The sequence below is a fragment of the Parasteatoda tepidariorum genome, chromosome 2 (genome assembly GCF_982258835.1).
Source record: "Parasteatoda tepidariorum strain Cologne lab strain chromosome 2, Ptep-v5.0, whole genome shotgun sequence".
In the NCBI taxonomy this organism is placed as follows: domain Eukaryota; kingdom Metazoa; phylum Arthropoda; class Arachnida; order Araneae; family Theridiidae; genus Parasteatoda; species Parasteatoda tepidariorum.
This window is the reverse complement of record NC_141756.1, coordinates 64,441,394-64,568,921: the sequence shown is the minus strand read 5'-3', so window position 1 is coordinate 64,568,921 and position 127,528 is coordinate 64,441,394. Positions and strand designations below refer to the sequence as shown.

General features: G+C 28.6%; 3 protein-coding genes across 6 annotated transcripts; 1 reads left to right on the top strand and 2 right to left on the bottom strand.

Annotated features, from left to right (window-relative positions):
* Positions 1–13,070: 13,070 nt before the first annotated feature.
* Positions 13,071–14,128, bottom strand: LOC107443155 (uncharacterized). Its single transcript, XM_016056928.5, has one exon. The coding sequence runs from the start codon at positions 13,968–13,970 to the stop codon at positions 13,371–13,373; it is 600 nt and encodes a 199-aa protein (XP_015912414.1). The 5' UTR covers positions 13,971–14,128; the 3' UTR covers positions 13,071–13,370.
* Positions 14,129–14,162: 34 nt separating this feature from the next.
* On the top strand, positions 14,163–27,585 carry LOC107443154 (18S rRNA (guanine-N(7))-methyltransferase). Its single transcript, XM_016056927.5, has 11 exons — positions 14,163–14,459; positions 15,560–15,597; positions 18,409–18,504; positions 18,589–18,671; positions 18,819–18,915; positions 20,885–20,981; positions 22,812–22,862; positions 23,337–23,422; positions 23,650–23,748; positions 25,643–25,726; positions 27,476–27,585. Exons 1-11 carry the CDS (start codon positions 14,418–14,420, stop codon positions 27,528–27,530), a joined length of 828 nt encoding a protein of 275 aa, XP_015912413.1. The 5' UTR covers positions 14,163–14,417; the 3' UTR covers positions 27,531–27,585.
* Positions 27,586–31,639: 4,054 nt separating this feature from the next.
* On the bottom strand, positions 31,640–107,870 carry LOC107443147 (calcium-transporting ATPase sarcoplasmic/endoplasmic reticulum type). Of its 4 annotated transcripts, none has more exons than XM_071177629.2 (25): positions 107,755–107,870; positions 71,947–72,176; positions 64,421–64,438; positions 62,914–62,996; positions 62,650–62,754; positions 60,386–60,524; positions 60,222–60,302; positions 59,006–59,091; positions 58,747–58,813; positions 56,959–57,131; positions 55,744–55,837; positions 53,545–53,675; positions 52,405–52,490; positions 51,879–51,981; positions 51,472–51,729; positions 49,609–49,827; positions 48,116–48,238; positions 47,235–47,295; positions 47,001–47,021; positions 45,608–45,759; positions 37,703–37,923; positions 36,543–36,745; positions 36,219–36,438; positions 34,382–34,499; positions 31,640–33,681 (listed from the first exon to the last, which is right to left on the bottom strand). In XM_071177629.2, exons 2-25 carry the CDS (start codon positions 72,062–72,064, stop codon positions 33,481–33,483), a joined length of 3,081 nt encoding a protein of 1,026 aa, XP_071033730.1. In that variant the 5' UTR covers positions 72,065–72,176; positions 107,755–107,870; the 3' UTR covers positions 31,640–33,480. The 4 variants fall into 4 exon arrangements, with proteins under 4 accessions (XP_071033730.1, XP_071033729.1, XP_071033731.1 ...); XM_071177628.2 differs by lacking the exon at positions 107,755–107,870 and adding an exon at positions 72,933–73,238; XM_071177630.2 differs by lacking the exon at positions 107,755–107,870 and adding an exon at positions 72,686–72,959.
* Between the last annotated feature and the right edge of the window lie 19,658 nt (positions 107,871–127,528).

Genomic DNA, 127,528 nt, shown 5'->3' with positions numbered 1-127,528 from the left:
GTGTTAAACAGGTTGTAATGCAAAATCTGAGAAGACTGATCATCTTTTCTGATTATAAAAGCAATTTGTCTTTACATTTTTCCTGAAATCCGGGTTAATAATTGCAATAAAAATACCAAGAAAGAAAAGTATAAATAAATATTGAAAGTAGATAGAAGAATAAGAGAGAAAAAGAAAAGAAAATATGTTACAGAAGGCAAATTTTGGACATAAAGAAAAAAAAAATATTTTTCGGATATTTTGCTATTAAAGTTATAAATATGAAAGGTAAATAAAGTGAAATAAAGACAATACTGAAGTCTTGGTCTTCAGAATAACAACCACTGTGAGATTTTTTATTCTATTTTGTTTTCAAAAAAGGTAAACAACACTCAAATCTAATTTCAGATTGAAATTTTTCCAGTAAAAATGTTTTTTTGTATTTTGTGTTTTACATTTTAAATTACACATTTCTAACAAATGTTTATAAATTTTTGTCATCATGATTGAAGAATTAACTTAAATAGTTTTTTTTATGAAGAATACTTCTTATAGTGAAAAAGCTGTGTTGTGATTTTTAAACAAAAGACTTTTGAAACTGAAAAAACTGTTAAGTCAAAAAAACTGTTTTTATGAAGAATACTTCTTATAGTGAAAAAGCTGTGTTGTGATTTTTAAACAAAAGACTTTTGAAACTGAAAAAACTGTTAAGTCAAAAAAACTGTTGAAAATGAAAATTTTAAATTTGCTGATGATGCTACTACAGATTTTTAATTGTGTTAAAATTTTTACAATGAGAACATATGTAAATGTTTTATAATTTATATTACTTTTGTATATTGTTACCATTACAAATTTGGTTATTTTATTTGTACTTCTACCATAGGGAAGATTTTGCAAATGGATAATTTCAAAATTTTGGATTCTAATTAGACATTTTTGGCGAGGGGGGATGTAACATAAAAAGCTTCAATTAATCTTTTTATGTTAGTTTCTTTTATAAAACTTCATCCTAATTAATTATTCTAAACGAAATACTTTCTCACACTTTTAAAAGCCACATCCTGTTCTTAAATCTATTTTTGGCTCAAGTATGCATTTAATTAAGAGCAGGACATTTTTCCCTTTGCTCTTGTGTGGGAAACGCGCGATCTCTTTCATAAACCAATAGCAACTACTAAGATTTCCCTCTTTCCCTAAATTAAGACATTTTACGGATTTTACTTTGCAAGATTTTCCCTAACATATAACCAAGGAGCGCAACTTTTCGTGTACACTTTTACTCATTCTCATGACTGCTCTTGTCTAATAATTAATAAATAAATTTTGTACCCTCCTTCCCGACCTATGACCTGTTTTAATCCTTCCACTCGGCAACGACGTTATATATATATATATATATATATATATATATATATATATATATATATATATATATATATATATATATATATATATATATATATATATATATATATATATATATATATGTATTTTTTTTGCGCACTGTACATACTGAAGAGAAATTGTATTAATGCAGTGAGTGTGTGATAAAATATTCATGCAAAGGGCTGATCTAAAAGCAGATTTTTTTTTTCTGGAATGAAATATGATTTATCTAGAGTGTGCGATAAATATTTTGTATTAAATCTGGTTTAAATGAACACTCTCGCGCCCATAGGTTTGAGAAACCTCATGTCGCTTAAGTGATAAATCTTTTACAAAAAAAAATCTGATTTAAAATGACACTATCGTGTAAATACTGAAGAGAAATTGCATTAATGCCTTGTGGGCGATACAAACAATCACGCAGAGGGCTGGTCTAAAAGTAGATAATTTTTCTTATTTCTGGAAAGAAAACTTAGTTTGCTAAACTTTTGAACAGAAATCTGAAATAAATAATCTTATTCACACTAGGGAGAAACCCAGGGCCGGATTTACGTATAAGCTAAATAAGCTGTAGCTTGGGGCCCCGAGATGGCAAGGGCCCCCAGATCCAACTTTTTCCTTCTTTTTTTAAAGTTTTATTCGGAGCTGGAGCCCTCTGAAGCCTAAATTAATTTTTTTTTTCTTTATTACATTGGCGAACGCTTTTTAAAATCTAATAGAAGTGTTTACAAGTATAAAATAATTGATACTTTTTTAACCAAAAGAGCAATAAAAAGGCCTTTTGACTCATAAGAATATCCTGTAGCTTTCGTAGCTACCAGTGATGGGAGTAGACCATGGATCCTTAAAAGCGGTACTCCATGGAGTAGTCAAATAGCCGCCTCAATTTACACTGTGGGAAAGCTTCTAAGTTTTCAGCTTCTTTAAATTGCTGTGGGCTCTTTTGTCCACAGAAACACCCTTTTGTCTGATTTCTGGGCAAAAAATTTCTAGGGCTGTGGGAGAATCTTGTTTAGGGTCACTCTGTTTCGAGATTTCCGTTGTGTCTCATTGTCGTTAAGGAGCTTCTCGTTTAATTTTAACTTTTCTTTTTTGCAAAATATATGTTTTCCAATTTATTACAAAAGCTTTTTTTCCTTTTAATTATCCTAAATGTTTTAACTAGCTTAATTGTTTAATTTACTTAATTATTGTAATTGATTTTAATTTGTTATTTTCCAAATTAATCGTGCATGAATCCGTGTACTCCTTTCTTTATTTATTTAAATGGTGGGCCACCATTCAATTCTCTCTTTGACAGGCCCATCTGCCAAAATTCTTGATTTGGTTTATTTTGGATGAAATTGAGATAACAGATGTGGTAATTTTACTTACTGCTAATAGACAGAAGCAACATGTGATATTGCTTGATAGAGCATTGAAATCAAGTGATCATCAGCTAAACAAATGTTTAAATATATATGTAAAAAATATTGTTCAAACCTCCTGTCTGACCAAATTTTCCATGTATCCCCGAAATATGAATTATGTTTAATTTGTAAAATATGATATTTCGTACACAGAATTCATTTATTTAGTTAGCTTATGCTTTTATTGTTTATTGATCATACTTGTATCTGTTTTTAACTCCCTGATTTTTGTTGTTATTATGTGTTTAAAGTTAATAGGCCATCCAAATTTTTTAATTTATAAGGATTTCAAATTTTTAAAGCAAAGTCGAAATAACTTCTTAAAATTGCAAATTGAAACTACTTATAAAATTTTGGCAGATTTGTTTTTATTTTAAATCTGTGTATTTAACTAAATAAAATAAAAACAAATAAAAAATAAGTTTAAAAAATATAAATAAATGGCTAGATAAAATATAAAACTGTGTTGTCAATGAAAAGGAACATATCTTTTAAACAATTTGAGTATTAATAAATTATTTAAAAATAAACAATTTGAAAAGGTAGAAAAGTTTTTTGATTTGTTTAAAAGGCAAATTTTGTCCCATCATTTGATCAAGAGACTATTTAATATCTGTTTCTAAGAAGCAGTAGGTCATGTGTGGGTGTGTGGATGATGTAAGTAAAAGAGGCATATCAAAAAAGCCAATTTAACTTCAGTTAATGCCCTCGATATTATATTTTTAAACTCCTCGCAAAAATGTAGTAAAAAAGTTATACAAATTAATTGTCGCAAACAAATTAATATTAAGTAAGAACGAATCAAAAATGATATCGAAATATGTTGAATCACTAATGAGACAGGCGGGATGAAAGACATCGAAACCAATTTGATTAAATAGTAAAACTAGAAAGTGTTTAAAAATTCGGACATGTATCAGGCTTCAATATTTTTTTTACTGCCACAAAATTTATCAGGGATAATTCGTTAGATTTCAATTCGGGTTTTTCTTTAATTAAATATTAACTAAAATTTGTCTTTCCAAGCTTTTCATTCTGTAATAACGAATGTCAAGCATTTAAAGCATCCAGTTCAAGAATGTCAAGCATCCAATTAACTTCAGTTATTAAATTAAAATAATAATAATAATAATAAATAAATATCCGCAAGGCAAGTGTGTATATTTGGGGCTGATGATTATGAAATCTAACACAAAACTGTGAGATCGCGGGTTCTATTCCAGCTGATGACAGTTTTTAATTATTATTTCTTAATACTGAAAAATGTATTTCTTATTTTTTTAAAAGTATGATTATGCATGTTAAAAACTAATAATTTAACAAGTATTTAAAAAACTAGAAAGCTACACCCCCTGTTCATTTTGCACACTAACCCTCATGGTTGCGATTGAATTTCTATTTACATTTTGAAAATGACTAAAATTTGGCAAATCAATAAAATTGGTACCTCCTGCAGAGTTATTACCCAGTGAAGATGGACTCAAGGGCACTGAGTTCGAATCCCAGTATTGACTGGTCGATACGAATTCTACACCCGGCTTACACCAGCCACTGTGCCGAAGTAAAATATCCTCAGTGGTAGACGGATCATAGGTCCCCTTGTTGTCAGACTGACAGTGGAAAGCTTTCGTGGTTTTCCTCATCATGTAACTTAAATGCTGGGCAGTTCCATCAAAACGTCCCCCTCCAAGACGAAAATTTCTTCCAATACTTGATCCTGGAGTTCCCTTGTGTTCTGAATCGAGTTTAAAATTAGAAGTCTAATAAGTTGAACATTAGTAGTCGTAAACTCGAAATTGGGTTGGCTGTTCAATGACTATTATAAAATAAACTAATAATTTGGCCGGGATAGCCTGGTTGGCAGGGCGTTGAACTCGTGTTTGTGAGAATGGGATTTCGAATCCAGCCGGCCGAAGAATACCCATGCATAAAATGGTGACTGGTGCATGTTAAATCTGCTGTGGTCACAATGTCCTCTAAGTTCTCACCACAAATCAATACCTCTGGGTACTGATTCAATTCTCTTGTCTTCTGGATTGAGTTCAAAATTATAAGGTGATTATTCAATATTATACGGAGTTAAACATTTGTAGTCGTAAGCTCAAATTAAGTCGGTTGTTCAACGGCGGTTATGAAAAAAAATAGAACTAATAATCAAATTGTATTTTCTTCTGTTCTTTCTAACTCCTTGCTTATTTTTGACACACCTTCATAATTTCATGTTTCTAAGTCATAGAGCAGCAAAGCGAAATGTAACGTTTAAAAAAGAAACAATTTAAAAAAAAAAAAAATTGCAAAAAAAAAAAAAATTCATTTAAAATTTCAAATAACATAGATTCAGAATTTCAAGAAAAAAAATTCTGTTAAACATATAATGGTTCTTCTAACATACCAAATCTTTACTCTGTGCTTATGATGTTCTTAAAATGAGTTTCTGTTTTTTTCCTCGTTCAAAAAATATGTGTAATAATAGAAAGGCTCTACATTATAGTCCCATCACAATCACTATATTTAACAATCAAGCAATATTATCAAATTGCCGGCCAGGTGGCCGAGTGGTTAGCGTGTCTGACTGCGGAGCCAATGGTCGCGGGTTCGAATCCCGCTCTGGGCATGGATGTTTCTCTCTCTGTGTTGTCTTCTGTTGTGTGAATGAGTGAATGTGGCCCACCCTATGAACGGGTTTGTGGCAGTATGGCGTGGGTAACGTTACTCGCCTCCGTGACTTTGGTTCACAGGTGCCCACTGGGTAACGCTAAATGAGTAACAATTCCGGCATCTTCTATGGCGAAGAACGAAAAGTTCAGTGCCTGCCGTTATTAAAAAAAAAAAAAAAAAAAAAAAAAAAATATTATCAAATTTTTAATAATATAATGTTAATATTCAGCAATAAAAAATACGACAGTCTACTTCAGGTGTATAGAAATAGAATTGAACTTAAAAAGGGCCCCATCATTTTCAGTAGCTTAGGGCCCCGCCAAGCTTAAATCCGGCCCTGGAGAAACCTTCAAACAGAATGTTCATCTAAAACAGTGGATACCAACTGGCTGGCCGCGGGCCACATCCGGCCCGCAAAGCCTTTTTATGTGACCCGCAAATTAAAATATATTAGTTGTCGTTTTTTTGCGGACAATTTTCGTAAAAAAATCTATATGGGTTTAAAATTACTTTTCTTTTATTAAAAAAAACTTATTTCTTCGTTTCTGTGAAATTTAACATATACCAAAGATGCAAAAAAAATTTTCTCAGGTAAAAATCTACTTCTTATTTTAATTTGTAATTCAATACTTTTCTTTTGTGAAACTTGTGCAATCTGCCAGCAATATTTAATGTTCCTTCAAACATTAAAGAGTCCTATATAAAATTTTGATAAGGTTGCTGCCCGCTATTTGACTGGTGTTTTTAATTGCGGCCCCTGGCCTCATGTAAGTTGGAAGCCCCTGATCTAAAAGCACATGATCGTCTGCATTCTGGAGAAAAACTTTATTTATGTGTAATAAATCTCTCGCTTAGAAATCTCGTTCATCTCAGCACTCTCACCCTCGTACTGAGAGCAATCTTATTTACAGTGACCATTGAATGTTGACTTTCACTTCTGTAGTAAACCGAAAAGGTAAATGAACGGTAGATATACAGGGGTGGACAAAATAAAAATAATGGAAACACTTCTCTACTTATACATTTCTTCATATTTCTCAAGAAATATTTAAATAATCATTTCATAACTTCAGAAATTTAATACTTGTTAATGAAGTTTTAAAGCTTTAGAGGTTTGAGGAACCGATAATAAATTACAAACGGAAATAGTGTTTTTGAACACCTTATACTATTAAAATATTTAGCAATAAATATGTATCTTGTAGCAACTATTTCGGTTATTATGTGCAATATTTGCACAAAATTTCGTAAGACTAGCTTAAATATTTATGGGATATGGGAATTTTTATTATAAACTAATTTTTTTTTATCTTACGTTTTTTTTCGCTATGTCATATAACTTTAAAAGTATTTTAAATAACTTTTGAAATATTCAATAAAATTAAAAAAAAATTTTTGAGAAATTTAAAATTACTTTGAAAATCATTGCTTTAAAATTTGTTCAAAATTGCGAAAGATATGAGTAATTAAAGTTCTTTTATACAGCGCATGAGCGGAAAAAATTTGAAATTTTTTTTAAAATTAATTTTGTTAAGAATCGTATTCGGCAAGTAATAAAAAAGTCCGATTTGAATATATTAAAAATTTTTAACCAATTTTCTAAGTAGTTTTTGCACTTTTTAAAAGAAACTCAAAATGATAAGCGGTTTTCTACAAATATTTATACAAAATATCATAAGACAAACTTAAATAACAAATAATGCCTTATGTAACGAACTCTCCTCTTTCCCCCACTACAGCGCCTCTGGCGGTGAACTAAGACAGTCTGCCAGGAACCGCCGTTAAGTACGGACGTTTAATTCGAGCCCAAAACCCCCTCTTCCAAATTCTTGTATTTTTTTATCCTTGTTTTATTTTTATGTGTTTTGTCCTTTTCAATAAATATTTAGAGTTAGATAATTTCTAGTCTTTCATTATTTATATGAATTGGTAGAAATACAAATAAACCAAGACTTCCCCTACAAAAATGACGCCCAACTCGTGGCCGAACTAACGGTTCCTAGCTGGCTCAAATTTTTTTTTTCAGAAAGTGAATGAACGTCCTGTTCAATTTGTAGAAGAAAATGAGGTCATCCCGTACCTCGATTTTCTGAATTTTGATTCAGTATTTTCGTTTTCCCAGCTTACCCCAGCTAGACTTCCCCTACACTTATTATTAATTTTCATACATCGAAATACGACGGTATAAGGAAAGAAAACAGACAGAAGGAAAAATACTTTTATGGGAATGATCCTCAACAATGCCCGTGTCATTTCTTTTAAACAAAAACTGCTTAACTTTTTAAATTTTTTAAGACATTCAAATTGGCCTTTTTTTTTATGCAATATACGATTTTTTTGTTGCAAAATTGAGAAAAAATTTCACATTTTTCCTACACATACGCAATCTAAAGGAACTACTTTAATTCCTTATATCTTGCGAAATTTAAAACGAATTTTTCGCAAATTTTATTGCAACAATTTTGTAACTAGTTTTAAATAGCTTTAAAAATTTTGTTTAATTTTATTAAATACTTTTAAAGTTATAGCAAAAAAGCGTAAAACAAAATAAAAGTAGTTTTTTTTTTAATAAAATTGTCCATCTTTCCATAATTATTTGAGCTAGGCTTAGGAAGTTTTGCCCTATAATTGCATGAAATAACGAAAATAATTCCTACAAATTATAAATTCATTGCCCCATTTTTTTGGCATAGGGTGTTCAAAAACACTATTTTACATTTGTAATTTATTGTTGGTCCCTCAAACCTCTCATACTTATCAATGGAGAGCTTTACTCTCCATTGATAAGTATGAGAAATCTCGTGATCTAAACACTTCTCAAGTTATAAAATGATTCTTTGAGTATTTCTTGAGAAATATGAAAATATTTATTAGTATAGAAGTGTTTCCATTATTTTGTCGACCCCCTGCTGATTTGTTGCCCATCTGCTAGTGACTTCAGAAAATACAAGAGGAATAAAAGAAAAACAAGAGCTTTGTTTATATAAATGTAGGTAACAGTAACGGTTTGCGTGGGGTCAAGAAGACTGGCAATGAATTGTCTCATATGCGTCATGTGTTTTTCATTTCATCATTTTTTTTCAGTTAGAAACATATAAGTTCTGTTATTTATAAGCACACATTAAAGTTTGCAGTCAATTTTTTAATACAACAGGTAAAGTTCAACAGCTTATCCACCTTCCTACAAAAAAAAAAAAAAAAAAAAAACTGGTTATAAATATTAAATTAATATTAGGTATTAAGCTAAATTCACTAATTTTTCAAATCAATCTCAACACCAAAAATATTTTAACGTAACAGTACTTAAAAATTGCCTTATAACGGGTTCAAAAAGATTTTACTATCATTATATAAAGAATACTCAAATTTTAAAATGCTTTTCTTTGAGGGGGGAGCCCTCGTAAGCCATGCTACTAATAAATCTGTAACTTATATTTTAATAAATAAAAAAAAAGACTTGACTAAATGATTTTTTATAGTGCCTTAATGTAAATGGTTTTAAATATAAATGTTTCTTTTAAGTTCTATTTTTAACTACAAGATCTTTTCTTTTTTCTTTGGCTTAAACTATGTTGGTAGCTCTGCCACATGAGAATACAATTTAATATCACTTTAATTTCTAAGGATATATTTAACAATTAAGACAATGAAAATTATATCTTCTAATTTCCTTTTATTAAGGTTACGAATGAAAACTAAGGTGCTGAACAGTTTCACGACTACTATAATAGATCGCAATGGATCATTTCAACGTATTTTTTAAAACAATTGCAACAAATTTTCAAATATATCTTGTTTGACTAAAGAATATTACGCAATGCTTAAGGAACAAGCTATTGTTCTTAAAGATAGGAAAATTAATAAGTATTAATATATGGAAGCAACCACATCTTTCGATTGTACATTATAAATAGAGTTTAATTTTTATTTGTTTTTCTTCTCTAGAATCAGAAAAAAAACTTCTAAGAACTCCAGTAAGCACACGCCTGTCATTTATGAAAGAAATCTAAGTAGAGTAACTGAATATTATAGGTAAGTCTCAATTAACTTTAAAAGAATTTTTACGTGACGTTCGTAAAATGGCTGTGTGCTTTTCTAAATTAATAGGTAAGCTCACTCTTGTAAAGTAAGACATTAATTTATCCTAAGTTTTGTTTTGTGCGATACTAGAAGTGAACGCTCATTTATTACTGGAACGAGGTAAAGTGGCTTTAATGAATTTTTTTTTTCTTTGGATATAAAACAGAATAAATTTAATAATTCGGGTATTTTCCCGCAGTTCGTTGGCACATTTTCATTCAAGTGCACTGCTCGCACCATGCACTCGATAATGCCGGCTTTTAAATTACAAGCGATGATTTCGTTCGTTCTGTTTTATCATTGATTTATCATGAAGCGTTATTCGCTATATCTACATTATTCAAATTTTTTTCATCGGGTTTTTGATTTATTTCTTATTTTTTCTTCTATTTTTCTGAATTCGTTGATATTACTAGATTTTATTAACGTTTTTTTATTTTACTTTGTTTCCTTATGTTAGTAAGGAAACAAAGCGTGTTCGATTTTTTTCAATTTACTTTCCAAATTATTATCTTGTTTTCTATTTTTTTTTTCATTCTGTTTTCAATTATTTTACATCGAATTAAAATCTTTTGCCCCATTTTTCACTTTTTTTTTCCGATGCGTTTACAAGTTTTTCTGGTATAGCAATTTAGTTTCAGTACAACCGCTGTGATACAATCGTGTTATCTCACTCTATTTCATTTTTGATATTTTTCCTCTTTGTTTGTTATTTTACGTGATTGCGTAGGGTTATTCAATGAAGATATAATAATTTGACTTAAAAAATCCCCAACCAAAACTTTTTTCATGAATATTGCCCCTATCTGTAACACAATTCTGACAACAGAATATTATTATAAAAGCACTCTGTATTTAGAAAAATACATTTTATGCTCTATTTGAAAAGTAAAAGAAAAAGATCACAATAACATAGACATTAGTTAGATTTTTCAACAAAAATTTTAAATTTTGCCACTAGTACACAATTATAAAATTCATTAATCCAAAAATAATTATTCTCCGCAAAAAAAAAATTAATAAATATTTACCATTTTTTATTATTTCATTTAATATTAGTCAAAAAATTTTTGAATTGTAAAGTACATAATTTTTTACATGTACTTTACAATTCAAAAACATAGACATTAGTTAGATTTTTCAACAAAAATTTTAAATTTTGCCACTAGTACACAATTATAAAATTCATTAATCCAAAAATAATTATTCTCTGCAAAAAAAAAATTTAATAAATATTTACCATTTTTTATTATTTCATTTAATATTAGTCAAAAAATTTTTGAATTGTAAAGTACATAATTTTTTACATCCTTTTAAAAAATATAATTTTACTTGGCAAAATACAAAATTTGAGCGAATAGTTTCTGAGTAATCAAATTTTAAGAAAGTCGTATTTTAAGAAATCAATTTCTCAGGACCTTTCATTCAAATGTTGTATTTTGTCATGTAAAATTATCTTCTTTAAAATGATGTAAAAAATTGCATACCTAACAATTCAAAATTTTTTGACTAATATAAATAAAATAATAAAGATTTATTAAAAGTTACTTTTCGCCTAGAATTATCTTTGAATAAATGAATTTTATAATTGTATGGAAAAAATTTTCAATTCGATTTGAATTTTCTCGAGATACGGCAAAAAGTAATTTTCTCGAGACATGGCAAAAAGTAAAATTAATATTAAGGAGTCTAAACTTTAGAGTGAACTATTAGGACTAAACTATTAGGGCTATATTTTCCAGATTGCGGCTATCTCCTACATTTTGGACGTCAGAAATTAGAATCTCTTGAATAAATGGTATGTTTATTCAGAGAAAATACATTTCCCTAAATTTAGATGAATGCTTATGTAATATTCTGCAGTACTTTATCCAGCTAATTAACAATTTTAAACAATATTTTCATATGAAGAAGTCATTAATAAACGTAACCATAGCTACTAAAATACAGAAATTGTCAATACAGAAAAAAAAGCAGATCATTACTGGGAAAGTATTTTGCTGAAGGATTGTAACTACTATTATCTACTATCCATTGAAATTTTTTTAAATTTTAGATCATCTTAGAAAGTTATACCATGTTTATATGTTTCCCCTCCCTTACAAAAAAACTAGTGATCTATGACCAGATTTAGTGTACTTAAGCATCAATTCAATGCTCACTTTGATTACATGCCTGGGGTCTCCTCTTTACACATCACTATGGTAAACTGAAATAATAATTTGGGTAAAAAATTATTTACAAAGTTAAAAACTTGTCCAGTGGCGTAGCTATAATATATGTTTAAAAGAGGTTAACTCTAGATCTGCATAAATATATATGAACGTCGTTCATGGAAAAATTTTCAGTATTACTGATCATGAAAAAATTATTTATTCAACGTTTGAATTGAAATGTTTCTAAGCGACTTAAATTTTAGATACAGGTACAAGCATAAGTTAAGTCAATAATTAGTTTTATACCTTCTAAAAACTGCTAAATTTAAAGAAATATATAGCAGGTATGTATGATAATCAATATAGAATTTTATAAAAATTAAACACTTTTTAAAAAAAATCAGCGGTTTTCGAACGACTTTCGTCAAAATTTAGTTGCAACGAAAGGGTTAAAATCAGTTGTAAGAGTTTATAAATTGCTTGTAGAAAATGTTTTGAGATTTTGTGTTTGCAGAAAGGTTTTCATTTTATCTAAGGTTGATTATTTCTTCCTGGCAGATATATATATTATACCTGAGTTAGAAAGAAAAAACAATAACTTTTATATATATGTTATAGTCAGCGCTCAAAGACTAGAAAATCCTCAGTTTTACTAGCAAAACCTAGAATTTACCAGAGCAATTTGCAACTCCCAGGTTTTAATAAAAACACATGATAAAAAGTTAAAACGGAAACATAGTAAATCTTACATCAGACTTTCACCAAGCCAATTTAATAAGAGATGGGTTTTAACCAGCAAAATTTAGGGTTTAGCAGATTTCAGTTTTTGCCATAATAACTACTAAACAAGCAAAACTACTAAATTGGTTATACAAGTGAAGTGAAACAAATTTATTTCCTGCACGGATGTAGAACATATGATGCTTCTATAAAATCGTTATTTAAGAATAAAAAAAGCATGCGTAAAGTAAAATAAATCATTATATAGAGCTTTTACCTATCTTGATCAATCAAGCTTTAGCATCAATTCGAGATGTTTTGTGACTAAAACTACACCACTGTCCTTTTCAAGCAATTCTGATTGAAAATGTTAAAAATATTACAATGGCTTCTTTTTGCACAGGTCATGACCCCTTTTTACACCTTGACCTTATTAAGTGTGTTAAGCGAAGATGTGTGAAAGCTAACTTATCTATATGCTACTTTTAATTATTGACCTGCATTTGAACAAAAAATTTGTGAATTCTATTTTCATCCACTACTTCTTGGCTGACTAATAGGTTGTTAAAAAATAGATCTAAGTTGCAGATAATAATAAATTTGGTCCAATGTTTGATTCATTATTATCCATCATTAAAAAAAGAAATGCACCTTTATTAAATAAAAATTTATACACAAATTAATGAGGCAAATATTTTATTACTATGATTTTAAGGAAAATATCTAAATTTAGAATGATCAAGAAAAATGATAATGAACAAATTCAATTTTTAAACGTCTTGCATAGAATATTTCAATGATTGATAAAAATAATTTATAATATTTCTGAAAATGAATAATATATTTTTATTTTATGTGAGGTAAATTTAAATACTATGGTACATTTGACACAAATTATGATCCTCAAATATACCACTGAATGCTCTATCCATATTAACGTTTTTACAATAAATAACAACCTAAAGAACAATAAACCCAATTATTGCTTCCTCCTATAGACAACCTGAGTTAAAAACACAATAAAGCAAATAAAAACTGCAACAAGACCTTGCATTTTACTTGATTTTGCTAATTCGTCTTCGCACATTTTTTGACGACTTTTAAAAATCACTTCTTTTTTAGAAGGTTTTTCATCTTCTTTTTCATTAGTCTGCCATTCAAACTTTTGTTGTGCTCCCCGACTATCATAAAATTTTTGATATTTCAACTCTTTTTCTACAATAGCTGAACGAGCAGTTTGTTTCTTAACTAATGATAATGGAAGGCCTTTATCGTATCGTTTTCTCATTCCATAATTTCCTAAAACTTCATAGGCTTCTGCGACTTCTCTAAACTTTGTAGAGGCATCTGTATTCCCTTCGTTCCGGTCAGGATGATATTTCTTAGTTAGATCATAATACGCTTTTTTAATTTCGGCATTTGTTGCAGACGATTTTAAGCCCAGGGTATCATATAAATCAGTCTTATCATTGGAACTTTTATCATCAGCAAATCCAATGGCTATAGGTTTTGAAATATTTAAAATGGAACGATTGAGCAAAAAATTTGTTTTACACAGCAAACTAAATTTCACCGACATTTTAACGAAGGTAAAACTTGTTTATGTTTTGATTCCAATGGATGACGAAATGATTGAGTTCGTTATATCACATCTTTCCTGATTGACCCGAATCGCGTTCATATATATAAAAAGTATTTGGTTTTATCCTTGAAATTGGAAAAACCGTATCAACTATTTGATTTGAATCAACGGATTAAACCGATTATCGCTCCTGGAGGAAAAAAAGTTGTAGTTTTTGAGCTCTTAAGTGCAGAAAATATCTTTTTATAGATTTTAAACTGTATTTGGAACGTTGTAAAATCTCTCTTCACTAAGTTATATGAATTTAATCAGTTTTTGGTAAATCACAGATGAATGTTAAGGTAAATCCCTTCTTCCACGATCAGAAATCATATTTTTTTTATTAGTTTTGTGATCTAGTTCAGCCTTGGCTTTAGTTTCCAGTTTCCTCAATTGTAAACAATCATGTCAACTCACAGGCCGGAGCATGTGGCCCCTCCTGAAATAGTAAGTTTTAGATATTATGCATTAAAATTTATTGTATTATTTGATAAAATTTGTTTTGATTTCTTCTATTAGTTTATTTGAAATGATAGTTTGACTAGTGCTTTATTTCGTTGTTATCAGTTTCTTGGCTGAACTTATTGCAAAATTCCTTAAATGATCAAAATTTAGGTGTTTAAAAAGTGTTTTACCAATTTCATCTGTATGAAGTCATAACCTAGTTTTTATCTCAATTTTATTACCCAGACATGATACTTGACACTTGATGAATACTAGCTCATAAAACTGGGTTTAATTTTTCACATGCATTATTAACAAATATTTACTTCATCTCGCACTGTCATATGAAGCATTATCATTTGAAATTTTTCTTTCAAATTCTAAAAAGAATCGGGCAAAATTCTTGTAAACCAATTGCATATGTGCTTTAAACTTGCTAAAATTAAAGATCAACTGAGATGTTCTGGAGACTTTATTGCTCAATTTTATTAAATTGTAGGTTACTTTGACATGTAAATAGTGAAAATGTCCTAAATACATATAAATGATTTAATAAATATATGATCTAAGTAATTAAGGGGTGATTCAGTGGTTGATGCACTCAACTGTCATTGTGAACTGGAGTTTGATCCCCATTGGTGGCTTGAAGCCAACCCAGCTTCATACAGATGAGTGCCATCTTTTCTGGGAAGTAAAGGTGGCCTGTGCACAATGCTGACCCCATTACCACTGTCATGCTGTTGATTTTATTATCCCATTGTTGTTGGAATGCTTTAGTTGGCTAATTAAGATGCGTGTCTCGGACTTAGTTCTCAGATCCGAAATGAAGGTGAAGCTTTGTCAATCATCTGAAGCAGAAAGATAAAAAACGAAACAAAAACATGGAATAAAGTTAATTCTTAAAAGTATAAATACCAATTCAGTATAAATACCAAGTAGTGGTTATTTTACGTATTAGTTGCAAATTAATTCATAGTAGCAAAGTTCATGTAACATGTAATATAGTGACAAAGTTGCAGATTTAAATATCTTTTTTGGCCATTTTTAAAAATTTATATCCTTTTTATTATTATATCATTTGTTAATTATTATATTTTTTACAGTTTTATTCAGAAGCGGAGGCAAAAAAGTATACTTCAAAGTAAGTACATTTTAACATTGTAAATAAAAAAAAATCAAAATCAGTTCTAAGTTTTCTAATGTTATATTTGCATTTATTTTTATGAATTTAGTTTATTATCTGAATTTTACTACTTTTTTCATAGACTGAAACAGCTTAAAAATAAATAAATAAAAAATAGTAAAATTTTTTTTATGTAACCTTAAGAGTAAAACTTTCATTTTTTTTTTGGAAAATCTTGTGGTGAATACTGTCAAATTACTAATTCTCACAAAATATCTTTTCTTAAACTTTATTTACATGCTTAAATTTTTTATTCTTATAGATTCTGAAATCTTAATAAATAATTAAAAAAGTTTGTACATTTTTTAAACTTATAATTTATTTGATAGAATTATAGACCCTGAGATGTAATTTTTGTATTTTGTCAAAATTACTACAGCTGTATTTGTTGTTGCTGTCTAGAAGAAATCTTTTTAAAGTTGTTGAACATGATTTTATTTTATTGTTTTTTAAATTAAATTAAATAAGAAAATAAACTAGTAAAAACATATTTTAAATTTAGATCATATTAATTTTTTTTTTATGAGATGCAGAAAATGAAAAGTCTAATTAATTCAAATATTTTATTTTGACCTTTTGACAATGATATACTTCCATGATATGTTTGGAAAGGAGAATTTAATTATAAAAATTAATATTTTTTAATTGCAAAAATGCATCATGAAGATAGACTTATAAAAGTGTTAAAAATTAAATTTTTTTTTCCTGCACAAGGTTTATTATTTGTTACTTTTTTGAACAGTTTTGACATATGTTTGTTTATAAATTCTAGAAAGAAGCTATTTTTTTTAATTTTTTTTTTTTTTTTTGAAAATCACTCTGTATATAATTAAGTTTAAAGGTTCCATGAATCAAAATTATATATTTTGAGAAACTCTCATGCAGTGTTTACATCACAGAAAAAAAATGGGTGAGAATTTCTCACCCTTTCTCAAAAACAGGGTGAGATTTCTGAAAACTAAAGAAACACGAAAACTCTTGAAAAATTTTTTTTTCTTTAATTACAATACATTTTTAACGTCTTCTTTTTTTACAGCACTGAATATTTTTGGTGCATCATCTTAGAAGATTTTGCCTTTACAAGGTTTTTGTCCATCTTACATTAGCACATAAAAAATTTGAACGTCTTACATGAAGAAACCTAACCTACGGTAAACACGTGGTTGCAGAGAAATGTGTTCTGAAAGGGGTTCTGTAGTTGTGTTCTGTTGTTCGAAAAGGTTTTGAACAATACTGGTAAATAGGGAAGCTAGATAACGGGGCAGATGTTGAAAATAATGAAAGATCCAGGAAGAGAAGTGAAACCGATTTTATTCTAAATGGCGTAATTCTAAGCATTTTCCGAAAATGTGAGAAATTCGCGAATTTTGAAATTGATTTATAGAATACGCGAATTTCTCGCGGTAATAATTTTTTAATGCGAGAAAAGAAAAAAATATTCGAGATTCTCGCGCTGTAGTGAAAACATTGTCTCATGCATAAATAACCGAACCTATGGTTCTGTAACTTTCTGTAGACTACTAATATTTTGCATTTACTTTTTTCAAATCTGTTTAACTCCTTGACATATCATTAAACACAAAAGTAGTGTGTCTAGAAATACTATTTATTTCACTCCAAAATAGTTAAAAAGACGGTAAATAGCTACAAACTAAATTTTGTAAACATTTTACTATTTTTGCTTACTTTTTAAAAGGTATAGCATGACGTTACTATAAAGTGGTGAATTATTATTTTGAAATAGTGGTGGATAAAAATCTACTAAATTGAATTTACTAAACGAAGAATCATAATTGATAAAGTATCACTTTAAAATATTTATTTGCTGTCAGGAGCAAGGTGGCATTTCTGTGTTGAAGACGTCTGAGACACGCCAGTTATTGTTTTGACATAAGAAACAAATGACGTCTCCTAGACATCTTCGTATGTCAAGAGGTTAATAAAAATTAAACTCTGCTTATTTATTAAAAAAAAATAATTCCTTCCCATTTGAAGTTATCCCTTTGGCAAATACTCACACTTTGTAGCATTCAATTTATGCTGATAGTATTGTAAATCCATGTAGTGTTCCGATTGTATTTGCGGCAGTTAGTGATTTTCACATAGTCCCATAGGGATTTATCCCAATATATTTCAAATGATATGGGAAATTCGAATCGTGCATTGGAGTATTTACTTTTTTTGCCAATTAATGCTTTTGATTTCCTTATAGTTTTTAAAATCCAATATTCTTTATTACAACAATCAAATCTTTTGATTTCATGATGGTTGGTGGCTATCCATGGAGATTAGACCTTGCAACCACATGAACTGCTTTTATTTTGGTATAAATTTTATAATTAATTTCAAAAATGAATATTTATTTATTGTCCAAAAAGACAAAACTGGTTCATTTGAATGAGCATTTTTATTATGTGTGGATTTTCTGCAGCGATAAATAAATATGTGATTTTTAATTTTACATTATTGTTCAAAAGTTGGATGTTCTTCAAACATTGCTAAATATGATCGTCTTAAGTAGGAAGCTTATCCATTTTGTAAATTAAAGTAGTGCTATCTGCTCAAATTTTTTACCTAAAATTGCTTTGATATGCTTTTCTGGATACTGCACCTAGTTTATCAAAGCAATTAGTGCTTTTAGAAAGTTAATCAAGGCAATCAGTGCATTTTAGAAGGATTCTACAGACTTTCATTTTTAATTTATCATCAACCTGTTTTTAGTAATGATATTAATTGAATAAATGTGTAAGGTGTTATTATTATTTGCAGCTCTCGTATGATTGAGATTCAAATGCAGATGTCTGAACGAGCTATAGAACTACTTGCATTACCAGATGATCAGCCTTGTTTTATTTTAGACATTGGGTGAGCTAAACATAATGCACTAACCTTTAATTTCTTGATACCTAATGTTAAGCAAAAATTTTCAGAAAATATTTTACTTTTTAGCTGTGGTTCTGGCTTAAGTGGTGAAGCGTTAGATGATCAAGGTCATTATTGGGCTGGAGTAGATATCAGTAAAGCCATGCTTGGTAATCATTTAGTATTTTTGTACTGTAATATTAATTTCTGTTTTATAATTCATGCAAGCTTTCTATTTCTATTCAATTGGTTAAAAGTATTGTAACTGTAATTTAATGTTTGCAGAGCAAAATAATAACTTGCTTTTTGTATTTTAGACGTTGCTAAAGAACGAGAGGTTGAGGGTGATGTTATTTTAGGAGATATGGGACAAGGTTTATGCTTTAGGGCTGGAACATTCGATGGAGCTATCAGGTAATTTTGTTTTTATCTCCAGGAAGGGATTTGTTATACTCCTGTTTTGGGAGAATTTTTTTCTTGTCAACATTGTCAATGAGGATTGCCAATGTGATGTTTCGATTGTACTTGTGTTTGCGGAGATTAAGTTAAAGTTCAGTGTACGTGTGCGAAATCTTCATCCATGTTTATTTTAAGTTTAAGTGTGATTGCTAGGTGTAAATTTGAGAGATTTTACTATGCTTACATTTTTTTAAAGTAACAAAAATTGCCCGGTTGCATAATCTACATTGGCCAGATATTTTTTTTCAGTCTAAATTGCACAGATGTTTTTTTTTTCAAATTTTTTAAATCTACATTGTACGAATAGATTAAGAATGCTCAAATCAATTTTGAAGTGATGCACAGAGTCTTAACTTGGTTTTTCCTAGCTCATTGCCAAGAAAAATGAAAAAGCTGCAGTTTAAGTGCCTTACACTATAATTTTAAACCATATGTGCCATCTTGCTATAGAGAATTATCTAGGTTTTAGAACGGCTTAACAATTTTATTCTCGTTATTTTGCAAATTTATATGAGCCCAGCTAATGCAACATTGGATAAGTTTTAAATGTTAAAAAATTAGACCAAAATCGCTTTTCATTTTCTCAAAAGTGTGACTTTTTTCCATATTGACGTTTTATGCCATTTTCAGAATAAACATGGAAGGCAATGGCTAAAGATAAGCTAAATTTGATCGATCACTCATAAATTGCTGTTGCAAACTCACATTAGTTATGAAAATAGCACATTATTCCCCAAAAAAGCATCGTTTCATGCGACTGCTGAATCTTCAAAAACCAGTCTTAAGAAGAAGGTGCGAAATTATAATTTATAGTTTAGACGTTCTGTTTTGAATAGGACTCGAAAATGTTGACTTCACTGCTTTGTGAAAAAAGTGGTGAAAAGATATGTTGCATGTGAAAAGATTTATTATGCTAATGTACTCAATTTTGAAAATAAATCTATTATTGCTGTTCATCTGCTGAAACAATGATTTAAAATTAGCATTATTTTATGAGTTAATTGTTTTACCTTTTTCTAACATGCATATTTAGCATCGTTAAATAATAGTGTTGTGTGATATTACTGCATTTTTATGAAACTTGCAGCAGAGTGGTAACAAGGCACTTGTCTGGAAAACAATATTTGAAATATCTCTGCCTTTTTTTTTCTTTTCAAGTTTATAATATGAATGTTTTGTGTTAAAAAGTGGCTAATACTTTGGATTTAATAGGACTGCCATATTTTATTCCATTTTCAACGTGTGACAAAAGTGGTTGGCGAGAACAAAAATTTTCTCGATTTTAGAAAATTCTTTGAAATGAAGAAAATTAATGAATAAATTCCTATTGAAATAAACTTTTTACTTATTACTTAGCTTGCTTGAGATAATAAATATAAGTGCATTGCTCAATACTATTTAATTTATCGTAATCAGCTCAAATTTTTTATTTCATTTTTATACAAGCATAAAATATTTATTTTATGTTTGTATGAAAATTTTAAATTCATATGATGTTGTGTTATAACTATCAAAATTGTAGTTAATGTCTACGGTTAAGTTTAACGGTAAGTTAGTTTAGCAATTTTCACAAGCTGATAATATTGCAGCAAATTTAAATCTGTAATTTTAATTGAATTATAGTTATTGTATTGAATTTACCATCATAATTAGGGTGAGAATTTATCGTCAACCCAGTTGGGTAGACCTGCAAAATAATTAATTGATGAGTTTTTTTTCTAAAAAGGGACCCTAACAAAATATTTCTATTTATGAGGGTTTATTTTACATTCTTTCAATGTCATTTCTGTGTAATAATATACTAGTGTGCATTGTTTCCAAATTCTTAAATTCATCAAGAGTTAACATCCTATTTATATTTGCTGTCATTTTGTGCTATTATATAACGTATAATTTCTCTCTAACAAATGTGTTCTGCATTTAGTATCTCTGCTCTTCAGTGGTTATGTAATGCTGATAAACGAACACATAAACCTGCAAAGCGTCTCCAAGCCTTCTTTACTTCATTATATGCATGTTTGGTATGTTTATTTTCTTTTAGTTTTGTTCGTGGATTAATATCATATTAGAGTTCATATAAATTTTATTTATATTTAAATGGATTTATGCTCAAAATATTTATCTTGGTAGAGGGTATGTGAATGATCAGAAACAAACTGGTCAGAAAATTGCTTAAGGGCCAAAATTTCGTTTATTAGGTGCCAAAGCTCCTGCTGTGGGAAAAACTACTTTCTTTTTTTCTGTTTCTCCTTCATTGATTAATTTAAATTTTGTATTAATGTGTCACTAAATTTAGACTATGATTATCTTTTATTAATTTTTATGAGAATGGAAAATGTGTATAAAGTATTCAGAATTGATTATGAAAATGTTGACTTTTTTTAAAAATTTTCTTTGAACACAATGCCGAAAAAAAATAATTTCATATGGAAAATTTAATCATTAATACTCGTGAAATGCTGATTCAAATATAAAATTTACTTTCACAAATTAGAAGTTCATTTTATCTCAGAAGTGTACCATGCATCAAAAATACCAGGCTCAAGAATATGTTGAATCTTTAGATGATGAGTTTGATTTTAATTCTGAACTTGAAATGACAATTACACTCTATGTCAAGGTATTGGAAGGGAGATTAGGTAATAAGAGAATGCGACAGTGATGTGAGAATCGATGGTTTAAACCATTTTGTCAAAACCGGATATAAATAATCTACATGTAAATTATGTGTGAAATAAAAGTACTCTGTTGTGGTGTATCAAATACAAAATTGATTTGCTTAAATCGTGTTCATATTTGTACTATACAAAATAGTACATTTTTCTATTTGTTGATTGTTTTGTTTTAATTTGTAAATTTTATTATGACAAGAAAATGCTCTAATTGTAGAAAATGGCTAGGGTTTTTTCACTTCTCAATTGAAGAATCAAAAAGGTTAGGAGAAAAATGTGACTGTATGTTTTGTTTGACTACAGTTTGGTGCAAAAGCTCCAGTTTCTGGAACAGGCTATGAAAACAAGTGCAAAGGAAAAAAGATGGAAAAGATCACCACAAATAACTTTTGATCTAATGATTGGATCCTCGCGTTCTAGGACATGATCTTGAGATGGACCATAAATATGCTAATTAATTAATGCAGGCAATATCTTAAGTTATGAAATCAAGTTGAAATTACCTTTATTTATAATTATGTGCGAAAAATTTTCAACTGGTTTAAAACGTTCTCAAGATATGGCAAAATACGCAAAAAGTAAAATTAATATTAAGTGGTCCAAGCATCAGATAGCTCTTCTGGCCAAACTATGAGGTCCACATTTCCCAGCTTGCTTGCTACCCTCTATATTTTGCGGGTCAATATTCTGAATCCATTAAAGAAGCAATATAGTTTATAATATTCAGAGAAAGTATGTTTTTGTGTATGATTTCGTAACTTAAAATATCGCTGCTTAATTTAAGTAGCATATTTGAAATCACCCCCTAAAACCATTAAGATTGAGTCCTAGAATGTGAAGATTCGATCATGAGATCAAAAGTTATTCGGAATGGTCCATTTATTTATTTTTTTGTGCATTGTACTTTACTAAAAGGAATAATTCTAAAAAATATTATCATGTGACACAGCAGTGCTGAAAGGGTTAAAAATGCTTCCTTATAAAAATTCTGGTATATTAATATTACCATTATCCATGGAAACATAATTTTTTTAATGAAAAAATTGTACTAACTCAAAATATCATAAGAGGCTGACATTTTTGTCTATTGGTCTACTATACTAATGTGTGTACAGTCTGATTTATTTACTCAATGTCTTTGAGAATTAATTCTAAAATCTATTTTCTTTTCTTTTACAGAGTAGAGGAGCTCGAGCAGTCTTTCAATTCTATCCAGAAAATAGTGAACAGGTATTAGTCTTAATCTTGTTATTTAATTACCTGAAAAAAATGATAATTTAATAATTTTTTTAAGCAAAAAATAATATTTTTTATTTAGCCGAATTTACAAAAGAAAACAACAATTTTTAGTAGTTAGTTATCAAATATGTTTTTAATACTTTTGTGAACATGTTTACAAAAGGTTTTAATTTTTTGTTAACCTTTTTTTTTAACAATATTAAATTAAAAGAAAATGTTTAAAGAACTTAAAAATAGAAAACTTATTATTTGCTGCCTTTTAAAATGAAAGTTCATGCACTATTTTGATTGATTTTATGTGCTCAGTTACATTTTCTCATAACATGCTACTTAAATTCTTGTCTCAATAATTAGTATTTTAATAATTTTTTTATTTAATCTAATCTAAATTACCAATTGATGCATCTCTAATTTATATTTTTTGGATTATTTAGTGATTAACTTTAAATGTATCATTTTTCTTAGATTGAACTAGTAACACAGCAAGCTATGAAATCTGGTTTTGGTGGAGGGCTAGTTGTAGATTTTCCTAACAGTACCAAGGCTAAAAAGTAAGTGAACTAGAATCATATAAAATGATTTGAAATAACTCAGTTGAATGCTAATTTTGCATGTTATTATTATTTGTATTTTAATTTTATTTAAGACTGAAAGCATTAAGTTCAGATCCAATTGTGAGATGAACTTGTAATTTTCTAAGCAGAAATAATTTTTATTTAAAAAGCTGCCTTTTTTCTTAACCTACTCTATTAATCTATTTTAATAATTCCATTTGTAGGTATTTCCTTGTCCTATTGACTGGTGGGCCTCAAAAACTGCCAGCTGCTTTAGGAACTGAAGAGGCTCCACAAAATCATATTAAATATGAAAAAACTAGGTAATGTATATAGTTTTCTGTTATCCCTTTTCAAGTTTGATTTTTTAAACAAAATTTATGTGTGATTTTTCTTTGAGTAACTAATGCCAAGAAAGATCTATTCCAAAAGAAAATTTTCTCTCAGTAACTTATCTTAAAAAATATATACAATCATTTGTTAATTGGTTGCAAAAGCCAACTTATAATTTGCTAATTAAAGAATAGAATAAATGTAAATTAATTTCTTTGTTTTGCAGGGATGTGATTCTTCCGCGGATCCGCTGATTTCCGCTTTTTTCAGATTTTTCCATATCTTCCGCTCTTTTTTCATAAGTTTCCGCGCGGAAAAATTTTTTATGCAGTAAATGATATTTTGTTGAAATTTTTTTTCTTTGGTTGAAAATCAATTCACATTCACGCAATTTAAAAATTTAATATCCCGATTTGTATTTAAGCGTTTTTAAAACCCAATATCGCGATTTGTATTCCCGCTAGTTTAAAATCCAATGTCGCGATTCGTATTCATATATATTTTTAAATTTCAATATTGCGATTCGTTATCATTATCACGCGGTTGTAATATCAAACATCGATATTCGAATTTATATGCGGTTTAAACATTCATTACTCGTTGCGATAAGTATTCACGGACTCTAAAAAATTATGCATCGTGAATCTTATTTACGCGATTTAAAAATTCAATACCGCGATTTGTATTTTCGTGCTTTTAAAATTCAATATCGGGATTCTTATTAAAGCTATTTTAAAATCCAACATCGCGATTCTAATTCACCCTAACCCTATTTTAAAATCGAACATCGCGATTCTTATTCACGCAATCTTAAAATCCAACATCGCGATTTTAAAATCCGATATCGCCTTATTCACGCGATTTTAAAATCCGGCATCGCGATTCTTTTTCACGCGATTTTAAAATCAAACATCGCTATTCTTATTCACGCGATTTTAAAATCAAACATCGCTATTCTTATTCACGCGATTTTAAAATCCAACATCGCGATTCTTATTCAAGCGATTTTAAAATCCAACATCGCAATTTTAAAATCCGATATCGCCTTATTCACGCGATTTTAAAATCCGGCATCGCGATTCTTTTTCACGCGATTTTAAAATCCGGCATCGCAATTCTTTTTCACGCGATTTTAAAATCAAGCATCGCGATTCTTATTCACGTGATTTTGAAATCCAACATCGCGATTCTTAATCTAAGGCCTCTAAAAATTGTGTGAGAAATGAACTTTCTTGTCCTATCAACACTGATGATCAAAAGTCTGCAAAACGCAGTCTACAGATCAGTCATGTTAATAAAAGACCATCGAAAAAACAAAGAACTGATGAGAAAGTCCATAAAGGTCCTTTAACCAATAAAGAAATGTTTTTTAAAATGATGTGATACATAAAATCCTGCTTGTGCATAATTACTCAGTTATCTAAATTATTAAAAAAAATTATTTTAATCAAGATTTTATTTAAGAACATAATTACCATTTATTTATATTTATTTGAATAGATAATAATGTAATCATTATCAGATTGGCTATTGAATTCATATCATTTTTTCTTTTGCACGTTTAATGCTACAGTTATAAACTTCCTCTTTTTTGTGTTTTTGTCAATCACATCCCTGGTTTTGACTCTAACTTAAAAAAATAAAAAAAGCAATTTTCCAATGACAAAAATTCAATTACTTTGATTAAATAAAGTGAAAAAGTTTAAGTTGACAGTTTTGCATGTAAATGTCAATATAAATCATATTTCTTTTTAAAAAATTAGATTATTTTGACTACAAAGAAAACTTTTTGCACCTTCTAGTATTTATGAAACATATTGATTATAATTAAGAAAAAAATGCAATAAATTTTAATTTTTGGTTATTTATGAATTCAATTTTCAGAATGAAATTTAATAAACACAAATCAGTGAAAAGCTCTAAAGAGTGGATTCTGCAAAAGAAAGAAAGACGGAGACGACAAGGAAAGTATGTATTGTATTATAAATTTTTTTTAAAAAAAGCTAAAAAATGTGCTTTTTTGTTTTTAAATACTTAGACCATTCTAAAAATATATGGAAGATACAAAGCTTTTGATATTCTTGTGGATATGAGTGAAATGTGAGCCGCACATATCATAAATCCTATAATTTAGAGGTCGGTGTCAGATGCGTGAAATTTCCCTTTCCACACCACTTTTCTCATTTTGCAAAGAATGAGACTACTATATTCACAATGTTGCACGTTAGAAATCGAACTATATATAAATATTAAAATCTGATGGGGAAAAAAACTAAGTGATGTCACTGATAGTATTTAATGTTTAGCTAATTTTCTTGACATTTAAGTGTTTTGCTCATTTATTTAATTTTATTCTAATTTTTCTTTCCCCGAAATGCTACTTTTTTTCGAATTATATCTTTGTTCGGCCAAGGTCAATTTCTTTATATTTCTCATGTGAATATTGTTTATCCTTCTTTGTGATTCATGTCACTGATTGGTCAACTACCCAATTTACTTTGAGCAAATGGTGTTCATGCTTGCATGTGTGTGGCTATGTCCCGATTTTATGGGGGGAGACCTAATTTAACTTAATTTGATTTTTTTTTCAAAATTGCTTTATGAAAAATCACAATTTTCTCCATTTAATATAGCTATAGTGATTTTTAAAGTTTGTCTTGTGTATCAAAGAGATTTAAAAAATTGACCAAAAAGAATTCAAATGAAAGAAAAATGATACCTGAAAAGGTGAAATAACAAAATGTGCAGTTAAGATTTTATTCTTCCCCAAAAGGGAACAATAAATTTTAAATGGCTAAACATAAGGTAAAAAAAAAAAAAAATTTAGTGGTAGTGACATATTCAAGGTGCCACAAAGCCCAAAAACCAGAGATTTGTGGTCAATTAAAGAGTTTATGGAAAGAGAATCATCTTGACTGGCAAATGACAATTCATAATTATAACATTATATTTTAATAAAATCCCAATTCAAAGGCTATAATAAATAAAAAAACTTAGGATAAGTTACTCACCCATTTTTTTCATTTCATTTTGAGCACAAAAACAAAAAAAAATGTACACATATATAAAATGACTTGGTGTCTTCAATTTTGTTAATAATTAACTAAAAAACTAATATCTGGTTGATAGATAATTTATAACTTATTTAACATCACACAGTTGATGAATTAGCTGTGATTTCCAGGCCTACATGTCAAATGTAGGCCTGGAGGAAGGTGAGTAAATTGAAAATGCACTGTACACCAAAAAAACAAGATGGCTGAAGTAGACTGTTTAGTTTCGGGTAAGATTGTATTTCAAGAGAATACTGAACAAAGTAATGCAAACATCTAACTTGAGTGATTATAAGAATAAAACAAAACAAAAACTACATTTCATCAAATTAACACAAAATAGACTTGTCAAATAATAAGAAAATTTCTATATTTACATTAAGCAATTTTGAAGAAATCAAAACGTTAAATTAGGTATCTCCCCGGAAAACTGAGGACTTCGGACAACAGTCTCTGAGGTTCCACTGAACCGATGTGCCAAAACCAAGCATGGACACTGTTCACTCCTGGACAGTTGACCAATCAGAGCCGAAAAGATCGAAGTCTTACAAGTTTTCTTACCTTGCCTACTGGTATTTGGAAGAATAAAACTTCAATGACTTGACTGTAATTAATCATTGAGTTAAAATATTCAGAAGTATTAAAAGTATTTTTCTCTTTTCAGGGAAGTTCGTGCAGACACCAAATATACTGGAAGAAAGAGATCCGGTAGATTTTAATATAAATGGCTTCATAATTGAATGTATATATGTAATAAATTTGAACTAGCAAGAAGCACACTCGTATTTACTGTTTATTTTAATGTCACAACTAAGTTTTATTGAATTTACACTTCAGAAATTTAATCTATTATTGATTGACAAACATAACTTTAAAACTCATGGTGATGTGTGCTCAAGTTAGTTTAAACATCCAACAAACCAGAGTTGTTAGGTTTTTGACATGTGACATGACTTCTTCATCCATTATATCACAAAAATTCTCGTTCATAACTAGTTATAAATTAGTGCTACTTACATGTATCACATACCAACTTTCCTGAGCCTTTAAAAAAATGAATTTTTCGAACTTCTAACTCTGATAATTCCCCATGGTCTTATATTTATGCAATACCCAGATTTTAAAAAATCATTTGCTGTGTGAAACTAAATTTATTTGTTTTTGATTTATGTGACAAAATGCTAATTTCAGTTGCTTCACTATTTTAAAATTAGTCATTTTAAGTAGTATACCATAAAAATATGTGAGCCAGATCGAAGTAAATTATTGGAGAACCAACTAAAATGTAATCATTCAATGCTACAATCTACCAAACAGATTTTAGAAAAACAGAAGACTTAATAATGAAATTAAAACCAATCTTTAATCGACCACAGCATATTTCAACAAAATACAGACTGTTTCACTGACACTTATTTTTTCATTTGAGAAGAAGCAATCCATTTTTATATTAATTAGCTTACAGAACTAACAGTTAAATTTTATTGATGTTTTTGTCTCAGTATTCAAACAAAGCATATCGTTTAACTGTGCTACCGTAAAGTGCTCGACTTCGCACGCAGGTCGTTGGGCTACCGAAGCGGGGGTGCCATCCCCTCTGCAGAGGATCAAAATTGTGATGGCATGTCTTCGGATCATCCTCAGGGATGTTTCCCAGACCGTCGCCAATAGCCCATTGTGCAGCTCTAGTGCGACGTAAATCAACAACAACAACATCAAACAAAGCATAAAAATTGAAAAATACAATCGTAACTAATAAAGAACAAATTAAGTTTGAATAATTGGCTTTTTGTTACTTAAAAAATAAATAAGAATAAATAATATTGTTTAATGTGAGTTAGCGAAAAACACAAGTTTAGGCTGTTCCAATAAGACATTTCAGATTCCAGGGTTACACATTACAAATAACAATGAATGTCAGATATGTTCATTAAATAGTTGTAGTTTTTCATTGAATGCATATTCGTATTTCCCAATAAAATAAAATGGCTCTATATGAAGACTTGTTCCTATCCAATACCATAACATTATAATTTTTAACGGGACTTAATTAACTGATATAAATAGCAAAGATTAAGTAATTTTTTTTCTTAAATTGGTGCAATAACTATACTGAAAAGGAAAATAAAGCTATTTATTTAATAACTATACTTGCAGCTAATTAAACTTTTTAATACATGATGTAATGTTAACCCACTGTGACTATTAATACCTAGTATTAAAATTGCTAAATAAGGAAACATATTGATAAGTATAGTAATTGATAGAAAAAAAACATGAAAATCTAAATAAATTGTTACAAAAAGCTTTAACAAAAATTTGAGAAAATAGTCTAACTCATTTAATATTGACAAGTTTTTTTTTCCAGACATTTTTATTGCAATCATTCATCAGTCTTTTTTTTTGGGGGGGGGGGTGTAAGCTGAATTTTTCTTTCCTTTCGTTCATTCTTTTATTTGGAGATAACAAAATTGCATCACAATTTGATACCTCAGTTTTAAATATTCGATAAATAATTTTATGAATTTAAATGTTTTTCAAAACTTTTCCTCATTCAAGAGTCCTTCAAGGAGAGCCAATTAAAGTCTGTTTATGAACACTTCACAAAATAATTTATCATTACATTATAAGAAAAGAAATCAAAATAATTAATAGTGGGAAAACGCTCTAAGAATCCAAAAGGAATTGAAAAATGAATAAATACGACAACCGAAGCTGACGTCTTCAGAGGGTACCAGCTGTGTAAGCTGTAAGTTCAAAACCTTTTCTATCGAGAGAGCATGCCAAATTGCTCTCTCTGTACCAGTTTTGCTTTTCCTGGACTTGGGCAAAACCTTTGGGGTACTCTCTCAATAGAAAAGGTTTTGCTTTTATGGCTTCCAGAGCTGGTACCAAATGTCAGCTTTGGTTGTCATATTTATTCATTTTTCCTTTAATCATTATTTCAACACTTACTTCGTTTGGTGTCCTTTTTCCAACAAGAACAGAACCCTAGCAGAAAGAACCAGATTCTATAGATCCAGAAAATTATGAATAGGTAGGGCTTCGGTAGGTAGGGAATTACGAATAGGCTTCTTAAATTTAAAAAAATAGGACCCTTCACAAAAAGTCTGGACCCTGTTTTCATGAAAAGAATTTTAACAAAAAGACATGAATGAACTCTGCTACAAATATCACGTGGAAGAAAGCTTACCTAATTCACCCCCCCCCCCTTCACATAACATGTTACCTAAAACTTGAACGGAGCTGCAACTGTAATTGTCATTACGTATCTAAAAATATTGTCATCTTACAGTTAAAATCTTTGGTTGTAAATTATATTTTAAGTCATTTTTGTTGTTGCCAGGAAAAAAGTTTTCCAAAGTACTGAATTATATCAAATTCTATAATTTAATTTTTCATAATGGACGTGTATTATCATACTAACCCCGATAGAAAAATTCAAGGTGGTTAAAGAAAAAACGGAAAAATTCATGGAAGTTAACCAGGGTGCGTAGCTAAATTATTCAAGAAAAATAAGCACTTTTCAAGCACTCATAAAATATTTTTAAGCACCTTAAAAAATATAATTAGGCAGGGTTGGATAGTTTTCAACAATTGACGGTTTTATCTTGTTTTAACCGTTATGTCAAAAAAAAAAAAAAAAACCTTATGACATTGTTAAAAATCATGAAATTTTTAATCATGTAAAACGAATGGCGTTTTCATACGCTACGGACTGACAATAAGTCGAAATAGATTGGGATTGAATTAATTGTGAAAACATTGAATAGAATAATGTGAACTGTCTTATTGGATAATTCGAAGCAAAAATCGACATAAAATTAAGCACTTTTTAAAAACACTCAAAGAAAGCACTTTTAAAAAACGAAAACAAACACCTTTAAGCACTTTTTAAAAATGCTACGCACCCTATTAACACAAATATACACTAAAAGACATATTATAAATGTAATAAGAGCTGGAAATAGATGTTTCTTTCAATTTTCTGCAATTTTTATTTTATTCAAATGAACAGAATTTCTGCACAAAATGTTGTACATTGTTCAATTATTCTCATTAGTGTTTTATCGTTCATCAAATATTAGTTTGCCAGCCTTTCTCCACAAAGGTCCTAACACAATGCAGAGAGTTATCTGTTTTACTTCTTAATTCAGTTAATTTTCGGGATAAGGTAATAATAACTTAACTAAACGAACTTTTTCTTCCTTCTGTTTTATTATTGCAGTTTAAAGAAGAAAGGAATCCTCCACATAGCATATAATCCAAAGTATATAAAAATCCACATTACTTGTTTGGACTATTTTCTTGTCATTAATCTACTCTTAAACATTTTATCAGTTACATTTATCTATTTTGAAGCTTCAGGTGAACTAATTACTGTTAAAATATAAGTGGGGGAAAAACCTCACGTTTTAAACAATTTTTGTGCAACTGAAACATTTCAAAAGATTTGTAAAAATCATTAAATAATGCGGAATTCGCCCTGCGACAAACTTGCTGCTCTGATCATGAACATTTATGAATTTATTAATTGCAGCGTATGTTTGGCTTGTACATTTAGCTAAATTTTTAAACAATCACTAATACAGCAACAAAAAAAAAAAGATACTATCTGCTAAAATGGTCAACTTTACCACCCTTCTCTGCAAATAAAAACTCACTTCAATTTAACCATGAACACAGCCAGTTATTACATAATAATAAATTTAATTTAAAAAATAATTTATGCCAGTGAAAATGTAGTAAAACACAATTTAAACAGTATGAAATCCTGCTGATTATCTGTATCTGTTAAAATAAAGATAAAAATAAATCATAGGCAACATTTAACTGTAAAACTTTATTTTCTGAACTGATAATTGTGATTTACAGGAGAGTTCCCACAAAATTCAGCCAACAAATATTTGTAATACTCATTTATAAAAACCTGATTTCTGCGTAAGGAAACACAAGGCTCCCTATAAATATACAATATTTATCTTAACAGTTGTTAAAGAATTTATTGCATGGGATTGTTATATATATATATGTTCTGCTCTACATAAATAGTTATGAAAACACATAACAGGCAATAAAAGGGAGGAAGAAATAGAAACCACATTAAATTCAGGAAAACAGCACACATTTTGAGGATGAAGGATAAGTTTAATACATGCTATAAATTCATTTTCAGTTTAATATATTTACAGATAAATATCGATGTTCTGCTTGCAAAGCTGTAGACCTAAACATTATTACTGCATTAACATGAATTGCAAAAATGTATAAAAGGCTAACGTTGTATACATGGTGGGATGGTAATAGTTTTTTTATTTCTATATGTTCCGAGGAGAAATTACAAGAGGCACATTTAAATAACTATACACTTTTTTTTACTTGTTTATTTCAAGTAACGGCAGATCTAAAAGGTAACATTTTGTTTCTCTATTGGAGATTTTTGTTTGAATGAGACAAAAAGTTACATAAACCCTTCGCATAATTTTTTTTTTGCCATTTCATCACGTTAAATTTCATCAATGCTCATCAGTTTCACAGATATCGGGGATTAGTTATAAAGCAGGACATTCTTTCATAAATACGCATAAATTTTCTTTGAGTATTTATTCCCATGTCAGTTGTACTTTCATATGCTATATAGAATGTAGATGAAGGTCGATGCATAGTAAAATCCACATTTTGTGCAATAAATAATAAACTAAAAAGAAGTTATTGTGCACAGCCATAAACATTAAAGGGTGAAAGTTGCTTTAAGTAGGTATTAAATACATAATAGGTTAACTTAATTAAATAAGTAGGCTGGGTATTCAAATATATTTAAAACCAAAATTTTGCCTTTCAAATAATATTGGCAGGTTTTAGGTATTCTTTTTTAAGCTTTTCAAAAGTAAAAATTTTAATCGCAAATTGGCATTGGTAAGAACTTGCTCTCAAAATAAATGCAATTTTTCAAAAACTATAAAATTAAAAAAAATCACATTCTGCTCAAAAATTTAATGCTAGAAAAAAAAATTATAAACTGATAAAAATCTTTGGTACTTTTTTTTCTTAAAGAAAATGCATTCAAAACAAAGATATGTTCAATTTATACGCTTCAAAAAAATTTTGGCTAAAATAATAATATTAAAGACAAACAAAATTTCCAAGCCATTCCTATTAACTTTAATGGAATGTTAGATCCCAATTACTATAAGTAAAATGCTCATTAGATAAAAACTATTTAAGTTTAGTTGTACTTCATAATTGATCTTATTTTCATCCAAACCAATTTCTGTAACAGAAAAATAAATAACAGAAATAATATCTATACAAAGAAAATGCTGAATGTGGTGAGAAAGAAAAGCAAATGAAACATGTAAAATAAAATAAAATACTATTTTATAAATATTAATGGTAAAGAAAAAGAGAAATAAATAAAAACATTCAGTCTACAAGACTCCAGTTCAAATTATTAATAAAATGCTCAAACTCTACAGTTCCATTAGAACAGGATGCAAATTTCTGTGTTCTCTATGGTTGGCAATAAATCTCACAAAAAGATGTTTTAAGTGAGCGTTAATTTAGGGGGGGGAAATGTTAAAACTTCTTACAACATTTAATGTTTGTCATGATGAAATTTGATGTAATGCTTTCAGTTTGTTTTTTTTCCTAATTGCTATCACAGATCGCCTAAATAGGGGAATATATCATTAGGGCAATATATACAGCCCAGATTGCAAGCATCCAATGCAGTTCAGTGAAGGGATTTCGGCCTTCATTGAATTTCCTAGAGAAGAACTTCATGGTTTCATCAAGGATGATGACAGGAAATGAGATTTTGAGTACCACCAGCCATTCTGTGACGGACAACGGGCAGACAGAAAATACAGCCTAAGCAAAGAAATTTGACATTAAAATTATTACAGATATTATCACATTATATGTAACAAATCTAATACAGTTAATGGGGAAATTTTTTTATTGATTCAATTATGCATTTTCTTTTAATTTTAACAAAGTTACTTTTGTCGACTTGCATATCATTGATGTAAATCAACACAAAGCTATTTTAACTTTTAATACTTTAATCTATGACACACAAAAAAATCATAATAAAACTTAATTGTAATTATAAATGAAGTTTTACTTTTTAATTCTCTAAACTCTTATAATTATTTTGCATCAACAATACAAATCAACAGAAATCTAAATTTTTAAAATATATCAATTTTATCACTTTAATCCAGAATATAAACTTATAGTATTGATAGTAACAAAATAATCTTATTTATATGCCTAACCAATAATTTAAATCAATTAGGGTGGAGTGGGATAGTTCTGGAGGAATTATGCTCGTTTTAAAACAGGATGATGCATCAAATTTAGATTAAAAATCAAAGTAACTAAATAGATAAAATTTTAATCACATCAAATATGGAAGATGCACAACCTTAACCGAGTTATAGAAGGATAAATAAAACTTCAACAACTATAAATTAAAATTACACAAAAATTGCGATAAAAATAACTTTGAACACTTATTTTTCTCCCAAACGTCAACTAGGCAATATAAAATGAAGAAAAGACTTACTGAGAGTATATCAACATAGAGAATGATGAAATGCAAAGTCATAGATAAAGTGATAGCAGAAATCAACCACAAATTTGTCCAAGGTGGCATCAAAACTAAAGATTGGTTTTCTGATAAGCTAGAGGGGAGAAACATATTTAACATAAAGATGAACAAGTAATAAAATAATGTATTATCTTAATTTTTAATAAAAATAGATAAAGAGATTTTAATAAATTAATTCTTCTGTAAGTTTAAACAGAGGTATGAATAATCATAAACATAAAAAGATGTCTGTTTTAATTTCAGATGATATTTCTTGAAAATTATCTCATGCTCTTAGTCAAATGAAAGTTTCGATGCATTTCGTAACACATGTTCCTTTTCCAATTAAAGCAATTAGTTTAAATGAAAAAAAACTATTACAAATAGATTGCTTCAAAGTATCAAAACAAAAATATTTAAATTTATATAAATATCACTTCCCGAAAAAAAAATCCTTAAGATTTTCAGGTTTTTCATAACAAAATTTAAAGATATAAATTTTAGTCGTTTTAATCAAAATTTCAAAATATATATGGAAAAAATAAAAAAATTAAACCTTAAAAAAAAAAAAAAAAAAAAGTAAAACATTTTTCCCTAACGTAAAAATTATGGTCTTATACAAGACTTCTTTAACCATTTCTATGTAATAAATACCTATCTTATTGATTCTGTTAGAAGGGCATAATAGATACAGTTACACACAGTAACATGCAATATACGGAAATTGCATTCCTATGTGAGCAGCAATTCAGTTTTCCTGGGCAATTATGCATTAATTTCAGTTTTCAGTACTTTAAAGAACATGCCTACCATAAATATAGCTATTATATTAACCTACCATTAATACAGCTTTTTATATTGCTTCAAAAAACAGGCATGAAACAGTAGTTTTGAGGAGAAAAAAAAAACTGAACTAAGTGTGGTTACATAATTTGGATGCAGTTTACCAAAATATTAATAAAGAAATATTTATAAGTAATCAAACTACAATAAAAAATATGAAATTGTTTTATTAACATATTCAGCGATTTCATTTTTAGTTATATGTCTTTTAATTTTTTTAAAATGTTATTACTTACTGAACTCTCAATTGGAATAATTTCTTATTAGGAATCAATTTGATAAATTTAATATCGTTAAAAAATTTAATTAGATTTGTCATTTAATAATTGAATCACAATATTTTTATTTGTGTTTTACTAATTTTACCAATAAACCAACTAAAAATTATGAAATAAATTTGTGAACAACCCCTCACTACACTATTTTAAAAACTGTTAACATTTAATTGTAAAAGGAATTAAAATCAATTTAAATAAACTACAGACACCAAGAACTCAGTATTTTAAAAGAACTAAACCCCATCCTACAAATTTTTTTTTCATCTATAAAGATAATACATATGAATGTGATTCCAACCCAATAAGGCAGCTTAATTCACAAAGTTTTTTTCTTTGTACAAAATTATTCAAGAGTTCTAAAATTCTGGAACAATAAATAGGGCAGGAAATTAAAGATTGTTAATTAAAACTTTTGATTAAAATCAGACGGAAAAAAAAAAAAAAAAAAAAACAGAACTCTGTCAAAAAATGGCACATTTGAAAATATGAAAAAAAAAAAAAAAAAAAAAAAAACAGCTCTGCATCAATTTTTTTAATAGCAGGATACATAATTATAAGTAAAATTACATAAACTATCTAGTGATAAATAATAATTTAGATTTAGTTAAAAGATTACAATATATTCTAATTTATCTCTCTAGTAATTTTAGCAGAACTTTAAAGTAAACTTTGCACATTGGAAAAATAGTTACCTATTTAAAGCATTGAGCATTTCAATTGTCACAAGCACAGAAAGTGCCATAGTCATGGAGTGAGGATCTGAGAAAATATTACAGTCCACTCCGACAAAATTATCCGGGTCCTGGTTACAACCGAGATGATGAGTAAGTTGATAGTAACTCAAATGTGGCCCATCTGGGGCAGCCATAAACCACCAACATGCAGCACCTACAGTTGCAGCTCCCACATAACCTATTTTAATAATAGAGCACAATTAGTATTTCTATTTAAATTAATGAAGTTTTCACAAGTTTAGTTTAAATATAATATCTGGAATGATTACTATTAAGACTTACCTCCAATGGCCATGTACCTAAAGAAAAGCCAACCAGATATTAAGGATTCATCTGCTTTGCGTGGTGGTCTTTCCATAATGTCCAGATCAGGAGGATTGAAGCCTAATGCAGTAGCTGGCAAACCATCAGTAACCAGATTCACCCACAGCAACTGAACAGGAATTAGAGCTTCAGGAAGTCCAAGAGCAGCAGTTAAGAAAATACTATAAATAAAAAAAAATTAATTGATCAGGATTGTATGCAAGGCACAACACGGTACTTAAATAAAAAAATATGATGTATGTAATTAAAGCATTAAAAATTAAACCAAATTCGATGCCAAACAGATTTGGTGCCGTATTCTAATAAACAAAACGGCACCAAATCTGGCAATTAAGATTAAAGACAAAAGAGGGCACAGCCAAATTTTAGTTAAGATCTTAGGTTCAGGCACGAGTACTTAAAATTATTAGCATCTCTGGCAGTATATTATATATGTTGCTAATCTTATTTTGACTTATGGCAGTAAGATAGAAATTCAGAACATTAAAACAATTTTTGGCTATATTCCTTTACACTTCAGTAGTGAAGAGGTTAAATTTTAGGCTATTCTCTCTCCCCCCTCCTCCAATTTTTGTTTTGTTTAGAAATTATGTTATTTGATGTATTTAAAAATATTTTGTTGTACTTATTTTTAAACCATTTAATGCACACTTATTCCAAATTAACCTGTATCAAAGATGACCTAGTCCAGCCCTGTCTAAACAGTCTACAGCCGAAAGTGAGCGGACCTGTTAACGGATTTTATTTTTTTTATAATTTAGAAATTAAAACTTTATTTTATGAAATGCATAATTTTTTTATTTTACTATACAGATACTCTAAATGGTACTTTAAAGGTCTCTTCTATAAGGATGCTGATATGCGCAGTGTCTCGCCTCAGAGGCTAACTTTAAAAAAACAAAACAATAAAATTTTATCGACGTATGCCGCTTTTATCAGAAAATATGGTATACAGAATTAATATTCCTTAGTTATTCTTTAAAGTATGAAAAGATAAATAAATTAATCCAGTTTAGTACCATTTATTCACCAAGGTTATCTATCTAAAGTATCAATAGTAAGATCAATATTCTTAATTAAAACTATAATATACATTTTATATATAACAGAATCATTACCTCACTACTTCTCCGATGTTTGAGGATATCAAATAACGAATAAATTGCTTCATGTTGTTATAAATAGCTCGACCTTCTTCCACAGCTGCCACAATAGTAGAGAAATTATCATCAGCCAATACCATTTCCGATGCAGATTTTGCAACAGCTGTTCCAGATCCCATGGCTATACCGATTTCTGCTTTTTTTAGGGCAGGAGCATCATTAACACCATCACCAGTCTAAAAAAAATATGCCGATTATTCGTACAACTTATAGATATCTCTGAGGGACATTTCTAAGCAACAAATACACAAAATTTAAAAAGAAATATCAAATTTTCAGAATCAATTATATCATAAGCGAGATTTACAAAGCATTACAATTAAATGAAAAAAAAATCAAAAACTAATACAAGCAGCAAAATTTCTACCCACAGGATTTGGAATTAAAACCATTGTCAAACATAGAACAAATGGTCCTATTATAAATTTTATGAAAACCTTTAACAGTTATAACATATCTATAGTACTGTTTGTCTTCTTTTACCCTAGATTAAGTAAATAGTGATGAATGGTTTGTAACTAAAAATAGTAATAGCTTCTCTTACTATTCACAAACACAAAATATAAATGAAATGGCTTTGCAACCAGTTCTTTTTCGTATAACTTTCAGCCCAGCTCTGTTTCAGCTGTTTAAAGATTGAATGCTTCAAATTTTTGCATTCAATTCAAAAATACCCAGGACTCTTCCTTGTAGAGCAAAAGGGTTAGCATTAATCTTGCTAATTGTTTATTTAAATCTAGGCTAGCTGTCTAAGTTACCGTTTAAGGATGGTTTCAGGGCCGTGAGCCTCCCAGTGCCTCATGAAGCAGTTCTACTGGTAATAGAAAGGGAACATACCAAATATAATTATTGTGCTTTAATGAAAGTTTTGATAATCAATGCATAGCTAGCCCATCTACATTTCGCAGAAGTCATTCCGCATTGTTACCAGCTAGCTTGTAGTTTCGTTAATTGAGACGTAATGGATTTCTCTTCTCTTCTATCAATGAGAGAAGGAATTCAGCTTCTTCTGCAAGCAAGAGCGTTCCCCGTTATCAAGCAACTTCCTGTTTGCCGGTGCAAAAGCAAACTTTGAAAAGAAAAAAAAAACTAGTGGATTAGCAGTGAAAACAATTACTCGCCCATTCGATTAATGTTATTAATTTTTGTTTATTATGGCAGAACGAAAACAAAACAAGCAAGACTTTAAGGAGATTTATTCTCTCGAATTTCTTTTTAGTTCAAGATCAAATTCAAATGCACATTGCAATGTAGGTAAAAATGACTTTAGCATCGCACATGGTGGTAAGGTGTAAAATCGATAAAACACCAGATCAGAAAAGCGATAAAACTAAGAATTTTTTGTTTCAACAAAGATAGTTTCCTTTTTCAAATGAGTATAAATGAGACAAATGCTGAATGTCTCTTCACAGCATTTTTTGTAGAGCATAATTTACCGATTAGTGTAGCTGGAAAACTTTAAGATGTTTCCCCATTCTAAAATTGTAAAGAATTATAGTTGTGGCAGAACTTAAGTTCTGCTATGGTAAATGCGATGGCCAATGAACTGCAGAAATTACTTCAAAAATGCTGCATTTTCAATTGCAATTGACAGGACAAATGACTGACCCGAAACTTCATCCATTAGTGGTGACTTTTTTTGAAGAATCAATTGAAAAAATTCAAAGTTGTATTTTAACATTCTCTATTATTAAAGATTGCTGTACTGGGGTTAATATTGTAAACAGTGTATTGAACAAGTCGAACAATCTAGAAATTCCCTCAGAAAAATGAAAATAACGTTACACTTTCTAAGAAATGTTTATTGCCAGAATTCTATTAATAATTGTTTTTTGATCAATTTACTGATCTTAACAGTTTAGCTATCTCGTGGAATAATCAGGATCATACTGAAGTATTTAAGTAATATTGTGTTTTGTACCGTAATTCCTTTAAAAATTATATCAAATACAAATAAAGCAGTATATTAATTGGTTAAATACTAAAAAAAAAATGATGGAAATTATAATACAGTCAATTCGCTATAACTCGAAGTACGATAACTCGAATATTACTATAACTCGATTTTTTTTTATGAGGGCCCGACCCTTTTATCTTCAATTTCATGTTAATTATTCTCGATTACTCGAATTTTACTCCCTTTAACTCGATTTTTTTTTTTTTTGGATCTTTTAAAGCAAGAAAAAAAAACCTAGGAACTGATATCTTACCCCTTCCTTTTCAACACACACACAATGTCTTTCGCACTCTTCATGGAGAAGCTAAAGCTGTCCATCTTGAAGTATGTGAACAGTAGTTAAATGAACGTTACCAAATTTACTTCAAGGATACAGTGAAAATGATGTTTTCAATATTGATGAAATGGGTTTATTTTTTAAATGTCTTCCAAATAAGATTATGAAGTTTAAGGATGAAAACTGCTCAGGGGGTAAAATGAGCAAGAAACATTTGACTGTCCTAGTTGAAGGAAATGCGTCTGGGACAAAGAAATTGCCCTTACTTGTTATCGGAAAATACCGAAATCCCCGATGTTTCAAGAATGTAAAAACGGTCTACTAGTCTAACAAAAAGTTTTGAATGACATCAGTTTTATTTGACGACTATGTAAGAAAATTGGATCGGAAATTCTTCGCTGAAAAAAGAAAAGTAATACTCTTTATGTATAAATGCACAGCGCATAGTGATCTACCTAATTTGAAAGCAGTAAACTTGCAGTTTCTCCTACCAAACACAACAGCAAAGTTGCAACCGATGGACCAGGGTATCATAAAGTGCTTAAACAGTCTTATCGTAAATGTCGTGTCAGAAAAATGATCTTAAATATTGTAAGCATTTAGAACAGGGTTCCCACTCTTTTATCAAATCAAAAATTAAGCACTTTTAAGGACTTTTATCAAAAAAATTAAGGACTTTTTTTGCAGAAATTAAGGACCTTAAAAACGATTATTTATCATCAAATAAAACATCATAGATTAATAATAATAGATAAAAAAAATGGAATAGCTTTTCTTCAACTCAGTCACCCTTTAAAAAAAAAAACTAAATAAAGAAATGTTTAATACAAATAATCTGTATTTAATTAAAATTAAATTGCATTTAATCACCTCACATAAGCTTTTAAGAATATAAAGAAAAACTCAAAGAGTTCAGATTAAACATTAAAATTTTCTATTTTAAAAATAGCAAGAAATTGTGTAAACAGATAGAAATATATAAATTATGACGGTTAATTCATTAAATTAATAAAAATATTATTTTGAGTGACTAATACTAAGCCAAGACAAAAAGAAACTAACAAATATAAGTTTATTGAGGTTAAGACAATTATTTTAAACTAAGTAAAACCTAATTATAATAAGCTCAAGATTTATTAAAATCACAAAATATAAAAAATTTAATGATCAAAATCAGAATATATTTAGTACCTAACAATCAGGAAAAAAGAAATAAATAAACTACAAGGAAAACTTATTAATTAAAATTAAGAAATGATAGTTAAAATAAACAGAAATGATAGTTAAACAGAACTGAGAAACAGAAATGATAGTTAAAATAAGTGCTAACATAAATATTGAAACACAGGTCAAGGCAGAATGTAATGATCAATTGAAATAAAAATGAAAAAATTCCATATCTAAAAATTGAAAATGAAATGAAATAATTAATTAAGTACAAAATTTATTGTGAATGAAGGGGAAATAACAACAAAACATAGTGGAATCAGAAACATCATTTATAAAAAAAGATAAAAAATCTTTATAAAATAGTCCGCGTTTAGTTATAAAAAATTTTATGCTTACACTGATAAGCAATACTGTACCTCTGAGGAATTTGAATTTATTCAATTAAAAAGCATTGTGTCTTGTATAGATATTAAAGGAACTAAAATAATCGATGATAAAAAAAATTTGTTCGGAATAAAGTATTGTCTGAAATTATGAAACAATAGTTTTTCAAATAAATCAAAGGTAATGAAAATTGGATGCAAATATGAATTATATATATATATATTACTTATTATAAAATAGGGAATAATGAATAGTGATTTAGTCGAATAGTCAAATATCTGGCCAAATAAAACGGCCACCTACCCAGTGATCAAACAACATTTAAAAAAAAAAAATCCTCAAGAATTTTTATTGTTTATGTAAAAATAGGCCTGGGCATTGTAAGAAATTTTATATCATGATAGATCGTCAGTTAGACATCGCGATGTATCGCAATTTAACATATGTTTAAAATTTATCAATCAGATCTTTAAATCAATCAATAATAAATTTATAACAAAAGAAAATGTTAATTCTAAAAAAAAATTGATTCTATAACATCAATAGCATTGCTTAATTTTTTTCAATTGAAATAAAGATGGATTGACTTAAGACTGTCTTAAGGATTGACTTGTTTTAAAGTAAAAACAAACACAAGCTTTATTTTAATTTTTTTTAAATTAAAAACTTAGATTTTTTAAAAATAATAATAAAACTGTTATAAAATATTTTACATACATTACAAATTAAAAAAAAAAGAAAATGCTCACTTAAATAAAATATTTTTTAAATTATTTGTTGAAAAATAAATGTGCTTTTGAAACATTGTTAGGCTTTTGTTAATTACTTATTTAAAATAATAAAGTTGTATTGACTAATGGTCAAATGGTTTTAATGTAAGTTTTTTTATTTATTTATTATTAGTTTCCTTTCTGAAAATGAAATAGGATAAAGATTTAAATGTTTAAAAATAATACTCACTATCTGACAAATTATTAAACGAACATGTATTGAAGGGATTTTTAAAAATATATATTCTATATTTAAGAGCACTATTATTAAATTACTGAAAAGCGTTAAAACATTGCTTAACTTTTTACTTAATTTAAAAAAATTTAGTCATTTTAAATAACAACCAAATTAAAAAAAAAAAGAAAGAACGCAAACTCTGTTTCAATTTCCTCAAAAATAAAAGCAAATGAATTAAACGTAGGCTTTGTTCTAATTTTTTAAAACTAAAAGCAACGGAAGATTTATTGGTTTAAAAACGAATCAAATTACAGTGGAACCTGTAAAGGTGACCACCTGGGTAAAGTGAACGCCTGAGTAAGGTGACCATTTTCTACTAGTTTTATTTCAAGAGTCCTTTTTAAAGAGTCTTCGTAAAGTGACCACCTCTATATAGTGACCATTTGACTTGGTCCCGAGGGTGGTCAATTTAGGCAGGTTCCACTGTATTATATTTAAAAAACTAAACTCAATGGCGCGACAGCCCATAGAGGGTCAAGGCATACTGTGTCCATCTCAGTTTTCTTAACCTTGGGCTCTGGGGTGCAACGTAAATTAAATAAATTTTTAAAAAAATTTACTTTCTATGATAAAATATAAATTACTTAAATACAAAATATATAAAATATTAAACTGTATCACTTTTTAAAAAAATCAATAAAGAATCTTTTTTTTTTTTAATTCACGATTTCGTTTCAGTAATATATTAAGTTCAGAACGAAAATTTAAGATAACAGCGATTGAGCAACGATCGCCAAGTAACAGTGGGTCTGCTGAAAATAATTGACAACGTTAAATCCAAACAGAAAAAAAAGTGACGAAATAATGCGCAATGATCGCTAAGTAGCAAAAGTCTCACAGAAAAAAATTTATTTGAAATGTTATATCAAGTCGAAATAAAACGCACAGCGAACGCATGATAAGTCCCGCTGAAAATAATCTTCAAGAAACGTAAAATCCCAAGGTCCAAAATGGCGCATAAGGAAACTATGCATCGCGTACTATATTTCAACGCTGATCCTCACTCTTCGTTATTCAATATCACGAAACGAACACCATCTTCATAGCTAAAAATGTAATCAACATCTTTGCAGCTAGACGAAATCAAAATAGTCTTCGTCAGAGTGGTGATAGCGTTAGCATAGGCAAGAATCCTAGCACGTTAAACCGCGAGCGTCTTAAATCAGATTCCTGATGCATCGCCTAAAATAAAAAAAGTAATTATATCGGCCTGCCGATATGTGCATTACGTCGATAATTCGCGATACATCAATTAGGCAAGAAAAACCGCGAGCGTCTTAGATCAGATTCCTGATGCATTGCCTAAAATAAAAGTAATTATATCGGCCTGCCGATATGTGCATTAAGTCGATAAATCGCGATACATCGATTTAAAAATGTCTAAGAGTAGCGCTCTTTAAAATTGCCGCATCATAACAAAAACAAGAGCTTTTTTTAAAAAAATAAAAAAATGGGAAAGCCAAACGATATAAAAACAAAAAAATCTTTCTCGATTTTTATAAGAAAAATTTAACGTTGAAAAATACACTTTAAGTGTTTCCCATCGCCGGATTTTTAGAAAAATGACGAAAAAGAAGCTCTTTAAAATATGCTATCAAAATAAATAAAAAAAAACACAATTAATCAAAAAAGCAAAAGAGAAACAGAAAATTTTCCTAAATTCTTAAGACAAAACTTGCAACGTAGAAATTCAATTTCCTATTTTACCGGTTACCTATTTATCTGTATAACTTTAAAAGAAAAAGTGGAGATAAAATATATCAGAAACGCTGTTAAATTGCTGCGCTATGAAATAAAAAAAACCCAACAAAAGTGAAAACAGAAAGCAAACATTTCACTCTTTTTTTAAAAAAAAGTGTCGATGAGAAAACGACGAAAATGACTTTCCTGATTAAAATTATACTTCGCCGAATATTCGTAATATCCCTAATATTAAAAAAATGGAGTCACTTATAAATGCAATTTCAGAAGAAAATCTGATACAATGAAAAAAAACCCACTTTGCCTTGCGACGATCGCTAGATGCTGATCCATTCCTTATATTTTTCATCAAGTGTCCATAAATTATTAAAAACACACTTTCCTGGCATTTCTAACAATTTCACATTTGAATGAAGTATCAAAGCTACCATGTGTGCTTTCAGAAGAATCAAAAAAGTACCTCTAAGTACTGTCTAAAAATAAGTCAAGACCTCTACCCACCTACAGTATCACGCTCCCCTCTCCCCACACTAAATTTTTTTCTTTCAGAGTGATCCAGAAAGAAATATTTTAATGAAAAAATTAATAAAAGAAAAAAAAAAACAATAAGGACGTGTTTTTTTCAACTTGCTTGTAACCCCTACCCTCACACACATTCAAATCAAAATATTCTACACTCAATGCAGGGTCTCATTCTAGGCAAAAGACGTACTTTTTAATTGTGGATATTTTCCTAAGATAAAAAAATTGTTCCAACCAACTAGTGATACTAGAAATTAAGGACTTTTAAGGACCGTGAATCAAAATTAAGTACTTTTAAGTAAATTAAGTAATTTTCAAAATAAAAACTAAGCAGTTTTTAAGGACTTTTAAGGACCGTGGGAACCCTGTAGAAGGTTTGTAATTGATAAGCATTAATTAAATAATCCGACAATATTTTGAAAATCCAAAACTAATGGTAAGTCGAACTTCCGATATGTCGAAGTTTATGGTCAGTCCTATCAGATTCGAGTTATCGTGAATTCACTGTATTTGTATTTAACTTTGTGACACCGTATAAGATTTGCACAAATCAGATTAGAATAATTAGTTGTGTTTGTATCCTATCACATCACTAAATTAATGATGAAAAAAAAATAGTATTGTTACAAACTAATAGTTTTTTGCAGAGCATTATTCACTAGGCTATTGCTTTTTTGAAAGTAGCACGTAATACTACTAACTACAGAAAAAGTAGTCACTATCTAATGATAATAAATAAAAATAAAAACTACAGCACATATCTAATGATGAAAGATGAAAAATTAAATATGTTAGGTGTAAAATAGGTCTTAGGTTACTATAATACACTAACAAAACCTACCATAGCTGAAATTTCACCATCTCCTTGAAGAAATTCAATGATTTTGCTCTTATGTGCTGGTTCAACTCTGGAGAAAAGCTTTGCTCTCCTGCAAGCCAATTTCTGCTCAGATGGAGCTAGTTCATCAAATTCCCTTCCAGAAAAGGATAATCCTAAAAACATGGAAGAAATTTAGAAAATGTTACATTGAAATAAAAAAAAAATTCGCAGTTATTATAGCTGAGTTGCAAAGCAATTTCAACTATTAATAAGCAATTTAATAACATAAAATAAATTTTAAAAGACAGTCAACAATAAAAAAAAGGATGAAAAATACTGAAGTACATAAGATTAAAGTAAAAACACTCACATGCACACATCTGTTCTAATGTATTAATAACAAATAAAGTAGATTAATCTATTTCTATACAATTCAAAGACCTTACTTGAAAAGAATTTTATTAGATTATAAGATCAAAAAAGGAATCTTACAGAATAAAAAGGTCATAGACATATTCAACTATGCTTTCTTATAAGACTAAATTTTACACATTTTATATTAATATGCAACAGTCAAAAACAAACTTCAACAGGTCTGAAGATTGTTCTTTCCTACAAGGAAACGGTTATAGCTCACTTCTGTAGCATGAAATATTCCATCATATTTGCATTTGTCAAATGGAGTGGGGGGAAAAAAACTCGTACACGAGAATAAAAATTCATAATGGACACGGCAAAAAGGAAATTCGGAAATAAAATTGTAATTTAAATTTTTAGTAGTTACTTTGTGAAAAAAAAGTTTGATTTTTTTGCAATTTATTGAAAATTAGTTTTTGTTAATACTTTAGTGAAATTAGTTTCCTTAGTAGCTTCTTTAAAAAGTAGTTTTGTTGACAATGGCAGCACTGAAATAAATTCAATCCAGACCATATTGATTCATAAATAAGAAACTATCATCTTTGCACTCTTCTCTGCCTATGAAGCTTAAATACCGTGGCATACACTCAAGGCCAACACTATGGTATCTCTTTTCGCTTCTTGCATATTTTCCTTCCACTGCCGAAGTTAGGCGGTAACTCTAATACGCTGATCATATTTTAGTGAAAAATTAAAATTAGCGCTAAGAAGGAGAGAAGCAAAATGGATAAAAAATTGGGCATAAATAGCACACTGCAGCAGGATGCTGCAGAATGCCAAATATGGTTCAGACTTCCAATCCCTGTACTTATTCAATCTATATTTGAAATTTCAAGAATTAACATGCTGAAGTGTCAAAAAAAAATAAAAAGATAAGAATAAACTTGAGGGATTGAACAATAAAAACATATTTCAGAGCTTATAAAAGCACATTTTTATAATATAAGTGTTACAACAAAGAAATGAAATTTGAAAAATAAAATAAAAATTATTTTACCTGTCTTTTTTAAACTTTCCTCTGATAGCATAAAATTAAAAATAGATTATGTTATTAACTGAAACATAACATAATATAATTTTATCACATATTTAAAGTTAAGTACAGCTTAACCCAGGAATACTTATCTCATTTGTTTCGCTTTCCAGTAGATGCTACTAAAGGAGAACAAAACAACTCACAACATAATTCCTGGGTTGAATTAATGAAGAAAAAAAATATACTAAAACATACCAGATGTATCTTCATCCTCATCAAACACACCAATTCTTCTACAAATAGCTTCTGCAGTAGCCTGTAACATTAATTCAATTATTGTATTTATTACTTCAATATCAATTATAAAATAATTTTAAAAAAAATTTGTCCTTAGTCTCACATTGAAGTATGATTAACAATTAAAAAAAGCAATTTAATTTAATATTTGCATCATCTACTTCAACGTAAATTACAAAAGAATTCCGTTCTTACTATCAAATTGAATAGTTGTCACTTAAGAAATGTAGTAGTTTAAGAACTTTTGAAAGTTTGAGAAAAATCAGTTGTAAATAAGTATTAGAAAACTTTTTACAAGGCATAATTAATGTACTAACTGTATAGGTTCTTAACCCTAAAATAAAAATCCTACTTATAAATGAACTACTATAATTGAAATCTACTAGTAAATGAACAAAATTATTAAACTAAATTATGTAATCTTTACATTCACTGTTTTTTTCCCACACGTCAATAGCTCAAATTTCACTAAACACACGGATTCAAACTCCCTAAATATTATTTTTCTCTATAAACATGGTAGGCTCTAAAGATCTCAGATCTCCGTTTTGTTTATAATACAGCTCGATAGCAGCACACACTGAGACCTCTCACTCTTTCTCTATACTCCAGTTGCAAAAAACATACTAAAAGGGCGTTGGTAGTAGCTCAAAACACTCACATTCAAGTATTGAACGAAAATAACAATATAAAATTTTGCTATTGTGAGTTTGAACATAGAAATTTTTTACAAAATGGTTTTAAAATAAAAAGACAGTTAAAAATATGGTTTAAATTTTTTTTTTTTTTTTTTTTTGATTTGGAAATGAGACCTGAAAAAACAAACAAAAAAAACATACCTTGTTGTCACCAGTAATTACGATAACTCGAATACCAGCAGCTTTGCAACGCAAAATGGCATCTTTCACCTCTTTCCTAGGTGGATCTAACATGCCAACAACTCCAACAAACGTCATTCCAGTCTATAAAAAGATATTGATCATCCCATTATAATATTGGAAACAAAAATGCATTTCTTTATTAAATTATAAATGCTGTATTTCAACACTATGTTAGTTTGAAACTTAATTTAAATGAAGAAAAGTGTCGAATGGTTTCAATGGAAGAGACAAAAGAATAGTTTTTTTTTTTCCAAAGGAAAAGTATTCAAGAAAAATTATATATGTAACAGTATTTTATCTTTTACTTTAGAAAAATCAATGTGTTAAGGTTCCGCACATTAATCTAGTTATGTTGATGCGTCATCTACTCTAATGTAAAAAAAAAATTTATGTTTACAATTTCTTTGTACCACAGCACTCTGCTTTGTTTTTCTTTATCGTTTCTCTCCTAAGGATGAAACATATAATTTGAGTTTAAATCTGATAAGCAATTAAAGTCTGAAAATGCTTGTCATACATTTAAAATTTATATCATGAAGTATTTTTTAAATTTAGCTTGGTTCCATTTCAATATATATTCGATTATTTTCAGGAATTTAGAAATATGATATAATTTGTAAATGTTTCTGTCTTTTGTAATATAATTTATCAAAAACTCTATTTTCATAATACGACAAGATTAGTTACATGCTTTTAAGGAATGATATAATTCTGTGTCAGGCATAAAATTCAAAATTTTATTTTAAAATTTTGAAGGCAAAATATTGGTTAGAAAGTCAAATGTTCCTTTTTTGAAACGTTGGCAATACAAGGAATCTATTTTTAGATTTCACGAGATTGAGTTATAATGTGTGCATTTCATTCAATTGGCAGGCATTATGACATATATTCAAGATAAATAATGATGATAGAATATAAGAAAGGAGATGAATGTGCCTATGCTCATCTTTTTTTTTTTTTTTTTTTTGAAAATCAAGATCAGGAAATAAAATGAATTTGCAGATGGCTGATAAGAGCAGACAGGTGATTGCTGGAAGAAATAATTTAAAAAAAATTTTCTTAACTTGCAGCTTTTTTTTTATTGTCAATACTTCATTTTTTTTCTTTTTGTACATAAATAAAAGCCTTTTTTTATGCACAAAAGCAACTTTTATAAAATTTAAAGAGGAAAAAGAATTTTATCTAATAAATTCTTTTCTTATTAACACATAAAAAAATATATACATAACGAAAAATATTACATATTCATACTTTTTTTGGTCTTTGTGAGTACTCATAGCATCACAGGAAAAAAATTTTTTTAATCCTGTTTTAAAAAAATAGTGAAATCCACAGCAAATTGAACTAGAAAAAATTTGATTCTGATTCGATCTAACTAATTCAAATTCAATTATTCGAACAGTAATTTCGCATTATAGAACAAATAATATACAAGGTTCATAATAACTTACCTCATAAGAAATAAATTTGGTAGAATCTGATAAATCCATATCAGAGGGTTTTATTGGAGTGTCTATTGTTGCAAGAGATAGGCAACGCAGAGTATCTTTGCCAGTACCATATTGTTTAGTGATATCCAATATTTTGTTTTTAATCTGAGGCGTCAGTGGAACTTTTGTACTACCTACTCGAACATGAGAACAACGATCTAATATACATTCAGGTGCTCCCTAAAAATATTCCAAAACTAAGTTTTAGCACGACATAAGGAAAAGATATATATATCTACAATCATAGTAAGATTTAGAACCATTCATCATGGGTTATTTTTCAAATCTAGTATCATGCATAAAAGAAAATTTTATTTAAGTAAATACAGAGATGTCCAAAAAATATGACATGGAAACATTTAAATATATTGATAAATATAATTTAATCAAAAAAGCTAAAAATATGGGTCAAATATTTCCACAATAACTAATTACACAAAAGTTAACACAATCCGATGGAGGTAAAACTAACATTGGTTTAGTTTTAAACTATGAATTTTTGATATATATCTCTATCCAGGGGTCTGTCTAGGTTTTTCTGAAAGGTACCTATTTTGTGAAAATTTTGACATAACTTGTGAAAAATTAAAAATTATATTAAAAAATCAATACAAAAACATGGTAAAAATATAGATTTATCGTTTCTTAAGGGATACAAAAATAAAATTTTAAGAAAAAGTATTTTGTGAATCTACCGTTTTTCCTAAAGTTGAATTTATGAAACTACAGTTTTACCTAAAATTGAATTTGTGCAGGTACCGTTAAACGGTAGTAAATTCGGCCTGGACAGACCTCTGTATCCCATTATTACATTTCAGGTAAATTACATTTTGGGTATTAAGATTGCAAAACTACTTAACTAAATTCAGTAAATCCAAACCATGGGAGATCAACTTTTCTTATATCGGCATAACAGCCCCTTATGGCCCAGAGTCTTCCTCCATTAGATAAAGTTTTGGTGTAATCAAATAAAATGTGTCAATTATTTTTGGATCTGATACGCATTTCTCATACTTTTGGACTACTCTGTACATATAGTACAGACTTATAGTTATAGTGCAAAAATATTTTTAAAATTATGCAGATATGTGTGCATTAAGTAAAATTGCAAGTCAAAATATAGTCAACAAAATTAGAAAAAAATAAATTCTTAAATTATTAAAATGAAAAACAGTAAAAGTGCTATTACTTAAAATTTTACTATTAAAAAACAATATTAAATGATACCTTAGAATTGTTTATTATAGTGCTGATTACAAGTTATTAAAATTAACTGATTTCAGTACAGCAGCTAAAATTTTTGCAAACTTAGGCATAAATTGAAAATTTTGCCAACATTTTACGAATATTTATAATTTTTTACCAATCGGGACAATAGAATAAAATAATCAAATTCAAGAATGGTATTTTTCTGATAATCATTCTTAATGCTTATAGCAAGGTTATTTTAAAATTGTAAATTAGCTTATTTTATTCATTTTTAGCTAATGCATACACAAAAAACAAATTCAAATGCCCCTTCTCTTCTGTGAACTTAACTGTCTGAACTGAAAAAATAATTTTAAGAATTATGATATAGATAAAATGAGGGAAATATTTATTTCATTCTCAATATTAACTATTTTTAAAATAAACTAGTAGTTTTCCTTTAATGAGTATATTCACAGCTAACAATGAACTTTTTAAAGTAGAGGTTCTGACGAAAAGAAAAGGTAGTGCTTTTATCTCATTTTGGAGAACAAATTAGAAAACTAAACGTGCAAACTCCTTGTACGTATTATCATACAAACAATGACAAAAGTTGATAATAAAAGTGCTCCTTACTTTTGCAAACATTTTAGGTCCAGCTCCTAGGCGTGTTGATTTCAAAGGAGTGCAGTATGTGCTCATTGATTTGCGATCTCTTGAAAATTCCAAAGTGAATTCTTTTTTCCACATCGTATTGATACCTTGATTCACGCAAACAGCTGCATCACGCCTGCTTAAACCAGTTTTTTGATAATTGAAAGGATTCATTTTTTCTGCTAACACAACCAAGGCAGTTTCAGTAGCCTCTCCCACCTTTTCAAATTGTTGTTTATACTGCAATAAAGAGGAAAAAAAAGTTAGATGAAAATACAACAATACCTAATTATGAAGGTGCAATAAAAACTTTGAAAAAGATAGAAAACTTTCTCCTTATTAGAATAAAACATGCATACATAAATTGCAAAGAGTTTTAGTGTAATTACCTCATTATAATCTATGCTAGAATCATTACACATCACACAAATCGTTGCCAGTTCAATCAATGCTTCAAAGTCTGAAGGACGCACTTTTTGCTCCCGTAAAAATCTGAAAATATAAATATTATAAAACTTTATTAAATCAAATCAAATGAGCTTGCAGTCCATTTTTAAAATTCCAAAATAGTTCAGAAAAAATAAGCAATTAAATCATAACCTCCTAATATTGATCTGAAGTGTTTTGAGTAATATTGTTCAAATTATATAATTCAAAATTGCTTAGTTTAAAATTGAAAACAAAATTCAAATTTTTTTTTCAAGTACCATTTAATTAAATAATATTAACATAATATTTGTCATAGAATCATTTTTAGATACACCAATTATAATTATGTTTATAAATCCGCAATTAAGAAACTAAATATAACTCTAAACTCAAAAATATAACAAAATAAAATTTAAAACACGATAATAAAACTTATTTTGAACATTATAATTTTAAATTTGATACGAAACAAAAAGAAATACTTACACATCTCCAATAGGTTCATATGTTGAGCCAGTAATTTCAAATTCATGAAACCGAGCATCACTGTCAATTTTGTCAACAATTAGCATCTAAAATAGAAACAAATAAGCTTCACACCTTAAAGTTTTTGGCACATACATCAAAATAATTTTTAAGAATGATACAGTGTTTGAATTTTCAAAATAAAAAGAGAAAAAATAAAATTTGCTCTAATAACAGATTCTTAAGGATGGCTTGCAAACATATTAAAAAATCTAGAAATTTTTACCAGTCTTCCATTCAAGAAACTGAAACAATGTTAGCATAGTTTGTAGATGTACAAACTCAATTACTTAGATCCACAATTGGAAAAAATGCTCCTTGTTTTTAATATGAAATAAAAACTCACTAAGGAAATCTGGGGCCATGAAGAAAATTTTTTCAAATGACCCACAGAACAGGAAATTTTTATAAAACAAACTTCTCCATTGCTAGGTAACTGAGAAAAATTAAATAAAATTGATTTTATCCAGCAAAACCAAATTTCTTGCTATGGTCGCTAAATAATCAATGTCTAATTTTTTTCTTTCTTCCTTAACACCTTAATAGTCCCTTTTAATTTTATAAGGTTGATAGTTAAAGATATTTATTTTATATTTCTAAAGTTTTACACACTATATACTTTTAAACATGTTTCCCTTCTTAGAAATTTTCCTTCTTTTACTTGATGATTAGATTTTGGTTTAAAGTAGGCACAGCAAAATTCAATCTTCATAATTTTCAAAAGGTACAATAATTAAAATATTTTCTAACTTTGAAAATGTAAAATTTATGAGTGTAATTTGGTATTAACATAGAAAAACAATTCCAAAGAAAATATTTAACATAATTTTATTTGGTAAAAATTACTTTTACACTTATTGATCAGATCAACAGATTTTTCCTAATTATCAATTTATTGATAAATCAAGTTAATTTTCAAAGCCTAAAATATGAATTTATGAATAATGTAAACAATGAAAAATCCACTTTCATTTCATTTGTGATAAGTGATTTATGGATTGATTAAGAGTATTTCAAATAGTATCAAAATATATTTACATTACGCTAGATTAATAGAAATATAAACAAAATAAAAAATTACTTGCCATAGTAGAGACTTACTTTATTAACTGACATCTGGTTAGTTGTTAATGTACCGGTTTTATCAGAACATATGACAGAAGTACAACCCAATGTCTCTACAGATGGTAAAGATCTTACAATTGCATTCTTTTTAGCCATCCTTCGAGTACCTAGTATAATAGAATTTTTTTTACAAATATGAACTAAAATTTAAAATCTTAATTACTACTCTAGTTATCAGAAATTACAAAACTCATTTTGGTCAGAAGGCAGGGCCTACCTGGGGCTGCCATGTCTGTGAAGAAAAATTTTTGAGCAATTTAACAATCCGGGGTCTGTCCACACATTTTGTGAAAGGTCAGTTTTTGTAAAATTGCGAAAAAATTACTCGTGATTTGTGAATATAAAATAAACGTTAAGCCACAATCTTTCAAATAGGGTCCTGCTTTTGTGAATTTGTGCAAATAGGGTCCTGTTATTGCAAAAAACACTTTCAAGGATTTTTAAATTGTAAAGACATACAAGATTATGCTCAACACTGTAAAATTATAATAAAAAAAAAATTACATTTTAAAAAATAAACAGCGAATGCTGCTACTAAATTAGAGATGAAGCATACAAATATTTGGTATTTAGTCTATTCTGCTGAACGCAGAGTATTCATTTCGGACAAATAAAGGAAGAAAGGCCGGGATAGCCTGGTCGGTAGGGCGCTGGGCCCATATCCAAGAGGTCGTGGGTTCGATCCTCGCCGGCCGAAGACTCCCCGTGTAGTAAATGGTGACTGATGCATAAATCTGTCGAGTCTCAAAGTCCTCCATGTTCCCACAACAAATCAATACCTCTGGGGGTACTGATCCAGGAGTTTCCTTGTCTTCTGGATTGGTTCAAAATTACAAGGCTACGGAGTTGAACGTAAGTAGTCGTAAACGCATGAAATTGGGTCGGCTGTTCAACGACGGTTATAAAATAAAATAAAATAAAGGAAGAAGCGTCTGCCGAAGACAAAACTTCTGTCCCCCCCTTCCTGAGAAGGGATCATTCGATTAACAAAACAATAATGAAGAAACAAATCTGTGAAGGGTCCGATTAAAAGATAAATTGTTTTGTGAATGGTCCCTTTTTAAGTTAAAATATTTTGTGAATTTTATAAAAATATATTTTGTGAAGGGTCCGTTAACGGACTCAAATTCCTTCTAAACAGACTCCTGGCAATAGTTCGCAAATCTCTATGGCACTTAGTACCAGTACATAAACTGCTTCTGAACAAAATATTTGTAGATATCTCTTTATGACATATCCTACAGGTCCATCTTCAAGAAGAATACCCTTCAAAGAAACACCCGCCATTAGGTGATTAGTTCATAAAATTCACTCCTTGCGAAAATAGCCAATATGACTGATTGCATTTGTTTTTAGGTTCTAAACATTCCTTGTAGGATAGAGGTGCACAACCAGCAGTCCTCAAAAGGTCAATGTGTGGCCCCACCTTGTAACCAAAATTCAATTTTTAAAAAAATTTACACGAATGCTAAAGATTCTTTCAAACTAATTTCAATAAATTTGGAAAAATTATTCACTAATTAAGAATTAATGTACACTAAAAAGCATAAAATAAATTTTTGGTAACTAAAATTTAAAACCTGGTGTTTATATATATGTGTGTGTGCCCGCCCAAAACTGCAGAAGTTCTTTAATTCAAAAATATTATAGATATATAATTTGTACACTTGTTCAACTTCGTCCCTTAATTTTTAAACAATTGTCTTTTAAAATTTTCAGTAATAAACCTCACTACAAACTATTAAGTAGTTAATTCTTATCAAGTGATATTAAAAACTGAATTCCCAAAGTCACTCAAAAGCTAGTTGTTTTACCTGCAGCTTATTATTAGGTCTGATATGCCAAGAAAGATTGTGCACTCCTATTATAGACTGCTCTAGTTGCAAGATAAAACAACAAACTCTTTTGACATATAAAAAGGAATTTGTAATACAATTAAACTTAGTAGTAGAATAAATTTTAAGAACACAAATTATAAATTAAATTTTTTTTCTCGAGATTATAATAAAGTTTTATGTTATTTATGTCAATAGCTTATTAAAGACAATTTTTTTTTCTTCAAATAAAAAAATTCATATGAATTGTATGATATTGAAGAGAACAAGTTAAAACAATTATTTTATACCAATGTTCACACATACAAAAAGGGGCTATAGAATGAATTGAATAGTTTACCTAAGGCTAAACAAGTAGTAATAACAGCAGGGAGCCCTTCTGGAATGGCTGCTACAGCTAGGGCAACAGCAATTTTAAAATAATACACAGCACCCTAAAACAAATGAAGAAATGAGTGCTGAATTACATAAATAAAAATTTACAGTTAAAATAAAAATTTATTAATTTTTATATATCAATAATTTAAAGTAGTAAATTATTAATTTGATAAAATTTTTGCATTTCTTTAAAGTACTTATCATAGTTTTATGAATTTAAATGAGCACACTAAATGCAAACAACTCTATCAACTGCATTTGGGAAAAGGAATATAAGGAGCTAAATGTCTCATTGTTTCAAACCTTTTTTCACCTCTGTTTTAATAAAATATAATTCAAAATAAATACTTTAAAAAAATGAGCTTCATGCTGCCAATTGGTGATACTTAACTCAATAGGACTGGGGAACCTTTTAAAGGAAAGTCTATTTACTATTAGTTTTAATTTTGGATTTAAAACTTAACAATTATGATTTTGAAAATGGATAAATGTATTCACATGATTTAATGATGTCTTTTTTCGTATTCCTGAAATAATGTCTGGGAAAATTCCATTGTTCAATATTTTTCTTTATCATTGAATTTTTATCCATATCATTATAATTATTACTTAATACTAAGTTAGAAAAAACCTTATTTAAAAATCTTCCACAAAAACTGCAACTGATAAAAACAAAGATCATCCATAACCTAGCGGGTTTGATAAAAATCCTATTTTTTCAAATTACAAAGCAATACAGTACAGCATTAATACTATAAATGCAAACAATAAGGACAAGAAAAAAATAAGATTATTTTCCCATAGTTACATCCCTTTACTGCACATAAATTGCAAGAGAAGAAAAATTGTCCCCTCCATAGTTGTGGTTAATTTTTTTCTTGCTTTCTCGAATTACAAATTAAGTCATCTCTATAAAAAAATCAAATCAAAGCACCATCTATTTCCATACAAAATGATAGAAATTAAATAAGTTTTATGATTAGAACAACAAATTAAAATAGATATAAGTATTATAACAGCACATTTGTACTCTTTGCAAAGAAATTTTGATAAATCAAGACAAATATAAGCTCAACAACCTACACACTGCACAGTTGGCTAAAAATAAGTTTTTTTTTTTAAAAGATAATTTCTTAATGTAGTATAAATATTGAATTAACATTCTTAACAAAATTACCTTAATCCAAGATCCCCCATGAGCAGGATCATTGAAATGTCCGATATTAATAGCCCACACAGCAACACAAATTACAGAAATTACTTTAGACAACTGTTCACCAAACTCATCCAATTTTTGTTGCAAAGGAGTTCTCACTTCTTCTGTTTCAGACATTTCGGTACGGATCTTTCCTGCAATGTAGAATCAAAGTCAAAACTTTGAAGTAGCATAAATAAGCATAAACAATTAAGTATGAAAATAAAGTTAAATAACAGCCGCAAAAGACATTTAAATGAATTAAAATATTTTCTGAAATATTAACACATAATTTCTCAGAAACAAAGTGATTTTTTCCTCTTTTTCGGAAAATATTATTCTGAAAAGAATTTTTAACTATTCAAATGCTAAGATACAGGATTTTCTATTATAAATGTAAGAAATAAATTACTAAAAAAAGTTACAACAAAATAATCTATTATTTTGGTTTGCACAAGTTTCTAAAAATCATATTTTAGTTTAGCCGACCTGGTGGCCGAGTGGTTAGCAGACTGAGGAGCCGCTGGCTTTTTTAATTTTTACCAATTTTTATTATTTTTGGGGGTATTTTTATTACATGAAATGCAAGATTTGTCTGGTAATTTTACATTTCATATTATAACTCTCAAAGAATTGAATCTCTAGAATGTTTTGAAACATTCTAGAGCATAAATTTTTGCTGTAGAATGTTTCAAAACATTTGCTCCTAGTCAGCTTTGCCTCCTAAACCAGTAATCACACGATGGGGTACCTGGTTGGATACATGCTTATACTACAGTGAAAATTTTAAGATAGTGAAGTCTATCTTTAGTAGTTTTGATTCAGAAGATGCTGCATCAATTAAGATAGCGCTAAACGTGTTCGCTTCTGATAAAATCGAAGGAAACTTAGCATTTATCAAATCTAACTTTGGTATTGTGTCCTCCACAATTACAAGCTTGGAGAAGCAAGAATTGGAACTTTGTGATGCAATAAATTATATTGACGTAGTGAGTCGAGGGTTGCAAGGGGAAAAATATGACAAAGTGTAGCAGGTAAATTGAACAAAGTTTCGGAGAAGAATACTGGCTTCCAAACAACGAAGAAAATCTGTAGGATAGTAACAGGTGAAGCAACAACTTTTCAAATTGACGAATTGTCAGTAAGTGAGACCGTCTTTTTTAAGAACGCACCATTAACATCAGTAGACGTTGAAAGAAGCTTCTCCAGGTATAAAAATTTACTTTCAGACAAGAGACGCTCGTTTACATTTAAAAATATCAAAAAACATTTAATAATCCAATGTAATTCTGATATTTAGTAATATTATTAGACGTAAGTTGTTATATTCATTAAAGTTTCTATACAAAATGAAAATGTTTTGGTGTTACTATATTTTCATTTTTTTTGTTGTTATTTCAGGATATAAAACATATTTTTCAAACTTTAATGAACGCAGAACAAGTAGTGCATTACTTCATAGTTTTTGAAATGACTCATAATTTTAAAGAGTGTTATTATTTTAGTTCGATATTTTTACTTTATTTAAGTCATGTCATAAGGCATTTTTAGCGCAATTTTCACATTTTTAAGGGCATTTTTCGCACTTTTTAAGGGCATTAGTTGAGATTTTTTTAGGTCATCAAAATCCGGGCTCTAGTACTAACGTTAAAGCATGTGATGCTTGGATATCATTGTTAACCAATTGAATATTTTTTCATAAGAAAAATTAAAAATTCATAAATAAATAACTTTTGTAGACAGATTAAAAGGTGATTAAAGAGATCATACCTATTGCAGTTTCTAGACCTGTTCCAATGACAATGCCTTTAGCTTTACCAGCAGCAATATTTGTGCCCTGAAATAGAATGAAAATTAAATAAAAAATAATAACTTTATGACATCTAGGCTGATAAATAATGCATTTTAAAAATCCACATTGTTAAAATCGATTATGAAAATTTTTAAAAGCATAAAACTTCGTAACCTATAGAATTATTAACAAGTAAAATAACTTTTAAAGATTATGTTGCAATTAAAAATAACTTACTGAGAAGAGGATATTCTTCTTATCTTGATTCACAGCTTTTAAATCTCGAATGGGATCAGTATGCTTAATCACAGAAATAGACTCACCTGGAATACAATGTAAATCAATTGAGGTGATATATAAAGCAATATTAAATTAAAAAAAATTAAATATTTGTGCTAAATATAATGAAATTAGTTTCTCATTCTATATTTTTAACGAAAAAAAGGTTGATAAAATCAAAATATGCAACTCTTCATTGAATAAACTATTTGTTTGACATAAATTGTACAAGATATATACAAATAGAAATAAATTTAAGTAAGCTGACAAATTTGCTTTTTAATGAAAATAACATTTTACAGTTAGAATATAGTAAAGTTTTTAAAAAGAGTTTCAATCTTTATTTTTACAAATTAAAAAGTAAAATAAGGCATTAAGAGTGATTCAGAATACATTTCATAGAAATAGTTAATGTCAAACAAAACTGACCAATTTCTATTTTGATTAATAAAAAAAAAATTGAAACCATAGATTAGACTAAAGAAATAACTTCCCAGTTTAAAATATTATAATTGTTTCGAGAATATATGCAATTTACTTGCATATGTTAATACTATCAATTGCAACTTGCAATACGTAACAAAATTAAATTCTCTACATGTTTCCACGTTAAGAAGAGATTTAAAGAAATATTTTCTTATCAGTTTCTACAGTTGATGTTAAAAATATGATATTAAAATTTAAGATTATATACTTCAATCATGTTTTTTAATTTGTTCTCAAACTTGAAAATTATTAATAAAAATATTTTAGCTGAAAGATCTTACTTGGAGTAAAGAGAAGGAGATTTCATTTGAACCTTAAAGATTTTAATAAACAAAAATGACAACTAACTTATACTTTAGCTATTCCTTTTTTTCTTTACTTATCAACTTTTTGCAATTTAAAGTACGAAAAATTGAAGTCTAGAAAAATCAGATTCATGAAAGAACTTCAGGCAGTTTTATGTAAAATTAAATTTTTATTTTGATATTTTATTAGCAAATGCTATTGTATTGAGGTCTAAAACAAAACGATGAGTTTTAAGACAGGATTTTTTTTAGTATTTTATCAATTGACTTCACAGAACTTAACATTAGGAATAAAATATTATTAAAAAATTTATACTTGAACCATTAACAATATTTTGAAATTAGAATAAAATAAGTCACAGTACAGTAAATAAAATTTTTACCAGTCAATATAGATTGATCCACCCTAAGAGTTGTAGAATATATTTTTACCAATCTAATATCTGCAGGCACTTTGTCACCAACTACAAAATATAAAAACATTACTTAAATAATCAATTGAAAAGAAATTTAAAAAATTAAATTTTAAGTAAATTATTGAACTAACCAGAAATTTCAACTAGATCTCCAGGAACTATATCTTTTGCACGTATTCGCTGCACACCCTGTTTATCTTGTCTTATCACTTTTCCCATCTCAGGTTCATATTCCTTTAGCGCCTCAATTGCACTCTCAGCATTTCTCTCCTAGAAATTATCATACAAATAAGTAATCTACAATAACGTTAGTAGAAAACTTATAACTTTTAGGCACACAGTTCAATAGCACAAGAGACAAGAACCCAATGCTTTGGAAACTAAAGGTAAAAAAACTATGCAACAAAAATTAACTAGTGCTGAGCTGAAACCAAGGTTCATTTTTTTTTAAACCACAATAAATTTAGTTTGTAATTGGTATATAAATCATAACTAATTTCTAACTAGATTACCAAGTTAAAAATTGTTTTACTGGTATACATAATATTTGCAAAGTATTATTATAATTTATTGAAAGGACCATCATTAATAATGACAGAAAAAAAAACTATATATACTTCAAGATTTTTTTAAAAACTATTTACAAGATTTAGGAATATATTTGGAACATTCAAATAAAATGTAATTTTAAAGATTGTGCTTTAAAACTAGGATTTTTTTTAAAATTTTCGTTATTTTTTCAAAAATAATTTTTGCAAAAAGAACATTTTTGTTTTTTAATTCACAGACACTAAGCAACAAAAAAAAAAAAAAAAAATAATAATCACTTTTTTTAAAAAAAATAATAAAAATTTCATCTGAAAGTACTGAAATTTATTCTACAATATATCTACAGTAAATTTTAAAGCTACGAAAATCAATAAAAATTTTAAGCAACACCATATGATAATGCTTTGTATATCAATTTTTATATTGATAATTTATTTTTCCTTTATGAAAAAATCAGTTGATTTAAATCAGTGAGCCCTCGCTAGAATATATTCCTATCATTTAAAAGAAAAAAATCAAGATATTCAAATAACCAATAAAAGAAAAACTGTAATAAGAAACTCCTTGGGGCACAAAATCTTACATTTATCGAAAGCATGGTATGACGTTTCTTCTTAAACATTGCCAATCAAATATTTCAGATACAGAAAAAGCTTCCTTTTTTTTCCAAATCAAACTAATTATCATGTCTTATGATTATCACGTCTAAATCCAAGGGTTATGAGGAAAAGTTTTGAATTTTTAAGTGATGTGATTTATCTTTTTATTAGAAAATCTTTCAAACAACAAATAACAAAAATCTTTTATGGCCTCAGTCACCAAAATATTGTTACACTACACCAGTTCATATTTTTCATACAGGGTCTCTACTCAATTTTCTATTAAAAATAATAATAATAATTCAAGGACTTTAATGACTTTCAAGGACCTAAAATCAAATTTTCCAAGGATCTAATTAGTAATAAAGTTAGTTTGTTAAAATATACATCATTTAGATTTTGTTTACTTTGAAGCAGAAATTGCATATTTTTAATGCTCAATTCTTAGTTGACATAGAAAAAGCATATATATTATTAAGTTTAACAATTTTACATTGTTTTAATAGTTGTAGCACTTTTTAATATGCGTAACCCACAACTACTAATACAATTGGTTTGACAGTTACATTGTGGTTTAAATCAGATTTGAAATAATATATCATGCAATTGCAAGTTTATTAAAATCCAAAGCCTCGTCTTTCAAATTTGATAAATCAAAATTTAGTATATAGAAACTGTAATAATTAGATAAAATTTCAATTCTGTACATAATTCATAGAATCTGAAGAACTAAATTTTACCTATTAGCGATGAAAATTAAATGCAAAAATCTGAACACATAGGATAAAAAAAATTATTGATTCTAATTAAAATATTAAAAGAACAATTAACCATTAAGGATAACGATATTAATCTACTGTCAGAAAGTTTATGCAACAATTACGTTTAAAATTCAAAGAAACACTGCATATCGAGCGGAAACTAAAACTAAGTACAAAAACCAAAATTATTTGCCAATTTTCCAATTTAGACTTACTAAGCATCAAGGTTTATGAAGGGAAGATATTATTCTGAAAATTACTCTAAAAAAATTTCAAGAAACCAATCACGAAATTCAAGGATTTTGGGGCTCTGATTTTTTTTTGACAAAATTCAAGGGCTTTCTAGTACTGTAGAAACCCTGTCATAAATGCAAAATACTAGGGAGCAAAAATTTCAAACTAGCCTTAATCTAAAGAGGTTAAACCTTACTTAGTAGATTTGCATTTTAGTAAGTATTTCAATATTATGAATTATGAAATACTCACTTGCCATACTCCAACAACAGCATTTGCAATGAGAATGAGTAAAATAACAAATGGTTCAACAAATGCTGTAATCTGCCCCTCATGTTCTTCAAATAATGCTAAAACCTAAAATTTAGAAAAACAAAAATGTATATTTTGATATATAGAACTTCACATACTAAGAGAAATCAAAAAGCATTAATATAAATTTTTTTTATTAGAGATTAACAAAACAAAAATAGGTATTAAACCTTTAGAAATGCATTCATAGATAAAACTACTTACAAATGAGATTATTGCTGCCAAGAGTAAAATTTTAACTAATAAGTCATCAAACTGCTCCAGAATAAGCTGCCAGAGAGGTTTTCCTAATAGAAAAAAAAGGCAATACTCACATAAAGCAATAAATAAGAATATAATCAAAATGTTTCATTAATAAGTAGGATATTTATAAATAATTTTGTAATTAATTTTAGTTTTTGGGCAATGAAATCGAATTCGTTCTTTAAATTCTATCATGACATAAGTGGAAAGATATTATTGCATCGTTATTTGTTTCTTATTTTGATTTTCTTTCAATATAGATCTCCATTATTTTTTATTTATTTCTTTTAATTTTGAGTTTTTATATTTATTCTTCAATGAAAATTTACCAACTACACTGCTCAAAAAAATTAGGGGAGCCATGTGTTCCCCTAATTTTTTTGAGCAGTGTATATATGTGTATGTATATATATAACTACACTGCTCAAAAAAATTAGGGGAGCACATGGCTCCCCTAATTTTTTTGAGCAGTGTATATAGAATATACTATAGATGAACATATTTAAACTTGTTATTTTTTTTAAATAAAATTCATTAACTTATGTTATTTATGACCATAACTGGCTGAAATTATACATAAACTGAAAAGTAAAGAAAAAAAAATTCTTACTAACTAGAACTTTAAACTCATGGTTTTAACTTTAAATTTAGAACAAGTAACTGGAAAGCCAATAAGAAATTTCCAACTGCTTATAACATGATAAAAATAAGTTTAACAGTAGTGGGTAAATTTTGATTTAGAGATGACAATTTCTATTACACTTTATGGTTACTTACAGTAGGAATTAAGAAATATATACAAAAATAATCACATAATGTGAATCCTACTTAATTATGAATAATTAATGTGATTTTAAATAGATTTTTGATCTTTTACAACATGCAATCAATGAAGTCAAATCTATAATTACAAATATAAAATTCAAAGCTATAATTATAAAATTCTAAATTTATTGCCCACAATAATCATCAATTTCAAAACAATTTTGAGAGAACATTACTATAGAATCCAAGTTTGTTTCACATAAATACTCATAGTCTGCTTTTGTTGATTAAGTGGGCAAAAACAAGATAAAACAATGAAAAGATTTTTAAAGAGAGCAGTTTCAAATGATAATCTTAGCAAAAACTGTAGGCATTAATCTCAACAAACATATATGATTCAAACAAAATTTGTTAATGTAAATTGTTTTTATATCATCAAAACAGTCAAACATCTAAATATAAAATAACAAATAAAGTATAATTTATATTCCTGATTATTTAAATTTTTATCAACTATACTAAATTTTAAAAAGGTAAACTGCCTCAGTTAATAGTGAAAAATATTTATATGGTTGATATTTTTAATATTTCTGAGGATATGTATGCATAGTTCATAAGGAGTCAAAGAATTCAGAGACACACAATACCTAAAATATGTATAAATAAAAATAATATATATAAAGCAACAAAAATTATTATTTACCTTCTTCAGCAGGCAACTCTGGAAAAGAAAAAAAAAAAATTTATTATTTCTCAATTATCTAGATTATACTTACATACAGAACAAGTGTGTAACTTAGAAGTATCACACTATCTTAATAATCTTACACTACTAATTTTTACTTTTAAAATGTAAAAGTTCAGATGCATAGAAATAACTTAGTTTTACCCCTTAATTATAATATTTAACATGGAAATGGTACGACTTGGGAAATTCACTTTAAGATGAAACTGATAAGAATGATTAGGATAATCGCCCATTCAGATAATAAAGAGCCCTACCTAGTCAGTCAGAGAAAAACACATTTGAAAATTTAAGCATACTTTAATAGTTAATTCTACACTTCAATAACCCTGTGGTCTAGTATGTAGCATGAAACCTACCATGTAGTGGACCCTTTTTTGCAGTGGGCTGTCATATAGTGGACAAATCAAGATTTTGTTTAGTTTTTTACTTATAACTTTTTTATTAATAAATTTTTTTACAAATAATTTTTTTTCCTGTTTGCAAACAGCATTAATATAGTTTTATTTTAAGTTCTTTTTAATTATGTGTATTACTTGACATTTAAATTACAGTATTTTTGGCATAAGATATTATTTGTTAACAAATATTAATTTAAATATAATTATTTTATTTAATGAATTTTTTTTATTAACTAGATATTACTTAGCGTTTAAATTACAGTGATATTGAAATCTTTGAATGAAAGGATACTGGTTAAAAATAATATTTATAAACAGAGGTTATAATAAATAAAAAGTTAGATTTTAAGGAGATTCCTTTAATTTTTCTTAATACTTTAGTTCTGATAAATAAATATTATTACTTTACTTTGATTAAATAATTGATTTCTAAATACACATAAATAACTATGAAAACATTGGTAAACCAAGCTTTTTTATGTTTTTGTTTTTCTAATTTCGAAAACTTGTAACGAATAATCAAAATCTGAATAAATATAATAAAAGTTTCCAGTAATGATGAAAAGGGGAGAATGAGTCAAAGTAACTTGATCCACTATCATAAATAAATTTTTAAAAAACATCTTAATAAAAATAAGGCAGTACTGTTAATAAACTGTACAAAAATAGAGCACAAGACCAACCAAATAAAAATATTGTTTTTCAACTCTAATCCCATGGATTTCTTAAAAATATTTGTGGTAAGAGCTGGATGCAATCCTTTTCAAAATTATTTTCTACTGCTGAGCCAATAAATGTCACTTTTTATTATACACAACCAACCATCAGAGCAATCCAATCATTTTATCGCCACAAATCAGGGTTTGAAAAAACCCGGGAATTTTTGAAAAAACCCAACCCGCCTGGGTTTTATTGAAAAAACCCGGGGAAAATTGGGTTTTATTTGAAAAAACCCGGGGAAATTTGGGTTTTTTCATTTAGTGCTCATAAATTTTACTGTGAAAATATTTTTATTTATTAAATAGTATTGTATAAGTAAACACTAAAATTTCAATCTGACTTTTACCTGTAATAAAATTAAACTGGAATAAATATTTAATGGTCTTCAATGTTTTTATAATACGATTAATAGAAAGTGAAATTAAAATTATGTATAATTATAAAGAGTATCAGTTACTTGTCCCTTTTTTCAAATATTTAGATAAATATATGCATTTTAACTTTATAGTTTCAAAAAACAAATTAATCTTAAAATTATAAAAAAGCATATATAAAAAGTTATAGCTCATTTTTTTAAAATCAGATAATAAAACTTTAAATTTGTTTATTGTTGTTTAATGTATCACTTAATAAATTTTTTTTTGTTTGCTTTCAATATTTTTAAACATGATTAAAAGAAACAAAATAAATTGTATTCAAATGAAATCTTAAAAATGTTTAAAGAATCTTAAAAGTAATATTTTAATTTTTAACTGTTTTTTAATTGTGATAAACTTTCTCCAAATAGTTAAAAATTGTCAGCAGATGTTAAGAGTTAACTTTAAAAAAAAGGTCAATTTTTTCCTTTATTATTATTATCATACAACAGATTCAGAGTGTCTACATTTCTCTCTTAGATGGCAATACACTTTTACGAGTTTTGTAGCTTTATCTATTCCTAATCTATTTCGAAGTTTACTCTGCACCAAACCGAAAGTTGAAAAGTGTCTTTCGATAGAGACAGAGGATGCTGGTGCTGAGTGCAAAGAAAAAAGAATTGACAGAAATTTTGTGGAAGCTAGGAATTTTATTTATTTACTTATTTATTTATTTTTTTTGCCATAATTTTCCACTATTTTTTGATGAAAACTGTTCAATAACAGTGTCAAGCATCATTGATTTTGGAAAGTATTCAGGATCGGAAATTTTGGATGCCATAACACGTGGCAGAAATTCTGGATGATGCTTAGAAAGACAGCTTTCTGCTAATTGGTCTTGTTCATCATTTAAAAATTGTCCCCTTGTTTCGGGATCCAGGATGCATATGCTAATAAATGATGTGGCTGAACAGCCTGATTGAATCTTTTTACAAAATGTGTGTGGGGTTCTAATTCATCACACGGTAGTAAGTTAATTCATATTTCAACAGGTTCTGAAATTGAAATGTTTTCTGGTTGAAGCTTTTTTAAAGCTTCAGAAACAATTGATATCTGTTTTTCCCAATTGATAGTTTATTGGTAAAGCCCAACATTATTTAATTTTTTTGACATATAAAATTGTTCAAGAACAATCTCTTCATATTTATGGTAATTATTGGCAAAAGCTTTTACGCGCTCACAATATGAATTCCACCTAGTATCATTTGGTCATCAAGCAGTTTTTTTCATTTGCCCATCCATGTGCTTGATGCACATTTCTAAAATATTTGTTAACTTCAACGATATGTCCAATGATAGTATTAGGAGATACTTCTTTTTGAACCAAATTTTGAAAAAAAAAATTGTGAAAAAAACCACCACATGGGATTTTTCAAAGTGTGCCCACTTGGGGAACACTTTGTTGGGTTATATGAATTTTATATTAAGTTTAGATAACGCATTATCACTAATACATATTTGAATCTTCTTTATTTTTAAGTACATTACGTTTCATAATTTTTTAACTCAAGAGTTATAAAATATAAATGCAGTAATATAAAAGGAACAAGTTTATTAATCTTTTTGTTTTCACACACATTTATTTACTATATTTATTAAACATATGGATATTACCCATTATAAAATTATAATCTGTAAATATTTATAATCAGTAAAAACTAAAATTTCATCTGACTTGAGTTAAATAAAAAACTGAAATAAATATTTAATGGTCTTACATGTTTCTATAATAAGATTAATAGAAAGTGAAATTAAAACTACGTATAATTATAAAGAGTATCAGTTACTTGTCCCATTTGTTTTCAAATAATTAACTCTAGGAAAAGGATTTCATTTTTAGATAAATAATTTTAAAAAGTTCTCCTATAAAAAGTTTTAGCTTTTTTTTTTTTTAAGCTAGAAAATAAAACTGTTTAAATTTGTTGATGTATCACTTGGTAAAAAAAGAAAAAAATTGTTTCTTTTAAATTTTTTTTAATATATTATATTATTATATTACCTGTATGTATTATATTACCTGTTTATTAATATATAAAGCATGCAACTATAGTTGAAAAATTGATCTTTTCAGACTATATTATTTAAATTTTTATTTGATTTAATATCATTAAAATATTACTTTTTTGAAAAAACCCACTTGAAGTTTTCAATAGCACCTACTAAAAAAATTATATGAATATTTGAGTTTCTTTTACTTTACTAATATTAAAAACTTAATCATATAAATCATGCAACTCTATTTGACAAATTTATGCTGCACAATAAATTATATAAAAATAAATGTGAAACAATAAGTTTTAGTAAAAAAAAAAATTTTTTTTTTTTTGAAAAAACCCACTTATCGTTCCAAGTGGGTTTTTTCAAGGTGGGCCCACCCAATAAAACCCGGGCGGGTTTTTTCAAAGTGGGCCCACTTGGCGAACCCTGCCACAAATTGGTCAATGTTTGATAATTTTTCTTCCATCCTCTGAGGGATGGATGGACGTTGGGCGTTTATATCTTAGAGATAGTTTTGATTTCAAAATTGTAATGTATTTGTATTTAAACATGCTTTTAAAACAAAATACAGTGACAGTGATATTGGTGCGGCTTTACACGATGCCTTTCAGCTCCCAGTTAAACTCTTGTCCATAGAAAACTGCACTAACACGAGAGAAATACAACATAATAAATAATATTATCAGGGGCCGTGCTAAGCATTAGACACCTCGTCAAATGTGATAAAATACATTGTAACAAATTGTGTTTTGGCAAAAGTATTGGCAAGCAAATTTAAAAAATAAATAAATATTAATACAATTTTTTTAAAAATACACTCTATCTTAAAAATTACTCGAAAATTAAATTTTTCTGAACAAATCTTGCCATTTTTAGTCGATTGCAGTAATTTTTTTAGACACATCGCATATCCAATTCGAGTCGTATTAAGTCCAGGTAATGTAAGCAACAAAAGAGATTATGTAAGCATGAAACAAACTACCATAAAATACAGAACAAACTAGAAGCCTGATCACTAGATTTAGCAAGACAAAATTCTTTCCTACAATTGTCAATAAAACAGATTAAGTCGTAGTAAGATGCATATTATCATCCAACTGTTTTTGCAGAAAATATGTTTTCTTGTAACAAAAACACATTGCTTATTTAAATAAACTTATTATAAAATTTAAAAACTAAAATGGTTGTTAAAATTAGAAAACTTTACTTCATAGATTACCACCCTTCAATGATATAACCCTCGGCACTTGATTGGCAATGAACGTGTTAAGTTCCCAACAAATTCTTGCTAAAAAATATCTACGAGAAGTATAAAAACTAATAAAACAGAATTATGTAGAACAAAATGATTTAAATAACTAATCTCCTACCTCAATCCTTTTTTTCTGAATGACAAAGATTGTGAAAGTAAAAAATAAAGTGAGACAATAAAAATTTCTTAATTAAGAATTAAAAGATTTAAAGAATGAAAGGCTTCATTTAATATTAAATATAATTATGTAAAAAAAAAGTCAAAATCTTAAAATGATTAAATGCTACTTCAGGTTTATCCTTATATCAGTCAAGAAGCTGTAATCAAAAAGCTATCAAAAATTAAAAAACCTACTCTTTTTTTTCTCCCTAAAAGACGTTAAACATAAACGTTTTCTTGTGCTCTCCCTTTCACTTCTCATTTACTCCTCCCAAACTGAAAAATTACTCTTAATTTGAATTTCCTATGGGAAAAAAATTTATCCAAAAAAATTGTCAAGATTTGCCTTTGGCTAAGATTCTTGAAATCTAGCTTAGACTTTTGATTTTTGGCTAATAATTTGAAGTCCTCAGTACGGCCCTGATGTTGCTTCGGAGGCCTGTCTGAGACCTGGTTTAAATTAAGTGAACTAGCTTTCTTCCCCATATATTCAATTCTACTAGACTACATAAATATCAAAGTTAAAACAGAATAATACATGCACATGGATATAGAATTCATAAATGGTGCAAGAAGCCAGACTATATCTCACTATATTTTCACTATTGGCAAAATTTTTATTACCTTTATTGTAAATTTTCATTCTACAACTACTTATAAGAGCAATATTTATGTGCATAAAAACTACACTAAACTTTCACTTTGTTCCTTATTTGCATTCTTTTAGATTTGAAATTCTTTTAGATTTGTAATTTTGTTAATTGAAACTTATTAATACAGCAATATAAGAAATATTTAGAAAATAAATTTTAAAACAAAAATCAATAAAATTTACCATCTTATAATGAAATGTTTCAGAATGCTCAATGATTTTTTTAAGAAAAAGCAATGAACAGTGTATCAAACTGTCTGATAAAAAACATTAAATAAGGAAAAGAATAGACAAACAGCAAGAAAAAAAAAGGCAACTAGGTACCACAAGGTCATTGAACCATGGTAATAGGTGGTAAACCACCAAAAAGTGTGCAATTTCATTCTAGGATTTGAAGTTGTCATAGCACATCATATTTCTTAAATTAATACAGCTATTCTTTTATAAGTCAAAAATTAAAAAAACATCTTCACATTAAACATTTTATTTCAAAAGCTGATAAAAAATATTGCAAATTATTAAGCCTACAGTATGATTTAAATACAAGTATTTAGAGATCACCAATTTCATCATAATATAGCATTTGCTGATAATAAAACCGGATATTTCAGGACTTCATCAAACTATAACAATACTATAAATAACTCTTTAAGGGGAAAAAGCACTAAAAAGTATGTAATGGAGGTAGAGAAATTTATATTATAAACAATAAAAAAAAATTGTAAGAAAAAGGAAAGGTTTGAAATTTGAATTTAAAAAAATAGATTTCTGAAGCAATGCAATTATAATAAAAATCGTCTTCTTAATTATGATAAAGAATAAAGTGAAAAAGACCTATTAGAAAAACTTGTTCCAGTATATTTGAAATGTAATGGCCAGATTTTACCAATAATCAATAAATTCGATGAACATTGTTTAAGAAGTTGTATTACAATACCAAAATTTTGTGCGTAATGAAAATTTCACAATGTTTAAAGATTTCTAGGTAAATTTTTCATTGGAATAGGGTCTGAAGAAATATATATTTGAAAATTGAGAATTTGACGTATGCAGTAAAAATGATCCTTAAGTTTCAGAAAATTATGTAACAAATATTACAATTATATCTTCAATTTGCAATGTTGTTTTTCTTTTTTTTTTCTTTATAAAAATATTATAAATACTGAAAAAAAAAGCTTATCAAATAAAGAATTATGTACACTATGAACCTGATTGTTCAAAAAGTCTATACTGAAGAAAACAGGGTGCATAGCCAAATTATTCAACAAAAAATAAGCACCTTTTAAGCACTTTTCAAGCACTCAAATAATATTTTAAGCACTTAAAAAATATCATAATTAAGCAGGTTTGCAAAGTTTGACAATTGGCGGTTTTATCTGGTTTTAACCGTCATGTCAAAAAAGAAATCTTTTGGCAATATTTTTGACAATTGTCAAAATTTTTGAATCATGTAAAACGAATGGCGTTTTCATACACTACGAACTGACGATGCGCCGAAATAGAATGGGGTTGAAATAACTGTGAAAACGTTGAATAGAACACTGTGAACAGGGTCTTTCTGCATCATTCGTAGCAAAAATCAACATGGTAAAGAAAAAATCTCAATTTGGAAAAGAGAAAATTAAGCACTTTTTAAAAATACCCAATGAAAAAAAGCACCTTTAAGGGCTTTTAAAAAACGAAAATCAAAAACAAGATCAAAATCAAAATCAACAACACTTTTTACAAACGCTATGCACCCTGGAAAATGTTTTAATAGATAAAAGCTGAGGTGATTTGGAACATGCTCAACTGACTCTGTGTCCCAACCTTATTCTTGTCAAGTGAACATTTGTATTTTACACAAACCATAATTATATAAAAATTAGATCTTGAAAAATACATACCATTTAGGCCATGTTTTTCTTGGAGATTTCTAACTTGTGCTTCTGAAAGACCTCGTTCAGGATCTGTTCCAAAAGATTGTAGAATTTCTTCCACAGTTTTAGTATGAGCAACTTCCATAGTCTTTATATTGCATGGAATAAATGCCACAAATATAAATAAATGCAATAGATGATTTCAGATTCACATACACATTTATGGACAGGTTCACTTTAAATTGTACACAGAAAACCTAAAGATACAAATACATGTCAGTTCAGAAGCTTATTACACAATATCAAATATATAAAAAAAATTATATCATAAAATTTTAACTTTGTAATGTTATTCTTTGTTGAACTTATAATATTCTTAATTTTATGACAAGCAAAAATTTATAACGTTACAAATTCATCAAAGGGAAAATAAGTTACAATAAAGAATGAGATTAGGTAATTAGAAATTGTGAATAACAACATTAGCAAAAATAGTCAATTTATCTTGCATAAAATGAATCATAAAAAATTTAAACAGTTGTATATACAAATCTATTATTCTGCCCTAATTACAATATTTTATGTTCCCACTGCCAAATATATAATAATTTATGGTAAACTAATTATTATTTTGACTGAAAGAATAATCAAATTGTTATTTAGGTTGTCTTGAAAGATAAAACATACATGAACATGTAAGCTACACCAGTCTCTTAGTTTTTAAATAAGAAACAAGTATATACATGTACTTAAAGAAAAATAGTACCTTCAACATAAGAAATCAATTTAAATTCTTTTCTATTTAATAAATGATTAGTATAGAAAAGCTGTAAATAAAATCAGAACTCTTGTTTTTATTTTTGTTGATATAAAAGTGTCTTTAAAATTTTGACAACAACTTAATATTTCTGATACTTTAAGAATTAATATAAATTCTCTTTGTTTTGATAGTTAATTTACGTGAAAACGATCGTATAATAATTTTTTTTCATGCAACGTAATCATATAAATACCTCATTCAAAAACCCACTTTGCCAGCTGGCAACACGGCTACTAGACAAATACTTTTTGATCCAAATACGTAAATGTAAGCCTAATTAAACTTCACAGCTTTTAGAATTAAAGAACAACAATTAAATTTTTTAGAAAACACAGACAATAAAATTTAAGTAAATAGTCAGGAATGTATTATTTCGGACATCTAGATGCATGCCAAATAATATTGATCCAGGAATGTATTTCAGGTCCCTTCGTCATACACTTCTTCATAACCGAGAGCCGGTTAAGTAATGTGGTTGTGGAGTGCGATGATTGGCCAGAAATAAATAAGAGAAAACGTGAACGTGAGAACGGATAAGCGCTGCTGGAGGAAATTTTAACAATTTTAACAAACTTACGTTTTATTATTACTGCAACGTTTTTCATATTATCGCTTTCAACACTTATTTTAGATTTTTGAATGAACGTAAAAGCGGAAAATTATTTATTCATCTCTGTGATTGACATTTTTAATTTCATCTAGACTTTAACGTGTGATTAATTCAATCATTTCAAACTCCTTTAGGTGAAAAAGAATAAATATTTCTAAGAATTTCGTTAAAATTTAAATCTGCAGTGAATAAATAAATTGCAAATAATTCGATTGGTGGAGGCAAAGACTTCAGACTGTAATAAAAAAAATAAGCAAGATGTATGCAGATTTCATCACAAGATAGTCAAAAGTATTTCGGTCAAACATCATTTGAAATTCTTTAACGGGAATAGTCAAAACAAATCAAATATCCATATGAGTGTGGAAGATAAAACTTTAAGTGGAAGATACAAATTAAAACATATGCAAGCAGGCACTCTAGATCCATGGATAATCCATGAGATTTCTAAAAGTAGTCTACTGAGCCATTCTTGACGGTGATTTCTATTGTAATGGAGAAAAGATTTATGCCTGCAAGCGAAGCTATAAAAATAGCAAGCGCAAAGAATCATTCATTTATGATTATTATATGCTGATCAATCATTATAAGTGGGTGAGTCACAGATGTCTTCGTAAAACCCACAGAGTCACTGTTGACTATCTTTCCGTAGATGTTTGTAAATTCTAAAAACAACAAAATATCTTATATATAAACGCATTATTTACCAAATACTTGCTAATGATATTTAAATTTATGCTAATAGCTATAAAAGTAAACCCGTTAATGCTAGATCAAAAAAATTTAAAAAATTTAATACGAATTTTCAGACCTAAATTAAAATTGTAAAGTAGGCAAAAAGAAAGGAACACTCTGAATGACTTTTGATCTAATGATCGGATTTCCAAGTTCTAGGACTTAAACTTAATTGTTTGCGGGGTTTTGTCAAATTCGATAATTAATTACTGCAGATATATATCAGACACAAAATTTGTATTTTCTCTAATTAAACTAATTTTTCCCCCTACGGATTTGGATTTCTTACCCTCAAAATATGGAGGGGGGGGGAGATACAATCTGCGAAATATGGTTCCAACAGGTTGTTCAGAACAGTCCAAAGTTTGACCCCTTAATCAGTAGTGCAACTTGACTTTCGGAGCCTCTGGGGTAAGCACACAAACAGGGTCATCCTTAGTCCTTGGAAGTCCTTAATACTCAGAGGCTCGGGGCTCAGTCCTGTTTGCCCTAATGTTAGCTATGCCTTTGTCCTCAATGTTAATAAAACTTTTTGCCATTTGTCGAAATTTTTTTTTTAACGAAATGAAAAAATTTTGCACACAACAAAATTCGCTTATTCGAATTTTGATCTTAGAATTCGATTTCTCAAGAACTATTCGACCGATTTCGCTTAAATTTTGTATTTTTCAAGATAAAACTGCATTCCTTGAAATTATGAAAAAATTTGTTAAATCTGAAATTTTTGAGACCACTATTAAAAAAAATAACAATAAATAATTATTAAAAATTACTTTTTGCATGGAATTGTCTTCGAATTTGCGAAATTTTATAATTGATGGCGATACATTTTCAATTCGTTTAAAATTCAATTCTCTTTTCGCGCATTTCGTCGAGATATGGCGAAATACGCAAAAAAAGATTAAAACTAAGGGGTCTATTATTAAATGACCCGATTAGGACCAAATTGCAGCTATCCTCTATAGTTTGAGGGAAAGGAATCCAAAACCACCGAGAAAAAGGTAAGTTTATTCTGAGAAAATGCGATTTTGTGTGATTTCCTAACTTAAAATATCGTCTGCACTAATTAACTAGAGTTTATGAGATCCCCCTCCCCCCCATGAGCCATTAAATTTGAGTTCTAGTAGGTGAAAATCTGATCATTAGATCCAAAGTTAGGCAGAATTTTTTTTTTATCGCACTTTACAAATTTGTCGCAAAGGTATAGAAAAATTTTTTTTAATGTCAGCGATTCCCTGAATGTTGTATTCTCCCAATGCAAATTAAACCGAATAACCTCTGAATATCAAAGGATCAAGTGTTTAAACCCTCAAGTTTTTACACGCACGTAGGCCATAGCCCACCCTAAATCACTTTGTAGTAAAACAATTTTCTTCTTAGTTTTCATGAATTAAAATTAACAAATTTTATGAATAGAAAATATTAAAAAAAATTGTAATTAAACTACACGGCTGTTAGAGTTAAACTATAAATAATAATATTTATGCTTTAAATCACATGTTCAAATATCGGAGAATGGCTAATATACCAGCTCAACAGAATAAAAATTTCTGCACTTTGCCTGTACCTAAAAATATGTTCAACTAAACCATTAAATCGTTATACTAAACCATTTTAACAAGACACAAAAGTGCAAAAACTCTTTAGTGTTTTTTAGGTAGATAGCAAGGATGAAATTAAAATTCATTTTTATATGCAATGTATCTTCATTTACTTATTTATTGTCTTGACCAGTTTTAATATCCATTATCTCAAACGAAATATTTCCATGAAAACTGTTTACAAACATTATACTTAATAAAATTTATTAATAACTTTTTGAACAGCTATTTTTGTCATATCCACAATTTAAAATAATTCCAACAATTATTTGCAACATTTTGTAACTGTAAGAAGCGCAGTTACCAAATAAAGAATGGAGTAACTATGTATGAGTAATTCATAGTATATAATACAAAAGAAATTAGTCTAATGCGCGGATCATGAATGTTTTTTTTTAATGTAATTTATATTGTATTGTTTGATGACATTCACATTGGTATTTATTTAACTTCTCTGCATCATTGATTAACTTTAAGAAGTCGTTCAAATAAAGAACATTTGGTAATAGTTTCGTTCGCTTTAGAGCTTAAGGAGTTGGAAACAGTTTTATTGTTTAGTTTTGGAATTATTTTATTTGGAATTCAAAGACTAAAATATGAGATCAAAACTTCACATTATGTATATTTCTCTACATTAACGTTTTTCATAACTTGCTTCTAAATATCGTAGTTTTTGACGGATACTCGTATATTACCTTTGGTATTTAAGGAGATAATACAGAAACTTTACTTCCCTGTTAAATATGATTTTTTCCACTTTAATTTTAGTTCTTATTTGACTAATAATTACTTTGTTCAGAAGCATACGAAGAAACAGTTCATAATAGAGGAAGCACCCCCTAGCGGCGTATGACGACATTTCTCGGCATTGATTCCCATGCAATTTTAATTCTGATGATGTGCACTAACTCACCTGGAAGTTTGACGCTACATTTATGTGATCCCCTGTAATATATAGTACGTTTTTAAACTTGTACATTTCAAAAAAAAGAAGAAAAAAATCAACCGAAAATGTCATTTGAGGAAAAAAAAAAAAAAAAAAAGAACGGTGGCTTGGAGAGAGAAAACCAATTGCAGATTTAAAATCAGCGACATGAAAATATTAAGGACCCATTAAAAAGTCTCATGCAACGGAAAACAAATAATAACTGCTTCCAATGTAATTTTTTTAAAAACTAAAATTGCGATTTAGTATTTATTTATAATCCAGAATTTTAATTTGGTAGCTTGGAAATTATTCTAATGAAAAAATATGGAAAATTATTCCAATAAGAAAATGCATGTAATTTGTTAGTTTCTGAAAATAGAATGAAAAGAAAGCAAAAGAGAATGGAATAAAAGGAAAAACAACGGAATTAAAAAATAATCAACACGCAATTTTTTTTTTTACCTAAACGGAATATTTAAGGAAAGCAGGACTTTTTCCTTCCATTTAAAAACATTTTGGGGCGAAAAGGTCAAAAAATCTTGACGTATATCATTCGTTTTAATCATCTCAATACATGCAGCATTTTCAAAAGAACGTAATAAAATTTTATACAATGCGAAAAAAAGAAAAAAGAAAAACAAACGAATCACCCTGAATAACTAATGATCCTAATGATCGGATATTTACGTACTAGGACTCAATCTTCATGGTTCACTGGGAGGACCTCAAATATTCTCACTATTAAGGCAGACGATATTTTAAGTTACAAAATCAGACGTAAAATCGTCCTTTTTCTGAATAAACATATTTTTTTTTTTACTAATTTGGATTTGACCCTCAATATATAGTGAGTATAACCGCTATCTGGTGAAAATTGTTTGGTAAGGAGATTGATCCAAAGTTTGGAACTCTTATTGTTAACATTACTTTTTAAATAATTCTCCATATTTCGTGAACTTTTTAAACTAATTAAAAAAAAAATTACACACAATTATGGCATTTTTTATAATTATTTATTATTTTATTTACAAAAAGTCGGAAACATTTTAAATTGCAGTGTATGCATTTTTTTTTATTAATTAGTGTAATTTTATAAAGCAAAGATGTAAAATTCGAATGAAATCGGTCGAATCCTGTAACATGAAAATATCAGTAATAAGCGGAGAAGCATTAAGCTGAACTGAATGCATCTTCTGACAACAAATGGAATGGAATGACTCAGTGATATGGATGCTGCAACTTGCTTTCTTCTGATTTTTTTCGTCTCTGTCTAGCGTAGCCACCATTCGCTCTAAAAAATATGTAGGTCTGGCTCCATTTTGACTTTTTTTACTGTAAGAATCATGTTCCGATGAAAAAATATAAGTGTTTTAACTTAAGAATTAAAACTGAATTAATTACAGTAACCATGAGAATTTAATAATTGTTTTTAACACTATTCTTGTTCTTTATATATCATATTATCAGTGACAAAATTCTAGGGAAAGTTATTTGAGCGTACCTACCTTGGACCGATCGAAGGTACAATTAAGAGAGTAGTTGAAAATGCAGCAAGCATACTATTTTATTAATTTTATTATGCCTAGCAAAAATGAACTATTGTTATTATAGGAACCGGCATTTTATGATAAAAATAATGACATTTGGGTCCTTATCTACCTCAACTCTGTTTTTTTCAATCATTAGCATTAGAGGGTTTTATTTTCCAATAAAATTTATTGAAAAAATATTTAAAAAAACAGAAAATATATCTAAGACATGCCTGGGAAACCTGAAAAGGTCACCAACACAACAGATAGTACCCAGAATTATAATTATTAACTAAAAATACTATAGTACAAAGCAAAATACCTCTACAGGGCGGAGCAAATAATTACATTTTATTTTATTTTATTTTACAACCGGTGTTGAATCGTCGACCCAATTTTGAGTTTACGACTATCAATTTTCAACTACCTACCCTTGTACATTGACCCCAACCCAGAGGAAATGGAATCACCTGAAGCAAGCATTGGGACCATCTAGCCTTCGTAGAAGATTTTTTGATGGATCTAACCCGCATATGCATTACATGGTGAGGAAAACCACGAAAACGTCCCACGGTTAGTCCGACGGCAAGGGGATTCTAACTCATGATCCGACTACCATAGAGAATATTTTATGCCAGCATTATGGTCGCTGCGAGCCGGGAGCAGTATTCGTATCAACCAGCCACCGCTGGGATTCGAACCAGGGTCATCTCGTTTTGAGTCGGACGCCCTATCGCTTGATCCACCGCCACTCAATAACTATATATAACCAAGATACAGTACGAAAAGAAAAACGATACACTTTCAGGGACTTTTGATCTGATTAACGAATTTTCAGAAACGTTCCTTCACTTAATAAAGACGTTTTTCTTTAATTTTAAATAAAATTTTAATTAAAATTAATAATTTTTCTAATTCCTAATTTTTCTTTTCCTTTTGATTAATCTTGGAAATATATTCCCTATAATATGGTCAGGGAGCGGTCGAAAGGTTGGACCCCTTAATTTTAATTTTATTTTTTTACGTAATTTGCCTTATCTCGTGAAATTTTCAACGAATTTGAAAATCTTTGGGCACAATTAAAATATTCGTTTATCCAAAGATAATTTTATTCAAAAATAATCTTTAATATTAATTAAAAATTTTTTTAATAATAAGTTGAAAAAAATTTGAATTTTAAGGTATACAAATTTTTACATCATTTTTAAAGAATCTAATTTTATAAAGTAAAATAAAGAAATTTAACGAAATTTATCAACTAGTTTATGAGAAATCAAAGTTAAAATATAAGACTTCCTGCTAGCTTTCTCCTTCTTTCTATCGAACGATATGCTAGCCAAGGGATATGTTCGAAAAGCAACTATATAATCACCCTGTACCTTTCAATCTAAAACTTATTGAAAATTTGATCTTGTATAGATTTTGAGTGATAAATACCCATAATCGATTGATAGGTAGCTTTATTCTACCAAATAAGTTTTACTTTCTTCTGTATGAAAACATAGAACAAAATAAGCAAAATTTAAGAGTACTCTAAATCTCTTGAACTTCTAAAACCTTTATTGTCTTCGCAAAGATATAAAATACAACTTTATAAGCGTCCTAGAACAATGTCACCGTAAATATAAGATAAAACAGATTAAAAGATCGACATTCTTTATGAAACAGACTGATAACATTTTATTTTTTTATTACAACTCTTTCGTTCTCCTTCGCAATTGCGGGCAAAATAAGTTTTTAAACGAGACTTGAGCGTAAAATTGATTAGGACTTACTCTTAGTGGCGGAGGGCATTGATTTATTCATTCATTTACGCAGACAGTGGAGTTTAATTTATTTTTGCATTTAATACATGGCATTGAAATAGAATTGCAAGGTCGTATTTTGAAAAAGAAAGATAAGAATAGTCTCAGGGCTTGGATCTGGGTTATTTTCCTTTCAAATACTGTAACGATAATTAATAAATTTAGAAAAAAAAAATTGCAGATAATTCTTTGTAAAAAAAAAATATGTATGAAATACTTAATAAGTGTGTTTGTGATGTTGAGAAATATATTTCTGGTTTGTAGTTGTAAAACACATTGGCCCTTCAAAAATTGAATTTTAAGTAAAATTAAATTATTTGCAAATATGAAAATAAGACATTTCGTGTTTTGAAGAAAGAATACTCAATAACATTTATAACCATAAAACCTGCGCCCAGCCTTGGATTTATAAATCATTATGTTGATTCTACATAACTTGATTTGGTCAAATCAAGTTATGTATCATCAGAAGAATTATGTTATGTAGAATTATGAAAAATCAACAAATCGTTATGCTGATTCTACATAACTTGATTTGGACAAATCAAGTAGTTCCTCAACCATTAACTTTTTGCTAATGGTTGAGCAAAAAGCCTGACAACAATTATATAATAGTTTTAGTGTTTAGGTTTTTGATTTGATTTGATTGTCACTGATTTGAGAGATGAGTAATATTTAAAGAAAAGGAAAATAACAGCAGAAGTTAGATTTTTTAATTTTTTTAATTAGTATTCGATTATTTAACAATTTGACAGCCTAGATTTTTATTGTTTAACAATTTCCCTTAAGATAATTTGGGAGAACCGAGGAGTATAAAATATTTAGATGTTTTTTTCTTATTTATTATTAATAAAATATTAAATATTTTTTTAATTTCGTTAAATATTACATATTTTTTTTAATTTCCAATCCATATGCAATCCACACATCCGTATGTTATTGTAAAAGATGAAAATGCCACTTAAGTGAATGTCTGAAATATTTCTTAAAACAATATATTATCTAGATTGCACTAGTAAATGTAGTCAGTCACCATGGATGTTGAATAAAATATTTTTGATAAAAATCGTTATTTCATATTGCACCGATAAATATATAAAATAATTGAGGCAGTAAATTACATTTTTAGCAAAGGTGAAATTTTTACATCAAACTGTTCTACAGTAATGTTCCCAGATAGGTACTTTCTATTGCATAATAGTATATATAGAAATATCTTATTTCTTATATTGATCCAACATCTTTCTCAAAAAGCGTTCCTTTGATTAATGTGAAAATGAAGCTTATTATATTGTCTCAAGTCTTTCGTATATACTCAACATGCACAGATGGAGGAGTTGTAATTCAGAAACAATGATAACAAAAACTATCCAATGTTTATACTCAGTACACATTGAATGTCATTATTTTACGTTGTAAGTGAGAAATAAGACAACAAAAACTAGCCAACATTCATCATCTGTGCATGCTGACTGCTGAGTGTCCCAGTTTACCGATGTAAGTGAAAAATAATGATACTATTTAACTAAAGTATCAGACATTCATCAAAGCAACTATGTGGTAGTCAACATTCACTAATTTTGAACTTTTATGATAATGTATATGCATAAGACGAAAATCTAAGTATTAAATTGTATAAACAAATATAAAATTACATTTATACACTCGTTAAAATGTTCTCATATTTGCATGCTTCCTTATTATGTAAAAGTAAAATATTCTTTTTTTAAATATTTTACTGCATTAATATTTAATTTGTTTGAAAATGGAATTCATAACCTAAATTTCTTATATGTAGACGTTTAAGAGTCCTGGATATTTGTAGATTAGAATTTTATTTTTATTAATAAGTATGTTATATGTAGATTCTATATGTATTTTACATATTCTATATGAATTGGGTATATTCTTGCAAAAAATATCCCCGTTTCAAAATACCCCCATATCCCAATTGTTTAAATTCATTTAGTAAATTTTGAAAATGAATGTACTTTGTGCTTATTTTTGTATTAAAATCTATATTATATTTGTATTAAAATGTCTAATTATTTATTTTTAAAATATCATGAATAAGAAGTTAATAAATATATTAAGAACTGTAAATTAAAAGATAAAGGAATTAAAATGCTAAGTGATTGCACTTTATTGTCACAAAGACGAATTTCGAATTTTATATTAAATAAACATATAGACAGCGCTGATAAAAATAAAAAAAAACTGTTTTATTGTATGTGAATAATGCAGAAGATTATGCTATTTTCAAAGATACAAACGACTTAAAGTTAATTGTCGTTATAATTTTTAAAATAAATAACAATGATGTGGGTAAAAATACTAAAAAAAACTCGCAAATTTTTTGTGTGATATTGATCTTGGCAAAAAAACAAGGAAGCAATATTGAGAATGAGTTTTAAAAAAAAATTAATGATGTATATATTATATATTAAGTATATATTAAGAAATTCAACAGAAAATGGTACTATTTCATACATATCAGCATTATATCATTGTCAAGATAGTAAAACTTATATATTATGTTTGTAAAATGATTTAAAGTGATATATTTATTGTTTTTTTTTTTAATTGGCTTCAAATTGACTGTTATGTTTATAGCGCGCTGTAGTAAAAGGGGAAAAAAGGGAAAGATGAAGTAAACAGTCACTGAAATAAAGCACGTGCAGTAATTTTTTGCTGTAATTAAAGTACGTTAAAAAGTTATTGTTTGTTCTTTTGTAGCCAATAAAGAAGATATCTTTTTTTAGAAATAATAATAAAGATATTTTTTTCTCTTGTTGATATTTAAATTTGACGTAAGCGTAACTCGAATATTATTCCCGGAAAATAAGTAATAGCAGCGCATTTTTTAAAAAATATTTTTTTAATTTTAGATAGTACTTTTGTATTTTTATTTTTAATAAGTATTATTTAAATTTATTGAATATTTTTTATTTTAATCTTATTTTAAATATTTTTTATTTTAATAAATATATTTTAGATTTAAAATTTTCTCAGATTTTTATGATTTTTTTTTGATAAAATTATAATAGGTTTAATTATAATAGCTATTAAGGCCAGAAAATAAATTAGTCAATGATGAAGGACTGCAGAATATTGTCTGTAGTATATCAGGTATTGCATATTGACCTTTCAGGATGCCTAATTTTAGAATCCTTGCAGAAAACGGAAATAAATATGAATACAACAATAGAGGCCTCAAATTAATAGGGGGAAAAAAGCTATTGAAATCAGTCAGAAACTAGCGAGTCAGATAGGAGGGAAAGTCTCAAAACCAGTTTGATTGTCTTATAAAAGTTATAGGTGCTCCTTATAATCACCAATAGGCTCCTCAATTCCGCAATCTGCAAAGTTTTCAGTCTCACCTTTTTCATAGGTGAATCGTTAGACTTCTATAGAGTTTTTATTTCTTTTTTAATTCCTAGTATTAATTCACAGTCTCCCAATATATATTTATATATCTTGTTCAAATTTTCAATCGTTAATGAAATATTTTTTATTCATCCACTCAAGATCAAATACTTTTTCTTAAACTTGTAACAGGTGACACTTGATGTCAATGCAGTTTTTTCAATTATTAATTCCTTAATTAAATTAATAAATTTTAATTAATTATTAATTAATTTTTAATTAGTTAATTTAAATAATTAATTTTAGTTTTATATCTAAGGTAAAATTCTCTTTCTATTTTGCCACCTAATATTGTGATTCTGTCATACATGTTTAGATTAATTGTAATTATTCAATAAAGAGTTACTAAAATAAAAAATGTCTTTGTTGATCTAAGTAGGAACTGACCTTAGCAAAGAAAAAAAATTTACATTTCTTGTTTCCTGAAAAATTTATTCAATATATTTTTACTTTCATTTTTGATAATAGTTTAAAAAATAATTATTAAGGATCATTATAACGAAACACCCTATATAAAGTTTAGAAATTCCTTTTTCAGACATAGGTACAGAGCATTTTCACTAACTTAATATGTGAACAATCCCTTGTAACAAGAAATTAAATATTGAGTTGGAGCATTTTCTAGCTATTCTAAACGATTGAAAGATACTGAGGCATAAATAATGAATGTAATTATTAGCAGAATTCCGGTAATAATGAATGTAATTAATAATAGAATATTAAGGATCATTATAACGAAACACCCTATATAAAGTTTAGAAATTCCTTTTCAGACAGAGGTAAAGAACATGTTCACTAACTTAATATGTGAACAGTCCCCTTATAACAAGAAATTAAATATTGAGTTGGAGCATTTTCTAGCTATTCTAAATGATTGAAAGATACTGAGGCATAAATAATGAATGTAATTATTAGCAGAATTCCGGTAATAATGAATGTAATTAATAACAGAATATTATGGATCATTATAACGAAACACCCTATATAAAGTTTAGAAATTCCTTTTTTCAGACATAGGTACAGAACATTTTCACTAACTTAATATGTGAACAGTCCCTTGTAACAAGAAATAAAATATTGAGTTGGAGCATTTTCTAGCTATTCTAAATGATTGAAAGATACTGAGGCATAAATAATGAATGTAATTAATAACAGAATTCCGCTAAACATCATCACTTAGGGTAAAAATCATGAGTCAAACAAAAGCTGCTTAGAAAATGCCAATCGAAACGTAAATTAATTTAGAGAGTTGTTTCTCACCGTAATGGGTCATTTTGGCAGTGGTCCAGTATTTCCTGAAAATTTGTAATATTCCAATTCGTCATAAAATACAGTTAACTCCCAAGTGACTAACTGATACGTAGAGTGGGAAATAATATTCCCAGATTTTCTATTTTAAGAAAAAAATATTTTTGAATTACTAATAGATTTCTATTTTTACCATTTAATTAAACATTCATAAAACGTATGAAAATGTAAATTCTTGTTTGATTTTTTTCATTTCACATTTTTTCCCCTGCTAAAATGATGATTTGAACCCACAGTTTTCCTTTTTTTTTTTAGTGATTAACTTTTTTCTTTCTTATTTATATGAAATAATCAGTAATAAAACTAGAAATTAAGAAAATTTTTAAATAAATACTCACTTCACTCGTATTCAATTAAATTAGTAAATAACTTCCTTTTATTCCAAACTATTTATTTTATAACGCATACCATGGTTAATGTAGTTTAACATTAAAAACAAATTCCTAAGTAAGTTTTTTGTCATATATAATAATCCTATGGCTTAACAGTAAGATTGACTTTCAAGTTCTCTCACTCACTGGTTCTCAAAGGTGTTCCGTGGAACCCTAGGATTCCGTGGAAGTGTCACAGGAGCTCCAAGAAATAAAGTCTTTTTAAAACCATTTAGGATTTTTGATATCTGCCGTTATATTCAATCAACAATCCATTATTTATTTAATATCTCGGTCATTTTTACGAAATCGCAAGCAAAATATCAGTGGGGAAAAAATTACAAAGCTATTTATTTCATTTTAAAAAATATATAAAAACAAATTGTATTAATATTTCCCATCAACCTTTTCAATTCTAAGAGTATAACAAAGTTTTCAATAATGAAGAAATATATAAATATGTAACCATTCTCAACATTAATAAGAATTAATTCATTCAACGATCTTAACTCATTTTCATTTCAACAATAATTATTTTATTCATTTTCATCTTATACTAAACAGATTCAAAGTTATACTACAGGTCGCTCCGCAGTTATCAATTCGAATGTCTAATATGAAATCTAATTTTAAAACTATTTATAAAATGAAAAAAAAATTAACATTAATATTTTCAATATGATTAGTAGCGTTTCTTTGGTTAAGTTTACAAATGCTAATAAACTTTATTATCGAGGTTCCGCCAAAAGAAAATCAATCCGTAGCCAGAAAAAAATTGGGTACTAAATTTATTAAAAATTGAATTCTAATTCTAATTTACTAAATTGAATTCTAATTTACTAAAATGCTTTCTTTACATATACAAATGCCGAGATCTATTTGAGCTAAAAATTTCATGCATCTTATTCATTTATTTGCATTTCCAATGTTTAAATTGTCAATCTAGTGCATAATATTAAGAGCTAATAGAAAGTTATATTAAAAAAAATTATCTGGTCTAATAATTACTAATGATTCATTCCTTCGAAATGTTGTATAAAGCAGAGTTGAGTAAACAGTTGCAAAAACTATTTTTCCAATACTGTTTTGTCTTTACGGACTTGCTTTCTCAAGTTAAAAGTAACAGACATAAATAACTCTTTCAAAATTTGTAACAACATCGTGCCATTGACTCATTTGACTGGTGTAAAATTATTTTGTAATCATACTACATTCTTATGAGCTAGAAAAGTAGCTTCATATTGAATATGTGACATTATAGAATATTTTAATGCACAAAATCTTAATTATACCAATTAATAAGAATAAGTCTTTCTTTATAAATTATCTTTATAACAGAAAATACTGTTATTTTTATAGGTAATTGAAGAGAAAAACAAATATTTAATTTTAATAATAATGCAATTTTTCTCTCTCTTACTTGCTTGTTACGCTGTTTTTTTTTTAATTTTTCTTTTTCTTTTAAATTAATAGGTAATTTTTCTTTAAAAGTTACTTTTTATTTGAAAAAGAAAACTACAGAAAAACTACTTTAAACAAATAATTAAATAAGCAATTGAATTAGAGGATTCGACTAATTAATTTTTTTTCGAAAAATTGAATGCCTCAACCATTGTAAACGAAGTTCCAAAAAATAAATATAAACAATAAGCTAATAACGTTCTCTTATTTTAAACAAACATAATTTTAAAAAGAAAGTCTTTACACTTTTTTTTAAAAGAATAAAATGTTATAAAAAGTTAACATGTGAAATTTTTATTATGGATATGAGCAATTAAAATAAAATATAATAACCAATTAATAATACTCTAAATTAATAAAACTCCCAATTGAAAAGGTCTTTGAAAAAATAGCAGTTTCAATAATTTTTAGTATTAATTGGCTATTACATTTAATCAATTGGTATAAATGAAACGTTATAAAAAGTTGACATTTGAAGATTAATAACTTGTTGTGCATCGAAACATTTAAACGATGCATCGATAATGTTACAAATGAATTAAAATAGCTAAAAACATTTCTCAGGTAAAAAATCTCTTAATTAAAATGCATGCATACACACAATTATTGCTTACGATGCTTAACATATTTCGGGATGGTATTTGATAAATAATTTTGAAATTTATGTTTATAATTTAGATTATTTTGATCCATTTTATTGGTTACTATAGCTATACTTATAGGTTGTTGGATTTCAGTTTCTTTCGCATGGTTTGACTCATAATTTCCGTTATACATTAATGCACAATTATTTATAATTTCAAAAACTTTTATTTTTAAAATTTAGTTAATGTTACTTAAAGAAAGTATTTGTTAAGGCAGAAAAATGTTCCTTTAAAAAAACCATAAAACAAGATTTAAATGCTTAATTTACATGGTAAACGCTTCAAAAACAATAGAAAAATTCAAAGTACTTTCAGCGATTTAAATGTGTTTTATATGCTGACAGTTCTATGTTTCATTTTTCTTCAACAAAAAACAGGTGCGTGCTCAAAATTAAAAGAATTTTTAAATTTGAATGATTATCTACAATTTATTGGACAGTTTCTAATTACATTTAGTAAGAGCATACTAATTATTAAGAATGATGAATGAATTTGAAACCTTAGATTAATATTTTATTGCACTTTCTTTTGCACTGCTAGCAACCCAAATTCATATAGGCCAAACTTCTTGAGAGCATTAATGTCCAGAGGACACAGAATACCGTGCATTGAAAACGCAGATCTTAGAATCCTGTTAATTCGATGAAAGAGAATGAACATAAAGTACATTGTTGATCGAAAAAAATGGCAATCGGATGGCGACAGGCAGACAATTTTTCAATCACCATTTTTTTTATATTTAGTCGTCCTGTACCCGGTGACGACCATTAGTTTTGCCCTATAACGTATCTCACACTAGCCAAAGACATGAGAGGTGCCAAGATCACCAATGGACGATGCTGCTACCACAATGGACAGATTCCCGGATCATAATAGGCAGAGAGTGAGTCCTTGTTCATATTTTCGCAGTGAACGAAGCAGGAATCCACTAACTGCTCACCATTGTTTGAGAGATAAATCGTTCTGGAAATGGGTGTTTAGTGGTGGATTCAGACAGGCTTAATAGTCGCACACTCTTCAATGTTTTTGAAAGAGGCACTTTATGGTGTGAGGAATAGGAACGAAGTCTTAGAATACTACGCTTGCCTCTTTCAGAGATGCAATAGGCCCCCTGGTTTCATTTTAATAAACTACAACACGCGACCACATAGAACTCATCTCGTCAGCTATTATCTTATAAGAGAAGCTCTTTGATCGGTAAGCTGCCAGGACAGATCTACAGATCTCAATCATATAGAGCAACTCAGGAAGGCAATTAGAGCTCGCAATCTTACTCACACAACCACCAAGGCCTCAAAACAGCATTGACGTGTGGAGTAGTTGCCTCAGAATCTCCTAAACAAAGTAAAGAAACCTCGCGACAGCCCGCGTTGTTTGTCAGAGGAGGCATGAAGCTTAAAGTTCCACAATTTCGTGACCAGCGATCGTGTCAGCATTGCAGTCGACATCGAGCAACAATCGCCTTTACTTCCCAAACAAGCTGCTACTCTTCGATCTGAAGCTGGGTGAGTTTAAGATTGATGGGTCCTAAACTGCCTTATTTTCAGTGTGAAATCGCTGTACGAGTCCTTAATAGATGGATTAGGGGGTATGACCCTCCACCCCATTATCCTATTTTCTTATCTTTTTGTTACTAATATTTCATAATTTTTCACTTCCACGAGGGTTACATATCATCAAGCTTCTGCATTATAATTGTTGAATGCTTATTATGTTTTTGTTTTAGATTATTGCCGGGAGGGTCACATATGATCAGGCGTCTGCATTGTAATTACTGAATGCTTATATATTTTTTTTTTTGTATTAGATTAATCTATGTTCAGAATTTTCTTTATTGAAATCTTGTCAGTAGTTCTGGACATAATTATCTAAAGCCGAAAATTTTCAAACTTTTGAACAGAAGTGTAATTAAATATTTTTGCATTATCCTTGGTAAAGAGATGAATACACAAAAATTCACTGTTTCTTGAAGAAACAGAAAAGTTAAATTTTGGATTCAATATTTTTTTTAATTAAAAATTAATAGGCGTCTTTGTAAATTCATCTATACATTAGCTAAAAAAGTTATGAACAGATTTATAAATTATAATAAATCAATCCATTGAAATTCATTCCTTCAGGAAAACATAAGCTACGAAACAACACATAACTCACGAAACATTCAAGACAATGGTTTGTTTTAAGTAATGTATAATTTATAAATACAGAACGCCGCAAAGATAATATATATTGTACACTCGTGGCAAATGAATTTTAACACACCTTTCTACCAATAAAAAGTAAATTACTTCAGAACAAGTAATATCTTTTTCGTATTTTGGAGCAAAAATAATAAATTATTCATTGCAATGACCTTATATTTAATTCACTAATTTGTTTCGTAATAAAATGAAAAAATGTTCTGAAAGAAATAATACCAGCCTAATACATATGTCATAATAGTTTCTGTTTGCTTTGAGTTTACTTTATTGGTTAAAAAGCCTGCAAATTTCAAATCGCAAGTATTGGTATGCTTCGCCCTTTATGAGCATTGCTTTTAAAAATATTTTTTCTACCTTAAATATGTGCATAGTTCTATTTTATTTATTTTTTATTATAGATATACAAAGCGTTTTGTAGCTACCGCTTTTGTTATATATTTTTAAAATGCTTATTAAAAATGACTTTAAAAAGTATGCTTATTATAGGAACCAAAATAATATTTAAGAGAGGATTTTTTAAGCAAAACGCTATTAGAATGCTTCGCCAACGGGATGAAAAACAGTTTTATTGGCTGATGAAACTTTGAGTAATAATTGCCTTTCATCTCTTCCTTGTTTTCTCTGACAATACATTAAGTTCAGATGTTTTCAGAACATCACAGGAAAATTTTCAAAATAATAAGAAAAGAAATTATTACATTTTTCGACAGTTTATCTTTTTAAGATTATTTTACCAAAATATTGATTTTCGTGAAAATCTAAAAGTTACAGCATAATATGTCGAGCACGACGCAGGGCGCGTTGTGACATGCATGAGCAAGTGAATTCATGAGCTCAGTTGATTAATAGATTTACTCCCTCCTATTAATACATTTGAGTAAATCATTATATAATTTTCACTATACTATCGAAATAATTCGTTTAAACTAGGTAATGAAAAAAATTAATGGTACTTTCGCTATAAATTGTTGAAATTGAAACTTAATTAGTTGTAATAATTTCTAATGAAAGTTGCATATGGTTAATGAAAGTTTTAGAACAATTAGAAATAAATGTAGATCTAGCACCCAAAAAATACGGTCATTATAAAGCATCCTGTGTAGTATTAAACGTGTTTTTTTACAATATGGAGAATGGATTCGACACTGTCATAAAAAGCGTTGCAATAATAAAATTCGCATAACAGAATTCTTACTATCTTTTGTTCTCTAACTCATAAGTTATAAAACGAGAGTAATTCTTTGGGATTATATTACATTTCTTTAAAAATGACGATGAAAAACACAACTGGTAAAACTTTTATTAAAATCTATTTGAGTTTTGTTTTCATAAGGGTACACCTTCACCAGTAGGATAAATGGAAACAGAAACATCCAGACAGAACCAGTAGGATAAATGGAATGGTAAAACAGAAATGATTTAATCAGAGATAAACACTAAAGAGATTCACTTCACACTAAGGAGAGAAATAAAGTAAAGGTAAAACATTAAATTGGCAGAAAATTAAAAAATTTCGAATATTTGAAAAATTTCCAAACATTTGAAAAGTATGATATGGTAGCAAGATCATTAACAAGATCATTACTGGCTAAGAATTTCTTTGTGTCCATCATCTATAATCGAGAGTAGATAGTTTTATAAACATCGTTGAACAACCAGACCAATTTTTGGGGTTTATGGCTACTAATGTTTAACTCTGTAGCCTTGTAATTTTGAACCCAATCCAGAAGACAAGAGAACTCCTAGATCAAACGTTAGGTGGAATTTGCATTCGTAAAAGTCTTTTTGATTGAACTAACCCGCACTTGCGCTACATGGTGAGGAAAACAACGAAAACCTCCCATAGTTGACCTGACGGCAAGAGGACTCTAACCCATGGTCCGTTTACCACTGAGGATTTTACGTCGGCACAGTGGTTGGTACAAGCCAGATGTGGCAGTTGTGTCGATCAGCCATCGCTGGGATTTGAACCCGGTTCACCTCATTGGAAAGTGAAGGCTCGATTCCCTGAGTCACTACGGCTTGAATAGAGAATTGTAAAAACTGATGAATTTGGATTTGCCTATAATTTCTTTATAGTTTAAGATGCAAAGCAGTGACTCAAGAACCGATAGTTCGCCTTCCAATGAGATGGCCAAGTTCGAATCCCAGCGGCGTCTGGTTGATGAAAATTCTGATCTCGGCTCGCACCAATCACAGAGCTGAGGTAAAATATCTTCAGTGGTAGACGGGTCATGGGTTAGAATCCCCGCGCCGTCGGTCTAACCATAGGAGGTTTTCGTGATTTTCCTCACCAAGTGACGGAAATGTGGATTAATCCTTTCAAAAAGTCCTCCACAAAGGCTATTTTGTTCAAATGCTTGATCCTGAAGTTCCCGTGTCTTCTGGATTGGACTAAAAATGCAAGGCTACGGAATTAAGCATTGGTAGTCGCTGTTTAGATCTACTAGCTACGATGTTACAGCTTAAGCCCTGCTATATACAGGGCTTAAGATATCTAATTTAGGATGCTAAATACCGGGCTATAAGCATATCTTAAACTGAGGGAAAAAGATGGGGTGAAAAACGCCAATACAACTTTGATTGCCTGATGCAACTTGAAGTGTTTGAAATTCCATCAATAACGGATTTATTGTTAATTACCACATAAATACAACGGATTATTATAATGCATGTAAAATCTTCAATATCTGTTTTGATGTTTTATAATTCATAGAATTAGTAATTTTTTATAAATTTATTTATGAATTAACAACATCATTTGCCGTTGTTCTGAATTCAGTTGCCTAATCTGCCTGCTGGAAAATCCGCTGTTGATGGAAGTTTCGTCAAAAATGTAAGGATTACAAGAGCAATCCGTGTAAAGAAATAACAGGACGAATACATAGTTTTCTACCCCTACGTTCATATAAGCAGCTTATATCTAATTCAATTTTACGGAAACATATGTCGCACACCTGTTGAACAATTCTTTCCCATCGAAACGTCTGGAATGCTTACATCAAAGCTCATTATGAAAATCTAGAGAAAAAATATAGATTAAAAAATGATAGAAAAGAAAATTTTTGAGTCGTAAAAAAGGCCTTAAACTTTTTTATTAATTTATTGAAAGCGCCTACTGTTTATAAATACTAGGGAAATTCATTAAAAAAACGCTTAAAATCACAAATGATAAAAATTTTTATTAAAACATATACTTGTTTCGGTTTTCCCATGGTACACCTTCATCAGTAGAATAAAAAATTCTTTCCCATCTAATTTTTATCCTACTGATGAAGGTGTACAAAATTCTTTCCCATCGAATTTTTATCCTACTGATGAAGGTGTACCATGGTGACACTGTAACGCGCTGAGGTTTCAATAAAAATTTTACCATTTGTGATTTTAAACGTTTTTAGTGAAATTTAATATAATCACAAAGAATTATTTTCGTAATTTCATAACGAGTTCAGTAATTAAATTATTTTTATTTCACAACCAGTGATGAACAATCGACCTATTTTTAAGTTTATGAATATCATAAACTCAAAATCAACCTTCAATTTCGTATCCTTGTAATTTTGAATCCCACCCTGAAAAAAAGGAGTTACATCTGTATCAATCTTTGGGACAAACTAGGCTTTCGTGGAGGATTTTTTGATGGAACTAACCAAAATTTGCATTACATGGAGAGAAAATCTACGAAAACCACTTCCATGGCTAGCTGGACGGCAAGGAGATGCTAAGCATGACTACCAATGAGGATATTTTTATATTAGCACTTTGGTCGGTGCCAGCAGCGAGCATAACTCGAATAGACCAGTCATAACTGTGAATCGAACTTGGATCACATCATTAGGAGGCTAGTGCTCTACCCTCTGATTTACCGTGACAATTCTAAGAGATTGACCATCTTTAATCTTTTAAAAATGAGGTGAAAAAAGTATAAAAAGTCACCATTGATAATAAAGCAGCGAAACAACAAAAACATTCTCGTTATCTGTCGAAACACTAAGGAGGAAAGTAGGATGATAAAGACATTGAAAACCGTTTAATTCTCTGGTAAAATTTGAAGATGCTCCTAATGGTCGCTTTGAAGCTCTTGTCTGTTTCATCCGACGACGAACTTTGATGTTTTTAAATCTATCTCGCTCATTATTTATTTGTTAGATTTCAATATAACTTCTATTTTTACCTTTTGTAAATGTAAATTTGCGCCCTATAATATGCATACTTTTTATATTCAATTTGTGTTCCGAAATTCCTTCCAAATCAAATAGTTTTATTTCCGAAATGGTTATTACTTCAAAATAGACATTTATACATCTTTTCTTGGTAATACAGTTTTCTCAATACTTTCTTTACTACTGTATTTGCATTATTACTTAATATCTAGTTTGATATTTACATCGGCATAATACTTTTATTTTCTTGACCGCTTTTACTACGTTATTGCTTAAATGTCTTTGTAATGGCTGCGTATCCATTGTTTCCATTCAATACACGTAACTTCTACTAGTTCGCTAAATTTATGTTGGTATTTAATTCAACGAACATGCGGAAAATTCTTTTGTCAAAAAAGCTTCTTTAGAAAGAAAAAAAAATCACACATGAAAAATAAATCCTTTTTTTCGGTTTCCTTTTTTTGTGATAACTAAATTTCTAAGAATTATTTAATAGCAAGAAGTCTATTGGAGCGGGGGGGGGGGATTCTACTTAAAATGAATTAATTTATCATAAAGATAAACATTTATAAATTGGATCCCTTCAAGATAATTAAATATTTCCTGTTTAATCAAATATTTACGATTGATAAAGCAGAAATGAACATTTTATTAAGCACTGAAACCACGTAATTTTTTTCACAGAAGAAAGAAGTAGGCTCATGACAGACATTTATTGATATTAAAGTTTATTAACTCGATTGTTACCATACCTTTATCCAATATGGTACTGGTGTATTCTTTAATTCAAATTCAATCCCTTTGAAAAAAACAGAGCATGATAAGTCCGGTGAGCATGGGGGCCATGTTATAGTAAGAAAATGTCAGTTTTAAAAGCGCTATCAGAGTCACATTGAAGCAAATTCCGTTAAAGCGATTTTATGTTATAGATTTTGTGATTTCAAAGGGTAAAAAATTTTGAGAGAAATTTTGTAACAAAATCTTTTACTTGAATAAAACTCGAACCATTTCCAAAAGTTGGTTATTCTTAGAAAAAATTTACAAACCCGACTGGTCCCGCCATGAAGTGGTTGCAATGTTTAAACTTTCTACTTAGCATGACTGTCTGGTTGGACATGTTTTAAAAATCAGTATCTTTCCGGAGCCTTATTAGAGATATAGTAGGTCATCATATTTTCCGATTGAGAACCATGAGGACGATTTATCCCGTTTTAAAATTACTTTCCACTTTATAAGACAGATGCGCTTGTTCGAGTAAATGTATATTCACAATTTTAAAAATATTAAAACCAACAGCGGTTTAAAAATAATCACTGATGATATAATATTACAATCACCAATTCAAGAACTAAACGCAACGACCCTTCGTAATGAATTTATTGTGAAAAGTATTTAAATTAAACTTAATATAGCGATTAGCGTAAAGAATCAAATTTGTAGTGCAAGGAAGTATAAAGGGAAAAAAATTACGATTTTCATATAGGTAATAAAAGGAATGCATTGAGCTGTTATAAAGAAGAAATTTTAGAAACTTGTAAAATATCAAGCTATGAATTTGGAAACCATACAAAGGAGCAGTTATAATGAAAATGTCACCTTTGAAAAAAGCGTGGTTTATCTTTATATTTTCCCTAACTTCTTCGATTGGACTTATATATTAAACTGTTAAGGCTGGTGATAACTATATATTTTATCATTTTAACCCTTTCATATTTCTAATCAAAATAGCTTTAATATATTCTCTTTAATCCCTTTTTGTTTTGAGTTGTGTTTTATTTGTTTATAACTAATGCAACTGTCAATTCAGAGTCATTAAAAATTAAAAGCTACGCTAAGAAGCAATGCATTTGTACTGTTTAGCAATATTTTAAGCGTTGTAAGTCATTCCCTGGTCAATTCACATTTTTGCGAACCGATTCAGCCGCCCATATCATACGATTTAACACAATAGAATTTATCTTAAGATTTTCTTTATAAAATTTAAACGTTTATGTCAACAAGATCACAAATACCCACGCTTTGGAGGAAACTGTAGCCGTATCAGAGAAATTTCTAGCAAAGAAATTTCTAGCGGCAGTCTAGCGAAATTTTAATTGAAAATTTTGTCTGCATCCATTTACCGATATACTATTCCATTCATATACTTTATGAATCCATCAAAAATTACAATTTTTAATTGAAGACCTATCTTTTTCCAATAAAATTACTCGTGCCTGAATTTTTGGAAACCATGGATAATTAACAGGCGCCTTATCTTTACAATGTTTTTTTAGTTCCTGAATAAATCAAAATAATAAAATATTTTCTGCTATCTTGTAGTACATTAAGTCACCAGTTTCATGAAACAATAACAAAATTTGTTTTTCTCTTATGTTTCTGAAATTTACATTCTTCAGTCTATTGAAACGTCGATAATGATTTACAACCGATTATTTTCAAGTTCTCTGCAAATAAACGCACAATTGGGTACGACGTTCAATGAAGGAACGTGCTTGTTTTTACGCTGTTTGCTTAAGTTTTGAAATGAAAACCACTTTTAAATTCTTGGAGTAAATATGTCCTAAAGAAAGTGTTAAAACTCATTTTTGTCCTATAAATATATTTAAAAGAGAAAAATGGCAGAGAAAAAAAAAAGTCTATCACTTCCTGCGCATTTCATAAATCATACTTTCGTTCAGGTGTCACGTGACTAAATGTGTCGTAAAAGAATAAATTCTGATTTATTATGTTACGGCAGTGGTCGTTTATTCTATACAATACAATATCTTCATACACAAACTAGATATTTCAATATTTTAGCTGACGTTGCTCTTTTCTGTACAGGTTTTTAATATGTTTGAAATGTTAAAGTTCGACGAACCTATCACAGTGTTTTTATTTTAAAAGTAATTTTGCTAGAATGTTATATATGTATTTCGATTAAATTTTTTTTTAGTTGCTAGTTTTTAGGATCTGAATTAACAGAAACTATTTAACCCTTCCTCACCTGTTGTGTCTAAACAACACAACTTTAAAGTGTTATCCTAAATCCCTCTACTTGATTTTTTAAGGAATTTTGATTTTGTTCTATGCGTAGCAACGCTGCATTTCTGCCAACTACTTTTTCTTAATGTTTTTCCATCTCATTTACTGATCCAGAAACAAAAATCGAAATTGTTAAAAATTGTAAAAGTGGTAATTGCCAGAACTTGAAACTATTTTAATTAAAATGCTTAAAACTCAATCAAATGAAAACAAATAATAATTCTTCAGATAAAAGTTTTAAATTAAAGTAAACATTTGCTTCAGATCCAGATGCTCTCTTAAATTTAAAAAAAAAAAATTCAACATTTTCGACTTAAAGTACTTTTTTCTTTAAATAATTTTCGATATTAGTTGGTATATCCTGGAAATTTAGAATTTAACACAGAAGAAGCGTAAAAACTTATCGATTGAAATGTCCTCGGATTCACACGAGGTAAAAATATCCGAAGTTTTCCGAACTGCAAGGAGACTCTTATCCGATTAATCTGTCAAAGAGAATAATAAACATTAATGTTGGTGCTAGACGGGGTAGTTTACTGTGTGTCCTGTACTTATTCTAAATAATATGTTTTTTTTTTTATTTGTAGCCTTATCCGAAATAAAGACGAAACAATGAACACATTAGGGAACTCAAATTAGCATTTAAACGAGAGGAAAAAAACATTATCAAAATTTGACGAATAACTATTGAGGAAGTTAGTATTAAAAATATCAAAAACAGCTTGATTAACTAAAGAAACGTAAAGATGCTTTCAATAATCGTTTTTGGACTATGTTATCTATAGTGATTTGATAGATTTCGATAAAGTTTTGCCTTTTTCTTGTGATCCCTGCTATATTTTTTATCGAACAGTGATGGCTCAGGGGATAGAGCGTTCGCCTTCCAATGTGGCGAACCGGGTTCGAATCCCAGTCGATACGAATTCTACATCCGGCTTGCACCAACCACAATGCTGACGTGAAATATCCTCAGTGGTAGACGGATCATGGGTTAGAGTCCCCTTGCCGTCAGACTAACCATGGGAGGTTTTCGTGGTCTTCTCCATGTAACGCAAACGCGGGTTAGTTCCATCAAAAAGTCTTCCAGGAAGACAAATTTCTCCCAATACTCGATCGAGCTGGAGTTCTTGTCTTCTGCATTGGGTTCAAAATTACAAGGCTACGGAGTTGAACATTAGTAGTCGTAAACCCATAAAAATTGGGTCGACTGTTCAACGACGGTTATATATATATATTTTATCAAATTTTTAACAAACTATCAGTAAATACATGTTGAGGGAGATGATTACGATTGTCGATTGAGGGAGATGATTATTAATAAATTAGACTGCCAGCTCTAGAACTGGACTGAACTGCTCTAGAACAGCTTTGAACTGGGATTAACAATGGAAGAAGAGCTTATATATAATTCTTTTTTACTCTTACTAAATATTTTTCGGACAGCAGCGGAATACCAGGGATTCATTTTATTTAAATTGAAACTCATTTTTCTTTCTTGGTTGGAATTATCTTAATAAGAGCCGGAATGTTGATATCATTTCCTATCTTTACGAATATGCTTTGGGAAAATATCCCAAAGCACCATCGAAAAGAAAAATGCATTCCCATTCCGGGCATATGCAGATAAAATTATTCTGGGCTGAATTACTAAATAAATATTTTATGAATGAAAATCGTAAAATATATGTAATACAAAAGAAGAAGAAAAATTACGACTGCTGAAAAAAGATTGAGAAATCCTTTAAAAGTAAAAATATAGATTTTTGTTTATATAATGCCTCTGATAAAAAAGGCAGCAGTTGTAATATTCCATTTAAAAAATACTTAAAAATGAGAACAAGAAACACAGGAAATGAATTTGTTAAAAAATTTTTATAAATGCCCTTTAGAAACGTTTTTAGATGCTTAATTTAAAAAAAAAAATAAGGAAAAGTGTACTTGAAAGTGATTTATGTCAAAACGTGATTGTTCTGAGAGTATGATGCCTTTCTTTTAACCATTCTGAACCTTTAAAAGGAAGAGTAGTCACTATTGGGCTAAAAAATCTTGTATCCTAATGTTTACTGCCTAATGTAATAATATATATACACCGAAGAACCGTTACATTATGACCACCCTTCTAATATCATGTAGGACCACCTTTAGCCCTCAAAACTGCTAGAACCGCCATGGCATTGATTCCACAGTGTGCTGATAGGTAATCTGAGATATCTGGTACCAAGCGCTCGCCAACTGGTCCTGCAATTCCCTCACATTGCGAGGGGGTAGCGTGGCAGCACGAATTTGGTTTTCCAAGTAGGACCACAAATGCTCTATTGGATTAAGGTCAGGTGAATTTGGGGGCCAAGACATGACCTAAAAGTCACTGGAATGTTCCTCGACGATTCGACCCTTATGACATGGTGCATTATCCTGTTGGTAAACACCATCCCCCGCAGGAAAAACTGTTGCCCTGAATGGGTGAATCTGGTCTGCAACTATGTTCAAATAGCTTACAGACGTCAGGGATTGTTCTATGAGGATTATGGGTCCTAATGTGCCCCATGAAAACATTGTTCCTGGGCGAGAAACCATGAAAACCTGGTCGAGCCCATTGTTATAGATGGAGGGTGGTCATAATGCAAGAAAGAAGAGAATGCTATATATATATATATATATATATATATATATATATATACTATATACTATATTTTGTTAAAACGATTCTATAAATGATATTATTTTAAAAACATTTTCTTTCTAGTTCATGATTTTAATCTTTTGTTGCGGAGAGTAGTAAAAATAATTTCACATATAAACAATAAATAGTGAAAAATGTGAAAACTGAATTGAACATTTTTTTTAAACAAATGTTGAATGATAAAATCCGAAATTTTCATGAAATCGCTTAAATAGTTTAGCTATAAAATATGAAAAAGTTAATTTTTGAAATTTCTCTTCTTAAAATCTTTTCACCTGATTTCGTTCAAATTTTGTATTTTGTCATTTAAAATTACAAAATGTGAAATTTTGTAAAAGTTTATGTACATTGCAATTCAAAAACTTTTATTTCATTTATTGAAAAAAACAAAAAAAAAGTAAATAATTATCAAAAACTATTTTCTTGAGGAATTTTTTTTTGCATTAAAGAATTTTAAGAACCAGGGGGGCTCAGCAGTTAAAGAACTGGGCTTCGATTCCCGGGGGTGGGGGTAGAATGAAGCCTGCCGAGGCCTGTAATATAAAATTGTAGAGCCTTCAGAATCTCCTGCCCCACAAGCTGCTATAGCAAGAATGCTTTAATTAAAAATAATAAATAATTGTGGTAAATATTTTAAATCTGCTTAAAAAATTCTCGAGATATGATGAAATACGCAAAAAATGAAATTAACATTAACGGCTAACATTAATTAACATTAACATTAACAAAATTTCGAAAGCTCAAATGGTCAAACTTTATTTCTCAGATTGCAGCTCCCTACTATATTTTAAGCGCTAAATTAATTCGATACCTTAAATTTATTAAAATAATTGATTTTAAATAATCGATAAATAAATATTTATTCTTTATGTAATGAAAGCTGTAAAAAAAAGTGTTTTTATGTTCTTGTGTAAAATTAAAAATATTGCTGTTTCATTCTTCTAATAGAAATGTTTACTTTTTATCGATATTTGTTTTTTAATTCGGAACGAAAATTAATTAATTAAATTTACTTCCTTTCTTCGAAAATTGAATGCTTTTCTCTCATATGAATATATACATCTACGTAAAGTTGACAGAAATAATTATAATTGAAACTTTCTTAAAATGTTCCATGAAAAAGTATAATTAACTTTTGCTCCTACATTTATAATCTTTATATATACTTGGTTTTACATTTAAAATTAATAAACTCAAGTTTCATGGCCGTAAAAGAAATCTGAAACATAGTTAGAAGCACTGTATTTATTGCTAATAAATTTTAAAAAGTTACAATTTTATTTATGATGATAAAATATTGAATGTTATAGCCAATTCTATATGAGTTAAATAAATTGAAATTTTGCAAATAAACTTCCTTTCTTTTCCAGGATGAATGTAATTAAAATGAATAGTTTTTTCGTATGTTCTCATTTATATGCATAAGTCAACTGTTAATCCAATAGTTAGGGGCTCGAACCCCGATTAGGGCATGGATGTTCTTCTTCCTGTGTTTGGTCTCTGCTGTGTAAATGTGACCCTATGAACGAGTATCTGTGACAGTATTGCGTTTGTAATGTTAGTCTTCTCCGTGACTCAAGGTCACTGGTGCCCATCGGGTAACGTTAAATAAGATTCCGTGGCAAAAAGAAAAAAAAATGATGGAAATGTTACTCTTCTTTGTGACTTAGGGTCACCGGTGCCCATCGGGTAACGTTAAATAAGATTCCGTGGAAGGAAAAAAAAATGAAAAAAAGAAAATATTGAAATATTACTCTTCTCCGTGACTCAGGGTCACTGGTGCCCATCGGGTAACGTTAAATGAGATTCCGCAGCAAAAAAAAAAAAAAGAAAATATTGAAATATTACTCTTCTCCGTGACTCAGGGTCACTGGTGCCCATCGGGTAACGTTAAATGAAATTCCGCAGCAAAAAAAAAAAAAAAAAAAAAAAAAAAAAAAATTTGAAATATTACTCTTCTTTGTGACTCAGGGTCACTGGTGCCCATCGGGAAACGTTAAATGAGATTCCGTGGCAAAAAAGTAAAAAAAAAATATTGATTATTAATTCTCAAAACTTACTTAATAAACTTAATAACTAGTGTTTAAAAACTTAATAATGAATGCAACTGACTGAATGCCACCCTATAAACGGATACATATGGCAGTGGGACATGGGTAATGTTGCTCGTCACCATGATTTCGGATCACAGGTGCCCACCGGGCAGTGTTAAATTAGGTCCCGGGGCGAAGAACGCAATGACTCAAAAGTAATAATCAATTATGAATTTTTAAAAAAAAAATTTAATTTTAATTAACGAAAATTTAAATAAATAAAAAAATATTAGCTAAAAATTTAATTTTAATTGACATTAAATTAAATTAATTAAAATTTAAAATTAAAAAAATAATTAAATTATGTAATTAAATTTTAAAATCAAAAAAATAATGAAATTAATTAAATTTTAATTAATCGAAACATTTAAACTTTAATTAACTAAAACTTTTTTATTCCATTTACCCACTGCCTGATAGGGTCAACTAAATTTCCGCTTGTAAAGATTTGAGTGTGATATGTAAGAATTCTTTTTAATATTGACCACAGCAATCATTTAATTATTCACAGATACTCGAAAGTAATAAACAATGCAATTGGCTGTATGCCAAAAGCAGAGCGCGTTTTGATGTAAGCTTAGATCAAGTGATCTTTTATAAATACGCTAATCCAAATTTCAGATAAAACATTTGTTTAAGTTAATAGTTTGTAAATATTATGACAAGATGCTTTCTGAAAAAAAAAATTTCATTTTATAGTTACACAGTGTGACTAGTACTAATGATATTGTGTTTGAAAAAGGTGACAAAATTAGTGGGTCAAGGATTTTTCTTTATTTAGAAAATCAACTGGAGCATTTCAAGATGTAGATAAAAGTTGTAAATTAAAACTAAGATAAGCAGTTTTATTAAAATAAAAAAGTGTATTACAGTCACTCTGACTTTGTAACATTAACAAAAAACAATTTTTTTCGAGTGTTTTTCCTTCTTGACTGATTTTCCAATAGACCTCCTTTTTCTATTTTACTTGGTTTCCCGAATTGAAATCACTTTAATTACGTTTAAAATTTTAACACCCAACAATTCTACAAAGAAGAATGGGAAAATAAATTGCTAGATTACTTGAAATAATTTTCTACTCTATTTCCAATCTTAAAATTGAATAAGTGTATAAAAAATATATATATAAAAATTTATTTTAAAACAAAATATTTTTTTAATACTTATTAATACCTAAACGTACTTCTTTTTCCTGAAATAGCAGGATTTCTTTTAAAAGAATTTGGATTAGTAGCTCTCTCTCCCTCGGAGATTTCAGGATAAAAATGGAATTTGTAGTTCAATTATGAATAAAAATTCGAAGGACAAAAAATTTTTTTTTCTTACAACGAAAGTTACGTATCTCTATGTTACAATACTATCTAATTAAAGTGTTTTTATTGCTCTAATTGACGTTTTTAGGTGTTCTTGATACCTAAAAACCAAACCTTTTCTTCCTGAATTATTTTCGAGATTTATTTTAGTTCAAAAATAACATGAAATTTTAATTTTAATAATTTTTATTTATTTATTTATTTCTATTTATTTATTTTTATTAATTAATTTATTTTTTTTATTTATTTACATTTATTAATTTTATTTATTATTTATTTATTTTCATTTTTTGCAGTTCCACCTACATTTGTTTAGATAAATAAACGAATTCTATGTTGGCTCAATGTTCCTATTTTGTTCATAAATGAACGAAGAGAAAAAATAAACAAATTTTAAAAATTAACTCTAAATTAGGATTTCTCATTAAAAAAGTTGGTAAGTGTGAAAACAACTATGAGAAAAGTAGCTAATAAAAGAGCTGTCTTGCAGTGTTAGTTAAGAACAAAAAATCCCTTCAAACCCAATGAGAAATTTCGAAGACTCAAATTTGCGTTTTCTGGATGCAAGACTAAAATTAAGAACAAGGCTCTGTTTAAAAAGTACAAACGATAAAATAATTAAAAAAAGGTATCACAAAAATCTCTAGATACACATGAAAATCTCTATCAATACATTTATTCTTTTAAAAGGAGAACAAATAAACAATCAAAATACAAATTTTCAATAAAAATAAAATGTAATCATTCACTCGAAAGCAAAATGTAGCATGCTGAAATGCATTAACTTTTTCCTTGATAGTTCTGTTTACTTCTTTTACCATTTACGAAAAAAAAAAAAACATAAATACAGATGGATATGTGTGACAATAATCGATACTTTTCATGCATATTGACAAATTTTTTACGTGTCATATAAAATAAAAAAAATACTAAGAAAAACTCATTTTCTAATTAAATGTTTAGCTCCAATCTTTATAATAAAATCTCCACACATTTTTAATGAACAAACTACAATACATGGACCTAAAATCAAGATTGTTGATTTAATTACCCCGCTAATTATTGTCCAAGATAATTCTAAGATACTCGAACGTTAGCATTTTATCATATTAGCGCAATGATTTATTAATCTCCTGAGAGGCGAGCTTTAAATAATGGCAGGAAATACAATTTTCACCTCAATATAGAATATGTAGTTTAGAAGAAAAACGCTGTAAAACTTTTTAATAAGTTCATCCTATAAATTTTAACTATTTTTATTTATTGCATAAAAAATTATAAATTTTAATTTATATCATTTTTTACACATCGTATGATACTTTTATTGCGTGTTTCATAATGTTTTGAACATGAAACAAAATACACAAGACTCAAATTATAAGACATTTATTAGCCATAGAACCGTTCAAAAGGTTGTTTGAATCAAAATTATTATCTTTCTTACAATTTTTTGTCGTCATTAAAAATTCCGACGAAAGAGAGTAAAACCAATTATATTTTGACGTAGACAAACATTTCGCAAAGGCATGCAAATAGAAAAAAATTCTAAAATATTATGACAAAGAATACGAAATTATAAGAAATATGTTAAAATCATAGCAAATGTTATCCAATATATTGGATGTTAAAAGTTTCAGAAGGATATTGTAATGTAATTGAAATTATCAAAATTAGTCATCCTTATACGCGTAAAAACGAAGTGGCCGCTTGGTCTCGTCGAAAACTGAAAGAGTGGTGAAAAATTTATATAATATTTAAATATATATTTATATATAATATATAAATTTATATATATAATATATAATATATAATAATATATATATAATATTTATATATAATATTTATATATAATATATAAAGTAATAAAATATTTAAACTTTTGACTTCATTCTATTTTAAAACAACACATGTGTCTGTGATAAAGCTAAATCTAGGATGTTGCGTTGTGGCTGCATTTAATATATATTTTTAGGGCCGGGATAGTCTGGTGATTAGAGAGTTGGGCCCATATTCGAGAGGTTCTTAGTTCGTTCCCATCCGGCCGAAGACTCACCGTGTAGTAAATGGTGACTGTGCGCGTTAAATCTGTCAAGTCGCAAAGTCCTCAATGTTCCAATAACAAATCAATAACTCTGAGGTAGTGAATTGGATATTCATCGTTCTCTGATTCAGGTCAAAATTTCGATATGTTGATGAATAAATGGATGTATGAATGGGTCAACCCTATAAACGGGCTGTGAAGTGTGTATGGCTAAAGCTAATCGAAACTAATAAGATTAAGTTAAAAATTAGGGCAGGAACAGCTACTGAAAATGAATATTATTACGTTCTACAGAAACTGTTGAGATCTATATAAATAAACATTGAACTTAAAATTCTTATTAATAAAGTGATAATTCGACAAATTATGCAATATGAATAAGTGATCGATTTTTATTTAAAAGACTTTCGGTTGTTGATTCTGATCAAAATTACGATCTGTGAATGAATAAATCGATCCGTCCTGTAAAACGGGCTGTGACGCGTGCGTGAGTGAGGCTGAAGTCATATTCTTGGCCACAGATGGCGCCACTGAAAAGCAGGAAACGCATTCTCTACTTTAAAAATCGATTGGTTTCTCAGGCAGGCTTGCTGATATTGGCAAGTGACATTAGAAACAACAATACATATATTTTTAGAATACTTGTCAAAACTGAAGTGAAAGAAAGTTGAACATAATGGATAGAAGATTCATATTTAAACTAAACTTTAAAAAAGAAAAAATATATCAAAAACTAATGAATGAAGGCAGGTCAGTGTGTGTAGTGAAGGCAGGACAAAATGAAACCAGCTTAACAGTTGGAGAAAGGAGAGAAGTTGATAGGCGATTATTAGAAATACCTCGATGTTTTATCAGGCCATCACGCTATTTTATTTTCCCTCTCACTTTTCTTATTTCCGATAGCGTCTTTTTTATTCTCATTATTAACACGTGTCGGCAATCAAAATATTCTGTTTCCCGCAGAAATTTATGAAAAATGTGATTTTCTTACTACTAATTCCACGTACAGTTACAAGGAATGTAGTTTAATCAATACTCTGATGAAATATGAAAGAAATTTCTATCGAAGGTTGCGAAACTGAATATGGTTAATTCTAACTCTTCATTTTCTAAAGACCAAAATCAACTGTGAAAAAAATGTAAAAATATTCTTTTGATGCTAATGGTTGTTTAGTTAAAATATCCTCAATATAGTAAAGATTTTTATTTACTTTATTTTACAGAATATTTAAAATCCAAATATTTAACTTCAAAACAAAACAACTTAATAAAGTTTGAAACACAATGTTACATTTCTTATAAAAATAGTATTTGCATATTCCAACTTCGATAAAACTCTGACATATCAGGTGCAAATTTATTCATTTTAATGAAGCAACAACTTTAATTTCCATTATTTGAAAAAGAAATAAGCAAACAAATGAACAAAAAGCAAAATGAAAAATTTGTTAACCCAAGTATGAGTTAAATAGAGTGCGAAAGCAGGGTTTCTTTAACTTTCCGGTGTGGGTACCCCATTATATTTACAAAAATTTTAGCAAACCCTATAAACATTGCGCTAATCAGTTACACGAGTAAGTGAAACAATCAGTTCCTTCTCTTGTGCTAAAATGTACCATTGCAGTTTTAGATCATTAACTTAAATTTCAAGATATAGATCAAAATGAAAATCTTAAATGAATAGCAAACTTAAAAATATAATACATAAGTTAAAGAAATATCAAAATTTCTAAGAAATTTTGGAGACCAGTGAAGCAACTTCCGCGACCCCAATTGGGTCGCGGGAGTTTACCCACAGTTTAATAAATTCTAGGATGCAGCATAGAGACAAGTTCTAATTCACTCATTTGTACGTTGTTTGAACGATCGAGCTCAAAATTATTAAATTAATGCATGTGATTTAAGTGTTGGCAAAAAATATTATTAATTTCAAATAATTATCGATTTATTACCTCTTCTTATAAAAAAAAACATTAAAAAAATTCATATATTCATGTATTGCTCGTGACAACTTCATTTAGTTTTCAAATGTTTCCTTACAAACTCATGTCCGCAAGTTTATCTCAAAGACTAGAGTCTAAATCCGATAACTGAAGCAAAGAATCAAACCAGAGTCAGACTATTTCAAGGAATCGAACCAGAGTCTAAATAAACACAAAAGAATCTTACGACTTTAAAATTAAAACAAGTGATGATGGGTTGAATGGTAAGTTCGTGCCAATTTCCAATTAATAGCGTCCGAACATGAGAGAATGAATCAGAATGATTGAAAGCAAATAATATATACATACATATTCTACGAGAAAGAATTCGGAAAAATGGTGCTAGTAGTTTGACGAATTAAAGTCACAATTGAACAAAAACTTCTAGATATAGCGAATCGGATGAGTCGTCGCCGACCGAGTCTTAGGACTCGGTCGGGATGTCATATCCCATCCACCATATTCATAAGATTTCGTTCCCTCAGATTACATAGTATGTCTATAATTTTTAAACTAACTTAAAGGAAAAACTTCAACTATTTGGTCAAGATTTCGAACAAAAGTTTTCAAAGAAAAACCCTAATCTCGAAGAAATGTTATTTAAAAATAATTAAATCTAATATTAACTAATTTAATTATCTAGATTCAGGTTGTACAACTTGTTGGAGTTTAAAATAATAAAAAAAATGGGCCAAAATTAAAAGTTTGTAGTTGATGATTTCAAAATAATTAAAAGCAAATAAAAGCAGAAGAAAAAGCAGATACACGCAATTTTGCTAGTTTAAAAACTTAATCATGAATTTAAAAAAATCAATAATTTCTTGATAAATTTGAAGTATAATGTTAATGCATCTTATTATAAAAACAATCATGAGGTATTACCTATTTTAAAAACAAGCAATAAAGTATTTAAATATTTATTTTTGTTTACATGCAGTTTAGAGGGTTTAAAGGATTGTTCATTTTTTCATACTGTTTACATAAAAAAATTTAATGTTCGATTTGGAATTTAAAAAAAAAAACATTGCTTTTTTAAAAAATTAAATTTCGTCATGAAAGAAGTGGCACCTTTCTTCAAAGTTTAAAAGTAAACAACTCACTTTTTATTACTCCCTTGATGCTTAAAAATCAGTCTCCTGAACCAGTCTTAAAAATCGTTAACACTTCCTTCGGTATCCTTCGAGAAGGTACGTTTCAGACTGATGAATGTGATCAAAATCACTTTTATCGTTCCGACAATTTTGAGATGGTGGCGCCATCTCTTAAACTACGAAAATAACTTTCGAAAATAATTTTAAGTTTAAAACTAAGTTTATATTTATCATCATCTTCATCTTCATGAAAAAATGTACCCCCTCAAGTTGAACTTAGAAATGTATATTGAAATAACCATTTTGCGTGTTGCGTTCCATAGTTTGAAAAAATAAAATTTCATAATAATAGTCTTTTTTTAAAAATCTAAATTAAATTTGTTTCCCTTTTATTATTTTCTCATTATTCCAGTTTTTTCAGAAACAAGTGGAATACAGTTGCTATACTCAGATTATATTAAAGATTTCTTGTCAAAAGTACATGAAGAAGAATTTTCATGATAAATTAATAGATTATTTACAAATAGTTTAGTATTGTTAACAAATTGTACACGTCATAAAAATGTGAAGAGCGGATTTTTTATTTTCACACAGGGAATCTGAAACCTTTTATATACAACTCCATAGCTTATATATTTGAACAGTACTCAGAAGATAATGAAATACCTGGGAGTCAAGAATTAACGTTAATAAGTCAAGTATTTGCGATGATGGAAAATAATAAAGGTGTTAAAAGCTAGAACAAAATACATTTTGTATACTTATAATTATTTTACATAACTAGTTTATGCGTCTTCTTGATAACTTTTTAATTAAGATGAAAAATTTCAAAAATTATGAAATGCTCTCTTTAATAATAAACTTAGGAAGCATTTCGCTTTTTTTTTTTTCTTAAACTAATACGAAGAAAAAGGTTAATATATTATTTTATCAAAGTCTACAAAAATGTAAAATACTATTGTATAAATCATAAATGGAAAAGAAATGTTAAAAAATAAAAGTAATTTTTTCAATACTATAAAGAATACATTATTTTCTTATGTCTTAATCTTTTTGTACTTCGTAATAATAAAAATAAATTGTAAAAATCATTCTTATAAATAAATGTTTGCCTTATTTTACTCATATCCCACATTTTTTCTTCATAATTACTGATTTTTTTTACATATAAAAATCTGCATACTTTGGATCGTTAATTTTAAAAAATGTATACTAATAGCGATTGATAATTGTCCGCTGGATGCGTGTAAGTTGTTTTCCCTTTTAAGCAAGTATAGATGCAGAGTAAGTGCTTTTACAGTACTGTTTAGTTTCAAAAACGAAACGAATCAGGAAATATGACACATTTGGCTGTTAATCAATATTTTCAACTTGTTTCAATTATTGTAGTGCTAAGTTTACCCTTCTCAGTCGGATATTTTTTTCCTTCGAATTTCCGACCGAAAAAAAGCTTTTATTTTTTCATTGTTGAAAATTAATATGCGTTCTATCCTAAATAAGAAAATGCAAAATATTTTTCTCAGCAAGCAGTTTTTTGCTTGACCTATTGATGGTAAAATACGTGAAGTTCCGTCCACTGATCTCCAGATTTCCCTGCAATGCACCCAAGTTTTATATTTAAAAAAATGCACTGTGATAACATATTTATTAACTCTATTGCTTTAACGTGCTTAAGATCAATATCTGCATAAGATACTTATTAAAATTAGGTAAAAATATTTTGGAAAATAATTTTAATAGTAATGAAATAATTAATATTAATTAATAATTATTAATTTATTTTTACTATTAATTAATTAATAATAATTTATTTCAATACTAATAAAATGAAATAATTTTAATACTAATGATTAGTTTTAACTCTAATGAAAGCGAAATTACAGAAAGTACAAAATGATTTTGATATCAATTCAAGGCGGGAAACCTCACTGCGAAAATCGTGAAGAAACTGGGCCTAGTTGCACTATCACTTCACAATATTCAGAAATACAAAATTAATGGCGGGATTTAAAGAAACGTGTAAAAAGCGACGAATTCAATGTCAATGATGCAATTTTTCCCTTAGTCGCATGTCATGCGACGCCGACCATACGGGCACAAAAACGCCGAACGTATGAGATGGAATCCAACAGAGAAGGGGTTATTACCGTCAACATGTATTATTCTATAATTAAGAAGTTTAAGTAAGCATTTCCAGATTGTGAGCACTTCCATACAGTGACATTCCATACGGAGACATTCAATTTTGTTAGGGGTTAAGATTTTCTTTTAACAAGAGTTTTTGCTATTTTAGTCAGTTATTTAACTGCTATTTTAGTTAGTTTACTATTATATTTATATAGTTGATTTAACTGCATACTCTAACTATTACGGAATTTCCGTTGTTCCAAACAATATTTTTCCTAGTTTAAATAAAAGTTATTTTGCTACATTTTAATAAATTAGAACCAACAGAATTTCGTACACAATTATTTAAATAAATAGTTTAAGTATTAATCCAATAAGCATATATCCAATAAGAAATTTAAACAGATATATAAAAAATTAGTTTGGAATTGGATATGCTCTTGAGTTCCGTAAAATTTTTATTAAAATTACATTTGTTTTAAAAATTTCTGCTGTAATTCACTACCACTGAAAAACTGCATCCTGTGCAAACCTCAAACGTTGATGGGTATGGCAATAGTGTTATTCAACTGTCTGTTATTTGTCTCTTATCTTCTTATTTCTATTGTTATGCACAAATACAGGGTGTTACGTAATCAGTGCCCTTAATATAAATAATTTCATAATCCTTGTCAAAAGTTGAGTAAAACAATTGGGTACTATAAGTATCGTAAATTACTGTTTAAGAGGAAAAAAATATAAAGATGTCATTGAAATATGACGAATCACTATTGGGAAAGTTGGCATTGAAAATATCGATTCCTGTTTGATTGCTTGAGGAAACGGAGAGAAATTGAATGGCTTTATTGGAATTATTGTTAAATTTCATGCGTCATTTAAACTGGTTCTGATATTTTTAATCTCATCTTCTTTAATACTGATTCGTCAGATTTCGATATCGTTTTTGGCTTCTTTCCTCGTTTAAGCCTTTATCTGCAATCCCTAGTTTATATATATATATATATATATATATATATATATATATATATATATATATATATATATATATATATATATATATATATATAGATTAAACCGGTTGTTTTTATTATTATTATTATATTGACTTAAACAATAAACTTATTAAATACATAGTAGTTGTTTATCTATCGAAGACCAAACTTTATGATATAGTAATAGATATTTAAACTGTTGCTCAGTATTCTTTACCAGGGATGGGCAAACTACGGCCCGCGGGCCAACTGTGGCCAGCCGAAAGGTTTTATCCGGTCTGCAGATAGAATTTTGACTTGCCGATCAGTGACGAATAAAAACAATATACATCCATTTTCTTGCCTACTTTGCTTAAAGCTATTTTTGTTCTTTCTTTTTCAACAAAGTACTGATAACCTTTTTACCTTCTCTATTTTTGTTCTACAAAACATAAATTGATGGAAATAGCTAGCACAGACAACTTCAATTGGTTAAGTGTAGAGAGCAAAAGTTCTTTATAGAATAGCCGTAGGTTGGCGCCATCTGAAGCAGTTGTTTCGTAACATGCCAAAGTTTGATTTATACAAATCATTATCAAAAGCTAGTTTCTCAAATTTAATATTTCATGCCCAGAAAATCTGTGCTATGTTTGCTTCATCTCATATCTGTGAACAAGTGTTTTCAACTATATACCTTAGAAAAAATATTTCAAAAATAGACTAACAGACAAACATTTAGCTTTGTACCTTAAAATAAGTATATCTCACTAGTAACCTCAATATAAGGAACTTTTAAAAATGAAATCACAATTTCATTCATCTCATTAAATATTTAAATTAAAACTTGTATATCGTTTTTTTTTATTTTAGAAGTTTTTACTCTGCCCACCAAACTTTTTCCCCGCGATTTTTTGCCCTCGACCAAAAAAGTTTTCCCATCTCTGCTCTACACAGATGGTTTTCCAATTTTAAAGTAGAATTTGAGTTTCATAAAAAAAATTCTGTATTGAATAAGAACATTTCTTCGGTTTTCAACTCAGTATTTATTAATTTATTTTTTAAAATAAAAGAAAGTGGAAAAGAAAATAATGTATTGGAAACATTAAATAATACCACGCTCGAAAATATTAAATAAGAAAAAAAAATTCAATTTGGAGCCATTATTAATGATTCAAAGAGAAAAAAGGGATTTAAAAAATTCATTTATATTTTATATTATTAATATATATTTGTATTATTATAATACTTGTATAAATATGAATTAATATTTTGTCTAAATAATTATAACGTAACACTTTCATTTAACATTAATAATAATAATAATTATTATTATTAATATCTTTCGATAAGTGATTGGAAACTTTTTGACGTGGTATCATAATCGTATTATACATCAATGACATCTTTACGGTTTATGAAGAATCTTTTCAAAATTTTTATTTATTCTTCTGTCTCGCTGCTAAATTTCTAAAGAAATGCTTAATTTTGAGCTGCTAAAATAATCTAACCCCTTAAAATAAAACAAACAAAAATTAAAATAACACAACACGGGTTTCATATTGATCTAGTTTTAGCAATATGTGTAGAGATTCAAGTGTTACATGTGAGACTCAGGGTGGACTCCCGAAGCCACTCTCCCTGAAGCAACGCGACTTCTTTAAATGTAAATAGGGAGTATCCGAAATTAGATAACAGTGTTGTCTCGAGATCTTGTAAAAGAATGCTCCTGACTGGAGGAGTCTATATGTTTATTTACTTAACAGTAAAACAATAATTTATAATTGTTTCTTGTATTTAATTCATTATAGAGGCTTCTGCTCTTTAGAGTTTATTAACTGAAAATTACTTGAAATACTTAGACTTGGTGTACAAATTTTTGTCGCATTTATGCAAATACTTGATTCTGTCTAATTCGGATGTGGAGAGGAATTCAAATCTGAAATTATATTTACTACTAAAGATACTGATTTTTTTTAAATGGTATTTTTAGTTGAGATGCACAAGTTAAAAACGTTATATATATATAACAGGAGGTCGCGTAAATTTTGAAACTTCTAGGGGAGCTAGGGCACATCATCAAGATTAAATCTGCTCAGGAACCCATTCCTGAAAATGTCGCCATACGCGTCTAGGGGTGCTTACCTATTATGTTCAGAAGCACACGAAGAATCATTTCATAATAGGAAAGAGGTTTGGAGATGCATGATGATATTTCTGGGCATGAGCTCTTATGAAATTTTAATCCTGAAGAGATGTGCTCTAACCCCCTCAAAGTTTGTCAAAACATTTAAGCGACAAAAATAGACTAACAATGTCATTGGAAAAGATCGTAGCTAGCTTGGAGAGAGAAAGCGATTGCAGACTTGAAATCGGCAGTATGAAATTATCTAAGATTTGTTTTTTTTTAAAAAAAAAGCTGCAACAGAAAAAAACTTCTTTTCCAGTGTTATATTAGCTAAACATTAAGTTCTCGTTTGCTTGTTTAAATAAAAATCCTGAAAGAACAAAAAAATTCCAGAATATTCATTTTAAAAACGAAAACTTAAATCGATACAATTTAATTTGGATACTATTATTTTTTAATACGACTTGGACATGTTTTTCTTCACTATATTCCCGATATATCCCGAATTGGCGCCACTCCTGGGTTTGATTATTTTCCTCATTAACATTGGAACCCATTCTTTCTCCAAAGCAAGTTTTTTTTTCTTCTTTTTCTTGTTAAGCTTAGGCGATCACATCTATCCACACCACAAAAAAGTAAGTATCTTTAGAAAAGACACCGACTTCCACAGAGCTGAGGAAAAAAGATCTTAGCACGAAGCTTGTTTCAACAGAAGAAAAGTTGAAACAGGTACCCAAAGAGTTACTCATCCATAAACACTCCAGAGGCGTTAATAATGGAGGACGCTTGGGTGGGATATATGGGGTGGGGGGAGGATTTTTATGGTGTGGTGGAGTGAAGCGAGGGTCTCCTGCCTTCAGTCCGTCAAGGAAGCGGTTCTCCATAAACACCCTAAGTTATTTTTGTCTTCTTCTCTGTTTCTTGTGGAAAAATGATCGAAACTAAACGTTTTGGTTATTTCAGGAAGCACACCGAAAACACTTAAAGAACCACTCGAGATAGTGACGCTCGTCTGCAGGTATAGGAGAGGGCTCTATTGTATCGCTTTTGTCTGGCATACCGCCATTGCTTTTTCATTGAGGAAAAATTTATAATTTGAGTGAAGGTTAAAACATACATGGTTCCAAAATTTCAAACGACCTTTAAAATCTTAAAAGTGAACTTTTTTATTTTTGATATTTTATTTTTAATATTTATTATAACTTTCTTATTTATTATAACTATTCTTCTATTATTATAACTTTCTTATTTAATATTTATTAAAACTGTTTTATTTTAATAATCATTTTAACTTTTCTATGTAATATTTATTGTGACTATTCTTCTATTGTAACTTTCTTATTTATGATAACTATTCTTTCATTATTAAAACTTTCTCATTTATTATAACTATTCTTTGATTATTAAAACTTTCTTATTTATGATAACTATTCTTTCATTATTAAAACTTTCTCATTTAGTATAACTATTCTTTCATTATTAAAACTTTCTTATTTATTATAACTTTGTCTTTATTATAACTTTCTTACATAATATTTATTATAACTAAATTAAACTTAACTCAGTGACGTGACAGCCCATAGAGGGCCAATGCCTACTGTGCCCATCTCAGCTTTCTTGACCTTGGGCTCTGGGGGTGCAGGAGCAGATGTTCCGGTTAGGTGGTTATCAGAACGCGAAACCCCCAGTGTTTAGTTCCCAAGCATGCTTGGTACTCATTTATCGATCCATTGAAGGGATGAAAGGCTGAGTCAACCTTGCCCGGCCCGAGGATGGAACCCAGGACCTGTGGCACGGGAGCTTGAAATTTATTATAACTATTCTTCTATTAATCTAACTTTCTTATTTGTTATAGCTATTCTTCAATTACTATAACTTTATTTAATATTTATTATAACTATCTTATTTTAATATTTATTATCACTCTAAGTATAAATGTTCGAATCTAATTTTTAGTGCCATACGCAAAATGTGTTAAGTTTCATGGTAAAAATTTAAAAAAAATCAGTGAGGTGTTAATAAAATAACTATTGTTTAAATAGATAGAATTAAAAATGCCTTTTAAACTATAATTATTTTTAAAATTTCGAACTTTAAAGAAATTTTTTTCATAAATAAGGTCTAAAAGGAATATTATAAGAAATAACTTAAGCGACTTGAAACTAATAACTTGAAATGTTAATTTTTTTGAAATAAGAGCGCTTTAGATCAGTACTTTTTATAAAATTTAAACGAGAATTAATTTTTTTTTATGTATGTAAAAACTTATTTTTGTAATATTTATAACGTTTCGTATAGTGTTTGTTTGAAACTTTATTCTAGAAAAAAGAAATTTCTTCAAAAATTGTAGTGTACTTTTTTTTTATTATGTGTAATTTGGCTAATATCACACCTTAGTAAAATTACACCTTAATACATTATATTTAGTTACTATCTATTTAGTTACTATCTATTATTTATTACTATCTATTTTAGTACAGCTCTTCTCGAACTACATTTATAACAGTCATTGAACAGCAGCCTCAATTTTGTATTTACGACTACTAATGTTCAGCTCCGTAGCCTTGTAATTTTGAATCCAATCCAGTAGACAAGGGAACTCCTAGATCAAGTATTGGGGAAAATTTGCCGTCAGTGACGGTTTTTTGATGGAACTAACCCGCATTTGCGTTACATAGAGGGGAAAACCACGAAAACACCTCACGGTTAGCCAAACGGCAAGGGTACAATAACGTATGATCCGCCTACCGCTGAGGAAATTTTACGTCAGCACTATGGTCGGTGCAAGCCGGATGCTGAATGTGAATCGACCAGCTTCAATGTTTTTCAAAAATACCAATAGATGTGAAGAAGTAAATAAATTTTTTTTTAAAAAAAGCATTTGTTTAGTCTAAACCATGCGACGCAAACAGCATATATATGGTTAACATAATAGGGGACACTTAGGGAATTTTTTGCAATTATTTGCAATGAGAAATTCACTTAACAATTGTTTCAGATTAAAGAAGTTAGCATCAAATATATTCATAGTTGTGGAGAAGTAAATGCTCAGTAATTTTAAGAAGCAATTATTTAGTTCAAAACATGCAACGTAAAAAGCCATGTCACGTCATCTCTACTAAGAACTTATCAGTAGGGTTGAACTCTCATCCATACTGAGGAAGTAGGGTTTAGAGCTCATCCTATAGACGAGAGGTCATGGATCCGAAATTGGATGAAAAGCTCATTCCATAGCTCTATAGTAAGAGCGGTCATCAACCCTAAAAGTGGGGTGTAGCGCTCATTTCCCCCCTACTTATGTAATTATTGAACTTTTTACGCTATTGTACAATATAAAAAAGATTTCATGAAATGCACACAAATCTGATTTTTTAAAAATTAATAAAATTAAAGTTAGAAAAAATTTATTTTTCGATTTATTTTTCTATTTTTTGATGTAAGGTCAAATATTATATTTAATTATTAAAATATTTTGTTTTATTTTGAACAAAAATGTTCAGACGGTTTTTTATCTCCAGCATTTTTAGCTATTAGTGTTTATAGAAAAATTTAAAAAAAAAAGAAAATTGAAAATTTTTCTTTTCATAATTTTTTTTTTTAAAGTACAAAATAAAATAAAATTTTTAATGAATTTCTTGCAGACAAATTTGAATAAAACTTTTAAAATATATATTATAAATTTCCTCCAGTTATCTAAGTTTTGAGATACACCGTTTTAAAGTTGTAAAAAATAAACGGGAAAAAAACGTAATCAAGTCACCGTTCATCCTAACTTTACTGTGATAAAAACATTATTTTTTCTCACTCTAAATTATAATTAATTTCATTATTATTTTGAATAAATATTAAAAATGGCTCATCATCTTTTTAGATTTTGAGCCCCGGACCTTTAGAAAGGAAAGTTTTGCAACCTATTTTATTTTTTTGGAGTACAACAATACTCATTCACAATTCAAGAGCAACTAAATGTTTTTAAATATTTGCTAAAATTATAATCTGTTAAAATCTAATGGTTATCGATACAACGGAAGTGAAAGGAGTGGGGATTACAATTTCGCAGGGCAATTCTGATAAAATATTGAAAGTGGTTAACATCCGGAATAAGAAATGGCTTTTGACGTATTACCTCTTTGTTTGAGAGCGTTATCAGAAGGTGAAAAAAATAAGTTTTACAAAATCTCTGTCTGAAGTTTTTGTGCAAAATATTTACTATGGGAAACAATGAAAATTTGCTAAATTGGGGTTGTTGATTGTAATAGTAATATAAACAAAACAAAAAATGTATGATTGCAGGCTGAAAAAGATATGAATGAAACTGAGTAAAAAATCTTGAATGAACCCCATTGTTTATTTTTACTCTTTTTTTCCCTCCTGATTTTGAGATATTTTGGCACTAGAGGACAATAGCTTTGTACACGTGAAAAATATTTTTTAAAAAAATAAAGTATTCTAGTGAAAGAAGTAAACTAGAAATTAAATTAATACTTTAATGAAAAATTACAGGAATAATTTAATTTATCGATATTAAAAATAAATCTATAAATTGTTGTCAACGAATGCCGTATTGTACTAATTATAGATTTATAAGCATTTTTTAAACACTCATAAATTGATTTGTCTATTCACTAATACTCAGACTCACTAATTCGTTTATTCACTAACACGCGCCGGTTGTTTAATCAGTAATACGCTGACTCATGGATTCAACTTTTAGTTATTTTTCTAACTCGCAAATAAAATTCACTAATACGGCCAGCCATTATGTATCAGCTCGTTGATATATTTATTGACTTTTATTCACACCCTGTATAAAATATGAAAAATTCATCATCGAGACTGATGCTTTTGCGGCACGATGATTATATACTTTTACCACAAATTAAAAGTGTTTATAAACTTGTTTATGGATTGATAAATTGAGTCACTTATTTACTAAACTCACAAATTCGATGGATCACGGATAATCTATATATTAATGTACCGATTAATGTATTTGCCCACTACTTGACAAAGTTAAATCTTACTGGAATCAAATAAATTCTTTTCATCTGGATCCAAGTTACATCTTACAGGAATCAAATAAATTTATTTCATCTGGATCCAAGTTACTTACTGGAATCAAATAAATTAATTTAATCTGGATTCAAGTTACATCTTTTACTGTAAACCAATAAATTATTTTCATCTGGATCCAAGTTACATCTTACTGGAATCAAATAAATTCATTTCATCTTTATTCAAGTTACATCTTACTGGGATCAAATAAATTCATTTCATCTGGATCCAAGTTACATCTTACTGGAATCAAATAAATTAAGTTCATCTGGATCCAAGTTACATCTTACTGGAATCAAATAAATTAATTTCATCTGGATCCAAGATACATCTTACTGGAATCAAATAAATTAATTTCATCTGGATCCAAGATACATCTTACTGGAATCAAATAAATTAATTTCATCTGGATCTAAGTTACATCTTACTGGAATCAAATAAATTCAAATTTCATCTAGATCTAAGCTATATCTTTCTATTCTAAGCTATAGCATTCTGTTTTATTGCATGGAATGCTTCGTGTAGTGATAAGGACTGAAAGAAAAAAAAGGGTTCTATATTTCGGAATGAAAAGTGTGTTTCCAAACAAACTCTAAGAATGGATGGTTTTCGAATCCATTGGTCGGAAGAGATCCGAGAAAGGGGCTTCCGGAACATCTCATCTCATTTGAGCGAAAACAAGACAGGTTAAGATAACAACTGTGTCCTAAAGAGTGTTTTATTTTCTCGCACAAAGTTGACGTTGCTTGTAAAAAATGTATAAATAACCGCCGGTATGACGTCGACGAGATATATAACAAGCAAATACTCTCCATTTACGCACTCCCCCGCACGTCGAACCACCCTCATTCTAAAAATTTCTGCCTTTGCCACATGCCCGAAAGCAAGTACAATCGATCATTGGCAAGATTTCTAACAATGCCAAACATTATTATTTTGTTTTCTGAATTAAATCACTGTCCAAACTTGAAAAAAAAAGTAAATAAATAGAAACACTCATCTAATTACTATTGAAAGAATTCTCTTATTTATAATCCTCAAAAATCGTTTGATTTCTATTATTAAAAATTCTTTTATAATTCATAAAACTTGTTCAACTACTTCTCCTACTAGGAATTTCTCATTCATTATTCTTAAAATGTTTCTAATTACTATTACTTCTTTTATTAATAACTCATAGAATTGTCCAGTTTCTATAGAATTCTCCGATCTGTAATTAATAGAATTGTTTGACTACTATCGAATTCTCTTATTTATAATCCATAAAAACTGTTTGATTTCTATAATGAAAAATTTTCTGTTGTATAATTCATAAAATTTGTCTGATTACTTCTGCAATACAGAATTTTCTCATTCATAATTCTAATGTGCAGTGAGCGAAATAAAAAAACAGACTACCCTTAATAATTTTTGATCTAATAATCGGATCTTCACGTTCTAGGACTTATTCTTAATGGTTCGAGGGGATGACCTCAAATATGCTAGAATGTGAAGATGCGTCCTAGAATGTGAAGATCCGATCATTAGATCAAAAGTTATTTAGAGTAATCCGTTTTTTATTTTGCGCATTGTACATAATTACTATTACTCCTCTTATTAATAATTTATAGAATCGTCCGATTACTATAGAATTCTGTTATTTATGAATCATCAAACTTACTCGATTACTATTTCTACATTGAATTCTCTTACTTATAATTCATAAAAAAATATTTGATTATTGTACAGAATTTTATTATTTATAATTCCATACAATTCTTACATTATTGGTTAAAAAACTCGAGAAATTGCATTTAAAACATTTGTTTTCAAAAGATTAGTTAGTTGATTGGTTGAAAAAAAATCCCTTCTTAGTTAGAGAAAATACATTTTATACGGTTTCTTATACAACATCTACCACTTTGTTTTTTACAAAAATATTAATAAAATGCAATATTGATGTTTTTCGATTTCTTTTATACCTTTGAGAAATTTTCAAAAAAGGAAAAAAAAAGCTCTTTTTTATACTACAAAATATAATTTATCTCAGTAGTACCCTCACTTTAAAATGTTTCAATTCCAATGAAAATTTTAAGGCCATAAAGCAAAAAGATCGTAAATATTGAGCCAGAATTGTTTCAAATGGCTTATGCATTTTTTATGGGAATTTTGATGGTTTGTAACAGTTTTCTTTTCCTTTTCTTTTTTTTAAGAAAGAAGAAAGGCTGATTTAGTATTTAAAAAACATTATTATAGTTTTTTTTAACCGTTTGTTGCAAAAAATTATTTTCAAAAACACGTCAGTCAAAAAAGTAATCATTATCGATTATTATAGAATATTTAGTTTTAAATTTGTAACACGAATTGGAAAATGTGGAATTTGAATTTCTATGCGATTCAAAAAATGTGTCTTTAAACAATTTAAGTAAAGACCACGAATTATATTCATTTCAAAATAGAGAGAGCTGAATTCTAGCAATAATTATTTATTAAATATTTTATCGAAGTGTGTAGATACTTCATTATATCACAGTTCTTTTTTTTAGATAAAATGTGTTTATAAAAATAATTCTGCTATAAGAATTTTAATATTATGATTCATTCACTGGTGCTTAATTAGAAATTTTATTCTCACTAAAAAAGATACGGAGTTAAAAACTTACATAAAATTTTTAAAAACAACAACCTAAATTATTGATATTTTTCACAATCACTTTGTAACTCTCCCAAATATTCAAGTTTAAAAAACTAAGAATTTTTAACTAAATTTTAAAAAAAAGTTCGAATATAGTAGTACTACTAAGAGTTGGATGTGTATTTTCGGTACAAATAAGTAAAGCTTGATTATAACAGAAATTATGGGGATTTGATAGATTTTCTTGGTAACTTGGTCTGAAAAATGTCACACACATCTGGAAATATTGTAAATGGATATTAGTGCGGTTTTATATAATTTTCTTTCAAAATATTGTAATTTATAGTTCAATATTTTGCTAATTTTTTTAATTTGATTTTTTTTAGTGAACAATGTAATTATGTCTTGTCCGTTCACCTGATCAAAATTTTTTCGTTAAATAAAAACAATATCAATACGTTACAAGATTGTAGTTCTTTATATTATATACCAGCCATCTCGATTTAAAATTGTGCGAACCACGAAATCGGTCAAATAGCTTCTGAGGAATCCAATTTTCAAAAAAAAAGTTATGCATTTAAAATTTGGTTTCTCAGGATCTATTCGACGATTTTGCTTAAATTTTGTATTTTGCCATGTTAAATTGCAATTTTTTTAAATGATGTAAAAATTTTATACCTTACTATTCAATTTTTTTTTTCGATTACTATTAAATAAAATTTTTAAAAAAAATAGAAATATTTACTAAAAATTTGTTTTGGCACGGAATTATTTTGGGATAAGCGACTTTTATAATTGTGAGCAAAACTTCTTCAATTCGCTAAAAAAGTTCTCGAAATATGGCGAAATACGCAAAAAATAAAATCGTCATTAGGCTGTCCAAACTATTGGTACCATATTTCCCAAAGATTGCGGCGGCCTCTCATATTTTTGAGGTCAGAAATCCGAATCCATATAAAAAGGTATGTTTATTCAGAAAAAGATAGCTTTTGTGTCTGATTTCGTAACTTAAAATATCATCTGCATTAACTAATAAGCATATTTGTGGTAATCTTCTCGAACCATTGAGTCCCAGAACGTGAAGATCCACTAATTAGATCAAAATTATTCCTTTTTTCTTTAGCGCATTGTAGAGACATTACTGTATTAAACTTTGTGCTTAATATTATACCTTAACGAGTGTTTGTATTTTCAAAAAATTATTTTTATTTTTGTTTAAACTGACCAAAACTGATTTAGATGAATGTGAAAAATTCTTTAGCCGTAAAATTTCGATATTTTTAAGAATCTAAAAAACGTAAAAGAAGGTAGGGGAATACTAAAATGTAATTTTGTCAGACAGTACAGGAAAGAGGCTGTTGGCGAATCAGATACAACTTTGAATTATACAGACTCTATGGACAGCACACAGATAGTGCAGGTCATCCGAAGCAATAGATTAAGATGGCTCGGCCATATCTGGAGTGGTCCAGAAAATAATGCAGTCCGAATCGCCACCTTTGAAAATCCTTCGGGATCTCCGGCTAGAGGAAGACCTCCAACTAGATGGCTGGATGACACTGCTAAAGATCTAAAAGTATTAAGGATAAACAACTGGAAAAAAGTCGCCATGGACAGGAGGCGTTGGAGGCTACGTGTGGTTGAGGCAGCCAAGGCCTGTAAGGGCTGTCGTGCTGAAGAAGAAGAATTTTGTCAGAAAAATTCTAAATAACGCGAGGCATATTTTTACGATGTTTGGCATTCTCTTTCGATACATGTAAAATATAAGGCCGTCACCTAATCAGAATTTGAGATATAAAGTGTGCAGTATTTTATATTCTCTATTAATTTTTTTCTCACAAAATTATGTCAATACAATTCTGCAATCAATAGGTTTTGAAAGATATTTAAATGGTAAACAGTTCTTAGATTTTAGATAGGTGTCGTTATTTTTATGCAATTAGCGTTTAAAGAAAACTTTCAGTTTCTTCCAAGCATATATGGCAGTACTTTTACTTTCGTTACTTGTACCGCCAGTACAAGTAAAAAGTACGTACTTTTACTTGTACTTCGTTACTTTTTAAATGTAGTACTTTTACTTGTACTTTCGTTACTTTTTTAGGGAAAAAGTACAAGTATTTGTAACGGAAATGTCGAATGAAATCGTTACTTTTTTCTAAAACTTGGTAAGCTTTCTAAAAAAAGAGAGAAACAAAAATTAAATTTAAAAAAATGCTTATGTTTTTTTTTAATTTATAAAACTAATGTGCAATATATATGCATTCACAGCTAACTTTGTGTTTAAATACCTTGACCTCCCGTGGAGCCCTTATTCAGCGTGGCTAAGCACGTTCTGAGAAATTCTCGCAGCAGGCTCAGTGACACCACTTTCGAAATGCAATTATTTTGCAAGATTAATAAAAATATTAATTAGCAAGTCATTTTCATTCATTTTTGTGCATTCATTTAATGCATTTTAAATAAAATATGTTGGATTTTGCTATTACGTTTTTCAATTTTCTTTTTGAACTCACTAATAATACATTTTTGTCTTAATACATTTTTTACTAAATACATTTTTACCTAGTACATTTTTTACTAAAATTATGTTTATGCCTGACCTTGTCAAACAACGCCCAGTTAAATCTCTAAGTGATACTAAAATTCGTTTAAAATTTTTTTTTTTATTCCGTTAGGCAGAAATGTTCGGAAAATGATTTTCTCGCATGATTTCAGCATTAGCCCTTGTTACAAATAAAACTATAGACTGTTCTGTTTCAACTTATACTGCACATTCAATTATTTCTTACTTGCTCAAAGATCACAAAGCTATCTGAAACCCCGTGTTTGCTTTGTTTATGTTTGTGCTTTTAAAACGCGTTTCTATAGAGTAAAACAATCTTAAATCAATGATAATTTAAACGAATAAAAATAATAAACTACAAATTAAAATCAATAGATAAAATTTCTTTTTCGTGCAAATCCATAAAAAGTTTGATATTAAAATTATATTTGATTTTAAAATTATATTATACGATTAAATTATAAAATTATATTATAATATTCTTCCGAATTTAAAAATAAATTAATGCCCATAACTTTAAAAATTAAAAATAATTAAATAAATAACAACAATTTTGCAAAAACATTAAAGAACATAAGAATATTATTCAATAAAATTTTAGCTTACTTTGAATTTTCGATTTCCTAGAAATGTACTTTTAAATCGTTACTTTTTTTGTTTACTACTTGTAATTTTACTTGTACTTTTTACTCGTTACTTTTTAATATAAGAACTTTTTACTTTTTACTCGTTACTTTTTTTAAAAATACTTGTACTTTTACTCGTTACTTTTTAAAAGTAACGTAGCCATATATGCTTCCAAGTCACATTTCATCAATTTAGACTGCAATAAGATTAGATTTAAAAAAATATAAAATCTGAGAAACATCAGAGATGCCAACTGCTCCGGACGCGCCATAATAATATAAAAAACGGTAAACAACTACGTTCTAAAATTTGCAAATATTTGCCTAATTTTGTTTACTTTCTATACGGTGTCGCATGACTATAATGATAAAAAGTGGTGAATTATATAAGCATTGAAATTACTTAGAAATAGTGGTGGATAAAAACCTAATAAATTGAATTTAAAAAACAAGGATTCACACATTAATAAACTACCACTTGAAAATATTTATTTGCTGTCCGGAGCAAGTTGGCATCTCTGAAACATGTATTCTTAAATTGCTTACTCAAAACTACAAATCTCATTATTTTGTTGCTTTTAAAGTTTTGAGAAAAAAAAAATTCATGGAAATTTCAAAAATTATCAAGCGCTATTTCTCCTGATCTAATAAAATGACCTCTTTATTTTCTACTTTTTTTGAAAGGTATTGTGCTGTCTAATAATACTATATCATCAAACGTTTGTAAAGCACAAAAAAAATATCAAGAAAACACAAATTAAAAATTTAACCTATAACTAAGATGGCAAGGGTAGAGACCTCTTAAGCAACATTTAGCAATGCAAAAATGAAAAAAAAAATATTTAAGTACTAAGTTAAACTTGGAATATGTAACTCATTTTTTAAAATAGATGAAAATGAGAACGTGTTAAGGAGGTTACCATCATGTTATAACCCACTCTAAACATTTTCGACTTGCATTTAAAAAGAAAGAAAATAAAAACGAGGAAAAAAAGAGTGTTTAGAATTTAGTTTTTATCGGGAGATATTTTGAATCTGCTCAAAACTGGTAGTCGCTATCATGATGGTTTTGAGTGCAGAACAGAAAATAGTGGATAAAGGACACCATCTCTGACGTCAAAGACTTTTCCTGAAAATAGAGCACTCACTGTGCTTTTCCTTATCTATTATGAAGTTACAGACAGCTGCCCAACTTAACAGCTTACTGCTCAACAAAACGAGATGAACACCCATGTTCTGTTTTTGATTTTGCTTAAGAATCTCACATTTTCTTCTCATTTATATTTGAAACATTTTCTCACTTCCTTGAAAATTTGAGTAGACAATAGAAATTCTTGGATACTTATTTCATATACTTAGTTACTTTATAAAGAATAGAAAATAGGGAGCAAAAATACTAAATTAAGAAAAGTAACTAGCGCGACAAATGTTAATATGCGTGCGCATAGATCTGAATTATTTTTTCAGAATAAAATATTGATTAAACTGTGCTGATTAATTAATTAGAACTCGCAGAATTTTTATGGTAGTAGTAGTGGAACCTTATTTAAGCCGCACTGGAGCTTCACAATGGGCTATTGGCGACTGTCTGAAAAACTTATGTGAGGTATATCCGAAGACATGACATCACAATTTTTATCCTCTGCTTAGAGGATGGCTACTCCACTTTGGCAGCCCGACGCGAAATCAAGCACATTACTGTTGAATAGTAAACAAGGATCGATACCGCAGAACCTTGGTCCCTACGCAGGCTGATTAAAGTGGTCATCCACACGCATCGATGATCTACGAAGAACCGTATTTCAAGATTGGTCCACTCTCTCTCTAGTAGTGACTCTTAGTAGTCTATTAGGAGGAACCGCGGAGCGGCGAGTTCATGTAGTAGATTCAACAGGGTGTCAATCTCTGATTCCAACTAAACGAATAGTGTTCAAACGTACCTGATCCGGTCTCATAATCTAATGCAAAAGCACCACGATTGGACATTTCTCTATCCGTAAACAAGACCAAAAGCGTTATGAATAGACCTGGTCTAAGTGCAGTTAAAGAAAGAAGTTTCTTCTTTGGAAGTTGGAAAGCTTTTAGCTAGTTTTTCAAAAGAGGGTGTAAGCTGCATTGGTAAAAATACTTAGGCCACGCGTTCAGAACACAATTTACGTAATATAAGAAACTGAAGACGGTGCTTTTAACCCCCTCTTAAAAAAATAAAGTAAGAATATTATGACAATAAAAAAATGGACTGAAGACTTTAAATTTAAAATAATTCGGTGGACACATTGCGAGAATATATATCAGAATACATATTCAAAGAACCTTTAACGTCAATCCTTACAAATTGCGCCGAAAATCTGTTGTTGTTTCTAAGCAAGCCTGCTGATTGAAACCAAGCGAATTTAAGGTAGATGAGTGCGTTTCTTGTTTTTCAGTGGAGCCATCTATGGCCAAGAATACGACTTCAGCCACACTCACCCACGCGTCACAGCCCGTTTTACAGGACGGACCGATTTATTCATTCACCGATCGTAATTTTGTGCAGAATCAACAGTCGAAAGTCTTTTAAATAAAAGTAGATCACATATTCATATTGCACAATGTCGAATTATCACTTTATTAAGAATTTTAAGTTCAATGCTTATTTATATAGATCTCAACAGTTTCTGTAGAACGTAATAATATTGGTTTCCAGTAGCTGTTCCTGCTCTAATTTTAGGTCTAGCTCAACTTCTTTTTCTGGATCCTCCAACACTTCTCTTTCCTGAATATATAACATTCGGGGAGAGATATATCATTAAATTTTATATTTATTTATTCAAAAAGAGAGAAGAAAATTTTGGAAATGTTGAGGTTCTGTCGTTGACTGTCCCAAACCCAGATGAAAAACTTGATTAGTGAATAACTCACAAGTTCAAGCAATGTGATACTGATCTATAAATAAAAATAACACACCAACACCCCTTAATTTCCAGAGACGTGATAAGATTGGCATCATCAGCATAAATAAAAAAATTTCTTTTGCAAAGAAAGGCAATTTTAAGTTTGCCCCATCCCATTTGGTGGAAATCAGCTTGATTCAAGAGGGCGGGCAATCCAAGCAGAAATAGAGAGTAAATCGTAGAAAGCGGCAGTATGTATTGGTATGTCTATAATTCAATTGCATTTAAATAGTTTTTAAAGCATTCTTAGGTACAGTACAGAACCCGTTATCCGGAAATCAGAAAACCAAAAAACCGGAACGAAATTCGATAAATTTTCCCGCAATATTTTAAAAAAAAATTTTTTTTTTCCTCATAAGATTTTAGGACTTTTCTTTCTTTTTTGAAAGATGTTTACCTTACCATCATTTTGGAAATAATCATTAGTGTATTACTTCATCATTTTTTCTTCTTTTTAAGAATATTTCTAAACATTTTTTTTTAGTTGGGTTTAACAATAAAAAAATGGCTCTTGTAGCGATTCAGAAAACCGGAAAAATCAGTTATCCGGAATAGCGATGGTCCCGATCGTTCCGGATAATCGGTTCCCTACTGTACTTTATTTACGCCGCACTAGAACTGCACAATGGGCTATTGGCGGCGATCTGGGAAACATTCCCGAGGATGATCCGAAGACATGCCATCGCAATTTTGATCCTCTGCAGAGGGGAATAGCTCCCCTGCTTTGGTAGCCCGACGACCTGTGAACGAAGTCTAGAACTTTACGGTA

Excerpts from the sequence above, each read along its gene's own strand:
- LOC107443154 (XM_016056927.5), top strand. The coding sequence starts at position 14,418 with ATGTCAACTCACAGGCCGGAGCATGTGGCCCCTCCTGAAATA. Across the intron at positions 18,672-18,818 it reads TATCAGTAAAGCCATGCTTG|ACGTTGCTAAAGAACGAGAG; the intron begins GTAATCATTTAG and ends TTTGTATTTTAG. Across the intron at positions 25,727-27,475 it reads AGACGGAGACGACAAGGAAA|GGAAGTTCGTGCAGACACCA; the intron begins GTATGTATTGTA and ends TTCTCTTTTCAG.
- LOC107443147 (XM_071177629.2), bottom strand. The coding sequence starts at position 72,064 with ATGGAAGTTGCTCATACTAAAACTGTGGAAGAAATTCTACAATCTTTT. Across the intron at positions 51,730-51,878 it reads CTAGCATAGATTATAATGAG|TATAAACAACAATTTGAAAA; the intron begins GTAATTACACTA and ends TCTTTATTGCAG. Across the intron at positions 45,760-47,000 it reads GGAAAGTTTAAAAAAGACAG|GATTATCCTTTTCTGGAAGG; the intron begins GTAAAATAATTT and ends CCATGTTTTTAG.
- LOC107443155 (XM_016056928.5), bottom strand. The coding sequence starts at position 13,970 with ATGTCGGTGAAATTTAGTTTGCTGTGTAAAACAAATTTTTTGCTCAAT.